The sequence below is a fragment of the Anomaloglossus baeobatrachus genome, chromosome 9 (genome assembly GCF_048569485.1).
Source record: "Anomaloglossus baeobatrachus isolate aAnoBae1 chromosome 9, aAnoBae1.hap1, whole genome shotgun sequence".
Lineage (NCBI taxonomy): Eukaryota > Metazoa > Chordata > Amphibia > Anura > Aromobatidae > Anomaloglossus > Anomaloglossus baeobatrachus.
This window is the reverse complement of record NC_134361.1, coordinates 53,800,467-53,944,645: the sequence shown is the minus strand read 5'-3', so window position 1 is coordinate 53,944,645 and position 144,179 is coordinate 53,800,467. Positions and strand designations below refer to the sequence as shown.

The window sequence follows — 144,179 nt, the reverse complement described above, 5'->3', positions numbered from 1 at the left end:
CACGGTGGTCGGGCGGCAGCTCCGCACGGTGGTCGGGCGGCAGCTCCGCACGGTGGTCGGGCGGCAGCTCCGCACGGTGGTCGGGCGGCAGCTCCGCACGGTGGTCGGGCGGCAGCGAGTTCATTGTAGATTGTAGGCATTTCGGAACAGGTGCGTTTTCAGGTTCCGTTTGAAGTTTGCAAGGGTAGGGGATAGTCTGACGTGTTGAGGCAGCGAGTTCCAGGAGACTGGGGATGCTCGGGAGAAGTCTTGGAGTCGGTTGTGTGAGGAGCGAATGAGAGAGGAGGAGAGGAGGAGATCTTGGGAGGACCGGAGGTGACGTGTTGGAGTGTAGTGGGAGAGTAGTTCGGAGATGTACGGAGGGGAAAGATTATGCACAGCTTTGTAGGTCAGTGTTAGAAGTTTGAATTGGATACGGTGGAAGATTGGAAGCCAGTGGAGGGACATGCAGAGAGGAGAAGCGGGGTGGTATTGAGGAGAGAGGTGGATAAGTCGGGCAGCAGAGTTAAGGATGGACTGGAGAGGGGCAAGCGTGTTGGCAGGGAGGCCACAGAGGAGGATGTTACAGTAGTCGAGGCGGGAGATTATGAGGGCATGCACTAGCATTTTAGTTGATTGCAAATTGAGGAAAGGGCGGATTCTGGAAATATTTTTGAGTTGAAGACGGCAGGAGGTGGTGAGGGATTGGATGTGTGGTATGAAGGATAAGGCAGAGTCAAAGGTCACTCCGAGGCAGCGAACTTTGGGTACTGGCGAGAGCGTGGTGTTATTTATTGTAATAGATAGATCAGGTGGAGAGTGTAGGTGAGACGGAGGAAAGATGATTAGTTCAGTTTTGGCCACATTGAGCTTTAGGAAGCGAGAGGAGAAGAAGGAGGATATAGCAGATAGACATTTCGGGATTTTGGACAGCAGAGATGTGACATCTGGGCCAGAGAGGTAGATCTGGGTGTCGTCGGCATATAGGTGGTATTGGAAGCCATGGGACTTTATGAGTTGTCCCAGGCCAAATGTGTAGATAGAGAAAAGTAGGGGTCCTAGGACAGAGCCTTGAGGGACGCCAACAGAGAGATGGTGGGATGAAGAGGTTGTGTGGGAGTGGGAGACACTAAAAGTGCGATTTGAGAGGTATGAAGAGATCCAAGAGAGGGCAAGATCTCTGACACCAAGGGAAGAGAGGGTCTGTAATAGGAGGGAGTGGTCAACGGTATCGAAGGCTGAGGACAGGTCTAGGAGTAGGAGTATAGAGAAGTGCTTGTTCGCTTTGGCAGTAAGCAAGTCATTTGTGATTTTAGTCAGGGCAGTTTCGGTGGAGTGATGTGGACGGAAGCCGGACTGTAGGTTGTCAAAGAGAGCGTTAGAGGAGAGGTGGGAGGAAAGTTCAGCATGGACATGCTGTTCCAGGAGTTTTGAGGCAAGTGGGAGTAGTGATATGGGGCGGTAGCTGGTAGTAGAGGTTGGATCGAGGGAAGGTTTCTTTAGGATAGGTGTGACTGTTGCATGTTTAAAGGCAGAGGGGAAGGTTCCAGTCGTTAAAGATAGGTTGAAGAGATGGGTTAAGGCTGGAATAAGGATGGTGGTGAGGTTGGGAAGGAGGTGGGATGGCATGGGGTCAAGTGCGCAGGTGGTGAGGTGCGCTTTTGAGAGCAGACGTGCAAGCTCTCCTTCGGTGATGGTGGGGAGGAAGTTTATGGGGGAGGGGCAGTGGTCAGCTACATGAAGGGGTTGTGGTGGCTGAGCAGAGAAGACTTGCCTTATTAGGTCGATTTTTTCTTGGAAATAGGTGGCAAAGTCTTCTGCAGAAATGAGGGAGGTTGGAGGGGGCAGTGGTGGGCGAAGGAGGGAGTTGAAAGTGTTGAATAACTGTTTGGGGTTGTGTGTTAGAGAGGATATGAGGTTTCTGAAGTAATCGTGTTTAGTGGAGGTGAGGACTGAACGAAATGTGTGAATTGCATTTTTGAATGTGGTGAAGTCTTCCTGGGAGTGCGTTTTCTTCCACCGCCGCTCTGCAGCCCTAGACCTTTGCCTAAGTTTTTTAGTGAGGCTGTTGTGCCAGGGCTGTCTATTGATTCGTCTCACTCTGCCATGCACAAGGGGAGCGACTGAATCAATGGCTGATGTGAGGGTGGTGTTGTAGAAAGTGGTGGCGCTGTCTGTGTCGTGGAGGGACGATATGGAGGACAGTGGGAGGATAGAGTCGGCGAGGGTGTGCATGTTGAGGTGTGCAAGGTTTCTGCGGGGATGTGCTAGGTGCTGGACAGGGGGGGTAGGTGAGGAGGACAGGGCTGAAAAGGTCAGAAGATGGTGGTCAGATAGGGGGAGGGGGGAAGTTGTGAAGTCAGAAAGGGGACAGAGGCGGGTGAAGATGAGGTCTAGTGTGTTTCCATCTTTGTGGGTGGCAGAGGTGGACCACTGAGTTAAGCCAAAAGACGAAGCAAGGGAGAGGAGTTTGGAAGCAGCTTGTTGGCGAGTGTCAGTGGGGATGTTGAAGTCACCCATGATGATGGTGGGAATGTCAGCAGAGAGAAAGTGTAGAAGCCAGGCAGAGAAGTGGTCGAGGAAGGCAGTGGTGGCGCCCGGGGGTCTGTATATGACAGCCACTTGGAGGTTGGAGGGAGAATAGATTCGGACAGAGTGCACTTCAAAGGAAGGCAGGTCGAGGGAGGGTAGAGGTGGGATTGTGGTGAAGTTGTAGTTGTTAGAAAGAAGGAGGCCCACTCCTCCACCTTGTCTATTGCCAGGGCGAGGAGTGTGGGAGAAGTGCAGGCCACCGTAGCATAGTGCAGCTGGGGAGGCAGAGTTGGATGGTGTCAGCCATGTTTCGGTGATGCCTAGAAAGGATAGATTGCTGGAGGTAAAGAGATCATGAATGATGTGCAGTTTATTACACACTGAGCGGGCATTCCAGAGCGCTCCTGAGAGAGGGGGCGGCAGAGTGGGTGAGAGGGGAATAGTTTTTATGTTGGATAGATTGCGGTAGTTACTATTATGTGGAGAGTGGTGGGTGGGTGATAAAGAGGGGTGTACCATCCATGGGGGGCCAGGATTGGGGGCTATGTCACCAGCAGTGAGAAGGAGTAGAGAAAGGGAGAGCAGGTGGGAGAAGGAGAGTGAACGGCATGGTCTGCGCGATATTAGGAGCGATCTGAGGTTCAGGAGTAGGTCAGCAGATGAGGACAGATGAGAAGGCAGGAGGGAGGGGGAGATGAATATTTGTTTAGAGGGAGCTGGGGTGTGCGGATAGTGAAGGAGAGTGAGGAGGAGAGGGGCAAAGACTGTGAGGGCATAGGTGAACATGGTGGGGGGTAGTGTGGTAAGTATATGATTTAACAGGTAAGTTGTGTCAGTGGAAAACTTGGTTAGAAAGAGATGAAGTTTACCTTCTGGTCATGTCTGGTTCATTTCTGGTATATTTCTGACACTTATGAGGCACTTATCCAGAGGCACGCACACAGACCACGGTCATAGACCTAGTGCAGTACTTATATACATGTCTCATTGACCCAGATGAACATCAGCTGACCAGCAGGGGTGAGGCACATGAAAGAATTACAAACAGGTAGGAAGCACTCAAAGAAGAGAAAAAAAAAAAAAAAAAAAAAAATACAGACAGGATTTAACTAATTATACAACATGAAAACAGCAGGTTAGCATACCAAAGCAAAGGGACTTTAAATGTATATGCAGGTGAGGAGATTAAAGTCAAACAGGAAATTCAGATGCATAGAACAACTGGACGGTCATACCTGTGAATGAGACAGATGGATTGTCAGAATCAGAGATGAATGGGGACCATGGAGAGTTAGGCCATAGAATTACATTTCATTTCTGGTATATTTCTGACACTTATGAGGCACTTATCCAGAGGCACGCACACAGACCACGGTCATAGACCTAGTGCAGTACTTATATACATGTCTCATTGACCCAGATGAACATCAGCTGACCAGCAGGGGTGAGGCACATGAAAGAATTACAAACAGGTAGGAAGCACTCAAAGAAGAGAAAAAAAAAAAAAAAAAAAAATACAGACAGGATTTAACTAATTATACAACATGAAAACAGCAGGTTAGCATACCAAAGCAAAGGGACTTTAAATGTATATGCAGGTGAGGAGATTAAAGTCAAACAGGAAATTCAGATGCATAGAACAACTGGACGGTCATACCAAAGCAAAGGGACTTTAAATGTATATGCAGGTGAGGAGATTAAAGTCAAACAGGAAATTCAGATGCATAGAACAACTGGACGGTCATACCAAAGCAAAGGGACTTTAAATGTATATGCAGGTGAGGAGATTAAAGTCAAACAGGAAATTCAGATGCATAGAACAACTGGACGGTCATACCAAAGCAAAGGGACTTTAAATGTATATGCAGGTGAGGAGATTAAAGTCAAACAGGAAATTCAGATGCATAGAACAACTGGACGGTCATACCAAAGCAAAGGGACTTTAAATGTATATGCAGGTGAGGAGATTAAAGTCAAACAGGAAATTCAGATGCATAGAACAACTGGACGGTCATACCAAAGCAAAGGGACTTTAAATGTATATGCAGGTGAGGAGATTAAAGTCAAACAGGAAATTCAGATGCATAGAACAACTGGACGGTCATACCAAAGCAAAGGGACTTTAAATGTATATGCAGGTGAGGAGATTAAAGTCAAACAGGAAATTCAGATGCATAGAACAACTGGACGGTCATACCAAAGCAAAGGGACTTTAAATGTATATGCAGGTGAGGAGATTAAAGTCAAACAGGAAATTCAGATGCATAGAACAACTGGACGGTCATACATTTCATTTCTGGTATATTTCTGACACTTATGAGGCACTTATCCAGAGGCAAGATGGAGGTCGGAGGTAACACAGGTGCAAAATAGTGATAAGACGACCATTCACAACCCAGCAATTCATGGAGGGGTGATTGCTCATTATTAACATTGCACACAGATAAGGCCTGTATAGGGGGCTGGTCACACATATGAAGTGCACAGTGCCTGGCTTACAGCCTATTAGAGACGCCCATAGTATTAGATTTGGCGGGCTGCCCAGCACTCTATCAGTGCACCCCACCATCACAGACACCCTAGTTTACAAGGCCAACATAAATGGGCTTGACTGCATTCTGCATAAAAAGAGATACATTATGTAAATAAATATATATATATATATATATATAAATTTATGTGGCATGGGTCGATATTTTGGCCAAAATACACAAGCTCGCAACCCACGTCAAGGGTCCTCATTATCTTGCGAGTCCCTACCTAAAATTAAATGCAAAGCCACAGAAAAAGGAATTAAAATTAAGTTTTCTGTGGCTTTGCTTTTAATTCACCCTTAAAGGGGTTTTCCCCACAAACAAAGTTAATTTTAATCAATAGATCTTGGAATAAGAATAAGTTCCACAATTGGATGTGTTTAAAAAAATGTTCCTGAGCTGAGATAATCTTATATATGTGCCCCTGCTACGTGCTGTGTAATGGCCATGTCTGACCTTACAGGTACATGGTCTGATCATACCACAGCTCCTGGGCATGGGAGGAAGAAAAAGAGTATACAGACATTACAGAACAGGATCACAGCTGATTTTTTTTGTGAGGTAGAACATTTCCTTGGCTTTTTAAAAAAAAAAAAATGTTTTACCTCACAGAAAGAATAATTTGCAGTCCCGTGCTGTTATGTCTATATACTCTCTTGTGTGTCCTCCCCTGCCCCCCAGTAGATGGTATATGATCAGAACATGTCCCTGTACAGTCAGACACTGCCATTACACAGCACATAACAGGGACACATTGATAAGATTATCTCAGCACAGGAACATTTTTTTAAACACATCCAATTGTGGAAATTATTAATAATTTTGATCAATAGATCTTGGAATAACTTTAAAATTGTTTGCTCATGGGAAAACCCCTTTAACTAACTAAAACTATTTCCCCCTAAATTTTGGGATCTGTCTAAGGCAGTAAGCTCATAAAGGCTTCATGGGATAGACTTGGAGCAAAACACTCCCTTACTGCTAGTCCCAATTGAGCCCCGGCCTACACCCTTAAACCTCAATACAGGGACAGTTTCATAGTTTTAAGGTTGAAAGCCACAAGCCCATCAAGTTCAACCTAAAAACTAATGTGTTGATCCAGAAGAAGGCAAAAACCCCATGAGGCAGATGCTAATTGCCCCATACTAGGGGAAAAATTCCTTCCCGACTCCACATATGGCAATCAGACTAGTTCCCTGGATCAACGTCCCATAACAAAATCCAGCACCAATAACCTGCAGTATTATATTATTCACAAAAGGCACATATGCCATCCGTGAACTTATTTTTTAATAAATAAGGATTACACAATCATGGCAGAGAGTTCCATAATATCATTGTGCACTCTGTAAAAATTTGCCATCTAATTTCCTTTCGATAAGGGAATTAGGAGCTTGATGCTAGATCAGTTGAATTAACCCTAATGAAAAGTAAACTAACTAAAGCTCTTTCCTAATGTTAGGATCTGTCTAAGGACATCAGCTCAAAAAGACGTCCTAGGACAGACTTGACGCAAGTTGATTAATTCTGCATATTCCAATGGATTCCCTGGCCTTCGTGATTACACCCTTGTACAGGGTTGCAGAGTTACTACAGGCCCAGGGTTGCATCTACAGAGTAGCTGCTGACTGGAGGATTTCTTTTTAATTAATAAATTGATGAACAAGGGAGTGTGGGGGAGTCTATATTCAAATAAACTATCTTTTTCCTGTCTGCGTTTTTTAACTCTACACTTGCCGGGTTAGTAATGGGGAGTGTCTGATAGACACCTCTCCATTACTAACCCCTGGGCTTAATGCCATCTGTCATTTCACAGCTGACATCAATCCCAAAAGTATTACCCAGATTGCCACTGCACCAGGGTAATTAGGATGAGCTGGGCAAAGCACCAGAATTGTTGCATCTAATAGATGCACCACTTCTGAGACAGCTGCTATTTTTAGGCTGGGAAGGTCCAAATAACTATGGACCTTCCCAGCCTGATAATACCTGCCCCCATCTTTCTGCTTTACCTTGGCTGGTTATCAAAAATAGAGGGGATCCCACTCCTTTGTTTTAAATTATTTAAATAAAAAAAAACTGTGGGATCCCCTGTATTTTTGACAACCAGCCAAGGTAAAGATGACAAAATAGGCAGGACCCAACATCATTATTTATTTTGTTCACAGGAGCATACAGGCATGTTAGCCATACAATAAAGTTTGTTGATTGGTTGCACTGCAGCCTTTTAACAAATTTTATCAGCAAATAAACAACACCCGAACTCGAAAACATGCTTTTTGTTTTAACGTTTGTGTTGGAGTTCGAGGCACGGACAACCAGTGTACAGTATGAACCTCGAACATTACAGTTCAGAATCACTTATCCCTAATCATTACATAAGATACTATTCATTTGGAAACAGAGAGGCAACTTTACTGATCTCTTTGTACAAAAACTACCTTCTTAGGGAAGGGCTTTAATGCATACACGCCATCTTTATATATTGTACCGCCCTAAGTGTTGTCTCTGTCTTTCCAAACAGTCTCTGGATACACACACATATATATATATATATATATATATATATATATATATATATATATATATATATATACAGTATATATATAAAACTGTGGCACTCTTACAGTTGGTGGTGCACAAGTCGGATCCAAACTATAGTGTAGAGACAAAGATACTTGGCACTCCAATGATGTGAGGATGATTTCCAATTTTTATTATAGAGGTGATTGCAATTCAAAACATTCGTTTCGGTCACAACTGAACCTTCATCATTACAGATTTCCAGGAAGCATCTGTGTAAAACAGTATGATGGTGCATCGTCCACCGCACACCTTATATTAAATGGTGGATGCTGCACCATCATGCTGTTATACACAGGCGTCTTCTGGTAATCCGGACTGATGAAGGTCCAGTTGTGACCGAAACGTTTATTTTGTATTGTACACACCTCTATAATAAAAATTGAAAGTCATCCTCATACAATGGGAGTGCCAAGTATCTTTGTCTCCACATTACAGACATGTGACCAGCTGGGTCTAATAGAAACATCGGCTCTGCCCACTAAATGCTATGTCTGCAAAAGAGGAGACAACTATGTTCTCTCCTCAGAGTCCCCATGTGCCTGCAGCAGACACAGCAGTGAGAAGAAGACACATAGGGGAGTCAGAAAAAGCAGGCGGAATGGAGCACAGGGGCGCTGCTGCACCTGAAATTACCTCAATCCAGGAGAACACAGGGCTATGATTTAGCGTGCCCTCTCTGCACGACTACAAGAGGGAGAGACAGAGGAGACGTAGCCTAAAAGAGGAGGAGGCATGGCCTGATACAATTAGGGGCACAGCATGATACAATTGGGTGTGTAATCTGATGATATAGGGGCATTGCCTACCACAAGAGGTGGCGTTGTGGCTGCTCTGCTTCTCACTGCAATGCGGGAGAAGTAAGCTCACAGCTGGGACAGCAGGGCAGAGTCTCAAAATCGGGACTGTCCTGCTGTATTCGGGAGGTTGGGTGCTATGGTTTAGGCTGCAAAAGTAGTATAAAATAGAACTGAAATGGACTTCTGACTGGCGTACATTTCTTGTGGTAAATTATGGAAATTTAAAGGGGTTGTTCCCTTTCAGTAAATGAATGTCCCCGGGAGCATAAAGAAACAATCTGGTGTACTGACATTCCTCTCCGGGTCTTCCGGCGATTCTCCACCGATGCTCCTGGGGTCTGGCATTGCCTACGATGCTGATGTCACTTCAACACCACAGCAGTCCACCAATGTGCTCAGATAGAGCGCCCCCGTCTGAGCCGCTGAACATTGGCATTGAGTGGCTGATGAGACGTCAGCACCATAGGGAATGCCAGACACTGGTAACATTGATGGTGGAGCCGGGGAAGTGGAGTAATATTTGTTTGTTTTGATATTCATTTACTCAAAGGGAACAACCCCTTAAATAATGAGCCTAAATCATTAAGAGGCGCACACTTCTTAATGAATTTGGTGCATCTTACCCCAATGGGCGTTTCATGAAAGTAGGCCTAAAAAAGCACCAGCCTTGATAAAATGGCCATTAAAGGTTTACATGACATGAGCAGATACAGAGCAGGAGGGGGTATACGTTACCAGGTCCACATGATACGCATGGTCCTGGGTCCATCTTCCATCAGCTCTTTTTTCTTTCTTCATTCTGGTAACAATGTGGCGTTCTTGTCCTGGCTCCTATGGAAGAAAGTAATAATGTTGCAGTGCTCCATGGTTTATGTTCCAAGAGCTCCACTTACGTCTTTCTGGCTGGCATAGCTCGGCTCGATCATCCTGCTGCTATAGTAAAAAGGGATAAATGGCTGTAAAGCTGCCAGGAGCGTTTCTTTAGAACCTTTGATCATTGTGACATCACAAAGTGATGACTTAGGCACCTTTATTTAGTCATCGGATGTGGTCGGATGTGATTTGCATATTTCATGATGCCATAAACCTCTGATGTCACCACAATGAGAACAGATATGAACATTCCGCCATAGAATACATTGGCCCCAAAGCAAAACTCCAAATTGTACCCCCAAAATAAAAACAAACAATTACAAACAATTGTAACTGAAATAATCAGAACATAATACACATATCCTCTCATATAAAGCCGGGCATATCAACGTAAAAAAGGTTATAGTAAAAAGTCGTTCATGAAAGTGTTTGTTCAGGAAAATAACACAAAACAACTATTATGACAAGAGTGGGTCTGAAAATTTTTGGGTGGATAAAATATGTATATATTGATGTAAAAAAACAACTTAGGAGGGATGGAGCTGGGGCTTTGTATCTTCTGCATTTCAGAGAAAATATACTTTGAAGATCAGGCTGGGGACTATAGCTAGAGACCAGACTAGTCCAGCACCGCCCTCAGAAGACTCTTCCTAGGGCTGCTGCCGGTGATTGACAGGTCTCTCCTCATGTACATGTGTGACTCACTGGCCTATCAGGTCGTCACAGTGTATTGTGCAATCTGCCCTTCTGCACAGTATCCAACCCTCCTTGGTTACGGGTCCCTGACCTTTGGTGTTGCTAAGAACAAGCTAATCAAAACCCTAGAAACACTTTACACCACACCCACCAGACACACCAATGGGCAGCCTGAAGGGAATAGGGCCGCACATTTGGGGGGTTGGTTTGGGAGGGTCAGGAGTGTTAGGAGACAGTTAGTTGAGGAGAGACTCTCGAGAAGAGAGGTCAGGAGCTGGTTCTATGTTGTCCCTCATATGGGATCTTTAAAGTATATTTTCGCTAAAATTCTAGAGCGTAATCATGCAGCCAGTATTTGATTCATGCTGCCGATGGTTTGGCAATATGAGTCACCTGATAGGTTCCCTTAAGGTAGCCATACACACCAGTTAATGTTGTTGAGAAGAAGAGCAGACCATCTAATGTATTTTCCCAAATTGTCCCAACTTTCTCCAGATTTTACAGGAAAGCAAGATGTAGCATGTTAAATATCAAGATGCCTGATCCTTTGTTCTAAAGGGCAGGGGCAGACACACCACATGTGCAGCCAGGCAGCCAAGCTGATTTGTGCCTATTGTTGGGTTCAACTATATAGCTGTCACGATTCCTTAGTACATCTAGGACGCAATGAGCACTGTTGTAACTATTGAATCAGGGCTTTGCTGAGTTGTCAGTTTGGTGAGTGACCACTCAGTCATCCAATCAGGTAGTGAGGCGTGCTGGGCTGTGGGGGAATTGAATGACAGTTCAGTTGTCCAATCTGATTCTGGGAGGTGGTGGGTTATCCAGATGTTGCCTTTTCCTGGTGATTGCCCAGTTACTTAGCTGAGCAGTGTCTCCTAAAACTCTGCCAGTCGTAGCATTCTGTTGAAGTGGTGCTGTTGGCCTGCATTCCTGAGCTTTGTTTGTTCTGATCAATGCTGCCTGACCTTGGACTAAAGGGGGCTTTACACGCTGCGACATCGCTAATGCGAAGTCGTTGGGGTCACGGAATTGGTGACGCACATCCGGTCGCTTTAGCGATGCCGTTGCGTGTGACACCTATGAGCGATTTTGCATCGTCGCAAAAACGTGCAAAATCGCCCATCGGTGACATGGGGGTCCATTCTCAAATATCGTTACTGCAGCAGTAACGAAGTTGTTCCTCGTTCCTGTGGCAGCACACATTGCTCCATGTGACGCCGCAGGAACGAGGAAGCTCTCCTTACCAGCCTCCCGACCACAATGCGGAAGGAAGGAGGTGGGCGGGATGTTACGTCCCGCTCATCTCCGCTCCTCCGCTTCTATTGGGCAGCGGTTCAGTGACGCAGCTGTGACGTCGCTGTGACGCTGAACGAACCGCCCCCTTAGAAAGGAGGCGGTTCGCCGGTCACAGCGACGTTGCCAGACAGGTAAGTAGTGTGATGGGTCTGGGCGATGTTGTTCGGCACGGGCAGCAATTTGCCCGTGTCGCACAACAGATGGGGGCGGGTACCCACGCTAGCGATATCGGTAATGATATCGCAGCGTGTAAAGCCCGCTTAAGGCTGCTTTCACACTACGTTTTTTTGACATGCGTCATGAACTTTTTTTGCTGTAAAAGTGGATCCTGTTTTTGCAAAGAAAAACGCATGCAAACACATGTTATTTTACAGGATACTGTCACTTGAAGTTTATGGGCGGGCATTGAAGTCATGTGATCGGGAGTGAGGGGAACTGCACGTGATAGATTGGGAGCCGGCATCTGACAGCTGCGGATGCTGGTAACCAAGGTAAACATTGGGTAACTAAGCGAAGTGCTTTGCTTGGTTACCCGATATTTACCTTGGTTACGAGCGTCCGCAGCTGCTACAAGCCGGGCTGCCTGCTCCCTGCACATGTAACCAAGGTAAAGATTGGGTAACTAAGCGAAGCGCTTTGCTTGGTTACCCGATATTTATCTTGGTTACGAGCGTCCGCCGCTCTCAGGCGGGGGACAGAGAGAGGAGAGAGAGGGGGGGAGAGAGAGAGAGAGAGGGGGAGGGGGAGAGAGGGGGGAGAGAGAGGAAGGGGGAGTAAGAGGGAGGGGGAGAGAGGGGGGTGAGAGAGGGAGGGGGAGAGAGGGGGGAGAGAGAGACTGATCACACCAGGCTGATTTCTGGGCATGCTCAGTAGAGCAAGCAGGATCCTGTCTATCAGCATGCCAGCGTTCACATGCGTTTGCATGCAGTATAGTCAGGATCCAGTGATATGCAGTATTTGGACGCAGCTCAAAAACGCTACAAGTAGCGTTTTTGAAAAAAGTTAAAAAACTGCAAGTCGCTGGATCCTCACTATAACGCACGCAAACGCATGTGAACGCATGTTGATGCGAGTCCATTGCAAATGCATTGAAATGAAAATGCATTTCCACTGGATACATTTTTGCGTTAAAAAAACGTTCATGACGCATGTTAAAAAAACGTAGTGTGAAAGCAGCCTTACTTTGACCTTTTTGTTTGTGTTGACTGTTTGCTCTTCCACTATCCTCCTGGTATTCTGACTCAGGACCCATTACCTAACTACACCTTTGTTTACTCCCTGTATCCATGACGTGACCCCATGGTATGCTGACCCTGGATCGTTACCTATCTATGCCTGTTTACTCCCTGTATCCTTGACATGACCTCCAGGTATTCTGACCCCGGATCATTACATGTCTATGTCTCTGTTTACTCCCTGTATCCTTGATGTGACCTCCTGGTATTCTGACCCCAGACCATTACCTAACTACACCTCTGTTTACTCTCTGTATCCATCACGTGACGTCCTGGTATGTTGACCCCAGATTGTTACCTATGCCTCTGTTTATTCCCTGTATCCGTGATGTGACCTCCTGGTATTCTGACTCCGGATCATTACCTATCTATGCCTCTGTTTGCTCCCTGTATCCTTGATGTGACCTCCTGGTATTCTGACCCCGGATCGTTACATTTCTATGCCTCTGTTTACTCCCTGTATCATTGACGTGACCTCCTGGTATTCTGACCCTGGATTGTTACCTATCTATGCCTCTGTTTACTCACTGTACTCATGACATGACCTCCTGGTATTCTGACCCCGGATCGTTACCTATCTATGCCTCTGTTTACTCCCTATATCCTTGTCATGACCTCCTGGTATTCTGCCCCCAAACCACTACCTAACTACACCTCTGTGTATTCTCTGTATCCACGACGTGACCTCCTGATATCTGGCCAAGAACATCCAACTACCCTGCCTCTCGACTTCCCATGAGCAAGTGACTAGCATCACAATAATGTCTGTAAGCAATTGTCGCGGGCGGAGGAGGGGACGCTGCGCTCACCCACTGCTCGGGTCCGGCTGCGGCTGCTGCTCGGTGGTGGCTCGAGCGGTGGGCCGGATCCCGGGGACTCGAGCGGCGTTCCTCGCCCGTGAGTGAAAAGGGGGATTTGATTGTGGGGATTTGATATTGTCCGTGACGCCACCCACGGTTGTGGTGATATTGGTGACACCACCGCTGCTCTGGACGGGGATCCTGGGAGCGGTGACAGGGAGCAGCTTTGATGTTAGTTCTCCCCTCCGTGGGTAGGGGGTTGGTTGTCCCGGGGCCCGGTGATGGGGTAGGGATGGATGGCAGGTGGGTTACGGGGCCTGGTGAGGTGCAGGGTCGCGGGGGCAGCGTAGTGCCGCACGGCATGGTGGTACTCACTCAGCCAATGATGAGGACACAGTTCTCGGTAAAACACATGGCTGGATGGACGTGTCCCACAGACGGCTGCGGTGTTGTTTCTCCCGGCAGGTTGATGGTGACTGCCTTTCCCTGCACCTGTGTACTGTAAACGGTTCCAATGGGTTCCCACCGGTAACCCGCTCCCCAGCTTGGATGGGAGCTGAAGGAGCCCCTTTTGCCCGCAGGCTCTGGCCCTGGGAACTTTAGCCTTGGCGGTGACTGTGTTTCCCTCTCTCGGTTGGACTGTTGCCTTCTGTCGGGACTTGGCTGCTGGGAAACCCAGGAGGTTCCCTTCACTAACGAATTTGGCAAATTCACGGCGACTCCTAGCCTTGCCAGGGTCCATAAGCCCCTGCCAGATGGTGCTGACTTCTCCCTGCGTACCGGTCCGGTACCGCCGGGCCACCGCCCGTCCACGGTCCTTACGGTAAACTCCGATAGGCCACTCCTGCAGACGGTCACCACCGTCTGCCAACCTTGCTGAACCGTCCGGGCCACACACCCGGACCAACTTCAGTCTGCCTAACTGCCACTTTCCTTCCTTCCACTTTCCACTCTCAAACTCATCTGTCTACTTTTCCCGCCTCCAGGACTGTGTACTCCTCGGTGGGTGGGGCCAACCGCCTGGCCCACCCCCTGGTGTGAACATCAGCCCCTGGAGGAAGGCAACAAGGGTTTTGTCTGACTTAGGTGTGCCTGACCAGGAGTGTGGGGTGTGTTGATGTTGTTCTCTGTGGCCCCTGGCTTGTCCAGGGCGCCACACAATCACAGAGTTCATTATCCCCTCTGCTCTGTGGATTCATTCATTTTTCTCCTCCCCAAAAAACAGAGGACACTAGGGGGATGGTATACACCATGAGTAAGGATGCTACACTCTCAAAAAAACACGCTAGTGGTTTCTCATGTAATCACTACTCATTCCCTTTAAATGACTGTTTAGTATATATTACAGATTTTAACTCTGTCTGAGCTGGACACATTCTCAGGATCCTCATTGGGGGCTGCTGTAGTAGGGGGGAGGCTCCTCCCAGCAATTGACTATTCTCAGAAGATCCCTGTTAATGAGAATAACTCATTACTGAGGAGTTACAGGCTGCACTAAGTATGAATGAATTTTCTCTACTTAAAGATCTAAATGGTGGTATTCTTCTTTTCAGGATTATTGCACTGATATATGGAGATATAGGTTTATATAATATTCAATTTCTACATGCCTCTACATTATAGCTAAAAAAAAATATTCCTATCTGAACAATTCCATTGCAAAAATTTCTATGTGTATTTGCATGTATTTGTACGTATTTCATACATGAGAAACCCGATTCCCAAAAAAAGGCCACATACGAAAGTAAAACCATAATTTTCTTCAAAATAAATAAATAAAAAAAAATACAGCAAGAGAGTAATTATAAAATATAACAATTTGGGTCTGACACAGCAGATAAATATTAAATTGGTGTATATATCTATTCTATATGGTATATGGTATAAATCTATCTAGTTGGTTGGTTGGTTATATATCTATATCTATCTATCTATCTATCTATATATATATATATATATATATATATATATATATATATATATATAATATATATAGAGAGAGATAGATATAGATATATAACCAACCAACCAGCAAGAATGTATTATATCAATAAAGTGTTAATCTTATGCAACAATCTCTACCAAAAATGCATAGTGCAATAAATTATATAAATAGTGTACAAAATATAATCGTACTAGACTTTGGAATTAGCAGAGCTTATATGCTGTAACTTTGCAAAAATAAATATAAAGGCTGATCTCATGCAAAAATGTGCAGGAAAAGTGCATCATATAATTATTATGCACAAATGGTGTTAAGTACAAAATATTATCATATTGAGCATAACAATAAGCTCATAGGTGCAAGTGCAACGGAAGTACTATTAAAATGCTGGTGGCACAAAGCAAAGATAATCAATCACATCACCATGTAAGCAGCAGTAATAACAATATAAAAATGTGAGGTGATTACCTGAGGTCATAGTGAACAGCTGCTGTGTCGGCACTAGGTCTCGACGCGCGTTTCGGTGTGCCTTCGTCATGTGTTTACTATGGTTGTGTACATGTGTTTACTATGTATATGATTGCATAGTGTGTAAATGTATTTAGAAGGGCGGGGGTCAGCAGACACACTTTCTTCTCTGGGGTAAAGGGAGTCAAGTCATTAGAAGATGCAGCATTACTTTATTCTTTTGCTTTTTTAATCAAGACCACAAACATGCTTGTCCAACCCAAATGTGCATGTGCATGTTTTGAATCAATAGCTGTCAATCAAATGGGCGTTTGCCTAACAGCTATCTAAGGTATACGGCCTCCTCTAGGTTACTATCAAATTAGGTCACTATAACAATAACAGAACAGACATACTCTCGAGATTGCTGGTGATACAAACATTACTGTTGATGTGGCTCAATTGGTACTAATTTATGAAAGCAAAGTGTCATAGAGCAGTAAAACCACAGAACCTGACCTGGATGTAAACATAGTTATGGAGATATCTGTGTTACCGAGATTAGGAAATCATTGATCCCATAATCACTGCTGTATTTATATATGTGTAATATTTACGTGAACTATGGGCGTTGTAAACCAATCTGAAGTCTTTTAATTTTTTTTGTTACCCTAGACAGTTCTTTCTCAATACGTAAGATAGTGTTAAGCCATATAATGTATCACGCAGGGCTATAAATGGTAAATGATAGGCATTCCACTTTGAGTCATCCCGGTACACGTGTACAGGGTGATAACTTCTCACTGTGGTCAATAAAATCTACAGAAACATTACAGGAAATACGGATGCCGTAGAGATTAATTTGTCATTGAACTATTTCCTTTATGTAATCTGATAAGTTAGTGGGTTCACCTGCAAATCATAGGATCACACTGAGAGATGTTTGGTATCAAAATCAGCTTTCGCTTGAAAGGCAATGGAACAACGCAACTTTGCATTCATGTGTCATACACCAAATATTTAGCATCCTTTTCACCACTTGTTGTCTCCTTAGTTGTTCTTCAGCTCTACTTCGCTAGGGAAAACCTGTGACCAGTGACTAGAGATGAGCGTAGTGCCCCTGAACCCATCAGGGCACTACAAGGTACTGCATCCTATCACAGATGCAGGGCCTACTCCCAGGGACCTGGAAGACCAGTGCCGGTAACAGCAAAGCACATCATAATCCCAGTTTTCCCCCATCCACACAGACTGGTGCCAGACTAGACTTGGACCCAATGGATGGCCACCCAGGGGTGGAGCTGATCCAGTCCACTAGACAACGACCAGGTGGGAGGGGACAAACAGACAGTTGGAGTTAGAGTTGGAAAGTGGAAGTGAGAGGAGATGGACATAACTGCTCTGACACGGGAGTGTGACCTTAGGGCCCAGGCGTGTGGTTGCCGGTGGAGTACGGCAAAGTACTCCCGGAACCATACCACCGACGGGGCACAGAGCCCTAGGTCAGGAAAACGCTCCAGGCAGATCTGATAAAATCTGCACAGTGAGGGGACCATCCAGGACCTCACTGACCATAGAACTCCGGAGGCACCAGCAGTAACAGGAGAACCAGGGATCGGAACCGAACACTGACCCTACAGGGTTCACACTGCCGCAGTACGGAACTAAGACTGAGAGACAACAAGAGGGGACCCACAGATGCTCCAAGCCACAGGGTCCCTCCAACTTGAGAAAGGTGCAGGGGAAAGAAGCCACCAGGTCATCAACCGACACTGGGACTAAGGGGTCCAGAGGTGAATACTAACCATCTACTGTGAGTAAAGAGAACCAGTTAAACAGCAACCCTTGTGTGGCCTACCTTATTTCCGTGCCTAACTCCATCACCTATCCCCTGGGGTCCTGGCCCTACTTGAGGAGGGCCCAACATCTAGGTTGCTGTCAACACCAGCCCCAGCGGAGAAACTGTGCAGCGGCGGTTCTATCTCCATAACCGCAACCTGCAAGTGGCATCACGACATAAACTTTATTAACTATTTCCCTGTATATAACCCCTTTTTAAAAGCGACCCCCAGGGTCACGGAACCAGGCAACGGCCACCCAGTGACACATCCCAGGAGTACACTGCACGGGACCGAGTACCCCATAGCCCTGGACGGCACATGAGCAAACCTGAACAGTAAAGTTTGGCGTTCGTACCGAGCTTTACAAAAAACTCAGTTCGGTATGCTGATCATTTGAGTGTATGCTGATCACACTACGTGCTCTGCTGAGTGAGAGCCATTTGCAGTGTTTGAATGGCTCTCACTAAGGCCAGAGTCACACTTGCAAGAGACTCACGTGAGTCTCGCATCGCATCACCTGGCACAGCCAAACACTATCCTGACAGGAGCGGGTCGGCTGTATGTATCTCTATGCAGCTAAAACGCTCCTGTCCAGAGAGTGTGCGGCCGTGCCGGGTGATGCAAAGCGAGACTTGCGTGAGTCACTTGCAAGTGTGACTCCGGCCTAAGGGTAACAACAGTGTGATTAGATGTAGTGTGCATGGAAAAAACCCGCCCTCTGCCAGAAGTTCTATGTTTATGGCTGCCTGTATGTGGGAGGAAAGCTGAACTGTCCAATTAATGACTTCCAATGGAGTTCAGGTCAAGTCCAAGTCCCAAACCAAACGTAATCTAAATCCTGGTTGAACCCGCCAAACCGAACTTCAACGGGTCCGCTCATCTCTACCAGTGACCTCACCTCTGCTTAGCTGCATTGAGCTGTGAGAGTCTGGTTACAACTTCATTTATATAATTGTAACTAGCTGTGTTACCCGGCATTGTAAATAACCATTCTTAACTATAACAAAATAAAATGCATTAGCAAAAAATTATTTTGCACATAAAAGTCACAAACTAAACAGGCGTCACTACCAAAATCATATTAACTCACCCATGAGCTGTCCTATACTAACAATGTACTTCTTTGCCTATTGCATTCAGTCAGACCTCCTTGACCTCTAACAAAATAGAAGCAGAGCTGTGATTGGTTACTATAGGCCACCAGATAAATATCAAGGGTAACAGTCAAAACAGCAAATATATTACCGCAAACATTGAAACAGTTTCTGGGATTTCTTGCCATATAAATGGGTTTTTGACCATCAGTTGTGTTGTGCACAAGTCTGGTGGATACGCAGCTGATAGTCCTACTGAATAGACTTTTACAATTTGTATTATGGCAAGAAAAAAGCAGCTAAGTAAAGAAAAACGAGTTGCCTTCATTACTTTAACAAATGAAGGTCAGTCAGGCTGAAAAATTGGGAAAACTTTGAAAGTGTCCCCAAGTGCAGAGGCAAAAACTATCAAACGCTACAAAGAAACTGGCTCACATGAGGACCGCCCCAGTAAAGGAAGACCAAGAGTCACCTCTGCTGCGGAGGATAAGTTTATCTGAGTCACCAGCCTCAGAAATCGCAGGTTAACAGCAGCCTAGATTAGAGAACAGGTCAATGCCACACAGAGTTGTAACACCAGACACATCTCTAGAACAACTGTTAAGAGGAGACTTTGTGAAGCAGGCCTTCATGGTAAAATAGCCGCTAGGAAACCACTACTAAGGACAGGCAACAAGGAGAAGAGACTTGTTTGGGCTAAAGAACACAAGGAATGGACATTAGACCAGAGGAAATCTGTGCTTTGGTCTGATGAGTCCAAATTTGAGACCTTTGGATCCAACCACCGTGTCTTTGTGCGACGCAGAAAAGGTGAATGGATGGACTCTACATGCCTGGTTCCCACCGTGAAGCATGGAGGAGGAAGTGTGATGGTGTGGGGGTGCTTGCTGGTGACACTGTTGGGGATTTATTCAAAATTGAAGGCATACTGAACCAGCATGGCTACCACAGCATCTTGCAGCGGCATGCTATTCCATCTGGCTTGCGTTTAGTTGGACCATCATTTATTTTTCAACAGGACAATGACCCCAAACACACTTCCTGTGTAAGGGCTATTTGGCTAAGAAGGAGAGTGATGGGGGTGCTGCGCCAGATGACCTGGTCTCCACAGTCACCAGACCTGAACCCAATCGAGATGGTTTGGGGTGAGCTGGACTGCAGAGTGAAGGCAAAAGGGCCAACAAGTGCTAAGCATCTCTGGGAACGCCTTCAAGACTGTTGGAAGACCATTTCCGGTGACTACTCTTGAAGCTCATCAAGAGAATGCCAAGATTGTGCAAAGCAGTAATCAAAGCAAAAGGCGGCTACTTTGAATAACCTAGAATATAAGACATATTTTCAGTTATTTCATAATTTTTTGTTAAGTATTTCACTCCACATGTTTTAATTCATAGTTTTGATGCCTTCGATGTGAATCTACAATTTTCAGAGTCATGAAAATAAAGAAATCTCTTTGAATGAAAAGGTGTGTCCAAACTTTTGGTCTGTACTGTATATATTCAACTCACCCCTCACCTGTCCAATCAACTGGTCTTCCATGAAGCTCCCTCCGGGCAGCTCTTTTGTTTTGGCGCGCATTGTCCTCTTCCAGCAGCATCTTCACACTGTGCCCGAGCTTCCAGCATCAAGTAGGCCTCTTACATCACAACAATAGTCCTGACATAAGAACATCATGACATGAGCCACTCAAAGCTAGTAAGTGGCTCGCTCGGGTATTGCACATTTGACATCAGAAGACGACTCAGTGTCAAAGGCTAGCGAAAGAGAACATCGCAAGGTGAAGGAAAGATCAGACCAAAGGGAGATTTGATGAGTAACGGACAGGGGTCCGTTGGACATTTGACAATGAAAAGGATTTTTTTCCACCCCTTTCCCAGCCCCATGCTGATCATGTATCCATACAAAGCAAATCACACAAAAAAATCAAATTCAGGAAGATCTGATTATTTTTGTAAAATTCTATTTGAACCAACACTCTTATCACCTACTGGCTTACTTTGTGGTTCCTGACACTTAAAAAGTCAGAAAAAGACATTTTATACAATTTGATTTAGAAATTTTACCCAAATACATGCAAATTCAAAAAATGTTTAGATTTGTTATTGGGCCACTCAAATCTCATAGCAATAGATCAGCTCCCTAGAAACTACTGACATCAATGAGACCTAAAACACTTTATGCAATTGCTAGATTCATCTATGAATCAGCCGTCGCCAGGTTCTTCTTCCACTTATGGATAATCTAAGGATATTAATCATATTGATAGTATGTCTAGATTTTTTGCTACGATGAGTCATAAAGGGAGAGAAAAATAGTGTTGTAAGTAATCAGCTGAAATCGAGCGCTCTCTCATTATAAATTTGCCACTAAGGGGTACTTTGCATGCTGCGATATCGCAGGCCGATGCTCCGATGCCGAGCGCGATAGTCCCCGCCCCCGTCGCAGCAGCGATATCCTTGTGATAGCTGCCGTAGCGAACATTATCACTCCGGCAGCTTCACATGGACTCACCTATCCTGCGATCGTCGCTCTGGCCGGCGACCCGCCTCCTTGTTAAGGGGGCGGGTCGTGCGGCGTCACTGCGACGTCACACGGCAGGCGGCCAATAGGAGCGGAGGGGCGGAGATGAGCAGGATGTAAACATCCCGCCCACCTCCTTCCTTCCGCATATCCTACGGAAGCCGCAGTGACGCCGGTAGGAGATGTTCCTCGCTCCTGCGGCTACACACAGCGATGTGTGCTGCCACAGGAGCGAGGAACAACATCGGACTGTCGCGTCGGCGTAATTATGGATTACGCCGACGCTGCACCGATGATATGATTACGACGCTTTTGCGCTCGTTAATCGTATCATCGAGCCTTTACACACTACGATGTCGCATGCGATGCCGGAAGTGCGTCATTTTCAATTTGACCCCACCGACATCGCACCTGCGATGTCGTAGTGTGCAAAGCCCGCCTTAGTATTGAGATACCATCCCCCGAAAATAAGACAGGGTCTTATTTTTTTTTTTTCTCTGAAAGATGCGCTAGGGATTATTTTCAGGGGATGTTTTATATTTTCCCATGACCAACATTCCACATTTATTCTTGAACAAAAAAAAAAAAATCAACATTTATTGAAATCTAACATGCCATCACATTTTGGAACATCAGCATTTTTTATTAATCCTATTACTGGCTCAGATGCACATTTTCTTATCTGATCTACTATTCTCATGGTGCAGAACCAGTCCTAGTGGTGGGTACATACCATATTTACAAAGGCTTAAAATATCTGCTTAAATGTATTATTTTCTGTATACAGCTAAGTTTACCCCCAAAAGAAAGCAGACACCCCCAAAAAGAATTGCAATTACCAGACTTCAAACAATTTGAGTTGGCAAGTGGATGGGCTCTCACATACAAATCAGGTTCCCCTGCTTTCTACAGCAGTTGGCTCCCCCTGGTGAGTGGAAGCAGTATCACTCATGCGCGGTGTTATAATGGTACTTGATCTGTTTATGAAAGCTGCAGTGCAATGCAGCTGGAATGACGATTGACCTGACAGTGATGCAGATCTCTGTGTGAGAGCCCATCCACCATCGGCACTTGACAACTGCAATTATTTGGGGTCTGGTGAGTGCGTTTTTTGGGGGCGTCTGCTTTATTTTGTGGGTAGAAAATAAACAAAGAGAAAAATTTTATGAAAAATACCCTGACTATAAATAAATACATTGCAAGTGCTTAATAACAAGGTATTTAATATATACATTTTTGCAAAAAGGTAAGAAGCTGTCCCACCTCGTCACGGTGTACCCATCTGGGACAGTCCCTAACCAACTAAAGTTAAAAACATTTTCTATACCTGTCTTGTGTCTTTCAAAACTCCAATGTGAATGGTAGCAAGTGGTCAGCTGGGTCCCAGATTAATTACACAGCAAAGTGGGAAGCAAATTGATTGCCCAGTCTCAGTATAAGGAGGGCTGCACCCCCATCTTGTACTAAAGCAAGAAAACAGATGAAAAACACCAAAAGAAACTGAACTGCTACCATTCACATTGGAGTTTTGATAGACACAAGTCAGGTATAGAAAATGTTTTTAACTTTAGTTGGTTAGGGACTGTCCCAGATGGGTACACCGTGACGAGGTGGGACAGCTTCTTACCTTTTTGAAAAAAATGTATATACAAAATACCCTGTTATTAAGCACTTGCAATTTATTTATTTATAGTCAGGGTATTTTTCATACAATTTTTCTCTTTGTTTTTTTTCTAGTCTTGAGGCTGCCAATCACATGCTTGTAATGTTGCATGTTTACTGAACATTTGTTACAGCACAGCTCAGTTTCTTTTGGTGTTTTTCTTTTGGGGGTGTCTGCTTTTTTGGGGGGTGTCTACTTTCTTTGAAAAAGATTCCTGCTGTAGTCTTTCACATTTTTAGCTGCTTGGACACTTCCTTAAGGAACCGCAACTAGGGCTTATTCTTTGAGTAGGAAATATATTTTATACATATTAAAAAAAGACCTTAAAATCCTACTAGGGCTTATTCTCGGGGTAGGTGTTATTTCCAGGGCAATAGATGTAGTAATGTATTGAACCCAGAGAGCCTAGTATGGGCCTCATCATTAATATAAATCAGTTTGATCCATTCTTTCTATAGATTTCTTGTGAAAATACATTTTAATGAGCTGTGTAAAACGTGTCATTACATAGGAAAACCTGTGCCCTGGGTTAAGAATAGTATAATTTACAATATCGGTATGTTAAGGTAATAATATAAAGGTACATAAAACTATTTTGTATTGATAGTAAAAGGGATTTCCAAATTAAATATCCCTACTTTTAGAAGAGTCCTGTTCAACTTATCTGCAGTGCTACCACATGGCAAACAGCGCATTTCACAGTCCCTATTCACATGTATTGTCTATGTACTCCAGGACAGGACCGATCTTACAGAATTGGAAACATTCTTCATACAGCTCTCCACTTTGGCCAAAAGATAAGGATTCTGAACAGAGGATCTGTTACTCAACTGTCTTGGCTCCAACTCCAAGTCTTGCTTCTTGCCACTATGGCTGGCTTCCTCTGTGCTATGTTACTCTTATATCCTGGTGAGCACTATTGATGTCGTAACCCTCAGTCTTTTAAGGACATCTTAGGAATCAATGTGTTCCGAATATTTAGAAAGCATTGTGCCTAGCTACTACTTGTTTGTCAGGAGTTTGCTTCTCCCTCCACTTGGTCAGGTACAGCCAGGTGTCTAATTATCTTCTCTACTACGCCGCAATTAGGATTCCAAATTATCAACTTCTTGCAAATGTTCTCAGTGCTATTCAAACCTCAATCTCTTCTATTAAAGTAATGCAATGCTGTGTGTAAATTACCAAATTGTCAATATATTTCTCCTATTTATGTGTGAACTGCACCTCTGCAAGCAAGTTTTCAGTGCTCAACTTCTATCCTGTGATTAACCTCTTTCCTGCTACAAGCTCCTGATTATATACATTTCGGCTATCAACGTAACAATGGAAGCAAGTCTGCCAATTCTTCACTAGTAGCATGTGATTAAACTTTTCCCTGCTATAAGTTTTATTGCATATACTGTATCTGTTCTATTAAGGTAATGTAAGTCTGAAAGCAAAGAAGATGCAGATTTGGTGCAGAAATTTGGTGTATAAATTTCAGCACCAAATCTGCATCTTTTGGCAAAAAAAACCCAACACAGAAACGATGTTGACACCATTTTAGTGCAGTTTTCTGCCATGAGATGAAAATTTGGTGCAGAAATCTGGGGAAGCCATTTTAGCACTAAATTTGCATCTCTTGGCAGAATATCACACAGAAAAAGCATCAAAACAGTTTTTGCATGTTTTCTGCCAATAGATGTAGATTTTGTGCTGGAATTTATGCTCCAAATTCATGAACCAAATATGCATCTCCTGGCAAAAAATTGTATCAATACCACGTTGCTTTTTTTGCCAGAAGATGCAGATTTGGTGCAGGAATTTGGTGTATAAATTTCAGCACCATATCGGCATCTATTGGCTAAAAAAATGTGTTTTTTTGCCAGGAGATGCAGCTGTGGTTTAACTCAGTTCAGCTGAGGTGAGGTCACTGAGTTCAATCAGTTCACCTAAGGTGAGTTTACCTGCGGTCACAGGTGGGGTACCGTGGGAACCTCTAGCTGTGACTGCACAAAAACTCAATGATGTAACTGCTCACAAGTGCAGCTCAGTCAGTCTCTACATGAAGAGCAGTGGGCACTCATGTTCTTTGCATGCACGCTGTGACTTCAGGGTGTAGCAGAGCCAGGATCATCATGGGACCTCGTGTGGATTATAGACCTGAGTGTTTATGGGCTTCATAAATTGGAGAAAGAGGGTGTTTTTTTGTATTTTATTTCAAATAAAGGATTTTTTTGTGTGTCTGTGTTTATTTCTTTTCACTTACAGGATCAGTAATCGGGGGGTTCTCATAAATCCAATCCATTACTAATCTAGCTCTTACTGGTAGCTGTAAGCTGTCATTACACCTTATATTATCCCGATTGCCACTGCAGCAGAACAATCAGGATAAGCTGGGTAAAGTACTAGGATTGTCGCATAAAATGGATGCAACAATTCTGGGCTGCTGCAGGCTGGGGAGGGCAAAATAACCATGGGCCTCCCCAGCCTGAGAATACCAGCCCCCAGCTGTCGGCATTACATTTCTGGGTGTCAAAATTGGGGTGACCGCACAGCATTTCCTTTTAACTTTTTATATAAATAAGTTTAAAAAGCTGCATGCAGTCCCATGTATTTTGATACACAGCCAAGATATCACACACGTTAAAATTTAAAATATGGCAGAGCAAAACTTTTTTTTAGTGTTTAAAAGTTGCAATGCCCCAAAAACAATATAAATCTGTATTCGTTGTTTTATAATTTTTGCTGCATGGTGAACGGTGTGATAAAAAATAATAATTCCTAAATTGCTGTTTATTTGATCAGTTTGCTTCTTAATTATTGGAATAAAGGGGGCTTTACACGCTACGATATCGTTAATGTTTTATCGTCGGGGTCACGTCGTTAGTGACGCACATCCGGCGTCATTAACGATATCGCAGCGTGTAACACTTACCAGCGACCTTAAACGTCCTCCAAAGTGGTGAAAATCGTTCACCATGGAGAGGTCGTCCTAAAACCAAAAATTGTTAATGGTTGTTTATAGATGTTATTCCTCATTCCTGTGGCCGCACACATCGCTGTGTGTGACACCGCAGGAGCGAGGAACCTCACCTTACCTGCGTCCCGCCCGCAATGAGGAAGGAAGGAGGTGGGTGGGATGTTCGTCCCGCTCATCTCCGCCCCTCGGCTTTGATTGGCCGGCCGCTTACTGACACTGCGGTGACGTCGCTGTGACGCCGAACGCACCTCCCCCTTGAGGGAGGGATTGTTCGGCAGTCACAGCGCCGCCGCCGACCAGATAAGTGTGTGTGATGCTGCTGTAGCGATAATGTTCACACGATATAGCATGCACGATTAGGGCGGGTGCTTTTGCGTACGATATCTCTAGCAATTGCTAGAAATATCGTAGCGTGTAAAGCCCGCTTAAGAATAGGTTCACATTTATCCTGTACTCTACGCTAAACACTTACGTCTGGGTTTATGGTTAAGTATCTCCCTAGGTAAAAGGCTTTTTTAGTGGGTAGCACTTGACTCTAAAGAAAATGTCAAGTTAGGATCTCCTTAACGGAAAATAGTGATGAATAACCTGATTGAATTATATTTATTTTCACTATCATGATTCACTTTGACCAAATATTTACAAAATTGCTAATGTTAGTAGTAAAAGCAAGCTAAGCAATAAATCTTCACGGCAGAACAAACAGGTTGGTTTCCACTGATACGGAACATATCTCTTGGAGATTTCGCACAAGCTTCAAGTTACGCCACTGATGAAACTTATTTGTCTGCCGCATTTGTTTTTGTTTCCTTGTCTTTATTCTTCACAGAAACTGCAACTAATTCCATCATGTGAGATGCAATGTAAAATGGACTTAGTTGTCTTGTTTTCTTCCTTATAGGTGTCACATCCTAAAGGATATATAGAGAAGATTGGCTTTCTCCTTGGCTGAGCTGTGAAGACCAGCTTTGACCTCCTTCCCAATGATTTATTCAATGCTCCCCAACCTGACAAAGGAACTCAGGATGACCAGAAAGACCAGTTTATAAAAGTCAATTTGTAGAGAAAACAGAAGGTTTAGTCCAATCTTATCACTCGGATATAGAGTCCAGATAATTCTGTGTATTAAAGATTGACAAGAACCTCCACTCCCAGAACGCTATCTCCAAACAGTAAATCATTACCCGGAAAGTCATTAAGCCATTAGAATACAAATGTAACCAATTAGTTCTACAGAGCCAAAGTAATGGATGAAAAATGATGGTCAAAATGAGACATTTCCTTGAGGTTAAAGGAATTCTAGATATAGAGATACTTTATCTGATACAACTACCAACAAATGTATATTAACATCTATTTGTTAGGGTCAAAAATTCAGAAAAAATAAGCCGACGGGAATGTTATTGTGTCAAATGGTAATGAGAACCCATGCGTATGATACAGACATGATACATCAGTATGGGGCAAAGCAATATGGTTGAATTTTCCTAGGATCGTTTAATGTCAAAGTAAACCTACACATACAGCTAGTCCTTAGGTCGGAGTCACAAATGTGAGTCAGCCAGATCAGATCTCATACGTTGCACTGACGAGGGATAACCATCCCGAAACACCGTGTCTGCAAATTGAGGTTCTGATCTGGCATAAATCCTGAGTCAAACGACAAGACTCCTTGGAGGACTTTGAGTCTAGAATTGCTACCTCCAATAGGTGGCACCAGAGTTCATCTTCTTCCTCCCTGAAGAGACAATTTGAACATGTGAGTGACTTGCGGGTGACTCACATCACATTACCTGGCACAGCGCACACTCTCCTGATAGGAGCGGGTTGGCTGAATGTATTTCTATGCAGCTGAGACGCTCCTGTCCAGAGAGCGTCAAGCCGTGATGGGTGATGCGATGTGAGTCACTCAGATGTGTAAGTCCTACCTTAAAGGGAACCTGTCATCAGGTTCTCCAAACATAAATTAAAGCCACCACATTTATCTGTTTTGTCGACCTGTATCTAAGCTCTGACCCCACCCCACGGCATATGCCAAAAAATACCTTATGTGCTTCTGGCATACGGCACAGTCCTGTCTGATGAGCATCTTTTTTTCTTTTTTTGGCGCTATCGCTATGTAAGGAATTGCTGTTCTCCTGGCTTGATAGATGTGGATGACACGTCCTACATTATTCACAGATCTCCTTCTACCAGCACATTTGGAGTGAAGGCCTGCGCAGGCGCTCTATGCTCTGTCTTGCTAAGGGCAGAGCAAAGTCCCTGTACTGTGCATGCACTGGCACTGACTTCACTTACGGCTTAAAGGGAACCTGTCACTTGGGAACATGCTATTAACCTATAGATATGGGGTTCATTTGCGGGTTTATAGCATTTTAAACCTGTCTGGCTCCTGCACATTAAACTGCCGGGAGGACATTAACTTTAATCCTTTCGGCAACACTTGGGTTTCAGTCACAGGGGTGGCGTTGGTGCGAGTTCAGTCACCACTCTGTGTGTGGAGAGTGCCATCTTTAGCCAGGCCCCCTGCACTGACTGACAGCTTCCTCTAATGCAGAGCAGCTGTCAGTCAGTGTGGGTCACAGTTACAGCCGCTGCTCTCCACACACAGAGTTTTGACAGAACCTGAGGCAGCACCACCTTTATTATTGAAAGCAGATCACTGCCGGGAGGATTAAAGTTAATTCCCTCCCGGCAGCGGGGTTTAATATGCAGGCTCTGGATGGGTTTAGAATGTTATTATCCTGCAGATTAACCCCATATCTGCAGGTTTATAGCATTTTTCCACCTGACAGAATCCCTTTAATAGGTGATGGCGCATTAAAGGACATTTCCCTGCCCTTAGCAGGTCAGAGCGTAGAGCGCCTGTGCTTCAACTGCGCAGGTACAAAATTTGCAGCGATTTGTCTATCATGTAGGACGTGTCATTTACATCAATCAAGCCAATAGGACAGCAGTTCTGCATATAGAGGGGACACTGACAAAGAAAAAAGATGCCCATCGGACCGCACCGTATGCTAGAAGTCCATAAGTTATTTTCTGGCATATGGCGGAAGAGATCAGGGCTTAGATACCGGTCAATAAACTGCAGTAATGGCGCAGATAAAGGTAGTGGCTTTAGTTTATATTGGGAAAACATGGTGACAGGTTTCCTTCAATATACACCTGGTATTAAAATTACTCCCTTTTCGAGTTGGTGTGATTTTATTCACACGTGCCATTCCAGCGGCCATGACAGTAGGGAGTACCGCCACTTACATGCTGACGTCCACAGCTCTTCTTTTGATTAGCTGCCCTGATGACATCACGTGTCACGGCACAATAATGTCACGCCAGGCCAGCTGATCAAAAGAAGAGCTGTGGACATCAGCAGGTAAGTAACGGTACTCCCTCTCGTGGGCAGTGGCCACAGATTACTGCCGTGGCTGATGAAGTGGGACATGTGAATCCACTCGTACCAACCCTACTCACTTTATAAGTTAATGCCCGTTACACGCAACGACATCCCTAACGAGATGTCGTTGGGGTCACAGAATTTGTGACACATATCCGGCCTCATTAGGGACTTAAATGTGTGTGACACGTACGAGCGACTGCTAATGATGTAAAATACTCACCAAATCGTTGATTGTTGACACGTCGTCCATTTCCCAATTGTCGTTGCTCGTGCAGAACGCAGGTTGTTCATCGTTCCTGAGGCAGCACACATTGCTACGTGTGACACCCCAGGAACGACGAACAACACCGTACCTGCGCCCTGCCGGCAACGAGGTGGCCGTGTCTTTCTGTGGCTGCTCTCCGCCCCTCCGCTTCTATTAGACGCCTGCCGTGTGAGGTTGCTGTGACACCACACAAACCGGCCCCTTAGAAAAGAGGCTGTTTGCCGGCCAGCGAACAGCCTCTTTTCTAAGGGGGCGGTTTGTGCGGCGTCACAGCAACGTCGCTAGGAAGGTAACTACGTGTTACGGCTCCCAGTGATATTGTGCGCCATGGGCAGCGATTTGCCTGTGACTCACAAACGGGGGGGGGTGGGTGCTTTCACGAGCGACATCGCTAGCGATGTCGCTGCGTGTAAAGCCCCCTTTAGGCTGATGTACACATGGAGGTTTTTGTGGGGCCCAAAATCTATTTTGAGAGGCTCAAACATTTTTAAGAGGAAACTTCTTCAGGAAATTCATTTTTGGGGAAGATTTTATATCCCTGAACTGGTTTTTGAAGAGTATTGTAAGAACGTATCTCATTAATGTTCGTTGCAGTCATTTGATTGGAAAATGCTTAACTTCGAGAGCTTTCCGTCATGATCCTCTTCAAAGATATGTTCCAATTGTCTCTTCAGGGAGGAAGTAGATGAACTCTAGCGCCACCTATTGGAAATAGCAATCCTAAAAGTCAAAAGTGACCCTTTAACGAGCCTTTTCATATGACCTAGGATTTATGCCAGATCAGAACCTCAATTTGCAGACACAGTGTTTCGGGATGATTGTCCCTTGTCAGTGCAAAGTATGAGATATAATCTGACTGAATGAGAAGGGTCACTTTTGACTTTTAGGTGGCACTAGAGTTCTTCTCCTTCCTCCCTGAAGAGACAATTTGAATATTACCCAGAGGAGCATTGCAGCTATAAGACTCCTCACCACTGACAGATTGGTATTCACTTAGGGGTACTTTGCACGCTGCGACATCGCTAGCCGATGCCGATCGCGATAGTACCCGCCCCCATCGCACATGCGATATCTTGTGATAGCTGCCGTAGTGAACATTATCGCTACGGCAGCTTCACACGCACTTACCTGCCCTGCGACGTCGCTCTGGCCGGCAACCCGCCTCCTTCCTAAGGGGGCGGGTCGTGCGGCGTCATAGCGACGTCACACGGCAGGCGGCTAATAGAAGCGGAGGGGTGGAGATGAGCGGGACTTAAACATCCCGCCCACCTCCTTCCTTCCGCATAGGTCGCAGGTAGGAGATGTTCCTCACTCCTGCGGCTTCACACACAGCGATGTGTGCTGCCGCAGGAATGAGGATCAACATTACCGACATTATGGAAATGACCAACGCTACACAGATCGCCGATTTACGACGCTTTTGCAATCATTTATTGGCGCATCTAGGCTTTACACGTTGCGACATCGTTATTGGCGCCGGATGTGCGTCACTTTCAATTTGACCCCAACGAGATCGCAGTAGTGATGTCGCAACGTGCAATGTACCCCTTAAGCCAGCTTTACATGTTGCAATTAGTTGTACAATCGCATTTGCGATGTGACACGCCCAGGTTGCATACGGGATCTTATGAGATTGCACGTAGGTTGTTCATTTGCTGTCACACGAGCGTTAGTAGTCTATGTTAAATTGATCAATTTTGTGTGCGATCCTTTAGATCATGTGTTCTGTGACGTATGCATTGGGCACCCTTTTTTTTTTTATTTATTGACTTGCCAAGTGTGTGTAATGTGTAGGGATGTGTTTTTACTATGTCATCTGCCATTCAGCTCTGCTACATGGCCGCTGACAGCAGCCACAGACAGCCATGTAGCAGAGCTGAATGGCAGATGACAGCAGACACAAACAGCCATGTAGCAGAGCTGAATGGCAGATGACAGCAGACACAGACAGCCATGTAGCAGAGCTGAATGGCAGATGACAGCAGACACAGAAAGAGCCGCACGATCAGAATGAACTCGGGTGAACTTCCCCCGACTTCATTGCCATGCTGCGGCTCTGTCTGTGTCGCTCCCTGATTAGCGGTCACCTGTGAAGGGCTCACCGGTGACCGCTCAACTCCTGAGTAACTGAATTGAGCAGCCCTCTCTCATATACTCACCGATCCCCGATCCCCGATCCCCGGCTCTGCACGGCGTTCACACTGCTCCGGCGGCTTTTACTATTTTGAAAAAGCCGGCCGCCCATTAAACAATCTCGGATTCTATACTGTGTAGTGAAATAAATAATTAAATAATTAAAAAAACAGCGTGCGGTCCCCCCCAATTTTAAAACCAGCCAGATAAGCCATACGGCTGAAGGCTGGTATTCTCAGGATGGGGAGCTCCACGTTATGGGGAGCCCCCCAGCCTAACAATATCAGCCAACAGCTGCCCAGAATTTCCGCATACAATAGCTGCGATAGTTCTGGGACTGTACCCGGCTCTTCCCGATTTGCCCTGGTGCGTTGGCAAATCGGGGTAATAAGGAGTTATTGGAAGCCCATAGCTGCCACTAAATCCTAGATTAATCATGTCAGGCGTCTATGAGACACCTTCCATGATTAATCTGTAAATTACAGTAAATAAACACACACACCCGAAAAATCCTTTATTAGAAATAAAAAACACAAACATATACCCTGGTTAACCACTTTAATCAGCCCCAAAAAGCCCTCCATGTCCGGCGTAATCCAGGATGGTCCAGCGTTGCATCCAGCGCTGCTGCATGGAGGTGACCGGAGCTGCAGCAGACACAGCCGCTCCTGTCACCTCCACACAGCAACTGAAGAGTGCCGCACAATCGGCTGAGCTGTCACTGAGGTTACCCGCTGTCACTGGATCCAGCAGTGGCCGCTGGTAACCTCAGTAACAGCTCAGCTGATCGCGCTGCTCACCGCCGCTCCTCTCACCTCCACGCAGCAACTGAGGTGAGTAGCACGATCAGCTGAGCTGTCACTGAGGTTACCCGCGGCCACCGCTGGATCCAGTGACAGCGGGTAACCTCAGTGACAGCTCAGCCGATCGCGCGGCTGTCTTCATTTGCTGCGTGGAGGTGACAGGAGCGGTGGTGTATTCTGCAGCTCCGGTCACCTCCATGCAGCAGCGCTGGATGCGACGCTGGAGGTCCGTGGATTACGCCGGACATGGAGGGCTTTTTGGGGCTGATAAAAGTGGTTAACCAGGGTATATGTTTGTGTTTTTTATTTCTAATAAAGGATTTTTTCGGGTGTGTGTTTATTTACTGTCACTTACAGATTAATCATGGAAGGTATTTCGGGGAGACGCCTGACATGATTAATCTAGGACTTATTGGCAGCTATGGGCTGCCAATAACTCCTTATTACCCCGATTTGCCAACGCACCAGGGCAAATCGGGAAGAGCCGGGTACAGTCCCAGAACTGTCGCATCTAATGTATGCGGCAATTCTGGGCGGCGGCTGACTGATATTGTTAGGCTGGGGGGCTCCCCATAACGTGGAGCTCCCCATCCTGAGAATACCAGCCTTCAGCCGTATGGCTTTATCTGGCTGGTTTTAAAATTGGGGGGAACCGCACGCCGTTTTTTTTAATTATTTAATTATTTATTTCACTACACAGTATAGACACGCCCACCGGCTGCTGTGATTGGGTGCAGTGTGACACCTGTCACTCAGCGTGGGGGCGTGTCTCACTGTATCCAATCATAGGCGCCGGTGGGCGGGGATAGCAGGGAATACGAGATTGTTTAATGGGCGGCCGGCTTTTTCAAAATAGTAAAAGCCGCCGGAGCAGTGTGAACGCCGTGCAGCGCCGGGGATCGGTGAGTATATGAGAGAGGGGGATAGACTGACATGGACAGAGAGTGAAGGACAGAGATAGTGACCGACTGACAGAGATTAGTGAATGACAGACATTGTGAGGTGCTTCAGAACGCAGCTTTTCAGCTGTGCTCTGAAGCGGACCTTTTTTAAGCTGCGGTGCAGAGCGCACACCTGCGCACATAGCATCAGACACCAAAATCGTATGAGGGATGTCACACGTTTCAATTGACTAGGTTCGTGCAACAAAACGCTCAATTCTAGACAAAGATACGATGTGTTTGCGATCAACGGTTTTGCGTTCAATCCTGATCGCAAGTAGATGTCACACGCAGATACCTCACAAACGATGCCGGATGTGCGTCACTTACAACTTGACCCCAACGACGGATTGTGAGATATATTGAAGCGTGTGTAGCGGGCTTTAGACCAAAAAAATAACACTTTCTTTTTTTCTTAAAAATTCTTTTCCCATAGAAATGAGTAGAAAGAGTTCTACAAACATTTTTGAAGCAGGTCTTGATGAGGATTTTGGAGAGGATCTGCTCTCAAAAACTAAAACAAATCTCTGTGTGCACATAGTCTTAAAGTAATTGGAGACCACACATGTCATTATTGTTTGATAATGGGTTTTTCCTGGTACGTCCTGTTGGAGAATGAATGGAGAGGTTGTCATGCATAAAAACAACTTATAGAAACAGGAAGAGACCACATTTTCTCCACGAGTTTGCATCCTAGAGGTGAGACGCAAATTGGTCAGACACATATGGCATATTCTGTAGGAACACTTATATATGCTGGCCATATAGAAATATAAACTGACTGATAGCTACTTCTCGCTGGCATCGGCTGAGCAATGCATGTATGTTTATTTTAGTGAGCTAAGCATACATGTGCACTTAAAGGGGTTGTCCACTACTCTTAGGCTAAGTTCACACACTGCGTTTTTTTGACGCTGCGCTTTTGTGCGTTTTTGGCCGCTAAAAACGCACAAAAACGCACCCGCGGCAAAAAACGCATGCGTTTATACCGCGATTTGGTGCGTTTTTGGCTGCGTTTTGCTGCGTTTTAGATCTCTGCGTTTTTCTGCGTTTTTCCAATGCATTGCATGGGGGGAAAACGCAGAAAAACGCAGGAAAGAACTGACATGTCCATTTTTTTTTTAAGCTCAAAAACGCAGTTTAAAAAAACAGTTGTGTGCGGACAGCAAAAATGAAAACTCATAGACTTTGCTGGGGAAGCAAAGTCATGCAGTTTTAATGCCAAAAACACACCCGAAAAACGCGCAAAAACGCCACGAAAAACGCACTGTGCGCACATAGCCTTACATTGATGGCCTATCCTTAGCAGAGGTCATCAATGTCTGATCGGGCAGCGTCTGACTCCCAGCACACTCGCCAATCAGCTGCTCTTGGTGCTGGCGGCGTGGCAGCCGGAAATGCTCAGTTCCGAAGCTGCTCTCTCTTCTGATAGCAGCCGCGGCCGGGTACTGCACATCCGCCATCTATTGATTTGAATGGGAGGCGGATGTGCAGTAACCAGCAGTGGCCACTATCAGTTGAAGGGCAGCTTCTAAACTGATAATTTCCAGCCACCTGCTGCCGCCGGCAGGACCGAGAACAGCTGATTGACAGTGGTATCGGGTGTCAGGCCCTGGCCAATCAGACACTGATGGCCTATATCCTAAGGATAGGCCATCAATGTAAACATAGTGGCCAACCAATTTAAATGCGAAAAAAAACTGCTGCAATACTGCACTTTCCCAATATTTTATCCAATGACATCTGCAATTAAAGGGGTTGTCGAGGTTAAGAACAAAAATCTGCAATCACTCTGTGATCACAGACATTTGAATCCTGACATTGAGCACAGTGCACGCTGTAAGGATTCTCCAGTGGACGCAATATACGTTCTCCTGGCCACTTTCTGACTCATTGTGTGCGCATTGGGGGACATCTATAGAAGAGGGCACCTTTGCAAGAACTGTATATGGGCTCTTTGCAGTCCCATAACTCATGAAAAGGCACAATTCTTCCTGCTTTGGAGGTGCAAATGCGTCCCCTTACCCCTTAGGCCCATGTGCAGATGCAAAGGTTGCACCAATGATATATACACAAGTGTATGTGTGGCCTTGCTCAATACAAGTAATGTGGCTGGGAGTATGCATATCACATATTTGGGGTCATATGACAGCACAGTCTTGCCAGAAGCACTGGAGAATCCTGACAGCATGCAGTGTGCGCAATGTGAGGACTCTCAAGTCTGCAGTTGCATAGAGCATGCCACACATGGACAACCTCTTTATGGACAATCAGGAGGCCTCCACAATACACATACACAATTTTACATTGGAATTGTCAAACTTGGGTGACTTGTATATGGCCAGCTTTATGTTAAAGTTTCCCCACTAAATACACTTTTGATAAAAGTATCATCTCTTCGGGTCCGAATGTTTTATCTCTACTGGTCCCAAAGTCCACAGTATGAATGACGCTGTAGTACACATGCTTGATTGCCGCTGAAAGTGACAGAAATAGTCCTTTCATCATTACGGAAATGAATGGAGCAGTGGCGGAACGTGTGCAATACCGCGGAATTCCCTTTATGGTCTTTGCACCCATGTTTTCAAGTTTTCAAAGTGAGAGTTCCTCTAGTTCCCCGATTCTCATAGAAGAAGTCATTCTCATATATGAAGATATTATGCAGATCTGGTCCCAATTTGATAAATCAAGTTGTGGATTCTACATTCATTATTTCATAGAAAATTGCAAATGACGAATGGAAGGGTGGAGAACGTCTCAGAGGAATCGGATCAGATTGATTTTTGATCTAATTGTCTCTTGGTCCAGTTTTTGCTCTTATGAAAGGGGTTGCAATCTTCAGGTAATCCCAGGCATCAGCTTGTGTATGCTCATTACCTTACTCATTACATTGTATTTTCAGACATTGATCTCTTTAATTGTCTGTGACAATAATCCATAATTTCATACTTATTCTGTACTTGTACATTTAGCTCTGTCCTGAATGTCATACGGCACGTACAACCTGGCAGAACTGACGATTTTCTGGCATGGATGAAACGTTGAGGCTACCATTGTGCAGAGTCCAACTACAGTACGCAAGGCAAGGTGGCAGAAACAAGGGTACAGCTTTATTCAAAGGCAGGAGATAAGCATTTATGCACGTGACTGGGGGTAGGTCTGCTGGAAAAAGTCAAATTTAACACACTGCAGATTATAGCTGGAGCACCCCAACTATACGTCACCCCAGGCAAATATCAATACACCATGTGCAGAATTATTAGGCAAGTTGTATTTTAGAGGATTTTTCTTGTTATTGATCAAGAACTATGTTCTCAATCAACCCAAAAGACTCATAAATATCAAAGGTTAATATTTTTGGAACTTGGAGTGTTTTTTTTCAGATTTGGCTATCTTAGGAGGATATCTGTTTGTGCAGGTAACTATTACTGTGCAGAATTATTAGGCAATGTAATAAAAACCAAATATATTCCCATCTGACTTGTTTATTTTCACCAGGTAAATAAATATAACTGCACAAAATTGAGAAATAAACAGTTCTGACATGCACAAACAAAACCCAAAAAATGAGTGACCAATATAGCCACCTTTCTTTATGATGACCCTCAACAGCCGACCATCCATAGATTCTGTCAGTTGCTTGATCTGTTTACGACCAACATTGCGTGCAGCAGCCACCACAGCCTCCAGACACTGTTCCAAGAGGTGGACTGTTTTCCCTCCTTATAGATCTCACATTGTATGAGGGACCACAGGTTCTCTATGGGGTTCAGATCAGGCGAACAAGGGGGTCATGTCATTATTTTTTCATCTTTTAGACCTTTACTGACCAGCCACGCTGTGGAGTAATTGGATGCATGTAATGGAGCATTGTCCTGCATGAAAATCATGTTTTTCTTGAACGATACCGACTTCTTCCCTACCGCTGCTTGTAGAAGTTGTCTTCCAGAAACTGGCAGTAGGTCTGGGACTTGAGCTTCACTCCATCCGCAACCCGAAAAGGTCCCACAAGTTCATCTTTGATGATACCAGCCCATACCAGTACCCACCTCCACCTTGCTGGCATCTGAGTCGGAGTGGAGCTTTCTGCCCTTTACTGATCCAGCCTCTGGCCCATCCATCTGCCCCATCAAGAGTCACTCTCATTTCATCAGTCCATAAAACATCAGTCTTAAGATATTTCTTGGCCCAGTCTTGATGTTTTATCTTATGTTTCTTGTTCAAAGGTGGTCGTTCTTCAGCCTTCTTTACCTTGGCCATGTACCTGAGTATGGAACAACTTGTGCTTTTTGATACTTTAGTAACGTTGCGGCTCTGAAATATGGTCAAACTGGTGGCAAATGGCATCTTGGCAGCTTCACGCTTGATTTTCCTCAATTCATGGGCAGTTATTTTGCGCCTTTTTTGTCCAACACGCTACTTGCGACCCTGTTGGCTATTAGCCATGAAATGCTTGATTGTTTGGTGATCACGCTTCAAAAGTTTGGCAATTTCAAGACTGCTGCATCCCTCTGCAAGACATCTCACAATTTTGGACTTTTCAGAGCCCGTCAAATCTCTCTTTTGACCCATTTTGCCAAAGGAAAGGAAGTTGCCTAATAATTAAGCACACCTTATATAGGGTGTTGATGTCATTACACCACACCTCTCATTACAGAGATGCACATCACCTGATTTACTTAATTGTTAGTTGGCTCTCAGCCTATACAGCTTGGAGTAGGACAACATGTATAAAAATTATCATGTGATCAAAATACTCATTTGCCTAATAATTCTGCACACAGTGTACACAGTACAAACAGGGAAGCACACAACTAATCACAATTGCATTGCACTAGCAACCTAGCTGGCCTCTGCTACTCGCGACGTGTGGTTGCCGCGCTCTTGCTATTGAGGCCTACACTACGCCCTATTAAGTGCACACTCCGGTAAAGACTCAGGGCACAGTCCATGGGGGACAAGTCCACTCCCGGGAACTCAGTGCTGTGATGCTCGTTGGTGCGCACTTCTTGCAGGGCAGGGGGGAACTCTTCTTCTCTCACGGGCCCTGGATCTTCTGACTCCTCAGAGTGACATCTCTTCTATTCAGACTTTCCAACCTAGGAGCATCTCAGTCTGGTACTTGCTCAACGGTGACCAGGGCTCTCCCACGGTCTGGCTTGCTGTAGCTCTCTACCGTTTCCCAAAGCGACGATCTTTCCGACTTCTCCAAGTAACGTCTCTTCTTCTGTTCAGACGTGCTGACCTAGGAGCGTCTCAGTCTAGTACTTGCTCAACAGTGACCAGGGCTCTCTCACAGTCCGGCTTGCTGTATCTCTCTCGCAGCCGGTACTCTACCTTGTTCCCAATCCACTGATCTTGGACAAACGACAAGCAGCGTCTCCTCTCTCTCACATTCTGAGGCGACCCGACTTCTCCTGTTCCTGCCCAAACTATTCTTCCGCTCTCTCTCTCCTTCCTGCACTTTTTGGGGCCGGGTTACCCAAAGTCTACAGTTAAGATGGGGAGCTCCAACTGAATCGGCCTGTCCATAAAACACAGAAACCAGGGAAGCACTGCCTCTTAAAGTCATAGCACTCTTAATCGTATCGTTGGGGCTATAGCACTACATGGACAACTACTGAAAATTAGAGGAATGGTAGAAATTAAAGCTGAGGACTCCTAGATGCTAATATAGAGCATGAGATGTGGAGCATTTATAAAGGGTATTCAAAAACACAACCATAAACTATCCAGTACATCACCAATTTACTCCTATATAATATATGGGCCATGTATTAATCGTTATTTCCCCCTTCACATTGCTTTCTAGACACGGTGATTACCTGGGGGAACGTTCTATGCCTGATTTAATTTACAAGAATTTGCACTTCTCAGTTTACACATAGCCGAGGTTCTTGTGCTTCTGTCCTGCATGACTGGATGTTCCTCTCTGTAGTGTTTTATGTCTCTTCTTCATCTATAGATTTAGACAAAGTCTTTAATTTGATGAGTTCCTTCTGACATAATCCATATTGTTGCAGTGAAATTCGTTTATCAATGTCTTTACATTAGCATTTTAATTTTGGGAAAAAAGGATGGACATTGCCTACTGACATACAGCTGGTTCATATATACTCAGATATTGAGCAATTATCTATACTCTTTCAATAGGGCTACATAATTTGGAGAATGTACAGTATACCACGAAAGGGCATCATCTTTAGAAGAGGCTTCCTTCTGGGATGAAAGTCATGAAGACTAAAGTGATGCAGTGTGCGGCGTATCGTCTGACCACTGACAGGCAGACCCCCCCCCACCCCTGTAACCTCTGCAGCAATACTGACAGCATTCATACATCTATTTTGAAAAGACAACCTCTGGATATGATGCTGAGCACGTGCAGTCAATCTCTATGGTCGACCATGGCGAGGCCTGTTCTGAGTGGAACCTGTCTTGTTAAACCACTGTATGGTCTTGGCCACCGTGCTACAGTTTAGTTTCAGGGTGTTGGTGATCTTCTTATAACCTCAGCCATCTTTATGTAGAACAACAATTCATTTTCTTCAGATCCTCATGAATTCTTTGCCATGATGAACCATCTTGAACTTCCAGTGACTGGTATGAGAGAGTGTGTGAGAGATAACACCAAATGTAACACACCTGCTTCACATTCACACCTGAGACCTTGTAGCACTAATGAGTCACATGACATCGGGAAGAAAATATGGCTAATGGAGCAAAATTTAGCCATTTTCACTTAGGGGTGTACTCACTTTTGTTGCCAGTGGTTTAAACATTATTGGCTCTGTGCTGAGTTATTTAGAGTGCACCAAATGTACACTGTTATACAAGCTGCACACTGACACTGTATATTGTATCACAGGGTCAGATCTTCAGTGTTGTCCTATGAAAAGATATAATGAAATATTTGCAAATATGATAAAGGTGTACTCACTTTGTGATATATTGTACATCTGATGACCCTTATCACCTTTGAGTGGGACTTTTTCCATAGCTCCTGTTTACAATAACCATATAGGTGGACAATTTTTTTTGCTTTAATTGGTGATCATATAACCTCTATTCCCTGGCAGGGGCATACATAAAAATCTTTATTTCAGGGGCGGAGCCAGACATGGCTGAGTGAGGACGTTGTTTTCTGGAGCTCCTCTATATAATCCTCCATAAAGCCGGTTTATCCTACAAAATGGGCAAATCCACAGCAAAAAAGAATAAGCCTAGCACCCCAGGGTGACCTCCTGTATCCCAGGGCAACATTGGAGCTTATCTCACCCACTCCCGGAGCCTGGGGCTATACTACAGCCGGGGCGGGAACTGCGGCCTGCAGAGCCTGAAAGGATCCCTATTCCAGTGCCCGAGGAGGCGGCAATCCAGGAGCCCCGGAGGAGGGGTGAAGCAGCAGGGATCCCCCGTGATCTGAGGGGACCCACCAAAGGACCCACGGCGGTGGCGGGAGTCGGCGGAACCCCCACGGCAGGAGAAGCGGTACACACAGCGGCACCATTCGAAGATGGCGGCCGCGCTCCTGAGAAGCTGGCAGGCAGACCAGTGCTGGAGGACGGGTCGCCCGCGGCCGCAGGCTCACCTGCCTCGCGCTCCGCTGTGACTCTGCTGGGACCGGTGAGCCCTTGTAACTTACTCGCGGCCAGCACCGGTGGAGTCGGGGGGGGGGGGTTGTGGCTTGCGGGTGCGGGGTGCACGTGTGCTCAGGCCCAGGAGATGACTCACCGCTGCAGGCCCGGGCACTAAAGAAGCAGGCATCGCGTGGAGAGGCTGGGGGATACCTCAGAGAGAAGCACCCCCCACCTCCCCAGATAGGTGGTCCACGGGATCCTCCTGGGCCGAGAGCCCGACAGGCACAGGTGGGGACCTGGAAAAGGGTACATTGATGCCTGTGAATGGAGGGCCCAGGGTGCTGGGGTCTCCCCCACTCCGTCTTGCGGCCGTGCCACAGGTATGGGATGGCATAAACAACACTCAAAGCATGCAGAAATTGATATATGGTCCAGCTCTACAGGACTCTTTTTGTGCATACCCCAACATATCTCACACTGCCCCCTTGATGGGCGAGGATCGCCCGGCATCCTTGGCAGATCTGCGGTCATTGTTACAAGCGATCCCCACCAAGAATGATATTGCAGCATTGGCTAATCAAGTGATGGTGGAGTGTAAACAGGAATTTACCCAACTGCGGAATGAACTTTCCTCACTTACTCACAGGGTTAACACCCTGGCCAAGCAGCAATCAAATTCTCAGGTGTCTATCCAATCTATCCAAGAGACTGTAAAGAATCAGTCCAAGCAACTATTTTGTTTCTCGCCTGATCGATGCCGCGATCCCCCTGATACAAGGTACAGTGATTCTATGTGGCGACCTTAATGTCACACTTGACCCCACAGTAGACAATTCTGGGGGGAAATATAGCATTGCATACACCACCATTAAACGTATTAAAAAAGCTTTATTGTGCATTCAATTGTTCGACACCTGGAGACTAAAACACCCGTCGGACAGAGACTATAGTTTCTATTCCCACACTCAAGACTCATATAGTCGTATTGATTACATACTACTAAAGCACAGCGCTCTCCCTTGGATCCAACACACGGGAATGGATAACATACGGTGGTCAGGCCACGCGCCGGTTTATTGCACGATTGAGATCCCCTCTCTCTCGGCCCCCAGAGGGTCATGGCGGTTGAATGAGTCATTGCTACTGGATGAGCTTTATGTTACCGATGTTCAGACCTCTATTACAGGGTTCATGAAGGACCACTCAGTAGATGACACAGCCCCCACTTATAAGTGGGAAGCATTGAAATGTGTCCTACGAGGTATTTTTTATTAAGCATGGGTCGCAAATCAAAAAAGAAAGGGCCCAAGACATAGTAAAAGCTCTTCATAGGGATTCTGAACGGGAGCTCATCCACAAGCGAGCCTTATCAGCCACAAATTTACAGGCCCTTTTACAAGCTAGCTTTGAGGTTAAAAAACTGCTAGATTCCTCATATAAGTGTCTAATACAGGTGGGTAAGGGGAGGTTTTATGAGTTTGGGGATAAGCCCGGCAGATTGCTGGCTAATGCGCTGAGGGAAGAGAGAGCTCATACCCTCATTTCCTGCATCAAGAACTCACGCGACGAACTACTTTATGCCACCCCTGACATTGCAAATACCTTTCACGACTATTATTCCAAGCTATATAATCTACCTGTCGAGCCCCCTAAGTCGAGTGATGGGTGTCCTTCAATGCCCTCACCTTTTAGATGTCTCGATAGCTCTGTAATTGAAAACCTAGAAAGCCCATTTTTATTGGGTGATTTATTGGCAGTGATTTGCGACACACCTGGTAATAAGAGTCCTGGACCCAATGGGTTCCCCGCCAAATTTTACAAAGCCTTTTCAGGATAATTAGCACCCTTAATGCTCCTTTCCTTTAATTCAATTTCGGACTCTGTCCCCTTCCCACCCCATTCCACCACTGCCAATATTTCTCTACTTCGTAAGGCCGGAAAAGACCCCATGGCGTGTAGCAGTTTTAGACCGATATCACTACTTAATGTAAATTTAAAAATTTATGCCAAGCTTTTGGCAAATAGACTTAGTCCTTTGCTTCCTGACCTGATTCATTTAGACCAGGTTGGGTTTGTCCCGGGTAGGGAGGCAAGGGACAATACCATAAAGATCCTGGACCTAATCCAACACGCACACACTAAAAAACTTTCTTTGATGTTGCTGTCTTTGGATGGCAAGAAGGCTTTCGACAGAGTCTACTGGCAGTCACTTTCACAGACACTGGACCATATAGACCTGGGACCATTTTTTTCATCTAACATTATGGCCCTATATCATTCCCCGACTGCATACCTTAAGATTAATGGCACCCTGCCGAAACCCTTCTCCATCCGAAACGGGACACGGCAGGGATGCCCCTTGTCACCTTTACTATATGTTTTAGTCATGGAGCACTTTTTGTCGCCCATCCGGTTCAACCCGGATATACAGGGTATTAGGATCGCCAATCGGGAGCATAAATGCGCTGCTTTTGTCGACGATCTCCTTGTATATCTGTGTAATCCCCTCACATCCCTCCCATCCTTAATGTTGGAGCTAAACCGCTTTAGCAAGTGGTCCAACTTTAAAATTAATTTTGATAAATCAGAGGCCCTAAATATCTCTTTGCCCCAAGCAACTGTGAATGCTATAAAACCAAACTTCCCCTTTAGATGGCCACCCCATGGCAGTATTGGATATTTGGGCATCAAGTTCCCATCTGACCTGACCAGGCTCTTTCAATTAAATTACCACAGTTTTCTGTCAAAGCTCGAGGGGGATTTAGCCTTGTGGCAAATGGGTACTCTTTCATGGTTCGGCAGGATTAGCGCACTCAGGATGACAGCTCTGCCGAGATTGCTGTATTTGATACAGACGGTTCCGGTCTATGTTCCGGTAGCCTATTGGGCCAAGATGCAGCGCTTATTCAATCAATTTGTTTGGTCTAAGAAGCGTGCCCGTCTAGGGAGTAGCGTCTTAACCAGGACCAAGAATGCAGGAGGAGCGGGATTGCCTGACTGTAGGCGGTATTACTTGGCAGCCGCTCATGCCAGAGTTTTGGACCTTTTGCATAACTCTGGATCTAATCTTTGAGTTTGCCTGGCACAGGATATGTGCCCCTTATCATTACTGACCCTGCCATGGACCTGGCCGCTCCTCACCAAACATAAGATTGAGATGTCCTATAACACTAAACAAACATTGAAAACGGTTCACTCTGTGTCATCGCGCAATAATCCAGCCTAGATGGCCCCTTATGCCATTAACTGATAACCCAGAGTTTTAACCGGGAGCATCATCCAACAATTTTCTGGGAAGCACGAAACTGAACCCCCTGAGATTAAACCTGGTGGCCCCGGGGGGGTCCCTCCTTCCTTTCCTGGAGATAGTGGAGAACCGTAATTTCAAACTGCGGTTTCATTTTGAATATGCCCAACTCAAACACTTCTTAACCTCCCAAGACACACCGTCATGGATCATTCTTCGCCTCAAACACCTTTTGAAAACCTTTGCACTGTGTCCTCTGATACGCACCACGCAATATCAAGGGTGTATAAGCTTATGACGAGTGCAGTAGAGGTGTCACCTCCTCGCTTCTGTGCAGCATGGGAGACAGAGTTCAATCAAACGTTTCCTGGGAATCAATGGGAGCGTTGTTTCCGTCTGACCCACAGGTCCGTGGTTGCCACTAGGATGCAAGAAACCAGCTATAAAATACTTTCCAGGTGGTACAGGGTCCCAGCGTCCCTTCATGCGTGGTGTCTCGAAATACCGGATACTTGCTGGCGTTGCGGAGCGCAGGGAGGCACCATGTCCCACATCTGGTGGTACTGCCCAAGCCTGTCGGTCTTTTGGAACAAAGTACTAGCAGCCATACAGGAGGGCACCGAGATCATAGTCCCTAGTCGCCCAGAGGCAGTTTTACTGTATATCTTTAATGTATCGGAAAGGGTCTATAAAAAAATCCATTTTGGGCCACCTTCTTCAAGCCGCCAAGACAGTGATCCCACGACGCTGGAAAGACTCTATCCCCCCTACGTTGGATGAGTGGGTAACGGAGGTGAATGTGATCCACCGCATGGAAACGGTGATGGCCCAGTCGCAAGGGCAGACGGTAGAGACGGCCACTAAATGGTTCCAGTGGGAATCATTCCTGTCCGGTAAAACATTTCTTGAACTAATCTGATCTTCGGAGTAGGGGCACTCTGGCTCTTTCTCCTCCAGATAACATATACCACCCTTTTGACAAATCTTGGTCCAACCGACAATGTATCAGTCCCGGTCGTTACGTTCTGCTCTCTATCTCTTCTTTCTCTGAATTACCCTTTCTTCTTTGGATTCTGTGACTACCACTCGCCTTAACCTCTTCTTTTTGTTTTATTATTTATTGTCTAAGGTTTTAAATGATTATCCATGTACTATATCAATCATTTATAGAATATTATGAAGTCTGTGAAGGTTTGGTGCCGTGTTGACTTTTAATTCGCATTATTTGTTACGCATGGATCTATGCTCCCTTAATGTCTTCTTTTGAAAATTCAATAAAACCTTAAATTGTAAAAAATAAAAGTAGAAAAAGCTTGAAAATACCCAGTCACCCTCTTTACACCATATGCCTGCCAATATAAATTTCACTGGATACCTAAACATTATACTTCCTCTGTAATAAAAATTTTTATGCTTGTACTTTTATTTTTTATACTCATATTGATCAATAAAAAGGAATTCAAAAAGTTAAAATCTTTATTTCGAGCAAATCACAAGTGGGGCAGCCATTGGTTTTCTCACTGCAGACACACATAAACTAACCCAGACAGAAGAGGGCCCCTGTGCAAGAAGACTATATAAGCACTTCGCAATCCAGTAGCTCATCATAATGGACAATTGCACTTTATCTGGAGGTGTAAGTTGGCCTTCTTACTTCTTCACCCTTATGTGACTACACAGGTTGTACCAATGGTATGTCCCCCCTTGGAACTAATGTAGCATATTCAAACCTGTGCAGTAGTGACTAAAGAGATGGTGATCGAATACGAAAAGTGGTCAGAACTAGAGATGAGTGGACCCATGAAAGTTTGGTTTGGCGGGTTCAGCCGGACATTAGATAAAGTTTAGTTTGGGACCTGGACTTGACTTGAACCCCAATGGAAATCCCTAATTGGGCAGTTCGGGTCTCCGTCCACATACAGCCAGCCATAAATAGATCACTTCCGTGGGTGGGTGGCGGGGTTGCTCCATTTTGTTTGGTGCACACTATATCGATCATGCTGTTCTTACCCCCAGTGCTGATCAAACACTGCAAGAGGCTCCTCGCACTGGGCTGAGCACCGAGTGTACCCGAGTACAGTGATGAGTAGTTTGCATATGTAAAGCACCAAAACTCCAAATCCAAAATATGTTTTTTTGGTAAAGTCTGTGTTTGTTAAGAACCCCGAACTTTGGTTTCATTCATCTCTACTCAGAACACAAAGGTTAAATAGAACCAGAGTGCAGAAAATGTTTTGACACCAATGTGTGTTTGTGTATATATGTAAAAAACAAGAATATAACCACTGGTACGTGCCGTATTGGATACTTAATGCTTAAAAAATAAGGCATATAGTATGAGCTATGTAATGCTATGGATGGAATAAGCTTTTCTACAGATTCATGCACAGTATTCAATAGTAAAAACACAATAATACACCTGTCCTGCTATTACATACAAAATCTAACAGGTTAGCACATGTGTTTGACTTGGCACAGAAAGTAAAATCTAAGTGTTAAGCCTGAGTCAACCACAGAGTGAAACTCCCAGCACCTCTACGATTTGCATGGGATGTTGCAAAATAATCAGTACAGCCTACCTAGTAAAGCTCATCATTCATTAAAACGAATTTTTGGGAGGTGGTTATTCGTCTTTAAATAGGAGCCCTCCAGTCCTCTCCTGGTCTGTGCGGAGGAGGAGGAGGTTGGGTCATTGGGTGCCTAAGCTACAAAGGACAATCACATTACCTGAGAAGAAGAAGGATATAATACATCCACTGTTAGGTTCTACGTACAAGAATGGGACTTATACCTAATTTTCTCAAGTGCTGTAACAAGAAAGGCAGTAAGGACCTGGTGGTGAGTGACTTATACAGGAAAGTAATGGGAATGCTAAGTCAAGTGTCTGGGCAGCCAGCCACGAAATGTTGTCTTCACTCGTCTTTCTTGAGTAGTTTTGCAACAAGTGAACTCTTTGTTGTGTCTTCGACATCTTTACTGAATATTGACCGCGAATCATTTTGCAAAAAAGAAATAATTTCCTTAAGACATGGGAGAACATTTTAATATTTGGCACGTTGGGAACTTTTTTGAGTAACGGAGTAGATTTAGGAAATGAAAAAATTCAGCTTTGCTTCCTCTCTATCTGTGTAATGTGGTTACCGGCCAAATTTAGGTGACTCTAATCGAAATGAAGAGTGAGGTTTTGACAGTTTGCAAAAGCAAAGTGCAAGGCATTTGTTTCCCCTGTTTACTGACATTCCGGTTTAATGATTAGTTAATGGGATTCTGCATTTTTTAGTAAAAATGTTTAAGGTTAAGTAGCCGCGCACAGTAGCCAGCCGGAGATTACGGCACTGACATAATAATAAGTGACTTATCAACGTCCTACCAGTCTGTGCATCACGCTGCTCTGCTTTACCGGTCTGTGTAGTTTATCCGAAGAGTCAAAAAATGTAATAATGTCATTGGAAGTCCACTTAGAAAGTTTTTTTTGTTACTTCAAAGATCTTTTTTATTCAGCTTTTCAAGGGTTAATTTTCAGGAAAAAGTGCCATGTTTGAGTGGGAGAGAGGTATATAAAAATAAACCAGCAAAAGTCAAATTTACAGTTTCAATGTAACATCTTGTTGGACATTTTCTGTCTAGACTCTCCTGACTGTCCAACTTTCCAAGATTGATTGTATCTAAGATTGTCATTACTTTTGCATGGTAATTTACCATATAGGTGACCTCCATACATATTGGAAAAATATAGGAGGAAAAAAGGCTAAGCAGTAGGAAAAAAAACAACTTCAAAAGATGTTCAATGTTGAAGTATTAAGGACTTGAGGCACCATAGAGGAGTAAATGCATGCTGTGCTGCCATATGGTGCCTCTACGTTTTTAAGCTATCCTCCCTTAGGCCTCCTTTACGCGCCCCTGCAAAACACAAACGTTTTGCATGGTCCGTGGTAAAGGTGCATATGTGTGTCCATGTGTGTGTTTTATGTGTGTTGTCCCTGTGCTATCCATATGACAGCATGAGCTGATATATAAATGAATAAAATTATTATTATTATTATATACTTACCTGTCTCCGGTGCTGCTGTCTCCGGCGCTGCTGTTACTTATAATAATATAATAAGTTTTATTTCTATAGCGCCAACATATTCTGCAGCGCTTTACAATTCAGAAGGGACATGTACAGACAATATGACACAATGCAAAATAACAAAATTAAGATACCAGGAGGAGTGAGGGCCCTGCTCGTAAGCTTAGTCTATGAGGAAATAGGGGAGGCACAAAAGGTGAATGTGGGGGAGAAAAGCTTGTCATATATGGTCCAGCCATCGATTTAATAGGGTATTCAAAACCAGCTGCATGAACCTGTCATCGGCCAGAAGTTATACAGGTACAGGGTCAAGAATTGGAAGTAAATTTTTTGAAGGGCAGAAAGGGACTAGATTAGATCAGGGCAGTGAGGTGATAGGCTAGTCTAAGGGGTGCTTCACACATAGCGAGATCGCTATCGAGATCGCTGCTGAGTCACAGTTTTTGTGACGCAGCAGTGACCTCATTAGCGATCTCGCTGTGTGTGACACTGAGCAGCGATCTGGCCCCTGCTGTGAGATCGCTGCTCGTTACGCACAGTGCTGGTTGGTTTTTTATTGTTGCTCTCCCGCTGATAAGCACACATCGCTGTGTGTGACAGCGAGAGAGCAACGATCTGAATGTGCAGGGAGCAGGAGCCGGTGTCTGTCAGCCTGCGGTAAGCTGTAACTAAGGTAAATATCGGGTAACCAAGGGAAGCCCTTTCTTGGTTACCCGATATTTACCTTAGTTACTAGCTTACGCAGTTCTCAGGCTGCCAGTGCCGGCTCCCTGCTCCCTGCACATGTAGCTGGAGTACAGATCGGGTAAATAAGCACAGTGGTTTGCTTATTAACCCGATGTGTACTGTGGCTAGGAGTGCAGGGAGCCAGCGCTAAGCAGTGTGCGCTGGTAACAAAGGTAAATATCGGGTAACCAAGCCCTTGGTTACCCGATATTTACCTTAGTTACCAAGTGCAGCGTCGCTTCCACACATCGCTGCTGGCTGGGGGCTGGTCACTGGTCGCTGGTGAGATCTGCCTGATTGACAGCTCACCAGCGACCATGTAGCGACGCACCAGCGATCCTGACCAGGTCAGATCGCTGGTGGGATCACTGCTGCATCGCTAAGGTGTGATGGTACCCTAAAGAAATGTGTTTTTAGGGCCTGCTTAAAGGTGTGGATTGTTGGGAATTAATTGGATTGCTCTTGGTAGTGTGTTTAGAGCATAGGCGCAGCTCGTGAGAAATCTTGAAGACGGGAGTGGGAGGTTTGAATTGTTGAGGATGTCAGTATTAGGTCATTAGCAGAGTGGAGGGCATGGGTGGGGTGATAGAGATGAGGGAGGAGATGTAGGATGGTGCAGAACCATGGAGAGCTTTGTGAGTGAGAGTGATAAGTTTATGTTAGATTCTGTAGTGGATCCACAGTCAGTGCAGTGAATATTCATGAGCATAATAAGCGGGACCTGGAGCAACAGCAGCACCGGAGACAGGTAAGTATAAATTTTTTTTATTTTTTTGTGACTTGTTTTCTACGGTACATGTCACACTGAGGTCACACGGCTCACATCAGGGTGCGGTCCGTGTGACACCCGTGCTGCTGAAGAAATACGGACATGTCACCATGTGGCGCACACAGACACGTGACTGCTCTACATGAACACACAGTCCATGTCAAAATGCAGATGTGTGTGCAGACCAATTGATTTTAATTGGTCCACATGTGTCTGTGTCTCCAGTACGTGTGAAAATGGACGTCACACATACCGGAGACACAGATATGTGAAGGAGGCCTTAAGGGAGTATTTCCATATTACAGCATCAGATGAAACATTTCACTGTATTCTCTTAAAATTCATATATCTCCAAGAGAAAAAACCTTTTGAATCTAATAAAAGACATATATGGGTACAGTATAGACCCATAGACTTCTATAGGCATCATATTAGGGGCCTATGGAACTTAAAGTCTGTATGTAGGTACAATATAGCTATAGACATAATCTTCATTGCAAAAAAACCCTCCATCTGTATAGTAATCTGAACTTTCTTGAAAGCGGTATTCCAATCTGATACATTTATAGGATTGTTATAGGCAGTGGTGGACACAGACAGAAAAAAGCCTCTGTGCAAGAATAATATAGGGGCAATTTGCAGCCCAAGAGCTCATGAAAATACAAAATTGCACCTGCTTTGTAGGTAGAAATGCACCCTCATACCCCTTGGGACCCGGACTTGACCTGAACCCCAATGGAAGTCACTAATTGGGAAGTTCGGTTCTCCGTCCACATGCGCCAGCCATAAACAGAACACATCCGGGGGCAGGTGGGCAGTTTTCCCATTTTTTGGGGGTGCACACTACATCCGATAACGCTGTTGTTACCCCCAGTGTGACCCATTCAAACACTACAAATGCCTCGCACTGGGCTGAGCACCGAGCATACCCTAGCACAGCGATGCTCACTCGAGTGGTCAGCATACGTAAAGCACCCGAACTCCGAACTATGGGGGTATTTTTGTAACGTCCGTGTTTGGTGCGAACACCAAACTTCGGGTTCACTCACCTCTACTGCTGACATGTAAATGTTTGGCCCTAGGCAGATGCCTGTTTTGCCTTGATATGAAATATTTAGGCTAATATACAGGATCATAGAGTTCCAATGTAGTGTCTTGCTACGTAAGAGGTCTTTAGATCAACCAATTAAGAACACATGGAGTGTTCGAAACGCGTCCGGTATTAATCATAACTCTTTTTCTCTTTTTTTTCTCTATTTTTAGCCGTCCACTATATGTTTTCCATGGCATATTTAATTTTGTAGTGTGCATATATATATATATATATATATATATATAAATATATATATACTAGAAGGTGGCCCGATTCTACGCATCGGGTATTCTAGAATTTACGTATTGTGTAGTTAATGTATGATTTTTGTTATATATATATATAGGATGTTGTTGTGTGTAGTTACCAAGTGTTTGTGTAGGGGCTGTACATGTTCTGGGTGTTGTCTGGGTGTGGCGGGGGGTGAGAGCGGTGTTGTGTGTGTGTTGCGTGTGTTGCGTTGTTTGTGGAGCGCTGTGTGTCTGTAGCGTTGTGTGTGTATGTGTTGCGCGGTTTGTGTGGGTGTGGTGTGTTTTGGGGGGAGGTATGTTTTGTGCAATGTGTGTGTTGCATGATATGTGCGTATATTTATGTATGACGCGGTGTTTGTGTGTTGGGTGTTGTGTGTGTGCAGCGTTGTCTGTGTGTGTGGGTGTCTGTGTAGGGCGGTGTTTGTGGTTCCCAGTGTGTGTGTGGTGTGTTGTGTGTGTTGGGGGGAGGTGTGCACCTCCCATCGTGCTCCATCCGCCATGCTGCGCACCCCCCATCGTGCTCCATCCGCCATGCTGCGCACTCCCAAACGTGCTCCATCCGCCATGCTGCGCACTCCCAAACGTGCTCCATCCGCCATGCTGCGCACTCCCAAACGTGCTCCATCCGCCATGCTGCGCACTCTCAAACGTGCTCCATCCGCCATGCTGCGCACTCCCAAACGTGCTCCATCCGCCATGCTGCGCACTCCCAAACATGCTCCATCCGCCATGCTGCGCATTCCCAAACGTGGTCCATCCGCCATGCTGCGCACTCCCAAACGTGCTCCATCCCCCATGCTGCGCACTCCTCATCGTGCTCCATCTCCCATGCTGCACACCCCCCATCATGCACCATCCCCCATGCTGCACCAGCATCAGCCTCTCTGCCCCCAGCATCAGCCTCTCTCCTCCCAGCATCAGCCTCTCTCCTCCCAGCATCAGCCTCTCTGTCCCGAGCATCAGCCTCTCTCCTCCCAGCCTCAGCCTCCCCCAGCATCAGCCTCCCTCTCCCAGCCTTCCCCAGGATCAGCCTCTCTCCTCCCAGCCTCCGTCCTCCCAGCCTTCCCCAGCATCAGCTTTCCTGTCCCAGCCTCCCTCAGCATCAGCCTTCCCCAGCATCAGCCTCTCTCCTCCCAGCCTCAGCCTCTCTCCTTCCAGCCTCCCCCAGCATCAGCCTCTCTCCTTCCAGCCTCCCTCAGCATCAGCCTCCCTTTCCCAGCCTTCCCCAGGATCAGCCTCTCTCCTCCCAGCCTCCTTCCTCCCAGCCTCCCCCTCCCAGCCTCCCTCAGCATCAGCCTTCCCCTCCCAGTCTCCCCCAGAATCAGCCTCCCCAAGCATCAGCCTCCACCAGCATCAGCCTCTCTCCTTTCAGCCTCCCCCGGCATCAGCCTCCCCAAGCATCAGCCTCCCTCGTCCCAGCCTCCCCCAGCATCAACGTCCCCCAGCATCAGCCTCCCCCTCCCAGCCTCCCCCAGCATCAGCCTCTCTCCTCCCAGCATCAGCCTCTCTCATCCCAGCATCAGCCTCTCTCCTCCCAGCATCAGCCTCTCCTCTCTGTCCCCAGCATCAGCCTCTCTCCTCCCAGCCTTCCCCAGCATCAGCCTCTCTCCTCCCAGCCTCCCCCAGCATCAGCCTCCCCCAGCATCAGCCTCTCTTCTTCCAGCCTCCCCCAGCATCAGCCTCTCTCCTTCCAGCCTCCCCCAGCATCAGCCTCCCTCTCCCAGCCTTCCCCAGGATCAGCCTCTCTCCTCCCAGCCTCCGTCCTCCCAGCCTTCCCCAGCATCAGCTTTCCCCTCCCAGCCTCCCTCAGCATCAGCCTTCCCCAGCATCAGCCTCTCTCCTCCCAGCCTCAGCCTCTCTCCTTCCAGCCTCCCGCAGCATCAGCCTCTCTCCTTCCAGCCTCCCTCAGCATCAGCCTCCCCTTCCCAGCCTTCCCCAGGATCAGCCTCTCTCCTCCCAGCCTCCTTCCTCCCAGCCTCCTCCTCCCAGCCTCCTTCAGCATCAGCCTTCCCCTCCCAGTCTCCCCCAGCATCAGCCTCCCCCTCCCAGCCTTCCCCAAGATCAGCCTCTCTGCTCCCAGCCTCCTCCAGCACGCCGTGCTCCTCTGCCGACACTCACACACCCGATCGCATACACTCACACACACCCGATCGCATACACTCACACACACCCGATCGCATACACTCACACACACCCGATCGCATACACTCACACACACAGACACTGACGATATCGCACATACGCGCTCACATTCACAACATCCGGAGATACCACATGCTTCTGGCCATGTGATCCTCCGTCAGGTCCTGGAAGGTCACAACAGCACAGTATCGAGGCCGAGAAGCAAGCGATATCGCCGGATGCTGTCAGTGTGTGGATGCGATGTGATGTGTGTGTGAGGTGTGTGTGAGGTGTGTGTGAGAGTGAGTGTGATCTGATGTGTGTGAATGTGTGTGTGTGTGTGCGTGTGGATCTTCCGCCGCTGCAGGACCTTGATGCGCTTGTAACCATGCTAGCATGGTTACTAACGTATCCACACCACTCCCGTGCGAGCGAGGGACGGGGGGGGTGTTGTACAGTACTCACCTCCGTGACAGCCGTGTCAGTTCGGGGAATGCGCGGGGGGGTGGGGCCAGAGCTAGCGTGCATTGCGTGAGGGGGGCGGGGCGTGGCGTGGCCGAATTGCCAATGCCTGCAGGGTGCGGAGCCTGGGCGAGCGGCTGGCCAATCCATGTGGGGGCGCAGCCTGGGCGAGCGGCCAATCTGTGTGGGGGGGCGGGGCCATGGCGAGCCCAGCGGCCAATCAGCTTTGTGTCACCGTAAGGACACAATTTTGGAGCATGACAGACAGACAGACAGACAGACAGACAGACAGAATAAGGCAATTATATATATAGATATATATATATATATTTTTTTTATTTATTTATTTATTTTTTTATATTTTTCAAATAAATCATTAGTTTTTAATACTTTACATCTGGACGCTGCATCATGTTTTTTCTTCATTTGTTATACAAGGTTGGAGGACTTTTGCTTAGTCCAGTGGGACATTTATTAATCCTGAATCATCCAGTATAGACATCGGAGACAGCCCTTCATCTCTGGGGTGAATTAAGGTGACGGGTCATCCATTATAAACCACATCAGTTGTTATGTCAACTAAGGAAGCGTTGAGTATTTCTATTGTTTTAGGGCTTAGATTAGAGTTTAAATATTAGGAAAACAAATAGAAATAAGATTAGAAGCCATGATAAGATCATATATAAAGTGTTTGCCATCATAAGATCGTAAATAATGTGTCTGCTGTGATAAGAGTGATGTTATGCTCGTGGGGAGAGCACGGTATTAGTGGGTCCACTGGACCGAAGGTACCGTTCACTTGTCTGGATGAGCGAACTGGATCGGCGGCCGAGTCTTCAAAGCAGGTACATAGGCTGGTAAGAGGCCAGCAGAGGGCAGCCCCAGGGTATATGCAGTACCTCAGCAGCTGGCGCCACGGACACAGTACAGTCTGTGGTAAAAGCGGCGGCAGGCAGAATAGTGGATCCGTCTGTAATGGATGGAATGGATATGATAACAGTGACTGGCATGGATATTTGCATTAGAGGGTATCGTGGTAGCTGACCGGCGTGGATAATCATAGCAGCAGCTTAGGATAGTACTGAAACACAGATACGAGTCAGCAGCAGAATGTAGCACAAAACAGCAGCATTTGAGGACCTGAGAACTAGCAACGTAACTAACTTGTTGCCCGGGCACCTCCCTTAAGGGGAAGGTGCCTTAAATACCTGAAACTTCTCAGCGGACCTGAGAGGCTCTTCTGGGTTAGGGCACGCTGGCCCTTTAAGAAAAGGTGCCTGCCTATGCACGCACCCTATGGGCATTCCCAGGAAGCCTGTGAAGTGTGTGCAGGCCTCGGTAGACAGCAGCATGATCTGAGGACAGGGTGGACACTGCAAGACAGCCCTGTAATTGAGAGAACCGATGCCCCAGCCAGAGAAGGGGGGCAAGACCGCACAGTGACAGCGGTCTGGGCATTACAAGTGCAAATAGTTTGTCAGATCCATAAGGGGTCAAAATAACAATTTGAATGTATTATAAAAAATGTTACATTCTTCAAAAGTCAATAATTACTGAAAGCCTATAATATGACATTTATGAAATAAGTGAACAAAGACAAAACAAGGTGCAAAAACTTACCAGAAATGTATCATGTACAGGAGCAGGAATTTTTACGAGACAATCTTTTATACTGACTGATGGATTCTTTTATTATAATTAGGATTCAACAGTGGAAAACACAGATGAGAACACGGAACGAGGAAACTGGTCAAGTAAATCGGAGTACCTCCTGTCCATGGTGGGCTATGCTGTTGGTTTAGGAAATGTGTGGAGATTCCCTTATCTCACCTTTCAACATGGAGGAGGTAACTGTCCAGATTAAGTTTATTTTATTTTTAAGTGGGGGTATTAGACTTATTAAAATATACAATATATACATTAACTTTAATGTAATCACATAGAAATCAAAACTCAGAAGCACCTTAAAGGGAATGTATCGTCAAAAAAAAAAAATTCAATAACTGAAAAAATAAGTAATAATATTTTAATGTTTTGTTTAAATGTTATTATTTTTTTTTAATTGAGCAAAATATAAAAAAAAAATTACAAAGTTCAAAGTTTGATATTTTCCACAGTTTCCACTGTTAAACAATAGGGGGAGCAGCTTCTGAAATCCTACAGAAATCCAACTGTAGAAAAAGCTCACATTACAGCTGCAGTAAAGTGGGCGGAGTCTGCTCTCCTGTGTGTGATGGCACGCCTCCCCCTCCTAATCTGAGTGTTTACAACAGATAACAGAGAATGACATGTAGGGACATAGTGCAGAGCCATTTTGTTGGTGACCAGAAATGTCTAAAGTGTCACCAAGGACAGCAGGAGTATCACACAGGATAGGATTAGATACATGACTCAGCAGACAGTATCACTCAGGACAGGATTAGATACACAGCTCAGCAGACAGTATCACACAGGATAGGATTAGATACACGGCTCAGCAACCAGTATCACCCAGGACAGGATTAGATACACAGCTCAGCAGACAGTATCACACAGGATAGGATTAGATACATGACTCAGCAGACAGTATCACACAGAATAGGATTAGATACACAGCTCAGCAGACAGTATCACACAGGATAGTATTAGATACACGGCTCAGCAGACAGTATCACACAGGATAGGATTAGGTACACGGCTCAGCAGACAGTATCACGGAGGAGAGGATTAGATACACAGCCATGCAGACAGTATCACACAGGATAGATTAGATACACAGCCGTGCAGACAGTATCACACAGGAGAGGATTAGATACACAACCGTGCAGACAGTATAAGTGGTAGCAGCGGTGGTACTCCCATGCAGTGGCACACACACACACACACACAGCAGCGGCGGCGGGGGGCAGAGCAGTGGCTGGAGAGAGCGGAGGGAGGGGGTGTCATCGGAGACAGTAACGGCGGGGGGAGGGGCGGCGGTAGCAGTATCGGGGGCAGAGCGGGGGCTGGGAATAGCGGAGGGAGGGGGTGTCATCAGAGACGGTAACGGGGGAGAGGAGGGGAGGGTAGGCGTCCCATACTCACATATCTCGGCGGTTGACAGGGGTATAGTGGAGCAAACAGCATACGCTGTGAGCTCCACAATGATGGTGCTGATCTCTTCCCTCTGCTGTGATCTGGACAGCTCAGGAGCACGTCCAGGTCACAGCAGACGCCCACTGTAACGTAAATGATGGGGTCGGATCCCGACCACTGTTCTCTATGCACAAGGGCTGCCATAAAGGAGTGAGTAATACACATGCAGCAAATCCAGCATGGCCCCCCGTGCCTCCAGTAAAATTAAAATTAGATAAAAAATAAATAAGCTGCGATTTTCATTTTAAAAATACTTGATTTCATAATCACTATTTTTAATACAAAAATAAAAACGAGATACATTCCCTTTAAAGGAATTGTCCATTTTTTTCTTATTCAGTCTTAAACTGGATGAACGTTTGTTTGAACTATGCAGAAGATACATCCACGTCTACCTTAAGCCAGCTTTACACCTTACAATTAGGTGTGCGATCTCGTATGCGATGTGACACGCCCAGGTCGCATATGCGATTGAATGAGATTGCACGTAGGTCGTTCATTTGCTGTCACACGTGCGTTAGTAGACTGTTAAATTGATCAATTTTGTGTGCGATCCCTTAGATCATGTGTTCTGTGACGTATGCATTGGACACCCTTTTTTTTTTTTTTTATTTATTGACTTGCCAAGCGTGTGTAATGTGTAGGGATGCATTTTTACTATGTCATCTGCCATTCAGCTCTGCTACATGGCCGCTGACAGCAGCCACAGACAGCCATGTAGCAGAGCTGAATGGCAGATGACAGCAGACACAGAAAGAGCCGCACTGTCAGAATGAACTCGGGTGAACTTCACCCGACTTCATTGTCATGCTGCGGCTCTGTCTGTGTCGCGCCCTGATTATCGGTCACCAGTAGAGATGAGCGAACTGGTCCCGGTTCGGCTCGAGGCGGTTCGCCGAACGGAGGTCCCGTTCGAGTTCAGTTCGTCGAACGTTCGACGAACCGAACTCGAACGTATAGGCTATAATGGGAGGCAATAACAAACACATAAAAATGCATGATAAATGTACACAAACAGTTAATAAACATTGCCATAACACTTACCGGTCCCCGCGATCCCTTCTGCACTCTGTCTCCTGCCGCTATTCCATCCGATGATCGCTGAATCCTCCCGGCGACCGGCACTGCCAGCAGAGATGCAGGACCTATCGTGACGTCAAAATAGCCATGTGACCAGTCACGTAGCTATTATCTCATTGGCTACAGACTGGTCACATGACTATGACACGTCATGTAGGACCTGCGAGTGCATCTCTCCGGTACACGGTGCACATATGTGTATCGCCGTGTACCGGCGACATGCTCTACCACACGGTCGACTCCCCATTCCGTTAGGGACCGGCTGACACAGCCGGTCATTAACGGAGATCACCGTTGCCATAGCAACGCAGTTAGCGGTGACGTCACCGCTAACCGCGGCTCCGAGAGCACCATTGCTATGGTAACGCGTCTGTCAGCGGTACCGCTGTTACCGCTGACAGCCAGCACTGTTCACTCACGGAGTGAAGGCTGCACGATTGTAGTGAGCATTGTAGTGAGGATGAGGTTCCCCAGCCCCAAGTGATGAGCTGGTGAACCTCATCCTTCCTCACTACAATCGTCACTACTACTACACTAGTGAGGATTGTAGTGAGGATTGTAGTGAGGATGAGGTTCCCCAGCCCCAAGTGATGAGCTGGTGAACCTCATCCTTCCTCACTACAATCGTCACTACTACTACACTAGAAAGAAGACAGAAGAGCAGGATCGTGGAGGGCTGACAGGGGGTAATAAAGATGGAGTCTCTAATGTGTCTGTGTATTTATTTCTATTAAAGTATTTTTTCTCTGTGTAGTGTTTTTTTTTAACCCTTTATTGGAGATTCCTAATGGCCGGGTCAAACGTGCCTGACATTAAGAATCTCTGGCTTAATACTGGCTAGTAAAACAAAGCCAGTATTAACTCATGATTACCCAACAAGCCACCCGGCTCCAGGGCTGTTGGAAGAGTTGGATACAGCGCCAGATGATGGCGCTTCTATGAGAGCGCCATTTTCTGGGACGGCTGCGGACTGAAATCAGCAGCAGAGGCGCCCAGAAACCTCGGGTTAGCCTGTGCTGCGGATTCCAATCCCCAGCTGCCTAGTTGTACCCGGCTGGACACAAAAATGGGGCGAAGCCCACGTCATTTGTTTTTTAATTATTTCATGAAATAAGTGAAATAATTAAAAAAAAAACGGGTTTCCCTATATTTTTGGTTCCCAGCCGGGTACAAATAGGCAACTGGGGGTTGGAGGCAGCCCGTGGCTGCCTGCTGTACCTGGCTAGCATACAAAAATATGGCGAAGCCCACGTCATTTTTTTGGTGGGCAAAAAAATTCTGCATACAGTCCTGGATGGAGTATGCTGAGCCTTGTAGTTCTGCAGCTGCTGTCTGCTCTTCTCCAGACAGACAGCAGCTGCAGAACTACAAGGCTCAGCGTACTCCATCCAGGACTGTATGCAGAAGTTTTTTGCCCCCTGAAAAAATTATGTGGGCTTCGCCATATTTTTGTATGCTAGCCAGGTACAGCAGGCAGGTACGGCTGCCCCCAACCCCCAGTTGCCTATTTGTACCCGGCTGAGAACCAAAAATAAAGGGAAGCCCTTTTTTTATTATTTCATGAATTTCACAACTAGGCAGCTGGGGATTGGAATCCGCAGCACAGGTTGGCCTGAGCTTTCTGGGCCCCACTTGTTACGGGGGGCTGTCTGATAATAACCGAAAGGAGTATCAGACAGTCAGGGTCCACCGTGCAAAGACTTTGCTGCAGACTATGGCAGAGTGCAATACCTCTGTTAACTCACAGAAGGATATAATAAGAAAGTAAAGCAATTCCTCCCTTACTTGGGGGGTGTGTGGAATGATCTCTGTTAATAATCACAGAGACAAAGGCAATGTGTGCGAAATGGCACCTACCTAGGTCCGCTCTTCTAGTGGTGCAAAAGAGACGAACAGCAGCGTAAGCCGCACAAAGCTCCTACCTGCGTTCGCTCCACTAGTGTGCGAGGACACGAACCACTAGATATGGCACCTGCCTAGGTCCGCTCTTCTAGTGGTGCAAAAGAGACGAACAGCAGCGTAAGCCGCACAAAGCTCCTACCTCTGTTCGCTCCCCTAGTGTGCGAGGATACGAACAACTGCCAGACGCAGTATAAGGAACGTTACCCTAGCGGCAACGTCCACCTACGAGTACAATCACAAGGCCCAGCCAGACCATGTGCCTCAGGCACCTGCCTATGTCCGCTCCCCTAAGAGGTAAGGATACGGACAGCAGCCGAAGCTGTAAGGTATAAGAACGCTACCCTGCCGGTAGCGCTCACCTAGCATAGACAGAGGAATGCCTAGAGGAACGCGCACAGAGCGTCTACTCATATGCATGAACCAAGAGGACTGAGCACCATGCGGCGTGTGTCAGGGTCTTATATAGACTCTGTGCCTCATCCAAGATGGAGGACACCAGAGCCAATCCGCTTCCAGAACGACAGGAGTGACGTCATGCTGGCCTATCACCGAGCAAGACGTCACAAGCACATGACCAGCGACCAATCGGCATAGAAGGTGTCAGAGACATGTGACCTCGTGTCAGCGATGATGTCACCCGCACATGTGCAATGGCTCCAAGATTGGACTTAGTCTCCGGCGCTCGCACATGTGCAGTAGCAAGAAATCTGGACTTAGTCTCCAGCGCTCGCACATGTGCAGTAGCAAGAAATCTGGACTTAGTCTCCAGCGCTCGCACATGTGCAGTAGCAAGAAATCTGGACATAGTCTCCAGTGCTCGCAGCAACCGTAACAGTACCTCCCCCTCAAGGGCCCCCCTCCCGGCGACGCAGATAATCGGCAACTAAGTCGGGAGCATGGACAGCCTCCTCAGGCTCCCAAGAGCGATGTTCCGGGCCATAGCCCTCCCAATCTATCAAGAAGAACCTGCGCCCTCTAACCATCTTAGAACCAACTATGGCTCGTACCTCATAGCTAGAGCGAGAGGAATCAGAGGCAGGAGAGTGCACTTCACGAGCGTGAGGTAAAATAGCCGGCTTTAGCAGTGAGACATGGAATTTGTCATGAATCCTAAGATGGACAGGTAACTTCAATTGATAGACTACAGGATTTACCTGTCGAAGAACCTCATAAGGACCCAGGAAGCGAGGAGCAAATTTGACAGAGCTCACTCTAAGTCTCACGTGTTTTGCAGAGAGCCACACAAAGTCCCCTGGAGAAAAGACAGGAGCCGGGCGACGAAACCGATCGGACACCGTCTTCATACGGTCCTTAGCTGCTTGGATCGACTCTTGAGTCCGATCCCAAACCTCTCTGGCATTAGTTGCCCAGTCGGCCACAAGAGGAGAAGGTGCAGCAGCGGGAAACGGTACCGGTACCCTAGGGTGTTGCCCATTATTGAGTACGAACGGTGTCTGCCCAGTGGCCTCAGCCAGCGAATTGTTAAGGGCAAATTCTGCCCAGGGTAGGAGGGAGGACCAGTTATCGTGGTTCTCAGCAACAAAGTGTCGAAGGTATATAATCATAGATTGATTGGTACGTTCAACCAAACCATTAGTCTCCGGATGGTATGCCGAAGAGAGATTCAACTCAATTTGCAGAAGGCTACAAAGATCTCGCCAGAAACGGGAAGTAAATTGCGGGCCTCTATCACAAATGATACGATCTGGCATCCCATGAAGCCTAAAGACATGCTTGAGGAATAGTTTGGCTAGTACCCTGGAAGATGGGATTCTCGATAACGGTACGAGATGAACCATCCGGGAGAAATGATCCGTAATGACCCACACAAATCTATGTCCCTGTGAACATGGAAGATCACCCACAAAGTCCATGCCTACCACCTCCCATGGTCTATCTGGCACTGGTAAAGGATGCAAGAGCCCAGCCGGTCTCTGCCGTAATGGACGGTTGCGAGCACACGAGTAGCAGGAACCGACATATCTCTTGACGTGGCTGGCTAAGTGTGGCCACCAATACCACCTCTCCAGTAACTCTCGTGTCCGCCTAATACCAAAATGCCCACCCACCTTTGAGGTGTGGGCCCATGACAGTATATCATTCTGTCGATCAGGCGGAACAAATGTCTTGCCCGGTGGGATTTGGTCTAACGTCACAGGGGAGAGCGTATGAAAAACCCTGGAGGGAAGGATAAGACGAGGTTCGTCATTCTCTTCCTGGGTAGAAAGCATAGAGCGAGACAGGGCGTCTGCCTTGTTATTCTTACTCCCAGACAAATAGTTGATGGAGAAGTGAAAGCGGGAGAAAAACAAGGACCAGCGGGCTTGGCGAGGATTCAGACGCTGAGCGGTTTGTAAGTACGTCAGATTCTTATGGTCTGTATAGACCTGGAAAGGATGTTTCGCTCCTTCCAGCAAGTGACGCCACTCCTCCAAGGCTAATCTCAAGGCGAGCAGTTCCCTATCCCCAATGGTATAGTTTCTCTCTGCCGGTGAAAAGGTTTTAGCAAAGAAGAAACACGGCCTTTTTCTACCTGCACCGTTCTTTTGATACAAGACCGCACCAGCACCCACTGAAGAGGCATCAACCTCTAAGAGGAAGGGCTTACTCTCATCGGGTCTTTGAAGAACGGGAGCAGTTGAAAAGTGTCTTTTTACTGCCTCAAAAGCCTGAGATGTCTCAGTAGACCAGGCTTTGGGATTAGCACCTTTCTTAGTCAAGGCCACCAAAGGGGCCACCAAAGTAGAAAAATGGGGTATGAACTGCCTGTAATAATTTATAAATCCTAAGAAGCGTTGCACCGCCTTCAAGGAATGAGGTTCGGACCATTGCAGGACAGCAGAGAGCTTCGCAGGATCCATAGCCAGACCCTCTTGTGAGATAATGTAACCCAAAAAAGGCAATGAGGACTGCTCGAATACACATTTCTCGAGTTTAGCAAACAATGAGTGCTCCCTTAAACGGGAAAGGACACGAACGACATCCTGACGATGAGTCTCCAGATCAGGAGAAAAAATCAGGATGTCGTCCAGATACACCACTACTGAGGATAACAGTAAATCCCTGAACACATCATTTACGAAGTCCTGAAATACTGCGGGTGCATTACATAACCCAAAAGGCATGACGAGGTATTCATAGTGACCGTCTCTGGTGTTAAAAGCGGTCTTCCATTCGTCACCCTTTCGAATTCGTACCAAGTTATACGCACCCCGCAGATCCAACTTCGTAAAAACTTGAGCTCCTCTCAGTCTGTCAAAGAGCTCCGAAATTAAAGGTAATGGGTATTTGTTCTTTATTGTGATTGCGTTGAGACCCCTGTAATCTATGCAGGGACGCAAATCACCCTCTTTCTTCCGAACAAAGAAAAACCCAGCTCCCGCGGGAGAGACAGACTTACGAATGAACCCCTTCTCTAAGCTCTCTCTTATATAGGTCGACATGGCCTCCGACTCAGGTATCGACAGGGGGTAAACCCTGCCTTTAGGTGGAACCGAACCTGGGATAAGGTCTATGGCACAGTCATACGGCCTATGGGGTGGAAGAACCTCAGCACCCTGTTTGGAGAACACGTCAGCGAAATCCAAATAGGGTGTAGGTATGGGAGAGAGATCAGTTGATGCAACTGCAACGACCTTAGGTGGTAAGGGAAGACATCGGGACTGACATTTCGAACCCCAACTAATAATGCTGTCAGACTCCCAGTCAATGTGAGGAGCATGAGTCCGAAGCCATGGAAGACCCAGAAGGACGTCGTCTATACCCTCAGGCAAAACAAGAAAAGAAATCTCCTCTATGTGACCCTGAGACAGGGAAAGGCGCAAGGGAACTGTCCTCAATGTAATGGAGTCAGACAACATAGTTCCATTAACAACACGGACAGGAATAGGCGCCTCTAACATGATAGAGGGAATATTGTGTCCCTTTACAAATCCTGAGGACACAAAAATCCCGTCAGCTCCGGAATCCACAAAAGCCATAATAGGCCATGTATTCTCAGATAACGAGAGCTGACCTGGGATACAACACTTAGAGGGTGCAGAAGACGTCTCTAGTAACCCCCCTCTAATGGTTACTAGGCCAGGGAGTTTCCCTGACGACTAGGACACTTGTTGGCATAGTGCCCAGCCTGACGACATACGTAACATATAGGAGGACCAGACTTGCGTAGTCTGGGGAACGTATGACCTAACTCCATAGGAGTGGGAGATGTTTCAGATGCTGAGGAAGATGGTAGTGGACCCTCAACAACTGGAATAGCCCGATGCTTAGGGCGTGAGGAAGAGACCTCGAGTCTACGTTCCTTATGGCGTACATCGATCCTCGTTGCTACTGTGATCAAGTCCTCCAGAGAAGCAGGGACTTCACGAGTAGCAAGGGCATCCTTGACATAGCCAGCCAACCCTCTCCAGAAGATAGGAATCAACACCTTCTCTGGCCAATCTAGTTCTGCCACCAGAGTTCTAAAAGCAATGGCATAAGAACTAGTGGATAACGAACCCTGAGATAGATCTAACAGTCTCAGGGCCGCATCATGGGTAACCTGCGGACCCATGAATACCGCCTTAAGAGCATCAAGAAAGTCTTGATGTCTCAGAGTAACCACATCAGAGCGCTCCCATAGGGGAGTCGCCCATTCCAAGGCTTTGTCCTGAAGTAAGGAGATGATAAAGCCTACTCTGGACCTCTCCGTAGAGAAGCGAGAAGAGTTAACCTCTAGGTGTATCTGACACTGACTAATGAAACCACGACATGATCTGGCATCGCCAGAATATCTGTTTGGTAGAGCAAGTCGAGGATCATGTGCAGATGTCACCATGGTCTGAGGTTTATCCTCTATACTCTTGAGCCGTGACTCAAGTACTTGTATGTAACGGTGTAACTGCTGATATTCTGCCATAACTGCCAGACCCTTGGCTCAGTCCTAATGTTACGGGGGGCTGTCTGATAATAACCGAAAGGAGTATCAGACAGTCAGGGTCCACCGTGCAAAGACTTTGCTGCAGACTATGGCAGAGTGCAATACCTCTGTTAACTCACAGAAGGATATAATAAGAAAGTAAAGCAATTCCTCCCTTACTTGGGGGGTGTGTGGAATGATCTCTGTTAATAATCACAGAGACAAAGGCAATGTGTGCGAAATGGCACCTACCTAGGTCCGCTCTTCTAGTGGTGCAAAAGAGACGAACAGCAGCGTAAGCCGCACAAAGCTCCTACCTGCGTTCGCTCCACTAGTGTGCGAGGACACGAACCACTAGATATGGCACCTGCCTAGGTCCGCTCTTCTAGTGGTGCAAAAGAGACGAACAGCAGCGTAAGCCGCACAAAGCTCCTACCTCTGTTCGCTCCCCTAGTGTGCGAGGATACGAACAACTGCCAGACGCAGTATAAGGAACGTTACCCTAGCGGCAACGTCCACCTACGAGTACAATCACAAGGCCCAGCCAGACCATGTGCCTCAGGCACCTGCCTATGTCCGCTCCCCTAAGAGGTAAGGATACGGACAGCAGCCGAAGCTGTAAGGTATAAGAACGCTACCCTGCCGGTAGCGCTCACCTAGCATAGACAGAGGAATGCCTAGAGGAACGCGCACAGAGCGTCTACTCATATGCATGAACCAAGAGGACTGAGCACCATGCGGCGTGTGTCAGGGTCTTATATAGACTCTGTGCCTCATCCAAGATGGAGGACACCAGAGCCAATCCGCTTCCAGAACGACAGGAGTGACGTCATGCTGGCCTATCACCGAGCAAGACGTCACAAGCACATGACCAGCGACCAATCGGCATAGAAGGTGTCAGAGACATGTGACCTCGTGTCAGCGATGATGTCACCCGCACATGTGCAATGGCTCCAAGATTGGACTTAGTCTCCGGCGCTCGCACATGTGCAGTAGCAAGAAATCTGGACTTAGTCTCCAGCGCTCGCACATGTGCAGTAGCAAGAAATCTGGACTTAGTCTCCAGCGCTCGCACATGTGCAGTAGCAAGAAATCTGGACATAGTCTCCAGTGCTCGCAGCAACCGTAACACCACTGCTGCGAATTGCAGTCTGCAGCCGCCTCAGAAAATGGCATTTTCATAGAAGCGCCATCTTCTGGCACTGTATCCAACTCTTCCAGCACCTGCCTGCTATACCTGGCTAGCATACAAAAATATGGCGAAGCTCACGTCCTTTTTTTGTAGTTTTTTGGCAAAAAAAATAAAAAATGCTTCCCTGGATTTTCCATTGCCATTGAAGGTAACATCAAGCAGTGGGGGTTAGCAGCCAGTAGCTGCTTGGATTACCCTTAGCTAGCAATACAAAAAATGCAGCAGGAGCCCATATATATTTTTTTTAATTATTTATTTAAATAACTAAAAACAAAATGGGCTTCCCTGTATTTTGATTGCTGGACATCACAGTGCTGTAAAAATAAATCTTTAAAAAAATGACGTAGCGCTCCGCGGTATTTTTGATTCTCAGCGCAGATAAAGCAGACAGCTATGGGTTGCCACCCCCATCTGCCTGCCGTTACCTTGGTTGGCAATCAAAATACAGGGAAGCCCATTAATTTTTTCTATTTAAAAAATAGTTAAAAAAAAATGACATTGGGTCCCCCCATTTTTGATAGCCAGCTAGGGTAAAGCAGACGGCTGTAGCCTGAAAACCACAGCTGGCAGCTTTACCGTGGTTGGGGATCCAATGTGGAGGTCCCCTCAGGCTCTTTTTTATAATTATTTTATAAATATTAATAATTACACAATAAAAGTAGGGTCCCCTCCAAATTGGATCACCAGCCAAGGTAAAGCAGACAGCTGTGGTCTGGTATTCTCAGGGTGGGAAGGTCCATAGTTATTGGGCCTTCACAGCCTAAAAATAGCAGGCCGCAGGCACCCCAGACGTGGCGCATCCACTAGATGCGCCAATCCTGGCGCTTCACCCCAGCTCATCCCGTGCCCTGGTGCAGTGGTAAACGGGGTAATAAATCGGGTTGATACTAGCTGTAAAGTCACCTGAGATCAAGCCCAGCAGTTTGTGATGTCATGGCGTCTATTAGATACCCAACATCATAAACTGTCAGTACTAACAAAAAAAAAAAAAAAAATCGACAAAAGAAATTTATTTGAAAAAACAGTCCCCAAAACATTTCCGCTTTCACCAATTTATTGTAAGAAAAAAAAATAAAGGGGTCCCACGATGACTCTGGACCGTCTAGAATATGGGGGGGAGACACTCAGGGAACGTATCCCCCATTTTCTAGGAGTGCGGACCCTTCATGTGAGGAGTGTGGGTGCAATGAATCTGCACTCACTCTTCTCGGGTCCACAGCAGCAGAGTCCATGTCGTAATGGTTGCTACCAAAGCTGCAATGCCCTGCTCATGAGGTAAGGGCATGCCTAATCAGGAGAACTACTGTAGAGGAAGCTCTGCTCACTGGTATATAGGTGCTCAGAGGAAATAATAGATAAAATTAGTGATTAACCTCGGCACTCTAAATCTCCCAGACTAAGTCAGCAAGTCACAACGGATAGTAATGCAAAATCACTCTTTATTGGTCCGTATTAAGAAAAACATTTTTTCATAAGCATATATGTTTTTGTCCAAAACAAGTTACAAATGACGTTTCGGCCTGAGCCTTCGTCAGATTGGACTTATCTGCATGTAATCATGAAAAATGACAATAATCAGTATCACATAAGAGTGAGAGAACAATAACATAAACTCGAACAATGTAGAGGTACAATTGGGATGCAGCAAAAAAATTGCAACACAGCAAGGAATGAAACACATGATACAAATGTCATAATACAGTACAAGGACAATATAGTAATGACAAATATGGGGTCAGAGTAGGCTTAGACAGCTCTGGTACGAAAGAGATGTCAATCATAAAGTAACATGTGCAGTAGGTGTAGAGCTACAGTATGCATGGCAGAGCTAATGGGTAGACCGACCATAGAAAAAGTAGAGAAAAAGTGGAGAAAAAATGTAGAAAAAGTGGAGAAAAAGTGGAGAAAAAGTGGAGAAAAAGTGGAGAAAAAGTGGAGAAAAAATGTAGAAAAAGTGGAGAAAAAGTGGAGAAAAAATGTAGAAAAAGTGGAGAAAAAGTGGAGAAAAAATGTAGAAAAAGTGGAGAAAAAGTGGAGAAAAAATGTAGAAAAAGTGGAGAAAAAGTGGAGAAAAAGTGGAGAAAAAGTGGAGAAAAAATGTAGAAAAAGTGGAGAAAAAGTGGAGAAAAAATGTAGAAAAAGTGGAGAAAAAGTGGAGAAAAAGTGGAGAAAAAGTGGAGAAAAAGTGGAGGAAAAGTGGAGAAAAAGTGGAGAAAAAATGTAGAAAAAGTGGAGAAAAAGTGGAGAAAAAGTGGAGAATAAGTGGAGAATAAGTGGAGAAAAAGTGGAGAAAAAGTGGAGAATAAGTGGAGAAAAAGTGGAGAATAAGTGGAGAAAAAGTGGAGAAAAAGTGGAGAAAAAGTGGAGAATAAGTGGAGAAAAAATGGAGAAAAAAAATGGAGAAAAAGTGGAGAAAAAGTGGAGAATAAGTGGAGAAAAAGTGGAGAATAAGTGGAGAATAAGTGGAGAAAAAGTGGAGAATAAGTGGAGAAAAAGTGGAGAAAAAGTGGAGGAAAAAGTGGAGAATAAGTGGAGAAAAAATGGAGAAAAAAATGGAGAAAAAGTGGAGAAAAAGTGGAGGAAAAAGTGGAGAAAAAATGTAGAAAAAGTGGAGAAAAAGTGGAGAAAAAATGTAGAAAAAGTGGAGAAAAAGTGGAGAAAAAGTGGAGAATAAGTGGAGAAAAAGTGGAGAAAAAGTGGAGAATAAATGGAGAAAAAAATGGAGGAAAAAGTGGAGAAAAAGTGGAGAAAAAGTGGAGAATAAGTGGAGAAAAAGTGGAGGAATAAGTGGAGAAAAAGTGGAGAATAAGTGGAGAAAAAGTGGAGAATAAGTGGAGAAAAAGTGGAGAAAAAGTGGAGAAAAAGTGGAGAATAAGTGGAGAAAAAATGGAGAAAAAGTGGAGAAAAAGTGGAGAATAAGTGGAGAAAAAGTGGAGAATAAGTGGAGAAAAAGTGGAGAAAAAGTGGAGAAAAAGTGGAGAATAAGTGGAGAAAAAGTGGAGAATAAGTGGAGAAAAAGTGGAGAAAAAGTGGAGAAAAAGTGGAGAAAAAGTGGAGGAAAAAGTGGAGAATAAGTGGAGAAAAAGTGGAGAATAAGTGGAGAATAAGTGGAGAAAAAATGTAGAAAAAGTGGAGAAAAAGTGGAGAAAAAATGTAGAAAAAGTGGAGAAAAAGTGGAGAAAAAGTGGAGAATAAGTGGAGAAAAAGTGGAGAAAAAGTGGAGAATAAATGGAGAAAAAAATGGAGGAAAAAGTGGAGAAAAGTGGAGAAAAGTGGAGAATAAGTGGAGAAAAGTGGAGGAATAAGTGGAGAAAAAGTGGAGATAAGTGGAGAAAAGTGGAGAATAAGTGGAGAAAAAGTGGAGAAAAAGTGGAGAAAAAGTGGAGAATAAGTGGAGAAAAATGGAGAAAAAGTGGAGAAAAAGTGGAGAATAAGTGGAGAAAAAGTGGAGAATAAGTGGAGAAAAAGTGGAGAAAAAGTGGAGAAAAAGTGGAGAATAAGTGGAGAAAAAGTGGAGAATAAGTGGAGAAAAAGTGGAGAAAAAGTGGAGAAAAAGTGGGGAAAAAGTGGAGGAAAAAGTGGAGAATAAGTGGAGAAAAAGTGGAGAATAAGTGGAGAAAAAGTGGAGAAAAAGTGGAGAAAAAGTGGAGAATAAGTGGAGAATAAGTGGAGAAAAAGTGGAGAAAAAGTGGAGAATAAGTGGAGAAAAAATGGAGAAAAAAATGGAGAAAAAGTGGAGAAAAAGTGGAGGAAAAAGTGGAGAATAAGTGGAGAATAAGTGGAGAAAAAGTGGAGAAAAAGTGGAGAAAAAGTGGAGAAAAACTGGAGAAAAAGTGGAGGAAAAAGTGGAGAATAAGTGGAGAAAAAGTGGAGAATAAGTGGAGAAAAAGTGGAGAATAAGTGGAGAAAAAGTGGAGAAAAAGTGGAGAATAAGTGGAGAAAAAATGGAGAACAAAATGGAGAAAAAGTGGAGAAAAAGTGGAGAAAAAGTGGAGAAGAAGTGGAGAAAAAATGGAGAAAAAAATGGAGAAAAAGTGGAGAAAAAGTGGAGAAAAAGTGGAGAAAAAGTGGAGTAAAAATGTAGAAAAAGTGGAGAAAAAGTGGAGAAAAAATGTAGAAAAAGTGGAGAAAAAGTGGAGAAAAAGTGGAGAATAAGTGGAGAAAAAATGGAGAAAAAAATGGAGAAAAAGTGGAGAAAAAGTGGAGGAAAAAGTGGAGAATAAGTGGAGAAAAAGTGGAGAAAAAGTGGAGAAAAAGTGGAGAATAAGTGGAGAAAAAATGGAGAAAAAAATGGAGAAAAAGTGGAGAAAAAGTGGAGAAGAAGGGGAGAAAAAATGGAGAAAAAAATGGAGAAAAAGTGGAGAAAAAGTGGAGAAAAAGTGGAGTAAAAATGTAGAAAAAGTGGAGAAAAAATGTAGAAAAAGTGGAGAAAAAGTGGAGAAAAAGTGGAGAAAAAGTGGAGAATAAGTGGAGAAAAAATGGAGAAAAAAAAGGAGAAAAAGTGGAGAAAAAGTGGAGGAAAAAGTGGAGAATAAGTGGAGAAAAAGTGGAGAATAAGTGGAGAAAAAGTGGAGAATAAGTGGAGAAAAAGTGGAGAATAAGTGGAGAAAAAATGGAGAAAAAAATGGAGAAAAAATGGAGAAAAAGTGGAGGAAAAAGTGGAGAATAAGTGGAGAAAAAGTGGAGAATAAGTGGAGAAAAAGTGGAGAATAAGTGGAGAAAAAGTGGAGAAAAAGTGGAGAATAAGTGGAGAAAAAATGGAGAAAAAAATGGAGAAAAAGTGGAGAAGAAGTGGAGAAAAAATGGAGAAAAAAATGGAGAAAAAGTGGAGAAAAAGTGGAGAAAAAGTGGAGAAAAAGTGGAGTAAAAATGTAGAAAAAGTGGAGAAAAAGTGGAGAAAAAATGTAGAAAAAGTGGATAAAAAGTGGAGAAAAAGTGGAGAATAAGTGGAGAAAAAATGGAGAAAAAAATGGAGAAAAAGTGGAGAAAAAGTGGAGAAAAAGTGGAGAAGAAGTGGAGAAGAAGTGGAGAAAAAGTGGAGAAAAAGTGGAGAAAAAGTGGAGAAAAAGTGGAGAAAAAGTGGAGAATAAGTGGAGAAAAAATGGAGAAAAAAATGGAGAAAAAGTGGAGAAAAAGTGGAGAAAAAGTGGAGAAGAAGTGGAGAAGAAGTGGAGAAAAAGTGGAGAAAAAGTGGAGAAAAAGTGGAGAAAAAGTGGAGTAAAAATGTAGAAAAAGTGGAGAAAAAGTGGAGAAAAAGTGGAGTAAAAATGTAGAAAAAGTGGAGAAAAAATGTAGAAAAAGTGGAGAAAAAGTGGAGAATAAGTGGAGAAAAAATGGAGAAAAAAATGGAGAAAAAGTGGAGAAAAAGTGGAGGAAAAAGTGGAGAATAAGTGGAGAAAAAGTGGAGAATAAGTGGAGAAAAAGTGGAGAATAAGTGGAGAAAAAGTGGAGAAAAAGTGGAGAATAAGTGGAGAAAAAATGGAGAAAAAAATGGAGAAAAAGTGGAGAAAAAGTGGAGGAAAAAGTGGAGAATAAGTGGAGAAAAAGTGGAGAATAAGTGGAGAAAAAGTGGAGAATAAGTGGAGAAAAAGTGGAGAAAAAGTGGAGAATAAGTGGAGAAAAAATGGAGAAAAAAATGGAGAAAAAGTGGAGAAAAAGTGGAGAAGAAGTGGAGAAAAAATGGAGAAAAAAATGGAGAAAAAGTGGAGAAAAAGTGGAGAAAAAGTGGAGAAAAAGTGGAGAAAAAGTGGAGTAAAAATGTAGAAAAAGTGGAGAAAAAGTGGAGAAAAAATGTAGAAAAAGTGGAGAAAAAGTGGAGAAAAAGTGGAGAAAAAGTGGAGAATAAGTGGAGAAAAAATGGAGAAAAAAATGGAGAAAAAGTGGAGAATAAGTGGAGAATAAGTGGAGAAAAAGTGGAGAAAAAGTGGAGAATAAGTGGAGAATAAGTGGAGAATAAATGGAGAATAAGTGGAGAAAAAATGGAGAAAAAAATGGAGAAAAAGTGGAGAATAAGTGGAGAATAAGTGGAGAAAAAGTGGAGAAAAAAATGGAGAAAAAGTGGAGAAAAAGTGGAGCATCCTTTGGTGCCTTTCATGTGACACTAAGGGGTGCTTAGCTTTGTATTTAGCCAAATAAAATGAAAAAATAAATGACGTAGGATTCCCCCTAGTTTTGTAGCCAGCTAGGGTAAAGCAGATGGCTGCAGCCTGCAGACCACAGCTGGCAACCTCACCTTGGCTAGTAATCCAAAACTGAGGGCACCCCACGCTGTTATTTTAAATTAAATAAATAATTTTAAAAAAAAACACGTAGGGGTCCCCCCAAAATTGGATCACCAGCCAAGGTAAAACAGACAGCTGGGGCCTGATATTCTCAGACTAGGGAAGTCCATGGTTATTGGACTCTCCCCAGCCTAAAAATAGCAGGCCGCAGCCGCCCCAGAAGTGGCGCATCCATTAGATGCGCCAATCCTGGTGCTTCGCCCCAGCTCATCCCGCGCCCTGGTGCGGTGGCAAACGGGGTAATATATGGGGTTAATACCAGATGTGTAAGTCACCTGGCATCAAGCCCTGGGGTTGGTGAGGTCAGGCGTCTATCAGATACCCGACATCACCAACCCAGTCAGTAATAAAAAAAAATAGACGACAAACACATTTTTATTTGAAAAAACACTCCCCAAAACATTCCCTCTTTAACCAATTTATTAGAAAAAAAAACAAATCCAGGTCTGGTGTAATCCAAGGGGTTGCCATGACGATCCACACTGTCCCAGTCAATGAAGAGCAGGATGTTCCCCATTGGCTGGGAGAGCAATGCAGTGACCTGAGCTAACATCAATGGGTCAGCCCAGGTCACTGCAGGGCATGACAAGTGCTGCTGTCAGGAGCGAGGTACATTACCTGCGCTGATCTCCAGCACACTGACAGCACCTGTCACTGAGTTCAATGACCGGCGCCTTCACACCAAGTATCGTGAGAGGCCCGTGACGTCACCGCTAGTCAGTCTCGGGTCGGAAGCGAGAGGTGGTGTGACAAGCGGCGGCCATGGAGGACAGTGACAGCGCTGAGGTCGGGATGGCGGGACTTCATCACCGCAGGTAAGCCGAGCGGGACCATGTGTGCAGAGTGTGTGTGTGTGTGTGTGTGTGTGTATGTATGTATGTATGTGTACAATACATGCCGCGGGCAGGAGGGGGAGGAGTGAGCTGAGCGGGGAAGTGTGGGCTTCCTGCACGTAACTAGGATAAACATCGGGTTACTAACCAAAGCGCTTTGGTTGGATACCCGATGTTTATCTTGGTTACCAGCTTCTGGCAGGCTGCCAGCGATGGCTCCTGCACACTGTAGCTGTAAAAAGCCCTGCTTTTTGCTGCTAGAACCGTTCTCGAACGTTTCTAGAACTATCGAGCTTTTGCAAAAAAGCTCGAGTTCTAGTTCGATCTAGAACACCCCCAAAAATCACTCGAGCCTCGAACTGGAGAACCACGAACCGCGAACCGCGCTCAACTCTAGTCACCAGTGAAGGACTCACCGGTGACCGCTAATCTCCTGAGTAAGTGAATTGATCAGCCCTCTCTCATACTCACCGATCCCCGATCTCCGGCACTGCACGGCGTTCACACTGCTCCGGCGGCTTTTACTGTTTTGAAAAAGCCGGCCGCCCATTAAACAATCTCGTATTCCCTGCTTTCCCCGCCCACTGGCGCCTATGATTGGTTACAGTGAGACATGCCCCCACGCTGTGACAGGTGTCACACTGCACCCAATCACAGCAGCCGGTGGGCGTGTCTATACTGTGCAGTGAAATAAATAATTAAATAATTAAAAAAAACGGCGTGCGGTCCCCCCCAATTTTAAAACCAGCCAGATGAAGCCATACGGCTGAAGGCTGGTATTCTCAGGATGGGGAGCTCCACGTTATGGGGAGCCCCCCAGCCTAACAATATTAGCCAACAGCCGCCCAGAATTGCCGCATACATTATATGCGACAGTTCTGGGACTGTACCCGGCTCTTCCCGATTTGCCCTGGTGCGTTGGCAAATCGGGGTAATAAGGAGTTATTGGCAGCCCATAGCTGACACTAAATCCTAGATTAATCATGTCAGGCGTCTATGAGACACCTTCCATGATTAATCTGTAAATTACAGTAAATAAACACACACACCCGAAAAATCCTTTATTATAAATAAAAAACACAAACATATACCCTGGTTCACCACTTTAATCAGCCCCAAAAAGCCCTCCTTGTCCGGCGTACTCCAGGATGATGCAGCGTCGCTTCCAGCGCTGCTGCATGGAGGTGACCGGAGCTGCAGCAGACACAGCCGCTCCTGTCACCTCCACACAGCTAATGAAGACAGCCGCGCGATCAGCTGCTGTCACTGAGGTTACTCGCTGTTACTGGATCCAGCGGTGGATGCAGCGGTGGCCGTGGGTAACCTCAGTGACAGCTCAGCTGATCGCGCTACTCACCGCTGCTCCTCTCACCTCCACGCAGCAACTGAGGTGAGTAGCGCGATCAGCTGAGCTGTCACTGAGGTTACCCGCGGCCACCGCTGCATCCACCGCTGGATCCAGTGACAGCGGGTAACCTCAGTGACAGCTCAGCTGATTGCGCGGCTGTCTTCATTTGCTGTGTGGAGGTGACCGGAGCGGCTGTGTCTGCTGCAGCTCCGGTCACCTCCATGCAGCAGTGCTGGAAGCGACGCTGGAGCATCCTGGATTACGCCGGACATGGAGGGCTTTTTGGGGCTGATTAAAGTGGTTAACCAGGGTATATGTTTGTGGTTTTTATTTCTAATAAAGGATTTTTCGGGTGTGTGTGTTTATTTACTGTAATTTACAGATTAATCATGGAAGGTGTCTCATAGACGCCTGACATTATTAATCTAGGACTTATTGGCAGCTATGGGCTGCCAATAACTCCTTATTACCCCGATTTGCCAGCGCACCAGGGCAAATCGGGAAGAGCCGGGTACAGTCCCAGAACTGTCGCATCTAATGTATGCGGCAATTCTGGGTGGCTGTTGGCTGATATTGTTAGGCTGGGGGGCTCCCCATAACGTGGAGCTCCCCATCCTGAGAATACCAGTCTTCAGCCGTATGGCTTTATCTGGCTGGTTTTAAAATTGGGGGGGACCGCACGCCGTTTTTTTTAATTATTTAATTATTTATTTCACTGCACAGTATAGACACGCCCACCGGCTGCTGTGATTGGGTGCAGTGTGACACCTGTCACTCAACGTGGGGGCATGTCTCACTGTAACCAATCATAGGCGCCGGTGGGCGGGGAAAGCAGGGAATACGAGATTGTTTAATGGGCGGCCGGCTTTTTCAAAACAGTAAAAGCCGCCAAGCAGTGTGAACGCCGTGCAGTGCCGGGGATCGGGGATCGGTGAGTATATGAGAGAGGGGGATAAACTGACATGGACAGAGAGTGAGGGACAGAGATAGTGACCGACTGACAGAGATTAGTGAATGACAGACATTGTGAGGCGCTTCAGAACGCAGCTTTTCAGCTGCGCTCTGAAGCAGACCTTTTTTAAGCTGCGGTGCAGAGCGCACACCTGCGCACATAGCCTCAGACATCAAAATCGTATGAGGGATGTCACACGTTACAATTGACTAGGTTCATACAACAAAACGTCCAATGTATGAGGAATAAACGACGTGTATGCGATCACCGTATTTTCGTTCAATCTTGATCGCACGTAGGTGTCACACGCAAATACGTCACGAACGATGCAGGATGTGCGTCACTTACAACTTGACCCCGACGACGGATTGAAAGATTTATTGAAGCGTGTAAAGCAGGCATTAGACTGGATGTACTTGGTAAAGTTAGTGTCTTAAGAAAGGCCCTTTACTTTAGAGGTATCTTATCTAAGTAGCACTCCCTGCATTTGTCCCCCATATCCTTTCTATGTATGCGATATAGATTAAGAATATTGCAATACAGTGGAACCTTGGATTAAGAGTAACTTGGTTTAAGAGAACATTCTCAGAACGAATTATGCTCGTAATCCAAGGTTCCACTGTACTTACTTAGGATCACCGTATTCCCCAGTTTCCAGAGTCTCCCAGTCCTCTTCTGATTGGCAGATTTCTGTGTTCACTGTGTATATGTTAAGGGCGTGGTTGGTAGAAGGTATTCAAATTTTGGGCTCTACAACATTTCGAGGTTCCCAGCACCTACTGCTGGAAAACCAAAAACAGATCAGAACCAGATCATAAGGAGTCTGTTTCCTTGAAGGAAGGATTAGCATGGAGTGTCGGGTTACCTGATAAATGTAGCACCGTTACAAGATGTAAAAGGCCGAACTGGCAACAGGGAGGTGAAGTTGGCTCCAATACTACCTGGGGAAAGGATGTACATGCCACAGAGTGGTCTAAGGTGAAGCATCTGGAAATATGTTGAGATCAAATAAAACCTAAGTTCCACAGTCCCCCGAAAAACTCAAAGACTGAATACCGCATTCCGCTGACAGAGGAACCCAAAGACCAAATACCAAATTCCATCAACAGGGGAACCTGAAGACCAAATATCAAATTCCATCAACAGAGGAACCTGAAGACGAAATATGACATTCCATCAACAGAGGAACCTGAAGACCAAATACCGCATTCCATCAACAGAGGAACCCAAAGACCGAATTACCAATTCAACCAACAGAGGAACCGTAAAAGACTGAATATCACATGCCATTAGCAGAGGAACCTGAAGACCGAATACCGAATTCCATGAACAGAGGAACCCAAAGAATGAATACCGTATGCCACTTCCAGAGGAGGACTAGACTACGTAGTCATGTACCGAAGCCAGAATACCAAAGACAGGAGACAACGAGACAGACTTTTTCCCCAAAATAGTGAGACAGGCCGCCACTTCCTGGTTTGTCATAGGGTACCAAGAGACTAACTATTCACCGTAGTAGACTGGTTATGTAAGGATTGGTAACATACAAAGCTAGTGAACCACTAATATAGGTAAATTTACTTACAGCATAAGTTTAGTTGCTACTTATTTACTGTAACTGTAAATAGAGCGATGCTGACGTTCCCTTCCCTCTGACTGAAGGATTGGGATTAAAATAACATAACAGGGATTATAAATTGATTGCATACCAATGATCAGTGTATGGTAACTGAGGTCTGCCAACCGTAACCTGATTTATAACTTGATTTCCAGTTACCCATCCCTTACTGAACAATAAATATGACCTTGTTAAGTCACACTTTGTTGCACATTATATTTCTGGCCCAATATATAAGCAGGAAGCTGCCAATCAGTGGTGAGGGTGGGGTTATACAGAGCTTGTGAATATTGAGGACTACTGTTTACTAGTCCTCTAGTGATAATCTCCTGCTGATAAAACAGTGATTTCATTAAACCTACAGTAAGTGACACATCGCTGGAGTCAAGAGTCTCTGTCTCCACATTATGCTGCTCTCAGATTAGCTGGCAAAAATTTGGTGACAGATTCCCTAGTACAAGGAAGAAACAATTTGCAGGAATATAATGTGTTATCCCCACTTACACATCAAAGACGTATATTGACAGGATATTTGCTTTCTCACTAACTTGGCAGTATTTTTTTTGTCTGTGTTAAGTAAGTTATATAGTAATCAGCCGCAGAGAATACACATTTGTTGTACAGAACTATCTGACTATGACAAGAAGGACTGGACTAATATAAAATGAAAGAAATGCTATGATATAATCAATGACTATATCACAATGTGATCCCTATGTTTCTTATTAGGTGCCTTTCTTATCCCATACACTATCATGCTGGCGCTGGCTGGGTTACCCTTATTCTTTTTGGAATGTTCCCTTGGACAGTTTTCGAGTTCAGGACCGGTGGCCATGTGGAAGGTGCTTCCAATATTTGAAGGTTAGTTGAGCACCTATTGTCTAAATGTTCCTTAAAGACGTCAAATTGAAAAAGATGGCCACCTTGTATAATAAATGTCTGAAAAAGGGGGTTGTCTTCTCAAACTGGGGGGTCTTTTATAGAGGTTTTGTCGCGGGCGGAGGAGGGGACGCCGCGCTCTCCCACTGCTGCTCGGGTCCGGCCGCCGCGGCCGCTGCGGCCTGCTGCTGCTCGGTGCGATGAGCCGGATCCCGGGGACTCTAGCGGCGCTTCTCGCCCGTGAGTGAAAGGGAGTTGTTGGGTGTGGGGATGGTTTATTGTCCGTGACGCCACCCACGGTTGTGGTGATTTGTAGCACCACCGCTGCTCAATATGGGGATCCCGGGAGTGGTGATGCGGAGCAGCCGGTTGTTGTGTTGCCCCTCCGTGGGTAGGGGTTGGTGATCCCGGGGCCCAGGGATCGTGTGGAAGGTGCAGGGCAAGGTGGGCGCAGGGACGCGGGGGCAGCGCTGTGCCTTGCGGCACTGTGGTACTCACTCAGCCTGAGACGATGACACAGTTCTCGGTAAAACACACGGCTGGAAAGACGGTTCCCACGGACGGCTGCACTTGCTTTCCCCAGTTGGTGACGGTGACGGTCCCTCTGTCCTGCACCTAAGTTGATAATGGTTGCGATGGATTCCCACCGGTAACCCGCTCCCCGGCTTGGATATGGGCCGGAGGAGCCCTGCTTTGCCCGCAGACGCTGGCCCCGAGGAACTGGTGCCCTGGCGGTGGCGGTGTTCCTCCTTAATGGTTGGACTTTTGCCTTCAGTCGGGACTTGGTTGTTGGGGGATCGACGTCCCCTTCACTGACGGATTTGGCAAATTATGCCGGGGTCCGAGAGGCCCCTGCCCTGGTGCTGACTGTCCTTCGTATACTGCCCCAGACCGCCGGGCCACTACCCGTCCGCGGTCCTTCCAGCAACCTCCGAGCAGTCCCCCTCCAGACGATCACCGCTGTTGCTGACCTTGCTGACACTGTCCTGCACTTAGCCGGACCAACTTCAGGTCTTTCTATGCTCACTTTTACTCTTTTCTTCTTTGCTCCACTACTACTTCACTTTCACTTAGCTCCTCTACCACTCCCTTCTACTTTCACTTCCCTCACTGTACTCAAGCTCTTCCCTGAGCTGACTGCCTGGTTCCCACTGCCACCAGGGCTGTGTACTCCTCGGTGGGCGGAGCCAACCGCCTGGCCCACCCCCTGGCCTGGTGTGAACATCAGCCCCTGGAGGAAGGCAACAAGGATTTTAGTAGCTTTGGTGTTCCTAACTGGGGTGTAGGGTGTGGTGGTGTGATGACCTGTGACCCCTGGCTTGCCCAGGGCATCACAGTTTCACTTCTCAACGAGGACAGTCAGCTTAAATGTCTTCTTTGCTTGGAGCAAGACTGTGGGAAAAAGACTCCTGAAACCCGACCTGCTCGATATGAGAATTATAGGTGACATCACAACTACACTGCACATCACCACTGCAGCTAATCATTGAGCTCAGCAGCTTGTGTCGTCTAAATCAGAAGAGCTGCTCAGCTCAGTGTTTGGCTGCAGCATTGATATGCGCTGTAGTTGTGACATCACCGCTGCAGCATATTCAGAGAATAAAATAGTGGCCAAGAGACAGTGCTGGACCCAAGGAGAATGAGAGCCTGCTTTGTTTATTATCTTATACACCCTGTTTCCCAAAAAATAAGACCAATCCCAGAAAATAAGCCCTAGTAGGATTTTGGGAGCTTTTTTTGAGTATGCTTAAAATATAAGCCCTATTCGAAAAATAAGCCCTAGTTGTGGCTCTGCTAGGAAGTGTCCAAGCAGCTAAAAAAGTTAAAGACTACAGCAGGACTCTTCATCAAAGAAAGCAGACATCCCCAAAAGAATCCAGACACTGTTGAGAGAAAGCAGACAACACCCCCCCCCCCAAAAAAAAAATCGCACTCACGAAACCCCAAACAATTACAGTCGCAAGGGCCGATGGTGGATGGGCTCTCACATGGAGATCTGCATTGCTGTCAGGTTCTTCACCATTCTAGCTGCAGTTACACTGCAGCTCTCACAAAACAGATTGGGTACCAGTATCACTTCGTGTGAGTGATACTGCCTCCTGTCACCAGAGGGAGCCAACCGCTGTAGATCGCAGGGGTATCTGACAGCAACGCATATTTGTATGTGAGAGCCCATTCTCTTGCCAACTCTAATTGTTTGGGGTCTGGTAAGTGCGATTCTTTTAGAAGGTGTCTGCTTTTCTAGGGGGCTAAGCTTAGCAGCAGATAGAAAATAATAATTTAAGCAGGTAATTTAAACCTTTGCAAATCTAGTATGTACCCACCAGTATAGGATGGGTTCTGCACCATGAGAACAGCAGATCAGATAAGAAAATGTGCATCAGACCCAGTAATAGGATTAACACAAAATGTTCATGTTCCAGAATGTGATGACAGGATTAGATTTGAATAAATGTTGATTTTTTTTTTGGTTCAAGAATAAATGTGGATTGTTGTTCATGGAAAAGTATAAGGGGTACTTTGCACGTTGCGACATCGCTACCGTTATATCGTTGGGGTCACGTCGTTAGTGACGCACATCCGACGCCGGTAACGACATCGCAACGTGTAACTCCTAGATGCGCCAATTAACGATCGCAAAAGCGTCGAAAACCTGTGATCTGTGTAGCGTCGGTCATTTTCATAATGTCGGGTCGACCGCAGGTACGATGTTGTTTGTCGCTCCTGCGGCAGCACACATCGCTGTGTGGAAACCCGCAGGAGTGACAAACATCTCCTTACCTGCGTCCCGACGGCAATGCAGAAGGGAGAAGGTGGGCGGGATGTTATGTCCCGCTCATCTCCGCCCCTCTGCTTCTATTGACCGGCCGATTAGTGACGTTGCAGTGACGTCTCTGTGACGCCAAATGCACCTCCCCCTTGAAGGAGTGATAGTTCGGCAGTCACAGCGACGTCACCGAGCAGGTATGTGCTTGTGAAGCTGCCGTAGCGATAATGTTCACTACGGCAGCAATCACCACATATCGCATGTGCGACGGGGGCGGGTTCTATCGCGCTTGGCATCGCTAGCATTGGCTAGCGATGTCGCAGCGTACAAAGTACCCCTAAGACGTCCCCTGAAAATAAGCTCTAGCCCATTGTGCGGAGCAAAGAATAATAGAAAACCCTGTCTTATTTTCGGGGAAACATGGATAAGTATGTTAAGTTTACTTAAAGTGGAAATCCCCTTTAAGAGATTACTATTCTATAGATCCATCCACTGCTTGCTCCACTTTCGGAGGAGAGTCAAGAAGGGCTGATCACAACCGGAGAGGCACAGACCTCAGCGTAGCTATTGATTGGGGTCTCAGCCTCCAGAACAGCATCAATCAAATTTTCTGAGAATGTTCAGTATTTTATTTATGTTTATCTAATACTTTACTTACTATAAATACTTTATTGAGATCATTGTTTCATGTCTTTATATATCTTTTACTTTGGGTTTTTTTTCCATTCCACAGGAGTCGGAATTACCATGGTGCTAATTTCCACATTGGTCACTATATACTATAATGTTATCATCGCATACAGTTTATATTATTTATTTGCTTCATTTACAAGCGTGTTACCATGGTCTGAATGTTTTGAGTGGGCGGACAGCAGATGCAGCAAAACACCTAAAGGTAAAAATGATAATTTAATGAAAGTTGGGATCTGAATAGGGAGGACAGAGAAAAAGGTGAGAGCAATGGTCTATATTTCCAAATACTGGTAACTACATGATGACTGACATATAGGCAAAGTGGGAATGAGGCTAGACACTAAGTAGGGATACTAGAGATGAGCAGATCAATCTACAGAGGATCGAATACTACAAATGAGCGGAAGAATCTGCAGAGGATCCAATACTACAAATGATTGGATCAATCTGCAGGGGATTAAATACTACAAATGATTGGATCAATCTGCCGAGGATCGAATACTACAAGTGAGCGGATCAATCTGCAGAGATCAGAATACTAGAAATGAGCTGATCAATCTGCAGCGGATGGAATACTACAAATGAGTGGATCAATCTGCAGCGGATGGAATACTACAAATGAGTGGATCAATCTGCAGAGGATGGAATACTACAAATGAGTGGATCAATCTGCAGAGGATGGAATAGTAGAAATGAGCAGATCAATCTACAGAGGATGGAATACTACAAATGAGTGGATCAATCTGGAAGCGGAAGAATCTGCAGAGGATCCAATACTACAAATGATTGGATCAATCTGCAGGGGATTCAATACTACAAATGATTGGATCAATCTGCCGAGGATCGAATACTACAAGTGAGCGGATCAATCTGCAGAGATCCGAATACTAGAAATGAGCTGATCAATCTGCAGTGGATGGAATACTACAAATGAGTGGATCAATCTGCAGCGGATGGAATACTACAAATGAGCAGATCAAATTGCAGAGGATCAAATAGTACAAATGAGCAGATCAATCTGCAGAGGATGGAATACTACAAATGAGTGGATCAATCTGCAGAGGATGGAATACTACAAATGAGTGGATCAATCTGCAGAGGATGGAATACTACAAATGAGTGGATCAATCTGCAGAGGATGGAATACTACAAATGAGCAGATCAATCTGCAGAGGATGGATTAGTAGAAATGAGCAGATCAATCTGCAGAGGATGGAATAGTAGAAATGAGCAGATCAATCTACAGAGGATGGAATACTATAAATGAGTGGATGAATCTGCAGAGGATCGATTTTCAGTTGACCTTTTTTAAAATTTTTGGCTTCTTACAAATTCAAAGATTTTGATATTTGATTCTCATGTTCCAATATAAATAACTGTTTGCCATACCCTGACGCATCAGAGAGCCAATGTCTATCACAATTTAAACACTATTTACCTCCATATTATAAATATATCTACAACTAAATATCATCTTTTTAGATGACAGGTTCTCTTTATGGCTCATGCACATGGACATGTCACTTCATACCAACTCTCAGTTTTACGGAGACGCATTATGATGTACGCTCCTCCAACAATCACATATCATTTTATCCATGTCTGTATTTTTGCTTTTTGCTCTGTTCTTTGGAATTCCTTGTGTTTTTAATCTGAATACATCAATGCACCAACCTTACCAAGCCAATTAGAAAAAGAAGAGAAAGAATTCGGAATGAGTTTGGCAATTATTGTCCTAAAAATGCAATGAGCCTAAATTATAATACATTACTTATAAAGTCATTAAAAAGCAATAATACCGTTACATTGCAGAATAGTGAAACATACTGATGGGTTGTTCCAAAAAACAAATAAAAAAAAGATCTAATGAGCAGGGAGTAATTATGGGTAGTTGCTTCCAAGCCTTGGAGCTTAGATGGGTCAAAAGGTCCCTTTGGCCCATAAGAGACCAATGGTGATAGTATAAGCCCTGTTGGATATATTGCATTGGGGTCCACAAGCTTAAAATTAGTGTTTTTTTATTTATTTATTTATTTATTTATTATTATTATTATTATTATTATTATTTATTTATTTATTTTTTTAAATAAAACAAAAAACAGTCCCATCTTGACTATTGACTGTGCCTGATCTTGCAACTGCAACTGAATCCTATGCAGTAGAGCTCAGCATTGTTTGCAGACAAGTTTTTGTTTTTTATCTAATACAATCGCTTTATCGGTTCACGTTATTGTGTATTTAAATGGGTTTTCATAAACAACATATATGACCTTTCCACACTATAATTAAATGTATGATCGCTGGGGGTTCACCCAAACTGATCAAAAGAATCAAAAGAATGAGATCTCCAAAACCTGTGTGAATTGAGCAGGACTGAGCATGTGCGACCACCACTCCCATTGAGTGAATGAAGCAGTGGTCGCTCATGTTCATTACGAGACCATTCATATAGGACATTAGGTCACATCTTCTCCAGATCAGTGGGGTCTCAGCAGCTGGATCACTCATTATTTTAACAGGTCATAAATGTTCTTTATGGGACTAGTCCTTTTGCAAGTTTCAAAGTTTAGCCAAGTAAAGGCCGCTTTACATGCTGCGATCTCGCTAGTGAGATCGCCAGCGTGCATACCCACCCCCATTGTTTGTGCGTCGCGGGCAAATCGCTGCCCGTGGCGCACAAAATCGCGTGAACTCGTCACACTACTTACCTGCCTAGCGACGTCGCTGTGACTGGCGATTCACCTCCTTTCTAAGGGGGCGGTTCGTGCGGCGTCACAGCGACGTCACTAAGCGGCCGTCCAATAGAAGCGGAGGGGACGGAGATGAGCGGGATGAAGATCCCGCCCACCTCCTTCCTTCCTCATTGCGGGCGGGACGCAGGTAAGGTGAGGTTCCTCGTTCCTGCGGTGTCACACATAGTGATGTGTGCTGCCGCAGGAACGACGAACTACATTGTACCTGCAGCAGCAACGATAATTGGGAATAGGGGGGCATGTCACCGATTAGCGATTTTGAACGTTTTTGCGACGATTCAAAATCGCTCATAGGTGTCACACACAACGATATCGCTAAAGTGGCCGGATGTGCGTCACAAATTCCGTGACCCCCAACGAGATCGCTTTAGCGATGTCATAGCGTGTAAAGCAGCCTTAAGGATGACTTGTCCAGTAATCATCTGTTAGAACGGACCCTACTGAGATCCGTTGGGAAAAAAGTTCTGCCGGATCCGTTTTATTTAGAATTGGAGTCTATGGAGGACAGATCCATTAATGGATTGCTATATATCTTCGATTTGTAACGTATCTTGTAAGAAAACAACGGATCCATTAAAAATGCAAGGAAAAGGGATCACTAAATATGAATCCGTTAATGGATTCGTTCTCCATAGACTCCAATGTTGAAAAACGGATCCAGCAGACATCAGTTATTTCACAACGGACAAAAAAGTTGTGTTTGCAGAACTTTTTTCTCAACTGATCGCTGCAGGATCTAATGGCTCTAATGGATGATTGCAGGACATGTGAACTCAGCCTAACATACTTGGCAATGAAGCTAAATGCCACATATAGTGATATACCGTAATATATTGTATCTCCTACCCTTTACACAAATAGTCAAACCACTGACACACCTGACCATGGGTCACTTCTGTCAAGTGTAATACCAAACACAACCTGTGGACATGTGTGGCAGCGTCTTTAGAAGAATCCAGCCTTGTATTAGTAATCTCTTTCATTGTCTGAGTAACCTTATTAATAATAGTTTTCTGTCCATAGGCTTCTGTAACGTAACTCTACAGCCAAATATCTTTGAAACCATGAACCTTACCTGGGTGAAGGAAAATAATTATACATGTGTGGAAAATTCCACTATGTATATGGACACCGAACTTCCCAGCAAACAGTATTGGGAGTAAGTATACATACTTCTTACACTTTTGTGCTCTTAGAGATATGACATTGGACAATACGGAGTAGAGTAATGAATGGATTGATCAATTCTTCTACATGATGAGGCCACATTTTATTGCATAATATATTATGAATTTAGAAATCTGTAGATTAGAGCTGAGAAAAAAAGATTTGTGGGACCCTGGTTTAGCGACCAAATTTTGCGAGTTTTTAGTAAGTTTTGCACAGGTTTTAATTGGTGATGAGTGAACAGTAAAATGTTTGGGAGAGAGAAGTGCAGCCGAAGCACAGAGTGTTTCAGCAAATTAATATGGAAAGATGGCAGTAGACAAGCTGAAAATTGCTGGTTCCTGAAAACCCTGAAATACTCTGTGCTGAGGCTGCAACCTGCACTTTCCAGCTTGTAATTTACTATAGCTTGACATGCATTTCATGAAGAGCCCTGTGAACCACCCCATATCTGCTAAAATCCATGACACTTCCGATTAGTTAGCCAGGCGTGACATAATGTTGCATATGCATTTTTTAGTTCTGTACTATTAACATTATACTACTGTGTATGCTTTTGGGGTTGTCCACTACTGGAAACCCCCACGTAATCAATTCAGGGCCCCAAATTAAATTAAAACAGTATATACTCACTTCCTACAGTGATGCCATTCCAGGGATGTTGGCGCCACTGTTCCCTATGGGTTACAAGTGTTGTGTCATGTGCTTGCTGTAGCCAATAAGCAGCCGGTGTTTGGCTACAGCTCTTCATCATGCAGTCAGAGTAAAGTAGTAAAGGCTGCAGCCAAACAGTGGCCGCTAATTGGCTGCAGCAGTCACATGATACAATCTTTACAGGAATAGCGGCACTGACATTGTTAGAAAGGTGCCTTTGCGGTAGGTGAGCATCCATTGTATTATTGGATAACCTCTTTAGAAGGATTATATAAGAGTAGAAGAAAAGGCCTTCAAAAACAGTGCCACTGTCATTCAATGGCTATATCTGGTGTTACAGAAAACCTTTCACAAATTTTAACTTTATAAGCTGCCCATTGGTGCACATAGGAGCAGGAATACTGTGTGCAGATGCAGGGAACTGAAATTACTAGCACCCAATATGTTAATTTCCTTATTTAATGAGGCGTTTCATTTTTTCAGCTCTGTGGGTGTGCTCTTTTCATCCCACAATGATGCTGTGCAATCAAATAAAGGGGGCATCATAGGGTGGAAAAAGAAGACGCCCACAGCTCTGACTGAAGTGAAGCGTCCATAGAGAAGGTCAGACCTGAGCCAGTATGATACTTACCCATCCTCTGTCCTCAGCTGCTGCCGCAACGCTCCTCACTCCATATGATGCTGTCTGCCTCCTCCACTGTCTGTCCCTGATGAAGCCTAGCGGCGATACGCGTGGGGCGTATCCCGGGGTCTCCATGAAGTGAGGTCGCTATACCCAGTTGGGTCCACCATTGGTCTGTAAAGAAACTGATTAGGGCCGTTCTATCAGCTTCCTCTCATAATGGGAACATGCATTGACTCTCTATTTTAGGGATTACATTATGGCCTGATATATCGGATACATTGGTGACCCTAACCTCAGTAACAACATTGAGTATTGGGGTGTTGTGATTTATACTGCTTTGTATTATTGATTTATTGCAAGTGTACACTCCACGTAGATAATTGTGTTATGGAGATACCCAGGTGTGGGCTATATGTTTTTAACTGTTTTTAATCTCCTTTTTGCAATTCAATAAAATCCTATTTATTCACATGATTGTTAGGTGTGCTTCCCGTTATAAGCAGTACTTTTTCCTCTTCCTTGTGACATTGGCTCGTATGGACTCAAGTGCAGGCAAGATGGCTGAAACAGACTGTACGGCTTTTTCACTGAACGACTGGTACAGACTGGATGACTGGTGAAGACTTGATGGCTGGTACAGACTGGACCATCAGCATAGACTGGACGACTGGTACAGACTGGACAACTAGTACAAACTGGATGACTAGTACAGACTGGAGGACTGGTACAGACTTGACGACTGGTACAGACTTGACGACTGGTACAGACTTGACGACTGGTACAGGCTGGACGGCTGATACAGACTAGATGACTGGTACAGACTGGATGACTGGTACAGACTGGACGACTGGTACAAACTAGATGACTGGTACAGACTGAATGACTGGTGCAGACTGGACGACTGGTGCAGACTAGATGGCCAGTGCAGACTGGACGACTGGTACAAACTTGACGACTGGTACAGACTGAATGACTGGTGCAGACTGGACGATTGGTGCAGACTAGATGGCTGGTGCAGACTGGATGACTTGTATAGACTTGACGACTGGTACAAACTTGACGACTGGTACAGACTGAATGACTGGTGCAGACTGGACAACTGGTGCAGACTAGATGACTGGTACAGACTGGACAACTGGTGCAGACTAGATGACTGGTACAGACTGGATGACTGGTGCAGACTGGACGACTTGTATAGGCTTGACGACTGGTACAAACTTGACGACTAGTACAGACTGGACGACTGGTGCAGACTGGATGACTGGTACAGACTGGCAGGCTGGTACTGGCAGGCAGGCTGATGCTGGTAGGCAGGCAGCTACTGGCAGGCAGGTACAGGCAGGTAGACTGGAACCGACAAACACGCAGGTACTAGCAGGACAGGTACACCGGACAGGTACTGAACATAGGTACAGATTAGCAGGCACAGGTTACAGGCACATAATATTGGACCTGACAACTAGCAAACATGCATCAAGTGAATGAACACGTTGCTCAGGCACTTCCCAAAATGGAAGGATGCCTTAAGGTTTAAGACGCACTAGCCTTTTAAGAGAGAGAAGGCATGAGCGAGTCCTTAGCGTACTCCTAGGAGACTTGTGTGGCGTGCATCGACCCTGTAAGCAGGAGGTAGTAAGGGGGACAGGAACCTCCACTGAGCGGCGTGGATGATAACTGCACCAGGGTCCCTACCAGGGGAAGGAAGCGGTACAGTGTGGGGACATCGGCACTGGCGTTAGAATAGGTCACTATGACACTAAGGGATACTTTGCACGTTGCGACATCGATACTGCGATATTGTCGGGGTCAAATCAAAAGTGACGCACATCCGGCACCGGTAACGTCGTCGCAACGTGTAAAGCCTAAATGCGCTGATAAACAATTGCAAAAGCGTTGTAAATCGGCGATCTGTGTAGCGTCGGTCATTTTCAAAATGTTGCTACATCAGGAGATACGATGTTGTTCCTTGTTCCTGCGGCAGCACACATCGCTGTGTGTGAAGCCGCAGGAGTGAGGAACATCTCTTTACCTACCTCCACCGGCTATGCGGAAGGAAGGAGGTGGGCGGGATGTTTACGTTCCGCTCATCTCCGCCTCTCCGCTTCTATTGGCCGCCTGCCGTGTGACGTCGCTGTGACGCCGCATGACCCGCCCCCTTAGGAAGGAGGCGGGTCGCCGGCCAGAGCGACGTCGCAGGGCAGGTGAGTGCATGTGAAGCTGGCGTAGCGATAATGTTCGCAACGGCAGCTATCACAAGATATCGCATGTGCGATGGGGGCGGGGACTATCGCGCTCGGCATTGCTAGCATCGGCTAGCGATGTCGCAGCGTGCAAAGTACCCCTAATTCTGTATAACTGTGGATGTCCAGCTTTTAGACCCTCTGATACTGCCTTAGGATAGTGCCATGGTGGGATGAAGGTACACCCCCAAAGAGCTGGACAAAATTAAACACCCCTTTGAATGAGAAGAGAATTAGCATATTTGGTACCAGTAATTTTGGTGCTCTGTATCTCCACAACAGACATAAGAAAAAAAAAGAAAAACTTTTTTATACATATTCCTGCATTCATGTACAATTTAAAAAAGTGAAAATTTGTGAAAGGTCAACTTTAAAGCTCAGCTCCTATTAAGAGTATCTAATTCTATTCTCAAACAACAAGCTTAAAGATTATATAATATAGCGCAATCTAACCAGTGCACTCAACGGCTTCCCTGCCGAATATCATAGTCACTTAACAATGGGGTTATCGTCTCTTATTGACTAATTACAGCAGATCAATGTCACAGCAGCCTTTGGTCTTGTTCCAAAACTAATTTCCTACATTCCGTGAAGGGAATGACTTACATCGCTGCGTTGATCAATGCTTTGCTGTGTTTCACTGATATTGTATCTCATAACCTTTATAGAAGAGTGGCACTGCGTCAATCAAGCGGGCTCGACGAAACAGGGAACGTTGTTTGGTACTTGGCTCTCTGCCTCCTCTTAGCTTGGATAATAATTGGCGCAGCTTTGTTTAAAGGCATAAAGTCATCCGGAAAGGTAATAATCTATACAATGTGATTCATTATTCAATGTTCATAATGAAAAATGTCAATGTGCAGAGCAGCTGTTTACCTTTTTACTGCTGATAGTAATACGGCCATTCCTTGTGATAACAGTGTTGTTCACTCATAATGGAAGAGAAGGTAAAAGTAAATAGCTGAATATGTGCATTCAATCAATATATTTCCATTGGTCATTTATTAAATTATACATCCATATGATTTAAAGGGGAATTCTAGTTTATTTCTAATAACCCATACAAGCATAAAAATGAACTGAGTAGGAAATCAAGGATTATTTTCTTAGCAAATTCTTTGTTAATTAGATAATTAGAAGTTGCCCATATGGATAAAAAAAAATGGGCGGAAATGGCCAACAAAAATCTTCTTTGTCAGGTTCAATTTTTTGGACATTTCTGGAAATACAAGTATATAACATGGCATGATCCAGGGGCGGACATATCATTGGTGCAACCAAGGACCCAAGAGGTTTGGGAGCCCATTTCCACCTCCAAAATAGGTAGAATTGTGCATTATGATGAGCTATTGGACTACAAAGGGACCATATACTGTTCTTGCACAGGGGTTGTCACCAGTGTGTCATGGAGGATAGACAGTCATGTGGTTTCTGGCAATAGAGGTCACAGTGTTTAGCTGCCCAAAATGCTCCCTGACTTGCTATTGTTCCTGCTGTCAGTATTCATTGTCCTAGGTAGCTTTCCTGCTGGGATAACATCTCTTCCCCATTAGGACCCAGCGGAGCTCTCCTTCCATCCAACTGCTGATTATCAGTATTCTCCATGTGCTTAAATACGCCCATCTTCCCTGTACTTGTGACGTGTTGGTGATATTATTCAGTTTATTCAAGCTCTGGTTGTAAGCAGGTGGCTTGCTCTCATCTGCAGTATCGTTGCTGAAACTTTGCTGAACTTCTACATGAGTCATCTGTGGATATGTAATTCATTCACTTTCCCCTGTGTGTCCTCCTTGTGTCTTCTCTAGTGTTTAGTGGGGTTAACAAAGAGCTCTTCCCATCCATTCCCTATTTAGGGTCCAGCACTAGGGATACCTAGGGTCAGGTATCTGGCTCAGGTGTGGAGCCTATCCAGGGACCAGATGTAGAATTGGTCAGGGGTCACCATCTTCCCCTTCCCTATACATAGGGTTTCCCTTCCCTTTCGCCATTTGCTTGGTACTTCCCCATACCTAGCGTGACCTGGGTGCTTTTCTGTGTGTTTGCCGGTGGCATGATCAGACAAATTCGGTCAGTCTTGTGCCTCCTTGTCTTGTTTTTTTTTTCTTAATGTGTCTTCTTAAACTGCCAAGGTAACCCAAAATATTGTGCCACTCATATACAATGGCGCATCGCATGAATAAACAGATTGATCACCGATCAGTCATATTCTGGTCAACCATAGACCTCGATTCAACAATTTGGTAAAATTCTGGCATAAATCTGCTTGAAATGTCACAACATTTTTGCACAACTCGTGTACTCCAATCAGGTTTAGGTTTTCAAAAAGTTGGCATTTCTACACGAGTCCTTGCCAACTTTGCTAACTTTTTGAAAACCTAAATCTGATTGGAAGACATTTTGGGCAATGTTGAACAGGAGATGGAAGATGTAACAAATTCACGGAGAGCCACAAGCTTTTCAATGAATTTGGCACGGCTTACTCCAGTGCACCCGTCAGTAAGACTGGCATAAAAAGAACACCATTCTCAAAGAATCGGGCCACAGTCTTTTGTGTACGGCCAACTTTGAGTAGTTTTTCACTACTTTTTCTAGTTTAAAAATAAAACCCTATTGCCTCTCCCCTGGTACCGTTCATCAAGTCCAACTCCAATCTCATTGCATTTTGGTTTTGCGTGAGATTACGTGATCGGTGATTGACCGTGAAAAAAAAATTGTGGCCACCTCCTGGTCCAAATGTTTATGTGATAATTGGTCAGTCTTGTGTGATTTGTGTTTCCTTACTGAAGTATATAGAAAACATTTTTGTACAACATACTTTATTTTTGGAGTAATAGCTTTATATGGTTCTTTTGTTAGAGATAGATGTAAAAAAAATGCATAAAAATATAAATGGCACTAATTTATTACCTAATGTATATCTTCAATCAGTCAAAAGGTAGTAGTCATATATTGTAAATTTAAAGTGAACCTGTCAGGTGCAATATCCACCGAGAACCACGAGCAGTTCTAGGTGTATATTACTAATCCCAGCCTAACCGTCCCAGTATCTAGTAGCATAGATAAAGAGATCTTTAGAAAAAGTATTTCTAAAGATCCTTTATGATATGCTAATGAGGCCAGGAACTAGTCACGAGGGCATTAGTTCCTGTGCTCATTCCGCCCTCTTAGCATATTAGCACGCCCACAGGGGTGTGGTAACATGCTATGAGGGCAAACTAGTCGGGGGAACTAGTCCCTGTGCTCATTAGCATATCATAAAGGCTCTTTAGAAATACTTTTTCTAAAGATCCCTTTATCTATGCTATGGTATACAGGGACGGTTAGGCTGGGGTCACACGGGGCACTAATGTGATGCTCGCATTACACTCGGCTCGCGCTGGCAGCACAGCAGGAGCCGAGTGTCATGCTAGTAGTATCCCTGTGACTGCAGTCCGACCGTGCGAGCGGACCTCAGCTGCGGGGGACGGGCCGGCTCTCAGGAGGGGCGGGCCGGTGCTGCAGAGGGGCGAGCCAGCACGGAGGAGGGGAGGGAGGGATTTCTCTCCCTCTCTCCTCAGTAGCCGGCTATTCGATTCTCGCTCTGCACGTGCGGTACACCAGTGTACTGCGAGTGCAGTGTGATTTTTTTTCTCACCCCATTCACTTGAATGGGTTCGGGAGAAAGAGTCTCGCATTACAGTCGCAGCATGCTGCCATTGTTTTCTCGGTCCGATTAGGGCTGAGAAAATAATCGCTCATGTGCGCTGACACACAGGCTAGAATTGGTCCGAGTGGAATGCGATGTTTTATCGCACTCCACTCGCACCGATTTTCTCGCCGTCTGGCTTAGGCCTTAGGCAGGGATTAGCAGTATGCACCCAGAACTGCTCGTGTTTCTGGGTGCACATTGCACCTGACAGGTTCCCTTTAAGCTTCCATCTTTTGGGATTGTGCCTGGCCTCATAACCTGTTGTGGATTTCAGCTTTCAGACGAATCATCAGCAATGAGACAAAATTATTTTACTTAGGACATAAAGCAACCATTAATTTCATGAACAAAATATGAAGGATTTTAGGATAGAACTGGCACAAACAACCAAATAGGGCATAAAGTGCAGCTTTATCAGCTCTAACAATTAACAAAGGACCATCATCTGTATTATCAACACAATCCCTCCAGCATAAGCCTGCAGTTGTTGTATACTCCAAAATAATAGACACTGTAAACAAGCAGTAATAATATTTCTTTTACATAGTACTTGAATAGGTACAAGGAGAACTCACCCATTATATTCCAATTTTATAATTATGCTGGCATTTCCTTCAATTTTTAGTGATACATGTGGGGCTGCGCTATGCGGAGGACTGATATAAATGTGATATAACAATGAGTCCCTGTCCTTATAGAGCAGATCCGTCCATTTATCTGCCATATCAATGCACAGAAATGATACCAGCTTCTTATACTGGGAGGATAAATTGTGTGACATGGCCCCAAGGATACTTATTAACACGATGCACATGCAGCATTACCTAGATTGTAAAATAGTGCCTCGCCCTCTATGTGTCATAGTATAAATGCTTTAGGCATTATTTTAATTGGCTTCTTTAGTAGGTAGCATGATGCACCCATGTATCAATAGAAAATAACCTGTAATATTGGTGCAGGAAGGTGTCCATAAATATTTCCCAGACGTTCGGTGAATCTTCCTTTGACAGTTCTATCTTATATTCATGGACACTCATAAAGAAGGGGATGCCATATAGAAGACCTGCCATCAGATAGCCCAACATTTATAAGAACATGTCAGTCACAGGTTAATGAATATATTGTAGCATAGATGACTATACTGTTACATCTTTTATTGGAGTGGATTTACTTTCAGTTGATGCTTTCCCTTCTGACTGAGACTACTCATAGCCTTATGACAGCTGCAGCATCTTGTCATCATGCCCTTCCTCTATATATATATACCCACTCCTGGCTTTACTCCATGCCGGTGATAGAATCTCTATACTGACCACTGTGAAGGAGACTGTCTCTGAAGAAGCTGAGGTATAATTTTAGTTGCAGCTGAGAAGTTTCCTGCTTCACAAACTTAGGATTTTTATTTGTTGTGTTTTTCCCCATCCCTTTGTCTTACCTTCCTTGTGTTGTCTTATTGTAATAGTGGGGTGTGCTGCCCTACTCACTAGTCAGGGTAAGTTCATGATCAGCTAGGGTTAAGGCACGTGATGGTACATGCAGGAATGATCTATCTAGGGATGCTAGGGAGTGCAGGGATCAGACACAGGTGAGTGTGAGATGGTGATCCGATCCCCCTCTCCCTATTGACAGGTCCTTCCTTCAACATCTTCCCTGGTTTTCCCTCTGTGTTGCACCGCACACTGGAAATTTCCTAATCATGGCGTGACAATGATACTATTACAAATGTGCCTATACAAATGTACCAGCCACAGTACCAATATAACCAGCTGTAAGAAAATTGATTTCCAGGATATTTGCAACTCCAAGCTACCCATGGCCATTATGGTTAAATTAGTTTAGTTAGATTTAGAGAATATATATTTTTTTAAAATTTATTTAAAACTATGAATGTTTGTAATATATTTCTCTACATTCTTTTGTGTCCTTCTCTGCCAAACATTATGCTTTAGCGCTGTTTCAATGCCCAGTTTATGCTCCTTTTAGAATCTGCTTTTAACTGCTGCTCAGCAAGAATCTTTACCCTACATTCCCACAGTCTGATTGTGAATTCCCAGGCATAGAGTCTGGGAAGCTGAGAGACACAGTCAGGGAAGATCTAGTACACAGACTTTTAGAATATACTGTATGGATATTACTGAGAAGCAGTTCAAAGGAAATTCTAAAGGAGAAGGAACTGAGCATTAAAAGAACACTGCAGAATAGATTTGAGAGAGATGGAAACAAAATAAGGTAATGATGAAGTATGTTTCAAAAATTCATAACTTTGCAATGAGACATTATCATCACTGTCCCCATTGGGGCTCACAATCTACTGTACATTCCTATCAGTATGTATTTGGAGTGTGGGAGGAAATCAAGGAACCTGGAGGAAACCCACATAAACACGGGGAAAACATACAAACTCCTTGCAGTTGTCCCTGGTGGGATTTGAACTCAGGACCTCAATGTAACAGAGCTAACCTTTGAGCCACCATGCCCCATAGATTCTTACATATTAAGCTGCATATTTCAATATTACCCAGTAAGTATCATATTCATGAGAGCTTTAGAGGGAATAAACTTTTATTATTATCCTTTTGACTATTGAAAGTCATTTTGAATGTCAATTGACTCCTGTACTTAGTCAATTACACGTAACGTAAAACTATATGATACCCCATTATATTATATTGTATACCATTAACATACCAGATGTGGAATCCACAACAAGTAGGTCTCTCTAGGACAAATCCAAGATGAAACTACAAGTCATTAGATGTACGCAGCGCATTAAGCATAAAGACTATATAATACCAAAAGTTACAGGAGCCGCGAGCACCGTCTGCAATGCACAGCCCACTGTAAACCCATAAAGTCATTGGTCTGTTAATGATACAGGCGGCTACAAATGCATTTCATGGTAAACCATTAAAATAGATGGCGTCATAAAGCACCCCGTCGTCTAGAGCACACAATTATATGACCTCATAAAGAATCCATTTCTACAAAATATTAACAAGTCACAGTTACGAGGATAATACTTTGCTCCACAAAGTCACAAGGACCGCTGCAGGTTATGATTGTGCTTACATCATATATATATATATATATACATACATATATATGTATATATACGGTTTATATACGGTGTATGTATATATATATATATATATATATACATATATATATATATATATATATATATATATATGTGTCGCCCAGGGTTATGTGGTACCCGTTCCCGGGCGGTGTACAACTGGGGAATGCCACTTTGGTGGCCGTTGCCTGGTCCCGTGCCCTGGGTCCTTTTTCAAAAGGGGAATATTTACAGGGGATTAGAATAATGTTGACACGTGACGCCACTTGCAGTGTTACAGCTATGTAGATGGAGCCGCCGCTGCACAATGTCCACTACTGGGGCTGGTGTTAATGGCAGCCTGGATGTTAGGCCCTCCGCCAGCAGAGCCGGGCCCCAGAGTGTAGGTGATGTGACGGGTGTCGGAAGAAGGTAGTCCACCCAAGGGGTTCAGTGCAACAGGTTCTTTTACTCACTTTCTGGTGGTAACGGGTCACTCGAGGCCGGCTGGTTTCACCTTCAGGTCCCCTTCTTTCCAGTGCCAGTTTAATAATCTGGTACCTTCTTCCCCTGCACCTGTCTCTGGTTGGTGGGTCCCCATGGTGTAGAGCAGCTGGGGGTCCCCGTCTGGTGGTCTTCCACTGCAGTCCGTATGACGGTAGCGTGAACCCTGTGGGGTTGGAGTCTCTGGTCCTGTCCCCGGTTCTCCCTTTGCTACTGAGTCAGTGAGGTCCTTGATTGTCCCCTCACTGTGCAGGTGTTATCAGGCCTGCCTGGAGCTTCTGCCTGATCTAGGGTCCTGTACCCCGTTGGTGCGTAGTTCCAGGAGTACTCCACCGTACTCTACTGGCAACTACACAGTACATAGAAAAACCACAAAGAACTATATCAAAAAAACACCAAAAAGGAGCCAAGACAAATGATATGTGCACACACAGAATGTGGTGAGCCTTCCTCATAAAGATGGCTGCAGCCGAGGTGCAAGATGCTGATGTCACAGCCACTCAACCTCCACACTAGAGGGGAGGGGCGGCTGCTTAGCATAAGACATGCACACTAATAAGGCTTGCACTGGGAGCCCATCATATAATGAGTGAAATGCACAGTGTCTGAACTGTGACCTATAAATGACGCCAGAAATCCAGGTCAGGCGGGCTAAACAGCACTATATAGGTGCATCTCGCACGGATACACGAGACGCACAGTGTCTGAATTAAGGCCTATAAATGACGCACAACACCAGGTCCAGGCGGGTCAGTTAGCACTATGAGTACATAACACATGACAGGCTCACCATTTAACCACCTGAATTATCCATTTTTGCAGTGTGTGTGTGGACCTTTTGAATTCAGGTGGTTAAATGGTGAGCCTGTCATGTGTTATGTACTCATAGTGCTAACTGACCCGCCTGGACCTGGTGTTGTGCGTCATTTATAGGCCATTATTCAGACACTGTGCGTCTCGTGTATCCGTGCGAGATGCACCTATATAGTGCTGTTTAGCCCGCCTGACCTGGGTTTCTGGCGTCATTTATAGGTCACAGTTCAGACACTGTGCATTTCACTCATTATATGATGGGCTCCCAGTGCAAGCCTTATTAGGCTGCTTTCACACATCCGGCTTGAGCTCTGTGGCTCAATCCGGCTGTGCAAGCTATGCAACGGATGCGGTGAAAACACCGCATCCTTTGCATAAGTTTTTCCCATGCGGCCCGTCCGGTTTTTGCCGCTTGCTGCATGCTACTGAGCATGCGCAGTGGCAAAAACCGCATGCGGCGGCCGGATGCGGTTTTTGCCGCATCGCGCCGCATCCGGCCGCCATAGGCATGCATTGAAAAGCCGAATGCGGCGCGATGCGTTTTTTTTTGCCGCACGAAAAAATGTGCCAGGCAACGTTCCATCCGGCCGCCGCATCGGCTAAATCTGCCGCATGCGGCAAAAAACGGACCGAACGCGAGCCCATGCGGCACAATGCGGCACTAATTAAAGTCTATGCAGAAAAAACGCAACCGGCGGCAAAAAAAAAACGGTTGCGATTTTCCTGCAAAGTGCCGTATTGTGCCACATTGCAGAAACCGGAGGTGTGAAAGCAGCCTTAGGGGCACTTTGCACACTGCGACATCGCAGGTGCGATGTCGGTGGGGTCAAATTGAAAATGACGCACTTCCGGCATCGCATGCGACATCGCAGTGTGTAAAGGCTGGATGATACGATTAACGAGCGCAAAAGCGTCGTAATCGTATCATCGGTGCAGCGTCGGCGTAATCCATGATTACGCTGACGCGACGGTCCGATGTTGTTCCTCGCTCCTGCGGCAGCACACATCGCTGTGTGTGAAGTCGCAGGAGCGAGGAACGTCTCCTACCGGCCTCACTGCGGCTTCCGTAGGATATGCGGAAGGAAGGAGGTGGGCAGGATGTTTACATCCTGCTCATCTCCGCCCCTCCGCTCTGATTGGCTGCCTGCCGTGTGACGTCGCAGTGACGCCGCACGACCCGCCCCCTTAACAAGGAGGCGGGTCGCCGGCCACAGGGACGTCGCACGGCAGGTGAGTGTGTGTGTGAAGCTGGCGTAGCGATAACTTTCGCTACGCCAGCTATCACCACATATCGCTGCTGCGACGGGGGCGGGCACTATCGCACTCGGCATCGCAGCATCGGCCTGCGATGTCGTAGTGTGCAAACCCCGCCTAAGTGTGCATGTCTTATGCTAAGCAGCCGCCCCTCCCCTCTAGTGTGGAGGTTGAGTGGCTGTGACATCAACTACACAGTACACAGCAGGGGCACATATATAAGATTATCTCAGCGCAGGAACATTTTTTTTAATCACATCCAATTGTGGAACTTATTATTATTCCAAGATCTATTGATTAAAATCAACTTTAAAATGAATGTCGTTCATGGGAAAACCCCTTAAATATATTAACCATTTTTGAAAATACTTTGTTTTACAGATATTAGTCTTTTTTTCTCCATTCGCACAGATTGAGGTTCTACTAAGTCGTGTGACGTCTTGGAGAAATCTGATGAACCTCATACAGATTTTTACAGATTTTTCCTTTAGGTGTGAATGGGAGATACGTTGAGTTTTCTTTTACTTTATGTATCTTATGCCTTTTGCTTGCTTTCACAGGTGGTGTACTTCACTGCGATATTTCCATACGTGGTCCTGCTGATCCTCCTGATAAGAGGAGCTACACTGGAGGGGGCCTATGAAGGGATCAGTTATTATATTGGCACGCAGTCAGACATATCAAAACTTTCAAATGCAGAAGTAAGTGTCTTTGATAGTTCTTAGTCCTTTTTTAAAAGTACCCCAGAAATTCAGGAGTAATCTCAATTTAATGACTTTAACATATTTGCAAATTTCACCATGAACACAAGATTTACTGGAGATTGCCTTTGGTATTTGCATAGAAGAGAATCTTTCAGGTTTAGGAAATTCAATTTAAAAAAAATTGCAATAATTTATTATGACTTATTATAGTAGAATTTCTTCTTCGGGATCTGAAGCAAAGAGAAATTATTTTCTAGAGATTTCAATAGGAAATATGCAATACCTCACTTGTCCTGCGGAGGTGCTGCAGGGAAATTGCACAGCTGTTACCATTTCCTTGTAGATTCCGGCTGATGGCTGAGATTTCCTATTTTTTGAGGACCGTTTGAGCCAATCAAAATTGTAAAAAATTAAAGTTTTTTTAATTAATCAATTCAGATTACCAGAAATGTATCAAAAGGTAGATTTCCTTTCTATACTATATCATTCTTTCCAGTCGATAGCGGCTTATTTTTGTTGTAATCCGTGTTATAGACTATTGGTGATAAATTCTGGGAGCTTTTTATTTCTCATTTTATTTTCTTCGAAATAGGTTTGGAAAGACGCTGCCACGCAGATATTCTTCTCACTGTCCACAGCGTGGGGTGGGCTCGTAGCGCTGTCCTCTTACAATAAGTTCCACAATAACTGCTATACAGATGCCATCATGGTGTGCATCACCAACTGCCTCACCAGCGTGTTTGCCGGCTTTGCCATCTTCTCCATATTGGGGCACATGGCCTACAAAGCTCAGAAGGAAGTAAAGGATGTAGTAGACTCAGGTGAGCCAAAATTGAGTTTTAAAGACAAATAAACCCCTGTATTTTTATCTATTGATGGAGATTTCTTATTGTTACAACTTTTACCTTTTGTTCTCTTAGAAGGTCTAAGTATGGAGACCTTTATGAGATTGCATACGTTTCTCACTGGTGATAGTAGTTTGTCCAAAAATTTCATAAATGGCCATTAATTTGAATTGCAACATGTAATACTATATTTGACCTGTAGTGGCCGCTGTAGAGGTAATGAGAAAACAGATTACTGTCTGCTGCAAAATCAGCAGCCAAAATATGTGGATGCCTCATATAACATAAGTTGTATGTGATGAGGCAAAATCTTAAAGAGGTGGTCCACTATTCACCATTAGTAGCCACATTGATGAAAAGCTCATAAAGAAGGCTTGTGTAGTAAATTCTGCCTCTGAGAGACGCTATTGCGGTCTGCTCATCCCCATCAGGTGACCCCTAGGCTCCGTAACTTCTGGGATCCGGTGATGTCACATCAACTTCCAGTTGACTTGACATCACCAAGGCTGGCTGCAGTCTCCCAAAGAGAGTGGGTTGTGGGCAGAGTTTTACTGTTAGTCACAGCCCAGCATCGCTCCTGCTTGTGGAGCTCTGCAGCGAAGATGAGCAAATGCCACATGCTGCACTGTGACACTGGGCTGTGGCGAGTGGTGAAATGCTACTCACAGCCCAGTCACCCAGGAAAGACTGGGGCCGGCCTCGATGATGTCGGGTCAACTGGAAGTTGACCCGACAACACTGAGACCGGCCCCGGCCTCCCTGAGTGACTGAGCTGTGAGCGGCATTTCACCACTCTTCACAACCCAGCATCACAGCCTAGCACCACTCCTGCTTGTGATGCTCTACAGCGAAGTAAGAGAGCATGCAAGATGCTGTGCTGTGACGCTGGGCTGTGACGAGCGGTGACACTCCACCCACAGCCCAGTCACTCAGGAAGACTGGGGCCGCCACGGTGATGTCACGTCAACTGGAAGTTGACGTGACATCACCGGATCTCAGAGGTCATGGAGTCCGGGGGTCATATGACAGGGATGAGCGGACCACAATAGAGGCTGAATTTACTACACAAGGTATTTGAGAAAAGCCTTCTTAATGAGCTTTTCATCGATGGGGCCACTAATGCTGAGTACTGGACCACCTCTTTAAACATAAACATTAGATTCTTCCTATGTATCTAAAAGAATAGCTTCAATTCCCTAATATTCATATTTATATCCAGAAATATCTCTTGGTTATTTTTGTAGGTATTTTATGACAGCCTGTAGCCGGCTGATATTCTGTGTTGAGGCCTGTAACTATCATGCATTATTTGTGGATTATGATACTATAAATGCATCTCATTGCCTTTTTCTAGGATTTGCACTTGCATTTATCGCCTACCCGGAAGCTTTGTCCCAGTTACCTGTCGCTCCTCTCTGGTCCATTCTGTTCTTCTTTATGCTGCTAACCTTAGGGCTCGATTCCCAGTTTGCCTCAGTAGGTGAGCACTGTTGTAATGTGTTTTTATCACATTTTATATCCACAGGATACAATATATACATATTATAGTATTATAGTAATAGTAGATATAATAAAAGTTTATTCCCAACTTTAAAAGTTATTACCTATTCATAAAATGGGTCTTGTTCATTAGTTCATAGATATGACATGCTCCCCTTCTCCAGAAATGAAAGGCGGCTTCAGTTAGACAAGTACGGAGCTCAACTTTTGTCATGCGGTCCCATCGAGAATGAATGGAGTGGCCACCGATGGTACATTGCTGGCCACTGATGGTGCATTACTGATCACTGATGGTGCATTGCTGGTCACTGATGGTGCATTGCTGGCCACCGATGGTGCATTACTGATCACTGATGGTGCATTGCTGGCCACCGATGGTGCATTACTAGTCACCGATGGTGCATTGCTGGTCACCGATGGTGCATTGCTGATCACTGATGGTGCATTGCTGGCCACCTAGGGTGTTTTTCTGATCACCGATGGTGTATTGCTAGTCACTGATGGTGCATTGCTGATCACTGATGGTGTATTGCTGGTCACTGATGGTGTATTGCTGGCCACCGAGGGTGTTTTTCTGATCACCGATGGTGTATTGCTAGTCACTGATGGTGCATTGCTGATCACTGATGGTGTATTGCTGGTCACTGATGGTGTATTGCTGGCCACCGAGGGTGTTTTGCTGGTCACCGATGGTGTATTGCTGGTCACTGATTGTGTATTACTGGTCATCGATGGTGTATTGCTAGTCACCAATGGTGCATTGCTGGTCACCGATGCTGCATTGCTGGTCACCGATCACCATTCATTGGACTGATCCACAATTGATCATTTATTCTTTGAGTATGTGGTAACTTTAAATGTTGAGAATAAGTCATTACTACTGGAAACCTGAAAGTCACGCAGGACGTCATGCACACCTATGTGTTTTTTAATGGATCTCTAGGCACTCTATGTGCCCGATTCATCGATTGGCTTGAAAATGCCAAAAGTTGCAAATTTTTCTGACTCTACAAAGCTTCTATGCTAGATTTCTGGCCTAAAACCTTTGATGAGCGGAGCCATATGTGCCGCCATATTGTACCCCTGTAAACACCATATTACAGAGATTTTCTGTTGGAGCTATAGTTTAGAATATCTATACAATATGACATACAACTGAACATAAAAAATGGCTGTAAAATACCATGTTAAGATACAGTATGAGCCTAAAGGTGAAACTAAAACATCTGGGCCCCAATGCAAAATCTGAAACTACTTCACCCCCACCAGGTGCCATTCTTCCTATTGTCTCTTGTAGTAGGGCAGTACCTGGATGTGATTGCTACCACTGCACCCCCTACAGCCATGCTCCTGTTTGTAACCATAGATTTTTGTGGGTGCCATATTATATTTTTGTACAAGTTGCATTTTCCAGAACCATCGGATCAGATGTTATGTCCACAATCTGATAAACCCCCCGGGTTCTGAAATAATTTTATATATAAATTCTTGCTGACATATTTTGAACCTCAAATACACCCCTTTTGTTTTAAAGCGGTTATCCGTCCTAGATTTCACAAAACAAGCATGGTGTACTTACTTTGAAAATTTATATTAGAATCACTGTTTAATCTTTTTTGAAAGTTAAACTCAATCTCTGCCTGAATGACAGTGTCCCTCCTCTCTGCTGATGCTGAATCTCTGTGTACATACTGTAGAGTGATTGACAGCTCCTCAGCGTCCCTCCTCCCTGCTGATGCTAAATCTCTGAATACCTACAGTGATTGACAGCTCCTCAGTGTCCTTCCTTCCTGCTGATACTAAATCTCTGAATACCTAGAGTGATTGACAGCTCCTCAGTGTCCCTCCTCCCTGCTGATACTAAATCTCTGCATACCTAGAGTGATTGACAGCTCCTCAGTGTCCCTCCTCCCTGCTGATACTAAATCTCTGAATACCTACAGTGATTGACAGCACCTCAGTGTCCTTCCTCCTTACTGATGCTGAATCTCAGTGTACATAGATTGATTGACAGCTCCTCAGTGTCCTTCCTCCTTACTGATGCTGAATCTCTGCATACATAGAGTGATTGACAGCTCCTCAGTGTCCCTCCTCCCTGCGGATACTAAATCTCTGCATACCTAGAGTGATTGACAGCTCCTCAGTGTCCCTCCTCCCTGCTGATACTAAATCTCTGCATACCTAGAGTGATTGACAGGTCCTCAGTGTCCCTCCTCCCTGCTGATACTAAATCTCTGCATACCTAGAGTTATTGACAGCTCCTCAGTGTCCTTCCTTCCTGCTGATGCTGAATCTCTGTGTACATAGAGTGACTGACAGCTCCTCAGTGTCCCTCCTCTCTGCTGATACTAAATCTCTAAATACCTAGAGTGATTGACAGCTCCTCAGTGTCCTTCCTCCCTGCTGATGCTGAATCTCTGTCTACATAGAGTGACTGACAGCTCCTCAGTGTCCCTCCTCCCTGCTGATACTAAATCTCTGAATACCTAGAGTGATTGACAGCTCCTCAGTGTCCCTCCTCCCTGCTGATACTAAATCTCTGAATACCTACAGTGATTGACAGCACCTCAGTGTCCTTCCTCCTTACTGATGCTGAATCTCTGCATACATAAAGTGATTGACAGCTCCTCAGTGCCCCTCCTCCCTGCTGATGCTGAATCTCTGTGTACATAGAGTGACTGACAGCTCCTCAGTGTCCCTCCTCCCTGCTGATACTAAATCTCTGAATACCTAGAGTGATTGACAGGTCCTCAGTGTCCCTCCTCCCTGCTGATACTAAATCTCTGAATACCTAGAGTGATTGACAGCTCCTCAGTGTCCTTCCTTCCTGCTGATACTAAATCTCTGAATACCTACAGTGATTGACAGCACCTCAGTGTCCTTCCTCCTTACTGATGCTGAATCTCAGTGTACATAGATTGATTGACAGCTCCTCAGTGTCCTTCCTCCTTACTGATGCTGAATCTCTGCATACATAGAGTGATTGACAGCTCCTCAGTGTCCCTCCTCCCTGCTGATACTAAATCTCTGAATACCTACAGTGATTGACAGCACCTCAGTGTCCTTCCTCCTTACTGATGCTGAATCTCAGTGTACATAGATTGATTGACAGCTCCTCAGTGTCCTTCCTCCTTACTGATGCTGAATCTCTGCATACATAGAGTGATTGACAGCTCCTCAGTGTCCCTCCTCCCTGCGGATACTAAATCTCTGCATACCTAGAGTGATTGACAGCTCCTCAGTGTCCCTCCTCCCTGCTGATACTAAATCTCTGCATACCTAGAGTGATTGACAGGTCCTCAGTGTCCCTCCTCCCTGCTGATACTAAATCTCTGCATACCTAGAGTTATTGACAGCTCCTTAGTGTCCTTCCTTCCTGCTGATGCTGAATCTCTGTGTACATAGAGTGACTGACAGCTCCTCAGTGTCCCTCCTCTCTGCTGATACTAAATCTCTAAATACCTAGAGTGATTGACAGCTCCTCAGTGTCCTTCCTCCCTGCTGATGCTGAATCTCTGTCTACATAGAGTGACTGACAGCTCCTCAGTGTCCCTCCTCCCTGCTGATACTAAATCTCTGAATACCTAGAGTGATTGACAGCTCCTCAGTGTCCCTCCTCCCTGCTGATACTAAATCTCTGAATACCTACAGTGATTGACAGCTCCTCAGTGTCCCTCCTCCCTGCTGATACTAAATCTCTGAATACCTACAGTGATTGACAGCACCTCAGTGTCCTTCCTCCTTACTGATGCTGAATCTCTGCATACATAAAGTGATTGACAGCTCCTCAGTGCCCCTCCTCCCTGCTGATGCTGAATCTCTGTGTACATAGAGTGACTGACAGCTCCTCAGTGTCCCTCCTCCCTGCTGATACTAAATCTCTGAATACCTAGAGTGATTGACAGGTCCTCAGTGTCCCTCCTCCCTGCTGATACTAAATCTCTGAATACCTAGAGTGATTGACAGCTCCTCAGTTTCTCTCCTCCCTGCTGATGCTAAATCTCTGAATACCTACAGTGATTGACAGCTCCTCAGTGTCCTTCCTTCCTGCTGATACTAAATCTCTGAATACCTACAGTGATTGACAGCACCTCAGTGTCCTTCCTCCTTACTGATGCTGAATCTCAGTGTACATAGATTGATTGACAGCTCCTCAGTGTCCTTCCTCCTTACTGATGCTGAATCTCTGCATACATAGAGTGATTGACAGCTCCTCAGTGTCCCTCCTCCCTGCGGATACTAAATCTCTGCATACCTAGAGTGATTGACAGGTCCTCAGTGTCCCTCCTCCCTGCTGATACTAAATCTCTGCATACCTAGAGTTATTGACAGCTCCTCAGTGTCCTTCCTCCCTGCTGATGCTGAATCTCTGTGTACATAAAGTGACTGACAGCTCCTCAGTGTCCCTCCTCTCTGCTGATACTAAATCTCTAAATACCTAGAGTGATTGACAGCTCCTCAGTGTCCTTCCTCCCTGCTGATGCTGAATCTCTGTCAACATAAAGTGACTGACAGCTCCTCAGTGTCCCTCCTCCCTGCTGATACTAAATCTCTGAATACCTACAGTGATTCACAGCTCCTCAGTCTCCCTCCTCCTTACTGACGCTGCATCTCTGTGTACACAGATTGATTGACAGCTCCTCAGTGTCCTTCCTCCTTACTGATGCTGAATCTCAGTGTACATAGATTGATTGACAGCTCCTCAGTGTCCTTCCTCTTTACTGATGCTGAATCTCTGCATACATAGAGTGATTGACAGCTCCTCAGTGTCCCTCCTCCCTGCGGATACTAAATCTCTGCATACCTAGAGTGATTGACAGCTCCTCAGTGTCCCTCCTCCCTGCTGATACTAAATCTCTGAATACCTACAGTGATTGACAGCTCCTCAGAGTCCTTCCTTCCTGCTGATACTAAATCTCTGAATACCTACAGTGATTGACAGCACCTCAGTGTCCTTCCTCCTTACTGATGCTGAATCTCAGTGTACATAGATTGATTGACAGCTCCTCAGTGTCCTTCCTCTTTACTGATGCTGAATCTCTGCATACATAGAGTGATTGACAGGTCCTCAGTGTCCCTCCTCTCTGCTGATACTAAATCTCTAAATACCTAGAGTGATTCACAGCTCCTCAGTCTCCCTCCTCCTTACTGACGCTGCATCTCTGTGTACATAGATTGATTGACAGCTCCTCAGTGTCCTTCCTCCCTGCTGATACTAAATCTCTGAATACCTACAGTGATTGACAGCTCCTCAGTGTCCTTCCTTCCTACTGATACTAAATCTTTGAATACCTAGAGTGATTGACAGCTCCTCAGTGTCCTTCCTTCCTGCTGATACTAAATCTCCGAATACCTATAGTGATTGACACTTCCTCAGTGTCCCTCCTCCCTGCTGCTCCCGAGATCTCACACTGCTCAGTACAAGCTGCAGCTGTCAGTCTGGCTGGGTGGGCAGAGACTGAATACACTTGGACTCATGAGCTGCTTCATAGTTGAATTCACACAATACTCATTTTAGGATAATTTGGCCATCCTGAGATGCTTTTTTTAGAGCCCAGCAGCCTCAATGGGTTTATGCAGCATTTCTTGTGAATCTGGCGACAGATCTCCTGTAAGAGTAATAGAAGAATAATGAGATGTATTTTATGTCCCTCCTTTGTGACTCAAATACTAACTTGTAATCCTGTGGGAAACAGACATCGAGGATAATTAGGGGCATGGCACAACACGTATTTTCTGCTGTCTCCTATGAATTATTGCCTTTAACAGGTGAAGCTACACATCGTGTAATCTGTGCCAACACTGTGTGTGTATGGATGGGGCTATAGTGAGAAAGGCTGGGACAATGGTCTGACACAGCAATTTTTTGGGAAACACAATATAGAAAATGATAAAATATAGAAAATCTAAAAGATTAATAGAAAAACTAATCAATTAGATATATTAGACGCTGTATCTAACAGTATTACAGCTTCTATAGGAGGATTAAAAGGAATCTGTCACCAGGTTTTTGCCACCTAATCTGAGAGCAGCATAATATGGGGGCAGAAATCCTGATTCCAGCGATGTGTCACTTACTGGGCTGCTTTGTATAGTTTTGATTAAATCACTGTTTAATCAGCAGGAGATTATCATTACAGGACAACTTGGTGTGCTGCGGGTAGTCCAGCATATACAAGTGCTCTTTATAACCCCGCTCATACCACTGATGTATATGGACAGAAAGCTGCCAATGAGTGAAGTGGGCGGGGTTATAGAGCTCCACATTAAAAAAAAAACGACTAGATCTGCGGCAGAGAAAACATTGATTTTATTAAAATGACAGCAAACAGCTCAGTAAGTGACACATCGCTGGATTCAGGGTCTTTGTCTCTTCATTATGCTGCTCTCAAATTAGGGAGCAAAAACCTGATGACAAATTCCCTTTAATTCCACAGCACTTTATAGTCACTATCACTGTCCCCATTGTGGCTCACGTAAATTCCTTATATGTATGAGGAAACCAGAGTACCGGGAGGAAACCCACACAAACAAACACAGGGAGAACATACAAACTCCTGGCAAATATTCTTGGGGGAATTACCATAGTATTACTTATTTATATATATATAAGTGTTATCTTTATTTTTTTGAGCAGTATATATATATATATGGTAACCCAGATGCCACAGTAGTTTCTTGCTTTTCTTATTTATTTATTTTTTTTGGCAGGATATTTGTATTTTATACATTGTTCAATATGAAAATGACTTTCTTTATTACCTAAAAGCCATATTTGCTATATTTAATATTGTTATTATTATTATTATTATTATTATTATTATTATTATTATTATTATTATTGTTAATAATAATATTAATAATAATAATAATAACTTTATTGTTTTTTTCCGCATGAATCAGGGTCTCTGTCTCTTCATTTTGCTGCTCTCAGATTATTATAATCTAATGATAAAGACATTAAAAAAATCCAGAGTTTCTAAAGTACTAAACCTTTCTTTAAATATTTACCTATTCTAAATTGAACTCCCATAATGTGGGTTACAGACTTCTCATTGTTTTCTGACGGCGACTTTCCTCCCATGCTCATAGTCACCCTCTGCTGGGTAATATTTTATATTATCACTAGAACATCAATGCTAAAAAAAATTATTCAGGCTAACTACGTTTGCAAATTGTATTTTGTTAATCGGTAAACAAAATAAATATCAGTGTTACACAAAATATAAAATAGCACTAAGTTTAAAAAAATAAATAAATAAAAATATATATATACTGTATATATTGCGGACCAAAAGTTTGGACACACCTTCTCATCTCTAGAGCAACTATTAAGAGGAGACTTTGTGCAGCAGCCTTCATGGTAAAATAGCTGCTATGAAACCACTGCTAAGGACAGGCAACAAGCAGAACAGACTTGTTTGGGCTAAAGAACACAAGGAATGGACATTAGACTCTACATGGCTGATTCCCACCACCACCGTGAAGCATGGAGGAGGAGGTGTGATGGTGTGGGGGGGCTTTGCTGGTGACACTGTTGGGGATTTATTCAAAATTGAAGGCATACAGAACCAGCATGGCTACCACAGCATCTTGCAGCGACATGCTATTCCTTCTGGTTTGCGTTTAGTTGGACCATCATTTATTTTTCAACAGGACATTGACCCCAATCACACCTCCAGGCTGTGTAAGGGCTATTTGACTAAGAAGGAGAGTGATGGGATGCTACACCAGATGACCTGGCCTCCACAGTCACCAGACCTGAACCCAATTGAGATGGTTTGGGGTGAGCTGTACAAGAGTGAAGGCAAAAGGGACAACAAGTACTAAGCATCTCTGGGAACTCCTTCAAGACTGTTGGAAAACCATTTCCAGTGACTACCTCTTGAAGGTCATTAAGAGAATGCCAAGAGTGTGCAAAGCAGTAATCAAAGCAAAAGGTGGCTACTGTGAAGAACCTAGAATATAAGACAGATTTTCAGTTGTTAAGTATTAAAATCACAACTTACTCAGCTTCAGACGCACCCTAAAGACGCATCTTTTTAGGGCGGCCTATCACACTTTCTAGCCAAACTAATTTCACCTAATCCCTCTACAACTTCTCAGAACATAACCCCACGTCAAACTCCATGGCACCCAAATGCATCTCAAGGCTCTGGCCAACTGGTCCAGGCAGCCATTATCTATCCCCCATGAGATGGCTGGATTGTCATTGTAAATAAGCACTTGTACCTTGCCCCTCCCCCCATCTCATTGTAGATTGTAAGCTCTCACGAGCAGGGTTTCCATTTTTCCCTTTAAATATTGTATCTTCTATAATTGTTACTTGTTTGTATATGTTTATGTATATGATATGTATATGTATATGAGCCTCCTGAATTGTAAAGCGCTGCGGAATATGTTGGCGCTATAGAAATAAAGATTATTATTATTATTATTATTTCATTCCACTTGGGTTAATTCATAGTTTTGATGCCTTCAATGTGAATCTACAATTTTCAGGGTCCTGAAAATAAAGAAAACTCATTGAATGAGAAGGTGTGTCCAAACTTTTAGTCTGTACTGTATATACGGTATATATATTCAGATGTTGACTCGTAAACTAAGCTAAATGTGGGAATATATATCTCATTGAGCTGGATTATTATTATTATTATTATTATTTGTTTATTTATTTTATCTAACTGGAGGTTGCTGTTTATAGAAAATAGAAGCATCAAATGTAAAAGAAATATTCAGAAAATTAAATATATAATGTATTTCAATTGACAGAAACAATTACCACCACCATACATGATGCATACCCCAAAGTGATGAAGAAAATGAGGGGTTTAATAACCGTTGGAGCCTGCATTATGTTTTTTTTGCTTGGGATTGTGTGCGTCACTGAGGTAAGGTGGCTTTTGTGACTTGAAATCTTGTCTCTTGCCTTAAAGGGTTATTCCCATCTCCAAGATCATATCCCAATATATAGTAGGTGTAATAATAATAATATTAGGAAATACCTCCAATTAGAAATGTGGTACAGTTCTCCTGATATAGCCATGTATCTTACCTCATGTGCAGGGCATGCAGGACTTTTGGGATCCATGGTTACGACCACTAGTACCTAACTATTACTATATGCGTGGTCGTAACCATGGATACCTAAGGTCCTGCAATGCCCTGCACATGAGGTAAGTGACATAGTGAATCAGAAGAACAATACTACATTTCTAATTGGAGGTATTTGCTAATATATTATTATTATTATTATTATCATTATCATTATTATTATTATTATTACACCTATTACATATTGTGATAGGATGTTGGAGATGGGAATAAGGCTAGGTTCACACTTCTGTTAAATTGTATCAGTCACAATCCGCTGCTCTGGTAAACAACGGAATCCGTTTGGCGGATTCCGTTGTTCCCATAGACTTGTATGAGCGGCGGATTGTGACTGATGATGCTGCGTTGCATCCTCCGCCCGACTGATTAGTCATGGAACGACTAACCGTGGGGCGGAAGGAACGCAGCTTGTAACGTTTTTTGGGTTTTTTTAGGATTTCGCTGCACATGCTCTCTCTGGCTCCCTGCACACGTAACCAGGATACACATCGGGTTACTAAGCAATGCGCTTTGCCTAGTTACCCGATATTTACCCTGGTTACGTGTGCAAGGAGCCAGCGCTAAGCGGTGTACGCTGGTGACCAAGGTAAATATCGGGTAACCAAGCAAAGTGCTTTGCTTAGTTTTTACCCGATATTTACCCTGGCTATGTGTGCAGGGAGCCAACACTTCCCCGCTCAGCTCCGCGCCCTCCTGCACTCCGCATGTTTACACACACACACACACATACTTGTCCCCAGCCATGCAGACAGCAGCACTGACGTCCTCAGCGCCACGGCCCCGCTTGGCTCCGCCCCTTCGCACTCCGCCCCCCGCACACAACGGAGTCCGACAATGAATTCTGTTCTTTGTCATCCGTTGTACAAAGCATGTGACTGACGCAAAACAACGGAATTGTGAACCTAGCGTAACTCATATATTTTTAACCAATTGTAAATATTACTATTTTCCAGATTCTGGTGTTTTTCTCTTGTTCCTGCTCCTTTCCATTCCTAAGATATGGCATCCTCATCCCTGTATATAAACCTAGTCTTGTTACCAAGTGAGTATGGTCCATCAACCTTCTCTACGGGAGTCTTCTTGATGGCCACACCCACTTGGCTAAAATGCTAAACTTATAAACATAAAAGATGGGGCCACATCTCAGGAATGCAAGTTCAACAAAATGACACCAGATTCAGGAGAAAAATGGCATTTGCACTAAGTTAATAAAATACATATTTATGACAAATGACTGGTCCTCTTTGCAGGGTACTGTCTAGTTTAGAAAACCAACTGTCAGATAATGTATTAGAGGATTCTGGGTGTGTGCAGGTGATTAGAATAGCCACAAAGAGCTTCTCCTTCTCTGGATGGCCCAGCATGTGTCGGCAATGGATATGGATTAAAGCTTTTTGTCTTCTTAGTATGAAACGATGAACTTTTGCAGCTATGCTCCCCCAATAACAGATTATTATTGCGGTTCCCAAGTGACATGTACAAAAACTCTTTTAGGCCTCTGACACACATCCGTGCCGCCGGTACGTGTTTGGTACGTTTTTTCACGTACCGGCGGCACGGAGACACGTAGACCAATGCTACCCTATGGTACCAGGCACACACACGTAAAAACACACGGAACATGTGTCCGTGTCGTTTGTACGTGTGCGTTTTCCAACACGCTCAACATGTCCGTTTTTCTCCGGGATCACGCAGGCACTGACCCGCTAAAGTCAATGGGTCCGTGCCTGCACGGACGGCACACGTAGCATGTCCGTGTGCTACACGTACTGTCAGTGTGCGTTTTTAAGGGAGCGATGTCGGTCAATCTATTTTTTATTTGGTTATTAGTCAATATACCTTTTATTCTGTGGTTGTCAGTTAATATCCCTTTGTCGGTCCGTCTGTATCTCCCCCTGTCCATTACTTACTGATCCCCGATCACCAGCGCGGCGAAGAACAGCTGTGCAAAAGATACGACGGCTTTAATTATTTTGAAAATGCCGGCCGTTCATTTTTCAATCTACTATTCCCTGCTTCCCCCACCCACAGGCGCCTATGATTGGTTGCAGTCAGACACGCCCCCACGCTGAGTGACAGCTGTCTCACTGCAACCAATCACAGCATACAGTGGGTGTGTCTATATTGTGCAGTTAAAAAAATAAATAATTTAAAAAAAACGGTGTGCGGTCCCCCCCATTTTTGATACCAGCCATGGTAAAGTCACACGGCTGAAGGCTGGTATTCTCAGGATGGGGAGCCCCACGTTATGAGGAGCCCACCACCCTAACAATATCAGCCAGCAGCCGCCCAGAAAGGCCGCAACCATTAGATGCGATATTTCCGGGACTCTACCTGGCTCTTCCCGAATTGCCCTGGTGCGGTGGCAATTGGGGTAATAAGGAGTTAACGGCAGCAGCCCATAGCTGCCACTAAGTCTTAGGTTCATCATGGCAGCCGTCTCCCCAAGATAACTTCCATGTTTAACCTGTTACTAAAATTAAATAAACACACATTCAAAAAATCCTTTATTTAGAATAATTAAAACAAACAAATACCCTCGTTCACCAATTTAATAAAACCAAAAAACCCATCCAGGTCCGCCGTAATCCATGGATGTCCCACGACGCTCTCAGCTCTGCTACATGAAGGTGACCGCTCTCTATCACCTCCAAGCAGCAACTGAAGAGAGCCACGCGATCACCGATGACGTCAGTCTGGTAACTCGCAGCCACCGCTGGATCCTCCACCTGTGACAGCGAGTCGCCCGAGTGACTGAAGTGAGCCGCACGATCACCGATGAAGTCAAGGTGAGTTGTGGTGTCAGGTGGGTGACTCCAGCTAGCCGCGGGTAACCTGAGTGACGGCAGTACTAATGTCGCCGCTACCTTCAGTTACTCAGGGGATTAGCGCTCACCGGTGATTTCATCATGGATGTCCACTAATCAGGACGCCACACACAGACAGAGCCGTGGTATGACAATGAAGTCAGGTGAGGTTCACCAGAGTTCATTCTCTTCGCTCGTCTCCTCTGTCTGTGTCGGCTGTCAGCGGGTATGTAGCAACGACATTTTACAACACACACAGATCAAGACATACGGACACCACACGGACATGACACGTACGCATACACGGACATTCCACACTCACACACGGCAAGCATACGCCATTACACGGATGTCACACGTACCGGAGAAACGCCCATAAAAAACGGAACACGGACACGAAAAACGGAACGTGAGATACATAAGTTTTTTTATGCGGAAGTGTGTTTCAGACCTTAAAGAGTTTGTGTTCCAATAAAAGATTGTAGAGCTCCCTCTGGTGGTGACTGCTGGGTTATGCATCAATGAAATAAACTGCCAGATGTTAGAATTAATAAACAGTAAAAAGATGACCGGATTCATGGGTAGGATCGGTGCTATAAACAATGAAATTGCACAGACAAAGAGCTGCAATGTAAGAAATCACTAATGACACTGCCACGGTCCAGGCTTTTTATAGCAAGAGAGAGAGAAAGGGAGAAAAAGAGAGAGAAAGAGAGAGAAAGAGAGCAAGAAAGAGAGAGAGAGAGAAAGAGAGAGAGAGAGAGAGAAAGAGAGAGAGAGAAAGAGAGAGAGAGAAAGAGAGAGAGAGAAAGAGAGAGAGAAAGGAGAGAGAGAAAGGAGAGAGAGAGAGAGAAAGAGAGAGAGAAAGGAGAGAGAGAGAGAGAAAGAGAGAGAAAGAGAGAGAAAGAGAGAGAAAGAGAGAGACAAAGAGAGAAGAGAGAGGAAGAGAGAGAAGAGAGAGAGAGAAGAGAGAGAGAAAGAGAGAAGAGAGAGAGAAAGAGAGAGAAGAGAGAGAGGAGAGAGAAAGAGAGCGAAAGAGAGAGAGAGAAAGAGAGGAGAAAGAGAGAGAACGAGAGAGGAAGAGGGAGAGGAGAGAGAGAAGAGAGGAGAGAGAGGGAGAGAGAAAAGGAGAGAGAAGCGAGAGAGACGAGAGAGAGAAAGAGAGAGGAAGAGAGAGAGGAGAGAGAGAGAAAGAGAGAGGAAGAGAGAGAGGAGGGAGAAGAGAGAGAGAGAAAGAGAGAGAGGAGAGAGAGGAGAGAGAAGAGAGAGAGAAAGAGAGAGAGGAGAGAGAAGAGAGAGAGAGAGAAAGAGAGAGAGAGAGAGAATCCATAATATAGGAGCAGCTCTCCTAGGTCAGATGGTGAGAAACCAGATTTTAATTAGCCCTTATTAATCACATAGGCTTATTAAAGGGAATCTGTCACTGGGTGTTTGCCAGACAAACTGAGCACAGCATAACGTAGGGGCAGAGATCCTGATTCCAGCGATGTGTCACTTACTGGGCTGCTTAGTGTAGTTTTGATAAAATCACTGATTAATCAGCAGTAGATTATCATTACAGGACTACTTGGCGTGCTGCAGGTAGTCCAGCACATTCATGAGCTCTGTATAACTGCTAGATCTACAGCACAGAAAACATTGATTTTATCAAAATGACAGAAAACAGCTCAGTAAATGACACATCGCAGGAATCAGGGTCTTTGTCTCTACATTATGCTGCTCTCAGATTAGGGAGCAAAAACCTTGTGACAGATTCCCTTTAAAATCTGCCTAATCACCATCTGACCTTGGAGAGCTGCCCTCATTTTTTTAATTCTGGATCTGTGTAAAAGACATTTTTGTGATACACATGGGGGCTGTGCACCTATTTATGGATGAGGTACTGTTCTTTTTATATATATATATATATATATATATATATATATATATATAAACACAACACTTTTGCTTTTGCTCCCATTTGTCATGCACTTAACTCAAAGATCTAAAGCCCGCTACACACGCTTCAATATATCTCACAATCCGTCGTTGGGGTCAAGTTGTAAGTGACGCACATCCGGCATCGTTTGTGAGGTATCTGCGTGTGACAGCTACGTGCGATCAGGATTGAACGCAAAACCGTTGATCGCAAACACATCGTATCATTCTCTAGAATTGTGCGTTTTGTTGCACGAACCTAGTCAATTGTAACGTGTGACATCCCTCATACGATTTTGTTGTCTGATGCTATGTGCGCAGGTGTGCGCTCTGCACCGCAGCTTAAAAAAGGTCTGCTTCAGAGCGCAGCTAAAAAGCAGCGTTCTGAAGCGCCTCACAATGTCTGTCATGCACTAATCTTTTTCAGTCCGTCACTATCTCTGTCCCTCACTCTCAGTCCATGTCAGTCTATCCCCCTCTCTCATATACTCACCGATCCCCGATCCCCGGCGCTGCACGGCATTCACACTGCTCCGGCGGCTTTTACTGTTTTGAAAAAGCCGGCCGCCCATTAAACAATCTCGTATTCCCTGCTTTCCCCGCCCACCGGCGCCTATGATTGGTTACAGTGAGACACGCCCCCACTCTGAGTGACAGGTGTCACACTGCACCCAATCACAGCAGCCGGTGGGCGTGTCTATACTGTGTAGTGAAATAAATAATTAAATAATTAAAAAAAACGGCGTGCGGTTCCCCCCATTTTTAAAACCAGCCAGATAAAGCCATACGGCTGAAGGCTGGTATTCTCAGGATGGGGAGCTCCACGTTATGGGGAGCCCCCCACCCTAACAATATCAGCCAACAGCCGCCCAGAATTGCCGCATACATTAGATGCGACAGTTCTGGGACTGTACCCGGCTCTTCCCGATTTACCCTGGTGCGTTGGCAAATCGGGGTAATAAAGAGTTATTGGCAGCCCATAGCTGCCAATAAGTCCTAGATTAATCATGTCAGGCGTCTATGAGACACCCTCCATGATTAATCTGTAAGTTACAGTAAATAAACACACACCCGAAAAAATCCTTTATTAGAAATAAAAACACACACATATACCCTGGTTCACCACTTTAATCAGCCCCAAAAAGCCCTCCTTGTCCGGCGTAATCCAGGATGATCCAGCGTCGCATCCAGCGCAGCTGCATGGAGGTGACCGGAGCCGCAGCAGACACAGCCGCTCCGGTCACCTCCATGCAGCAAATGAAGACAGCCGTGCGATCAGCTGATCTGTCACTGAGGTTACCCGCGGCCACCGCTGCATCCACCGCTGGATCCAGTAACAGCGGGTAACCTCAGTGACAGCAGCTGATCGCACGGCTGTGTTCATTACCTGCGTGGAGGTGACCGGAGCGGCGGTGTGTGCTGCAGCTCCGGTCACCTCCATGCAGCAGCGCTGGATGCGACGCTGGATCATCCTGGATTACGCCGGACAAGGAGGCCTTTTTGGGGCTGATTAAAGTGGTGAACCAGGGTATATGTGTGTGTTTTTATTTCTAATAAAGGATTTTTTCGGGTGTGTGTTTATTTACTGTAATTTACAGATTAATCATGGAGGGTGTCTCATAGACGCCTGACATGATTAATCTAGGACTTATTGGCAGCTATGGGCTGCCAATAACTCCTTATTACCCCGATTTGCCAACGCACCAGGGTAAATCGGGAAGAGCCGGGTACAGTCCCAGAACTGTCGCATCTAATGTATGCGGCAATTCTGGGCGGCTGTTGGCTGATATTGTTAGGGTGGGGGGCTCCCCATAACGTGGAGCTCCCCATCCTGAGAATACCAGCCTTCAGCCGTATGGCTTTATCTGGCTGGTTTTAAAAATGGGGGGAACCGCACGCCGTTTTTTTTAATTATTTAATTATTTATTTCACTACACAGTATAGACACGCCCACCGGCTGCTGTGATTGGGTGCAGTGTGACACCTGTCACTCAGTGTGGGGGCGTGTCTCACTGTAACCAATCATAGGCGCTGGTGGGCGGGGAAAGCAGGGAATACGAAATTGTTTAATGGGCGGCTGGCTTTTTCAAAACAGTAAAAGCCGCCGGAGCAGTGTGAATGCCGTGCAACGCGGCGCCGGGGATCGGTGAGTATATGAGAGAGGGCTGCTAACTTCAGTTACTCAGGGGATTAGTGGTCACCGGTGAGTCTTCACTGGTGACCGCTAATCAGGACGCGACACAGACAGAGCCGCAGCATCACAATGAAGTCGGGTGAAGTTCACCCGAGTTCATTCTGACAGTGCGGCACTGTCTGTGTCTGCTGTCATCTGCCATTCAGCTCTGCTACATGGCTGTCTGTGTCTGCTGTTAGCGGCCATGTAGCAGAGCTGAATGGCAGATGACATAGTAAAAACGCATCCCTACACATTACACACGCTTGGCAAGTCAATAAATAAAAAAAAAAAAAGGTGCCCAATGCATACGTCACAGAACACATGATCTAAAGGATCGCACACAAAATTGACCAATTTAACATAGACTACTAACGCTCGTGTGACAGCAAATGAACGACCAACGTGAAATCTGATAGATCCCGTATGCAACCTGGGCGTGTCACATCGCAAATGCGATTGTACAACTAATTGCAACGTGTAAAGTGGGCTTTAGACTTTCTATGCATACACAGCACATTTTTCTCTCAAATATTGTTCACAGTTAATCTACATCTGTGTTAGTAATCACTTCTCCTTTGCTGAGATAATCCAACCTCCTCACAGGTGTGGCATAGCAAGATGCTGTTTAGACAGCATGATTATTGCACAGGTGCGCCTTTGTGAACAATATTTGAGAGAAAATGGCCGTTTGTAAATAGAGAAAGTCAGATCTTTGAGTCCAACTCATGAAAAATGGGAGCAAAAACAAAAAAGTGTTGTTTATATTTTTGTTCAGTGTGTATATATATATACACACACACACACACACACCCACACACAAACATTTACAGTATACAGTATATATTCACTTTATTGTTTTTAAACCTGTTATTTACAGCAGTGTTTCTTTTTTGCAGGCAGGGATCTACTGGGTAGATCTAATTGATTACTTCTGTGCTGGATGGGGAATACTTATTGCTGCCATTCTAGAATTGGTTGGGATTTGCTGGATTTATGGTAAATACAAAAAAAACAACCAAAATGATTTTATATTCTGCAAACTGTAAAAAGGGATGCAATGATGCAATTGACATGAAATATTGACTTGTGCACTTCATTGCATGCACACCTGTTTTTATCTAGCCTGTGAATATCAGGCATGGAGCAGCACAGAGTATTTTAGGAATATTTGGAATTTGTGTAATGAGTTTATAGTCCATTATAGAGACACCAGAGATCACCATATCTGTTCGGATAATAGACTTGTTATGATTGCCATAGTCTGTTATGTGGGGAATAGGATACAGCATCATGGAAGCTTTTTCTGTTTTTTCCTAATGTACAGGTGGTAACCGTTTTATTGAAGATATTGAAATGATGATTGGAACGAAGAGCTGGCTGTTCTGGCTCTGGTGGAGGATATGCTGGTTTTTTATCACTCCTCTTCTGTTGACTGTAAGTCCAAATATTACAAAAGTATATGGATGGATGGATGGATGGGTGGGTGAGTGGATGGATGGATGGATGGATGGAAGGATGGATGGATGGGTGGGTGAATGGATGGATGGAAGGATAGATGGATGTGGATGGATGGATGGCAGAATAGATGTATGTATGGATGGATGGACAGAAGGATGTATGGATGGCAGAATAGATGGGTGGATGGATGACAGAATAGATGGATGGATGGATGGATGGATGGATGGATGGATGGATGGATGGATGGATGGATGGATGGATGGCAGAATAGATGTATGTATGGATGGAAGGATGGATGGATGGATGGATGGGTGAATGGATGGATGGAAGGATAGATGGATGTGGATGGATGGATGGCAGAATAGATGTATGTATGGATGGAAGGATGGATGGATGGATGGATGGATGGGTGAATGGATGGATGGAAGGATAGATGGATGTGGATGGATGGATGGCAGAATAGATGTATGTATGGATGGATGGATAGGAGGATGTATGGATGGCAGAATAGATGGGTGGATGGATGGCAGAATAGATGGATGGATGGATGGATGGATGGATGGGTATTGGATGGATGGATGGCTGTATGGATGGCAGAATGGATGGATGGATGGATGGGTGTTGGATAGATGGATAGATGGCAGAATAGATGGATGGATGATTGGATGGATGGATGGATGAATGGATGGATGGATGGCAGAATGGATGGATGAATGGATGGATGGATGGATGGATGGGTGTTGGATGGATGGCAGAATAGATGGATGGATGCATTGATGGATGGATGGATGGATGGATGGCAGAATAGATGGAAGGATGGCTGGAAGGCAGAATAGATGGATGGATGTATGGATGGAAGAATAGATGGATGGATAAATGGATGGATGGATGGACGGCAGAATAGATGAATGGATGTATGGATGGAAGAATAGATGGATGGATAAATGGATGGATGGATGGCAGAATAGATGGATGGATGGATGGGTGAATGGATGGATGGAAGGATAGATGGATGTGGATGGATGGATGGCAGAATAGATGTATGTATGGATGGATGGATAGAAGGATGTATGGATTGCAGATGGGTGGATGGATGGCAGAATAGATGGATGGATGGATGGATGGGTATTGGATGGATGGATGGATGTATGGATGGCAGAATAGATGGATGGATGGGTGGATGGATGGATGGATGGGTGTTGGATAGATGGATAGATAGTATAATAGATGGATGGATGATTGGATGGATGGATGGATGGATGGCAGAATGGATGGATGAATGGATGGATGGATGGGTGTTGGATGCATGGATGGATGGCAGAATAGATGGATGGATGCATTGATGGATGAATGGATGGATGGATGGGTGTTGGATGGATGGATGGATGGCAGAATAGATAGATGGATGCATTGATGGATGGATGGATGGATGGCAGAATAGATGGAAGGATGGCTGGAAGGCAGAATAGATGGATGTATGGGTGGAAGAATAGATGGGTGGATGGATGGATGGATGGCAGAATAGATGGATGGATGGATAGATGGATGGAAGAATAGATGGATGGATAAATGGATTGATGGCAGAATAGATGGATGGATGGATGGATGGATGGGTGAATGGATGGATGGAAGGATAGATGGATGTGGATGGATGGATGGCAGAATAGATGTATGTATGGATGGATGGATAGAAGGATGTATAGATGGCAGAATAGATGGGTGGATGGATGGCAGAATAGATGGATGGATGGATGGGTATTGGATGGATGGATGGATGGATGGCAGAATAGATGGATGGATGGGTGGATGGATGGATGGGTGTTGGATAGATGGATAGATGGCAGAATAGATGGATGGATGATTGGATGGATGGATGGATGGATGGCAGAACGGATGGATGAATGAATGGATGGATGGATGGGTGTTGGATGGATGGATGGCAGAATAGATGGATGGATGCATTGATGGATGGATGGATGGATGGATGGCAGAATAGATGGAAGGATGTATGGATGGAAGAATAGATGGGTGGATGGATGGATGGATGGATGGCAGAATAGATGGATGGAAGGATGTATGGATGGAAGAATAGATGGATGGATAAATGGATGGATGGATGGCAGAATAGATGGATGGATGGATGGCAGAACAGATGGATGGATGGATGGATGGATGGATGGATCGTACAGCTATTTAGCCACATAAATAATTAAAGGGAAAAAATGAGTTGGTCGGATTGTATCAGACCTGCATGGGTGTTTTGGGGGTTAATAAATTGAAGAAAGAGGGTTTTTAAAAAAAAAGAAAGAAAGAAAGGATTCTTCTTTGTGTTTTGTGTTTATTTCTTTTTACTTACACGATTAGTAATTGTGGGTCTCATAGACCCCTGCCCATTACTATCCTCGGGCTTGATGACAGCTGTGATTTTTTTGACAAATCACAGCTACCATTAACCCCTTATTTTACCTCAATTGCTACCGCTTTAGGGCAATCGGGATAGTAGACATTTATATCTGTATATTTACTTTTTTTCTATCCTATTTACAGGCCATTCTGATTTGGTCCTTGGTCACATTCACTTCTCCAAAGCATGGCGATGTTGAATACCCAACCTGGGGAGTTGCCCTTGGGTGGTGTATGATCATTTTCTGTATTATTTGGATACCCATACTGGCTGTAATAAAACTATGCAAAGGTGAAGGATCATTATGGCAGGTAAGTTGTTATATACACTTAATGAAAAAGCACAGTTTATCTATAAAAGTAGAATATATGCACTACATCTACAGTCATGGCCAAAAGTTTTGAGAATGACACCAAAATTATATTTTCACATGAGCTGTTGCCCTCTGGTTTTTAATTGTGTTTGTCTGATGTTTACATCACATACAGAAATATAATTGCAATCATATTATGAGACCAAAAGGTTCTATTGACAGTTAGAATGAGTTAATGCAGCAAGTCAATATTTGCAGTGTTGACCCTTCTTCTTCAGGACCTCTGCGATTCTCCCTGGCATGCTCTCAAGCAACTTCTGGAGCAAATCCTGACTGATAGCTGTCCATTCTTGCATAAGCAATGCTTGCATTTTGCCAGAATTTGTTGGTTTTTGTTTGTCCACCCGTCTCTTGATGATTGCCCACAAGTTCTCAATGGGATTAAGATCTGGGGAGTTTCCAGGCCATGGACCCAAAATCTCTATGTTTTGTTCCATGAGCCATTTAATGATCACCTTTGCTTTATGGCAAGGTGCTCCCTTATGCTGGAAAAGGCATTGTTGGGCACCAAACTGCTCTTGGACAGTTGGGAGAAGTTGTTCTTGGAGGACATTCTGGTACCATTCTTTATTCATGGCTGTGTTTTTAGGCCAGACTGTGAGTGGTGCGATTCCCTTGGCTGAGAAGCAACCTTACCCCACACATGAATGGTTTCAGGATGCTTAACAGTTGGCATGTGACAAGACTGGTGGTAGCGCTCACCTCTTCTTCTCCTAATAAGCTGTTTTCCAGATGTCCCAAACAATCGAAAAGGGGATTCATCTGAGAAAATGACTTTACCCCAGTCCTCAGCAGTCCACTCCCTGTACCTTTTGCAGAATATCAGTCGGTCCCTGATGTTTTTTCTGGAGAGAAGTGGCTTCTTTGCTGCCCTCCTTGAAAACAGGACTTGCTCAAAGAGTCTCCGCCTCACAGTGCATGCAGAAGCACTCACACCAGCCTGCTGCCATTGCTGAGCTAGCTCGGCACTGCTGGTAGTCCGATCCCGCAGCTGAAACAGTTTTAAGATACGGTCCTGGCATTTGCTGGTCCTTCTTGGGTGCCCTGGAGCCTTTTTGGCAATAATGGAAGCTCTCTCCTTGAAGTTCTTGATGATGCGATAGATTGTTGACTGAGGTGCAATCTTTGTAGCTGCAATACTTTTTCCTGTTAGGCCATTTTTGTGCAGAGCAATGATGGCTGCACGTGTTTCTTTAGAGATAACCATGGTAAACTGAAGAGAAACAATGATACCAAGCACCAGCCTCCTTTTAAAGTGACCAGTGGTGTAATTCTTACTTAATCATGACTGATTGATCGCCAGCCCTGTCCTCATCAACACCCACACCTGTGTTAATGGAACAATCACTACAACAATGTTAGCTGCTCCTTTTAAGGCAGGAATGCAATGATGTTGAAATGTGTTTTGGGGGTTAAAGTTCATTTACTTAGCCAATATTGACTTTGCAAGTAATTGCTGTTAAGCTGATCACTCTTTATGACATTCTGGAGTATATGCAAATTGCCATTAGAAAAACTGAAGCAGTAGACTTTGTAAAAATTAATATTTGTAGCATTCTCAAAACTTTTGGCCATGACTATATATATATATATATATATATATATATATATATATATATATATATATATATATATATATATACACAGAAAGTCAGAAAGTCAAACTTAAATGGAACCTGTCAGTCAGTTCATGCTGCCTAAACCACGGGCACCATAAGTCAGAGCCCAGCTACACCATTGCAGCCTGGTGTGTTTATCTCTGAAATGCTCCGGCGTCTTAGAGAAAACAAATTGAAAAGTTTCTTTCCCATTTTCAAAACATATTCAAAGGGTTTTTTTTTACTTTTTCTCCATATTTCGATTACTAAGCTGTGAGTAATGATATCCTGTCACTAAATAGATTTACCCGCAAAATGGTTGCAGCGCTGCAATCCCTGTCTCGGCTTTTATATAGGCTGATACCTTTTTCTGCACTATGTAAGGCCTCTTTCACACGTCTGTGAAAATCACGCATGTTTTCCACGGATGTGTCAGAGGTGCGTTTTGCCCTCCGTGAGCCGTGTTTATGGCACACATGTGTTCTCCGTGTGTTATCCGTGCTAACACACGGAGAACGGGAACTTTCTGCTTACCCGTCCCTGGCGTTGCTGTCCGTGGTGTTGATCTACGGTCTCCGGTCCTGCCGACTTCCCCCTGCTGCTGCTTCCGGTGAAGTGAAGTGAATATGCAATGAGCATAATGAGCGGCGGTCAGAAGCAAGTGACAGCAGGGGTAGAGGCAGCAGGGCTGGAGAAGGTGAGTAAAGATTTGTTATTTTTTTCTCAGACACGTGTGTTTTCTCCGGTGCATGTCACACGGAACACCTCCGTGTGGTCCGTATGCGGGACGTGTGACACCCACCGGAGAAAAACGGACATGTCTACATGTGGAACACACGGACACACGTATGCTCCACATGTACACACGTTCCATGGCAGAACACGCACGTGAGCGCAGACCCATTGATTTTAATGGGTCTACGTGTGCCCGTGTCTCCGGTATGCGAGGAAACGGACCAAACACGTGCCAGAGACACGGACATGTGAAAGAAGCCTAAAACAGTGGTGCATTTTTGGTGATTCATGCAAATTAAATGGTAAATTGTTCAAATTAGCTGAGAACTGCAAATTTCATGAAAATCAACTCAATGTAGATTCACATCATCTTTCATCCTAGACATTTAAAGCACCACTCCAGTATTTTTTTTTTTTTAATTCCACCACCGGATTGTTGCTTTAAATGTAAGTCCTTTGCACCTACTCTTATACTCATCCTCTGGTGTCTTCATCTGTTATCAGCATTGCTCTTGTCGGTCTCTAGTTTGTGACCTACCAGTAGCTCCAGTGTTTCATGGAGCACACCGGAAGTCACATCTCAATACAAGTCTATGAGAGCCTTGTTCTAGTTCTTAAGCCCGTTTTACACGCTGCAATGTATCTTACAATGTGTCGGCGGGGTCACATCGTAAGTGACGCACATCCGGCATTGTAAGGTACATTGCAGTGTGTGACAGGTACGTGCGATTGCAATTGAACGGTAAAACGTTCATTGCATACACATCGTTCATTTCTCTAGAATTGCACGTCAGGTTGTTCATCGTACCCGGGGTAGCACACATCACAGTGTGTGACACCCCGGGAACAATGAACAGATCTTGCCTGCGTCCTGCAGCTCCCGGCCAGCAATGCGGAAGGAAGAAGGTGGGCGGGATGTTTACGTCCCGCTCAGCTCCGCCCCTCCGATTCTATTGGCTGGCTGATGCGTGGCGTTGCTGTGACGCCGAACGTCCCTCCCACTCCAGGAAGTGGATGTTCGCCGCCCACATTGAGGTCGTATGGACGGGTAAGTACGTGTGACGGAGGTTAAGCGTTTGTGCGGCACGTTCAACAAATTAAACGTGCCGCACATACGATGGGGGCGGGTACGATCGCATACGATATCGTATGCTGGATCGTAAGGTGTAAAGCAGGCTTTATAGACTTGCATTTAGAGCTTGTGTGGTAATTTCTGACTTCTGGACTGTCAGAAGTTGGGCGCACAAGGGGGCGCCATGGGCCCGTAGCGACCCCGAAAAAAGGTGAAAACGCTGGAGGGTGAATATAAGACTTGGGGTAAAGACCTTAGGTTAAAATAACCACTCTAGTGCTGGAAAAAACTCCACTGGAGTGCTGTTTTAAAGAAAAATTCTGGAGTGGAAAGCTTATTGTAGCTACTCATGTACACAGCAAAGACGCATGCACAAACTATATTTGGCAGGGCAAGGAGTCCCTATAATCCATCTTAAAGACTTGCAGGAACATCCAATAGGAGCCACATCCAGTCTTCAACTAATAGCTTTGTTTTAAAGGAAAGTTATAACTAGATTCATGCTGCTCAAACCATGGGCAGAATGAATCAGAACCTGACTGCATGATTGAAGAGGTCTCTCCCTATGTGAATGTATGGGCAGACCTGGCAACCAGCTGGAGTGGATCCTAGAGAAGCTAGGTCTCTGCTTTTCTCACTAAATTTGGATATTTTTTTTCACTTTTCCTAATTCTATATATTTGTGATTTTTTTTTATACTCTGGTCTACTATTTAATACAATTTTCCATAATATGAATCTTTTAGTAGCGCTCAAGTATCTGGCTAGAGCTATACATCTTGTACCGACCTAGTGTTATATGTAAACCACGTGCTGCATCATCAAGTATTGTCTCTGTTTCTCTACAGCGTTTTAGAAGGATTTGCTCCCCGACTTCAGACTGGGGTCCCGCTTTGGAAAAGCATCGATTTGGAAAATACAAAAATACCGGTGATGTCCCAACAAAAGTTTCCAACGGTCTAGAAATTCCCACTATTGAAGGAAACCTGGGAGGCTACGACAACAAAGCATTTTCGTAGAAAAAAGAGAACATTCCAAAAACAAAGCATTAAGTGCACAATGGACTAATGGACTACTAGTTTTTTATATACATAAATTATGACTGTAATCATTTATAGAGAAAAATATAGAACGCGTTTTTACTAACATTTTCTACAATACACTGCCCTACTGAGATTATATTTTGGTCTTTCACTATGCAATGTTTTTTAACAACAGGGATTCACAAAGTTTTTCTTCTGCGACCTTACATTCTCAACACTGGTAAATCACACTGTGAAAATGAAGTGTCTGGCATCCTGGCATTCATTTGTAGTCATAGAGAGATCCCTGGCGCTCAAGTGTAGTCATAGAGAGATCCTTGGCGCTCAAGTGTAGTCATAGAGAGATCATCTGGCACTCATGTGTAGTCACATAGAGGTTATTGGCACTGAAATGTAGTCATAGAGAGATCCTTTGTGCACAAATGTAGTCATGTAGAGGCACTTGACACTTATGTGTAGTCATATAAAGCCTCTTGATACTCAAATGTAGTCATAGAGAGGTCCCTGACACTCATGTGCAGTCAGATAGAGGTTCTTGGTGCTGAAATGTAGTCATAGAGAGGTCCCTGTCACTTGTGTGGTCCGATAGAGGTTCTTGGTACTCAACTATGGTCAAAGAGAGGTCGCTGGCACTCGTGTAGCCAGATAGCGGTTCTTGGTACTCAAATGTAGTCATAAAGAGAATCCTGCCACTCATGTGTAGTCAGATAGAAGTTCTTGGTGCTCAAATGTAGTTACAGAGAGGTCTCTGGCACTCATGTAGTCAGATAGAGGTTCTTGGTGCTCTCATGTAGTCATAGCAAGAACCCTCACACTCATATGTAGTCAAATAGAGGTTTTTGGTCCTTAAGGGTAGTCATAGAGAGGTCCCTGACACTCATGTGTAGTCAGATATAAGTTCTTGGTGCTAAAATGGAATCATGAAGAGGTCCCTGGCACTCATGTGTAGTCAGAGAGAGGTCCATGGCACTCATGTGTAGTCGGATAGAAGTTCTTGGCACTCATGTGTAATCAGATAGAGGTTCTTGGCACTAAATTGTAGTCATAGAGAGGCCCCTGGCACTCATATGTAGTCAGATAGAGGTTCTTGATGCTCAAATATAGTTATAGAGAGGTCCCTGGCACTTGTGTAGTCAGATAGAGGTTCTTGGGGCTCAAATGAAGTCATACAAAGGTCCCTGGCACTCATGTGTAGACAGAGGTTCTTGGCACTCATGTATAGTCAGATAAAGTCTCTTGATACTCAAATGTAGTCAGAGAGAGGTCCATGGCACTCATGTGTAGTCAGATAGACGTTCTTGGCACTCATGTGTAGTCAGATAGAGGTTTTTGGCACTTGTGAGTAGGTGTATCGTCAAAGCTTGGTTTCTGGCATCCTGGTATTCACTGGCATACAAGTCTAGTATAAAAAAAAGTTTCTGGCACTCATTTATTGCCATAGAGGGGTTTCTGGCACTCAAGTATAGCTGGAGATAGTTTTTTTTTTCTTCCTGGTATTTAATTGCAGTCATAGAGGGGATCTTGTGATGAGCGGGAGGACAAAAAGCGCAAAAATAGGGTCTTATCTGAGAATTTTAAAGACAGCAAAGCATAGGAGAGGCTCACCTGCGCAGGTTGTATGAACATTTTGTGTGTGAATTTCCTGAAGAAGGAGAGGGACTCTCCGAAACATGTGGAGCAATAAATCACTACTTGTCTACTCCTGGATATTTTCTTTAATACGGCAGAGCGGAAATAACATCCAGCTTTTCTTCCTTGGATATTTCTGATACAGGGGATATTGCCATTTATGTGTAGAATTGGGTTCCTAACATTGATGTGTAGGCATAGAGGGGTTCCTAGTACGCAAGTGTAGTCAGAGGGAGGTTTCTGGCAGATATGTGTAGTCAGAGAGAGTTTTTTGGCCTCCTGGCATTCATTTGTAGTTATAGAGGGGATGCTGACACTCAAGTGTTGTAGGGGACATTTTTCCCCCTCCTGGCATCTAATTGCAGTTGTAGAGGGGTTCTTGGCATTTATGTGTAAAGTTGAGTTCCTAAAGGCTACTTTACACACTGCGATATCGGTCCCGATATCGCTAGTGTGGGTAACCGCCCCCATCTGTTGCGCGACACGGGCATATCGCTGCCCGTGCCGCACAACATCGCCCAGAGCCGTCACACATACTTACCTGTCCGGCGACGTCGCTGTGACCGGCGAACCGCCTCCTTTCTAAGGGGGCGGTCCGTGCGGCGTCACAGCGACGTCACTGAAACGTCACTGAACCGCCGCCCAATAGCAGCGAAGGGGCGGAGATGAGCGGGACGTAACATCCCGCCCACCTCCTTCCTTCCTCATAGCGGCCGGGAGGCTGGTAGGGAGAGCTTCCTCGCTCCTGCGGCGTCACACGCAGCGATGTGTGCTGCCGCAGGAGCGACGAACAACCTCGTTACTGCTGCAGTAACGATAATTGGGAATGGACCCCCGTGTCGCCGATTAGCGATTTTGCACTGTTTTGCAACGATGCAAAATCGCTTATCGATGTCACACGCAACGGCATCGCTAATGCGGCCGGATGTGCGTCACAAAATCCGTGACCCCAACGACTCCGCATTAGCGATGTCGTAGCGTGTAAAGCCCGCTTAACATTCATGTGTTGCCTTAGAGGGGTTCCTAGTACACAAACGTAGTCAGAGACAGGTTCCTGGCACATATGTGTAGTCAGAGAGAGTTTTTTGGCCTCCTGGCATTCATTTGTAGTTATATTGAGGGGTTTCTAGCATCCATGTGTAATCATTGAGAAGATCCTGCCTTTCATGTGTCGTTATGAAGAGGTTCCTAATATTAATGCATAGTCCGAAAGCAGTTCCTGATGCTCATGTATACTACTACAAAGGTTTCTTGTACACAAGTTTAGTCATAGAGAAGCTTCTGACATTCATGCCTAGCCAGAAAGAGGTTCCCGGCATCCATGACCAGTCAGGAGGGTGACTCTCCTGGTTATTTGTACAGTCCAACACTTTCTGCGACTTCACAAAACTGGAATTTTCCCTTATCTGGAGAAGAGAAGAGATCATCTTCATCTACAATGTAGTGTTATCACTTTGGTGCGACATAGTAAATCTTAGTAAATCAAGAATTATAACAGGAATACTTAATGTGGATTTATGGGTCAATGTCCAGTTATATTACACCAACCGTCTCAATCCACCCCAATGATACTATGAAAAATAGGTTTTCTGTAAACTTCAATGGACCCACATTTGAAATAAAGCTGATTCATAACTCCTATGTACATTGACATCACCACTTGGACCCCATTAAACCAGTGTCCAATGGCTGTTTGGGACTTTTGACACTTGAAGTATCGGGGGCCCTGAAGAAGCAGTGTTTGAAGAATATTGTACTTGTAAGATAATATTTTGTATATAGTATAGTCTCAAAGTATGTATATTGTGTTTACATTTTTGTATTTTATAAAACAAGTGCCTTTATGGAAAGAATACCTCATTCTTATAAGTTGTGTAAAATTTGCCTCTTGTTGCATGGATTTTGCAATATGGTTAGTAAGGTTAAAATTGTTCAGTAGTAAAATTTTATTAAAACCTGATGGCCGCTAAATTCTGACCATGGACAAAAATGACAGCTGGAGAAACCCTCAAACTTTTAAGGCATAATATACAGTAATTGTAAGTCTTAGGGGTACTTTGCATGTTGTGACATCGCTACTGCGATATCGTCGGGGTCAAATCGAAAGTGATGCACATCCGGCGCCGGTAACGACGTCGCAACGTGTAAAGCCTAGATGCGCCGATAAACGATCGCAAAAGCGTCGTAAATCGGTGATCTGTGTAGTGTTGGACATTTTCATAATGTCGCACCAATAGGAGATACGATGTTGTTCCTCGTTCCTGCGGCAGCACACATCGCTGTGTGTGACACAGCAGGAGCGAGGAACTTCTCCTTACCTGCATCCACCGCCAATGTGGAAGAAAGGAGGTGGGCGGGATGTTTATGTCCCACTCATCTCCGCCCCTCCACTTCTATTGGATGTCTGCCATGTGACATCGCTGTGATGCCGCACGACCCGCCCCCTTAGGAAGGAGGCGGGTCGCCGGCCAGAGCGACGTCGCAGGGCAGGTAAGTGCGTGTGAAGCTGCCGTAGCGATAATGTTCGCTACGGCAGCTATCACAAGTAGTCGCATGTGCGACGGGGGCGGGTACTATCGCGCTCGGCATCGCTAGCATCGGCTAGCGATGTTGCAGCGTGCAAAGTACCCCTTAATCTTTAAAGTGAAGGTTTACTAGAGACCTGTTGGAAGATCTTATGGGATGGATCACCAGAAACATTATTACTTCAGCTTTTAGCTTGCAAATCTCCATTTTTCTATGCCTCAACCTATGGTGCAATCTTGGATATCAGAATTCCCCAAATAAAGTTTAATTGGTAAAGCATTTGAAAGAGGACTTGTAGACTTCTTCTGGAGATGCAGATGGGTCCAAGCTCATGGTTACCCACATATCTTCTGCCACATCAGAGAAATCTCCATCATCGTACATAAAGATTTGCCAGGGGTCTTCAAATCTGCTTGATTCTTCTGTATTTCTTGATTTTCTTCATCCTTCTTGATGGCAGATCTTCTCCCTTCTATCCCTGCTCCCTTCCAATCTTATTCCCCCATTCACTTTAGATAGTTGTTCATCCGGCAGTTATCCAGCCCAACTTTCCCAACTTGGTCGTCGTCCTGACGAAGAACTGTGACTAACTTGAAATGGGTTGAGAAATAAACCACCTTTCATCTTAAAGGGGTGGTTCACTATAATAATAATAATAATAATAAAGTTTTATTTCTATAGCGCCAACATATTCCGCAGCACTTTACAATTCAGAGGGGACATGTACAGACAATTTGAGACAATACAAAATAACAAAATTAAGATACCAGGAGGAGTGAGGGCCCTGCTCGTAAGCTTACAGTCTATGAGGAAATAGGGGAGGCACAAAAGGTGAATGGGGGGGGGGAGAAGCTTGTTATATATGGTCCAGCCATCGATTTAATAGGGTATTCAAAACCAGCTGCATGAACCCGTCATTGGCCAGAATTTATACAGGAATTGGAAGTAAATTTTATGAAGGGCAGAAAGTGACTAGATTAGATCAGGGCAGTGAGGTGATAGGATAGTCTAAAGAAATGCGTTTATAGAGCCCGCTTAAAGGTGTGGATGTTGGGAATTAATCAGATTGCTCTTGGTAGTGTGTTCCAGAGCATAGGCGCAGCTCGTGAGAAATCTTGAAGACGGGAGTGGGAGGTTCAAATTGTTGAGGATGTCAGTCTTAGGTCATTAGCAGAGCGGAGGGCACGGGTGGGGTGATAGACAGAGATGAGGGAGGAGATGTAGGGGGGTGCGGAACCATGGAGTGCTTTGTGAGTGAGAGTGATAAGTTTATGTTGGATTCTGTAGCAGATGGGCAACCAGTGCAATGACTGGCCAAGAGCAGAGGCATCAGTGAAGCGGTTGCAGAGTAAAATGATCCTAGCTGCGGAATTTAGGATGGATTGGAGAGGGGAGAGTTTAGTAACAGGGAGACCAATTAATAAAGAATTACAATAATCCAGGCGAGAATGAATGAGAGCGACAGTAAGAGTTTTTGCAGAGTCAAGGGTAAGAAAAGGTTGAATTGTCGAGATGTTTTTGAGGTGGAATTGATAAGAACGAGCAAGTGAACAAATGTGGGGAGTGAAGGAGAGATCGGAGTCAAATATAACCCCAAGACAACGGGCGTGCTGCTGGGGCGTAATGGTAGAGCCACACACAGAAATAGTAATATTGGGTTTCGGAAGGTTAGAAGAGGGAGGAAACAGAAGAAGTTCAGGTTTTGATAGGTTCAGTTTTAGATAGAGGGAGGACATGATGTTGGACACAGCGGACAGACAATCAGTAGTATTTTGTAATAGTGCAGGGGTGATGTCAGGAGAAGATGTGTACAGTTGGGTACTAGTTAGTATTCATATGCACGTCGATATTATTTTGAGAAACAAGGTTTCTCTCCAATACCTTGTGTTGCCAACAGTGCTTGTGAGTGGCGCTATTGTCCTCCACTCCTCCCCTTCACGTTACCCCCGGGCTCCGTGACTTCTGATGTCCGGTGATGTCACGTCAATTTCCTGTTGACCTGACATCACCGCGGCTGACCCCAGTCTTCCTGAGTGACTGGGCTGTGGGCGGAGGTCACCGCTCAGCACAGACCAGCGTCACATCCCAGGCAGAGCACCACAAGCAGGAGCAATACTGGGCTGTGACGAGGAGTGAAATGCCGCCCACAGCCCAGTGACTCAGGAAGACTGGGGCCGGATGCGGTGATGTCAGATCAACAGGAAGTTGACGTGATATCACCGGACATCAGAAGTTACAGAGACCGGGGGTCACACGAAGAGGACGAGCGGCGCACAATAGCGCCGCCCACAGGCACTATTGGCAAAACAAGGTATTCGGACGCTGGTACATTTTGGCATCTACTCCTGGGAAACCAGATGACCCTAATGAATATGCTACTCTTCTAACTGTGCTGTTTATGGTATTGCAAACTTTCCCTAATGAACTAAATAGCAGAGATGAGCGAATCAATTTAATGGAAATCTAATTCATGATGAATTGTTAGGAAATTGCACTTTTCTTTACACAAATCACCAAATATTGTTACTGCAACTTTACACTTTGCAGGACATTACGTCAGCCAGATGAGCTTGGACATGGCTGGAGGGTTACCCCATAATTCTTTGTAGCTATCACATCACATGATATAGCACAGCCAATCAGGAAGGGTTATCAAAGCCTAAATAAAAGCAGAGGCAGGGAATGCAGCAGCCCTTCAGCAAGAATATGAATAGTGGAGAGGACTTCACAGCCCACAATTTACCCATATAGATAAGGAGAAAAAGCCTACACACAGCTTATAAATAAGGAATAACGTTTGGAATGTCGCGGGCGGAGGAGGGGACGCCGCGCTCTCCCACTGCTCAGGTCCGGCTGCCGCGGCCTGCTGCTGCTTGGTGGCTCGAGCGATGGGACGGATCCCGGGGACTCTAGTGGCGCTCCTCGCCCGTGAGTGAAAGGGGGTTTGGGTGTGGGGATTGTTTATTGTCCGTGACGCCACCCACGGTTGTGGTGATTGAGTGTACACCACCGCTGCTCTGGCTGGGGATTCCGGGAGTGATGGTGTGGAGCAGCCAGTTGTTGTGTTGCCCCTCCGTGGGTAGGGGTTGGTGATCCCGGGGCCCAGTGATGGGGTTGGGATGTTGGACAGGCGGGCTATGGGCCTGTGGAGGTGCAGGGGCGCAGGGACAGCGCTGTGCCGCACGGCACGGAGGTACTCAGCCAGTAAACACGACACAGTTCTCGGTAAACAAACGGCTGGTTGGACGGGTCCCTCGGATGGTTCATGGCGCTGCGGTTCCCTGTAGTTAGCGGTGACGGTCTCTTCCCTGCACCTATGTAAAGTCCTTTTTGGTAGCGATGGGTTCCCACCAGTTACCCACTCCTCGGCTTCAAGCTGGGCCGAAGGAGCTCTACTCTTGCCCGCAGACGCTGGCCCTGGGCAACTGGTGCCCTGGCGGTGGCGGTGTCTCCCCTTCACGGTCGGGCTGTTGCCTTCAATCGGGACTTGGTTGTTGGGAGACAGACGTCCACTTCACTGACGGATTTGGCAAATTATGGTAACTCCTAGCCTTGCCGGGATCCGAAAGGCCCCTGCCCTGGTGCTGACTGTTCTTCGTATACTGCTACAGACCGCCGGGTCACCACCCGTCCGCGGTCCTTCCAGCAACCTCCAAACAGTCCCCCTGCAGACTATCACCGCTGTCTGCTGAACTTGCTGTCACAGTCCGGGGCACACACCCGGACCAACTTCAGGCTTGCTCAACTGTTTCTTTTCTGTCGCTACTCCTACTTTCCTCCTTTACCATTTCGCCAGCTTCACTTCACTTCCTTTCACTTTCACTGTTTACTCCTTCACCTCTTAAGCTGAACTCCACTCTAGCCCTCAGCTAGACTTCAACACAACTCAACTCAACTGCCTGGTTTTCCCGCCTCCAGAGCTGTGTACTCCTCGGTGGGCGGAGCCAACCGCCTGGCCCACCCCCTGGTGTGAACACCAGCCCCTGGAGGAAGGCAACAAGGATTTTAGGTTAGCCTTAGTGTACCTACAGGGAATGTGGGGTGTGCGTGGTGTTGTGACCTGTGACCCCTGGCTTGCCCAGGGCGTCACAGGAACACCATTCTAAGTGTGAACTGGGTGCAAGAACCTAAAAAACATCACTATATGGAGATAAGGTATGCACACCAGTGACTATGCAAGGGGAATACATGGAATAGCAGAAACTGCTGTGTGAATACTGACTTGAAAAATCCAATAGCTATATGTAAGAGTGAAAATATGAAAAATGGAATCTGCATTACTGCCATGAATATATGAATAAAGACTCACACCTATTGCCAATCCATATCATACGCATAAATAGCCTGGGTCTCAGCTTCCCATACACGGTAAGTTTTTTAACTGCATGAGAGGACACGCACAAGCTAGGGACCCCAACGTAGAGAAATACTTTGGTGCAGTGTTGGGGCTCTATTGCATTGATCAATTCAGTAGCTAAATTTCTCTTTATTCATATGTTCATGGCAGTAATGCAGATTCCATTTTTCACATTTTCACTCTTACATATAGCTATTGGATTTTTCATATCAGTATTCACACAGCAGTTTCTGCTATTACATGTATTCCCCTTGCATAGTCACTGGTGTGCATACCTTATCTCCATATATACACACAGCTTATGTGACAGTAAAAGAAAATCACCTTCCATTTGCCTAAAGTCAAATATGTTGAGTTAATGTTGATATTACTAAATATTTGTTTGCATTAAACAGCTTGAAAGGGGTTGGATACAGTCCTAGGAGATCCCAGAATGTTACACACATCTTTTCATGGCATATGGTGTACTTTGTAATTTACTAAAGCTGGAGAGCCACTTTAATCCTCAATGATATAACCTATTAGTATCCTAAAGCACCACTCCTTTATTAGGCTTATGGCTGCCAAAGACACTCAATGGCATCTAGCAAACATTTGACACCGATGTGGTAACAGAGGGTGCTCCCTCGCTGTGTTTAACCACATATATGCTGCAGTCAGCATCTCAGAGGGAGGAGCAAGTGTCTCTAATACAGCCTGCGGCACTTGAGTAAGTGTGGTGGACAATGGTGATCATGTTCCTATGTGATGCCCCTGGACTATCAGGTCGTCACAAGGTACAGCACAAACTGCCCTTATGTGCAGTATTCTGCCTCCCTCTTTGTTCTGGGTCCCTAACTAAATGGTGTTGCCTCCCACAGCAAATCAAATCCTAGATACACCCTGCACCACACCCACCAGACACACCAGTGGATGGCTTGAGAGGAATAGAGTCGCCCACCTGGGGGGTCAGGGAGGGGAGGTGAGGAGTGTAGTTAGTTAGTTAGTTAGTTAGTCTGTGAATGAAGAGAGGTTGGGAAGTAGCCCTCGAGCTGTGAGGAACTCATAGGAAGTCGGGAGTGGTGACTCCTGAAGGAACTGTCTAGGTTGCAGATGGTGATCTGGGCCTAGAGGAGTCAGACCCCCGGTCTCAGGGGTTTGTGGCAAGGTGCTCGGACCTGTCGAGGAGGACAGCCGGCAGCCTAGCACTATCACCGGTCCAGGTCCGAAGGGACGACGGGGTACACGGACCCCAGGTCGGGGAGTAGCTTTAGGCAACCCGATAATTCACCTGAGGAGAACAGAGTCAGAATCGAGGTTAGCGCAACGAGGGGGATAGGACTTTCCAATCCAAAACGGTCCAGAATATCCCAAGCGTGAGCACTGAGATCAAGCTCCCATACTTAGCCATAGTAGGGAGCGGGTCTGGCTAGTTCCATGCTACTGGGCCATCAAGTTGAAGTCAAACTAAGTGCCAGGAGCCAGGTCACGGATCACCAGGCAGCACTTTGGGGACGGGACCCAGACGAGCTCCCCTTAGCGGCAGCGGTATCCAGAGACTTGGTTTACCCAGTTGTCAGTGTCTGCTTATGAACTGAGTGAGTACGAGAGTGACCCCTGTATCTCATGGCACCCCTCACCAAGTCCCGGGGCATCCCTCTACCCGTGAAGGGTTACAACACTTTGCTGCCCCACTTCATTACCCCGGGTACTCCCAACAGCAGCAGCGGTACTCCCTAAATTGCCGTGCACCACGGGTGGCATCACAAACTATACATTACCTCCCCTGTAAATACCCCCCTTTCATTCGAATGGCTGCACGACCTCCGAGTCCGGAGACCCTCATGCCACAGCGAACCCAGATCCGAGCAGCTCGGCTGCTTCCACGGAGGCGGCACACCTACCCCTGAAGACACCAATCGCATCAGTGTTGTGCATTGATGTAAATACTGTGAATGTCCTTCCAATTGTATTGTAATGTGATGTTCCTGTTTAATATAAGCTATAATGCATAGTGCATAATGTATGAGATGTAGCGTGGTTGATAATATGATATGTAATGTTGATGATGTAATGTATAATATGTTTTGTAAGGAAGTTCTGCCCAGTAATAGACCACAGGAACAGAAATAGTTAAGTGTTGGGAATAGCCCAACATGGGAGGGGTCAGCTGACAGGAAAAGCGATGGTTGATTTTAGAAAGAGTCAATGAAGGCCTAGTGAGTGAACGTGACAGACGTGTAGTTGGCCATTTGTGAAGTTTGCATACAGTGGGTGGTTTTTGCCAATGGAGCAAAGGAGACAGAAGGCAAGATAGCGTGAACCTTGAGTGTGGCCAGAGACACAGGGTGTGAAAAGCGTTGTAACTACAGACCGATCCTTGAACAAAGTGGACTCAGACTGTCGGAGATGGAGGATGAAACCCTAACATTCAGACCCCTTAACTGTCGAGGAATCGGTTAATCGTCAACTGGGATGTGAACGTAGTAGTTTCCTGACAGATATTCGGGTGTGCAAAGCTTTACTCTGGTTATTATAGGACCCCTGAGGAAACCGGACATGAGTCTGCCGGAAAGGAAAGTGATCGTTACAGTGTACACTGTAATGCTGGACTGGGTAGCACTAGGACTTACCGGCCTAGTTAGATCGGACGCAACCCAGCAGGAAGTAGAACTGTGTCTCATAATGATGTGCAAAACTGTAACGTGCTGGAAGATATGTGCCCGATATCTAGAAGGTAAAGTTGTGAACAATAATGAACCATCCAGTAAAGACTTGTGGTTTAAAGTGACCAGTTGGTCTCCTTGTGCGTGTGAGTCATCCTCCGGTCCTGGTCAGCCAACACCAGCTGTAGTATGCGGCCTACATGAGTTTACAGCCCTCATGGCTAAAGTCCACTCACGCAGCCAGGACCAGGTATTTGATGTAGCACGCTGGGCAGTCCGGACTCAATCCCTCACCCATGAATACTACCCCTTGCCACTCTACTCTTGCAAGTGTCCTATTACTATATCAGTTTGCAGGAGCTACATAATATAGGCAGTAAGGGGACAAAGGTTAACTAGGACCTTCTGTCTAAGGCAATTTTGTTTTCTTTACACAAAAAGCCACGTAGCTCGGATTGTTTTGCTGAATTCTGAGCACAGTTCCATGAAGCGCTGCAGGGAAACACAATTACGAATACCAGGATGTCTTCAAAGGCTAACAATAATTAAAAATTTACAAAAGTTCCAGAATTTGCCTCCAGCCATATTGACTGTATAATCTATGGCCAGACAAACCCTTCACCTTTTATACATCTACAAAGTAATGAGAACCAGATAGGCAATACCAGACTGTAGACTGGGCAAGGTCTTTACATTTCATGTAGAATATAATAAAATATCTTTAAAATTTTTACCAGATGCCACAAGACCTGGTGGTCTTTGGCCGTATTCTGTTTTCCCAGACCAGGCAAATTGGTATTTGAGATGTAGGATGGGCACGGGACCAATGAGGCATCTATGGTAGGGATACTCAACAATCAAACCCCGTTGAGAAAATGTTGAAATATCCTTATTCCCCTGACTATCAGTCATACTTGATCCTTTGCAAGTGGTGAACCGTTCAACAATTCCATACAACTATTGTATCCAATACATATAAATTGGAACTTTTCCCATTCGGAGCCCAATAGACTATAGAACTCAACAATGTAATGCGGCTAAGACATTTTTCTCCGACTTACTTGTATCATTGTTTTAATTATCTTGTTTTGAAGATTCTCTCTCCTTCCATATCTGGTTGGACTCCAACAATCTCCCCACTAGTGTTTTATGACTTGGTTATCTGTGCTACAAGTTTGTAAAATACAGAATATAAAATGCGTACCTAATCGCTTCTTCTTCTCTCTCTCTCTCTATAGATTTCCACATTTCTCTGTCTTACATGTTTCGTCGTAAATCTACAAATGTATTTATTTTTCTTTTTTTAGACAATATATAATAATAATAATAATAATAATAATAATAATAATAATAATAATTTTATAATATTAATTAATGAATAATAATATTTAATAGACAACAATAATAATAGTAGTAATAATAGTAGTAATAATAGTGATAATAATAATATGTATAATACATAGTAAAATTGCTAATGATAATAATAATAATAATAAAAATAATTTTACAATATTTATTAATACATAATAATAATAACAATATTGTTAGAGAAAATAATAATAATACTAATAATAATAATAACCCATTATTATTATTATTAATTATAGTAGTGATGATACTAATAACAATATTTTTAACATTTTATATTTTTTAATATTTAATATTTAATTTAATTTAATATTTATTAATATGTTATTTAATTTAATTTAATATTTTAACATTTAATATTTTTAATATTATTTTTAAAATAATAAGGGTAATATTTAAGAGATATTAACAATAATAATGAATTGTTAAGTGATTTATTAAGTTGCTTCAATGCAAAATTTCTCATGCTATGTGATATTTTTGAAGAATAAAATTATTCTAAAAAACAAAAAAATAAGAATGATTAAATGACACATTGGTATCGATTACATGGTTCCAGATTAAACAGTTTGTCATATTTTTCAGATACTCTTATTTCAATTTGTCTTGTGATAACATTTGTGAGAGCAAAACTTATAGTGTTGCTGAATGTAATATTAACTCACGGATTTGACAGGATTAGTTACTATAGAGCAATATGGGGAATTCCTGTGATTACATTTTTTTAATTTTTACATCCTTAAAGATCATCATTTGCCCTTATTGAAATCTACAACTTGTCACGCATGAAATGAGGCACATAATTGGGCCTGGGTCAGATTGCATCAGATAAATACGTAGCTTATCCAGATAGAGTATATACATTTTTTTATGTATAACTGTGTTTTATGGGGAAATTGTTGGTCTTAAAGAGGACCAACCACCAGGATTTTGCTATATAAAGTAAAGGCAGTGCCATACAGGCAGTACGATGCTGAATCCAGGCATACTCGGATGCTTGGTTGCAGAAATATCGTTAATCAAAGTTGCAGAATTTCACTGCACTTTGATTGACAGATGCACCAGGGAGGACCTTTGTGGGTCGGGTCCTCGACGTTAATTCCTCCAGTGTCCTCCTGGCTTGCCTCCTTTACTTCATTTAAATATTGCGCTGTTGTTGGTGACACGTGCGCATTGTAATACTATTGATGCCTTTATTAAAATGGTGCCGGAATCTGCGCATGCACGTACTGTGATCTCCAGGGACATTTTATAGAAGACACTGTGGTAAAAAGTATGAGATGCATCGGCGTGTGGGTAGATTTTTTTTTTTACATGTGTGAACGTTCCCCTGCAGCTCATAGTCTTCAACGGCGTGTCTTCAATAAAATGGCGCCGGAAATCGCAGTGCTCGTATGTGCGGACTCTGGCAACAATTTTAATGAGGACATAATTGCTGTGGCAAAGCGCATGCACCAACAACAACAGCAATGGGGGTGCGGCGCGATATTCAAATAAAGAAAAGAGGGCATGCTAGAGGATGCCGGAGGAGGAATAAACGCCAAGAACCTGACCCACAAAGGTCCGCCCATGTTACACACATCAATCAAAGTGCAGGGCAGTTCTGCAACTTTGATTAATGATATTTCTGCAACCAAGCATCCGATCTTGCTACAAAAGGTATGCCTGGATGCAGCATCTTACTGCCTGTATGGCACTGCCTTTACCTCATGTAGCAAAATCCTGCTGGCGGGTTCCCTTTAAATGGGGTGTTTCAACCTAAAAATGTTATGGTACATTTCAAGTGATTGTGTTGTAGTTTCCTTGCCACTGAAGGGAACTTTGCCTGTAAAATCTGTAGGATAAGTCATATTTTCCCATCCAACAACCATAGACTGGGACCTTGAATAGAGCAGCTAGCGGAGGAACAAGGCACCTGGTCAAAGTGGTTTTTATTAGTAAAGTACCTAACTTAACATGTAAACATCATTTAGCCATAATTTTTTATATGGAAAACCCCTTTAATTCAAACTCTAAAACCTATCGACAAATATTAATGTGGTATAAACAATGGGCTCATACAGTGGAAAGGATCATGTTAATTATTGTCCTTTTATGCACCTAAAGATAAATCTTTGGCAGATCTGTGGTTGCAGTGAAATCATGGACATATTGTTCTATTTGTACAAAGCCACAAACCTGGCACTGATTGTCCACAATTTCACTGCAACCACAGATCTGCCGCAGATTTATCTCTGTGCGTGACAGGGCCTTAAGGCTTTGTTCACACTACATTTTTGCTGCTTTTTCTGCTGCTTTTTTTTGCATTATTTTTCTCATTAGCTTTGTGCAAATAAAAAGCTGCTATTATGAGCAAAAACTATGAGATTCTAGAAATCTGATGCAGACACACTTTGTTTTTTTTTTCCTAACTGAAATGGAAAATTGCTGTGTTTTTGCAAGAAGCAGCATTTTTACTGCTTTTTTTCACCACATTTGCTGCGTTTTTTTGTTGAATTTTTGCTGCATTTGTGGGGAATGAAACTAACTTTATTTAAATATTGTTGTAGACAAATAACACCAAAAACACAGCAAAAAAAACAGGAAAAATGCAGCTTTTTTTCTACCAAGAGATCAGGTTTTACTGCAGAAAAAAACCACAGCAAAAACGCATTGTGTGAACATAGCCTTAGGGCGGCTTTGCACGTTGCGACATTGCACGTGCGATGTCGATGGGGTCAAATCGAAAGTGACGCACATCCGGCGTCGCAGTCGATATCGCAACGTGCAAATCCTTTTTGATACGATGAACGAGCGCAAAAGCGTCGTTATCGTATCATCGCTGCAGCCTCCGACATTTCCATAATGCCGCTGCAGCGACAGGTGCGATGCTGTTCCTCGTTCCTGCGGCAGCACACATCGCTGTGTGTAAAGCCGCAGTAGCGAGGAACTTCACCTTACCTGCCGCCGGCTGCAATGAGAAGGACGGAGGTGGGCGGGATGTTTACATCCTGCTCATCTCCGCCCCTCCACTTCAATTGGCCGCCTGCCGTGTGACGTCGCTGTGACGCCGCACGACCTGCCCCCCTTAGGAAGGAGGCGGGTCGCCGGCCAGAGGGACGTCGCACGGCAGGTATGTGCGTGTGAAACTGCCGTAGCGATAATAATCGCTACGGCAGCTTTCACTAGTTATTGCACGTGCGACGGGGGCGGGACTATCGCTGCAGCATCGGTAACACATTGTTACCGATGTCGCAGCGTGCAAAGCCCGCCTTACTGTATTTTGATATCTCAGATAAGGAGATGTTTATCTGCTCAGATCAGGCTTAAAAGAGTTGTCCAACATAAACTCAAAAATTTTTGTTAAACTAATCTGTGCTGTGTTGTCATATAAATAAGCTAGAAAAGAGAAGCGCTGACAGGGTTTTACCAGATTAAACACACGGTTAGCAAATGGTAAATGTACTCACTGATTGAGGATGTGAGAGGTCACAACCACCACAGATAGCATGAGATAATGGTGGCTGCTGCGGCCCCACGTGTTTCAGACTTCAAAGTGGAGAGGGAGAAGGGGTTAAACCCGCGCAATCCGCCAGTAATCCAGAAGGAGATGTTGATAAATTAAACAATCTTTTATTCCATGGGTCTACGCGTTTCAAGGTCTAAGACCTCTTCTTCAGGACCAGAAAATCAACATTTTCTGGTCCTGAAGAAGAGGTCTTAGACCTTGAAACGCATAGACCCATGGAATAAAAGATTGTTTAATTTATCAACATCTCCTTCTGGATTACTGGCGGATTGCGCGGGTTTAACCCCTTCTCCCTCTCCACTTTGAAGTGTTGTCATATAAAACACCCCTACATTGTTATTTTTTGTTTTCTAACTTTTGTTCCTCTTGAATTCACCCTTTATTCTCTGCAGCTCTTTGTTTACATTCTGCACAAGCAAACTGACCACTTCCTCTACTAAACCTCAGTCACAGCTGGCACCGCCCGACCTCAGTGTCCAGCCCCTCCCTAGTGTCCAGCCTCGCCCCCTGCACACACATTCCCTGTCAGTATTCTTCCCCAGCACTGACCTGTTATCACTACAGCATTGCAAATAACAGCTCCACATCAGGCTCTGCACCCCACACCACATCGAGCTCTGCACCCCACACCACATCAGGTTCTGCACCCCACACCACATCGGGCTCTGCACCCCACACCACATCGAGCTCTGCATCCCACACCACATCGGGCTCTGCACCCCACACCACATCGGGCTCTGCACCATACACGCACATATGGCTCTGCACTGCACATGCACATAGGACTCTGCACCGCACACGCACACATATGGCTTGGCACACCACACGCACACATATGGCTCTGCATCACACACACGCACATATAGCTCTGCACCACACACACGCACATAGGGCTCTGCACCACACACGCACATCGGGCTCTGCACCACACACGCACATCGGGGCTCTGCACCGCACACGCACATCGGGCTCTGCACCGCACATGCACATCGGGCTCTGCACCGCGCACACACACACACAGAGCTCTGCACCGCACACACACACAGGGCTCTGCACCGCACACACACACAGGGCTCTGCACCGCACACACACACAGGGCTCTGCACCACACACAGACACAGGGCTCTGCACTGCACACACAGGGCTCTGCACCGCGCGCGCACACAGGGCTCTGCACCATGCACACACAGGGCTCTGCACCGCACACCCACACATATGGCTCTGCACCGCACACACACACACATATGGCTCTGCACCGCACGCACACACGGTGCTCTATACCGACCCACCCTACCCCCATAGGGAACACATGTAGGGAGTACATACTCACCCGTCCTCGGTCCCCGCCGCTCCTGCACGTTCGCGCGCTGTCTGTGCTCTGGACATATCAGCACAATAGTGACGTCACCGCTGTCCTGAACTGTCAGACACAGACTGCACGGACAGTGATGAGAAGCAGTGCTGCGCTGCTTCTCATCAGCGCTTTCAAATATCTTGGCATCTGTGATCTTGGTACATTTGAATGTGCGATCCTGAGCAGGGGCCCGGTGCTGGCGCTGACACCGCTGCAGCTGCCGCCAGGTCACGGACCCCACAGCAATGCAGGGGGAGGTTGCGGGGAGAGTAAGGGGTGTGGGGGAATGTGTGGGAGGGTGCAGGGAAGGGGGGCGGGGCTCATCGCACTGTAGCCGCTCAGCAGGGCGGCAACATGCTGTTCCAGATTTGCATGTCAACATGATCCTGCCCATGTTGACATGAAATGACCGGAAGCAGCAAAATCGCGGCAGGAGCGGTCACATGACCACTGTGAGTCGGGGGAGAGGGGCTGACAGCAGGGCAGGTAAGTGCTCTCTATCTACTTACCTGCCCCAATGTAGCCCAATAGGGTAATAATGAAAAAAACTCAAAATAAACCGGATAACCCCTTTAAGTATAGAGTCGGAGTCCAACCATAAGAGTCAATGCACAGGGGGCTACCATAAGGGAGGTGAGTCATGCCGGCGTCACACGGTACGATATATCGGGCGATATGTTGTCGGGGTCACAGATTCCGTGACGCACATCTGGCATCGTTGGAGATATTGTAGCGTGTGACCGCTACGAGCGACTGTGAACAAGCAAAAATACTCACCTTATCGTTGCTCGTTGACACGTCATTCATTTTCATAAAGTTGTCCCTCCTTCTGCGCGCCGGTTGTTCGTCATTCCCGAGGCAGCACACATCGCTCCATGTGACACCCCGGGAACGACGAACACAGCTTACCAGCGTCCCGCAGGCAATGCGGAAGGAAGGAGGTGGGTGAGATGGTACGTCCCGCTCATCTCCGCCCCTCCGCTTCTATTGGGCGGCCGCTGTGTGACGTCGTTGTGACGCTGAACGTCCCTGCCCCTTCAGGAAGTGGATGTTCGCCACTCACAGCGACGTCGTC

At 45.1% G+C, this 144,179-nt stretch overlaps 1 protein-coding gene across 1 annotated transcript; it reads left to right on the top strand.

Moving 5' to 3' along the window:
* The first annotated feature begins 46,810 nt into the window (after positions 1 to 46,810).
* On the top strand, positions 46,811 to 127,416 carry LOC142251172 (sodium- and chloride-dependent neutral and basic amino acid transporter B(0+)-like). The gene is made up of 14 exons (XM_075323713.1): positions 46,811 to 47,004; positions 55,363 to 55,507; positions 77,610 to 77,741; positions 81,260 to 81,421; positions 84,996 to 85,131; positions 89,327 to 89,459; positions 98,533 to 98,673; positions 99,269 to 99,497; positions 100,876 to 101,001; positions 109,794 to 109,912; positions 117,932 to 118,031; positions 118,360 to 118,469; positions 121,041 to 121,208; positions 125,523 to 127,416. The coding sequence occupies exons 1-14, from the start codon at positions 46,945 to 46,947 to the stop codon at positions 125,691 to 125,693; spliced, it is 1,932 nt and encodes a 643-aa protein (XP_075179828.1). The 5' UTR covers positions 46,811 to 46,944; the 3' UTR covers positions 125,694 to 127,416.
* The last annotated feature ends 16,763 nt before the right edge of the window (positions 127,417 to 144,179 follow it).

What these genes read in the sequence shown, in the direction of transcription:
- LOC142251172 (XM_075323713.1), top strand. Translation starts at nt 46,945, where the DNA reads ATGGGACTTATACCTAATTTTCTCAAGTGCTGTAACAAGAAAGGCAGT. An exon ending in TTCCCAGTTTGCCTCAGTAG is followed by an intron (nt 101,002 to 109,793) that starts GTGAGCACTGTT and finishes TTCAATTGACAG; the next exon opens with AAACAATTACCACCACCATA. An exon ending in GTGAAGGATCATTATGGCAG is followed by an intron (nt 121,209 to 125,522) that starts GTAAGTTGTTAT and finishes GTTTCTCTACAG; the next exon opens with CGTTTTAGAAGGATTTGCTC.